General features: G+C 44.7%; 8 protein-coding genes and 1 pseudogene across 12 annotated transcripts; 5 read left to right on the top strand and 4 right to left on the bottom strand.

Moving 5' to 3' along the window:
- Nucleotides 1-3,010: 3,010 nt before the first annotated feature.
- On the bottom strand, nt 3,011-13,653 carry rtkn2a (rhotekin 2a). Its single transcript, XM_036546152.1, has 12 exons — nt 13,402-13,653; nt 11,833-12,035; nt 10,571-10,629; nt 10,148-10,201; nt 9,702-9,819; nt 9,046-9,246; nt 7,771-7,865; nt 7,416-7,522; nt 6,441-6,572; nt 4,824-4,992; nt 4,264-4,371; nt 3,011-3,875 (listed from the first exon to the last, which is right to left on the bottom strand). Exons 1-12 carry the CDS (start codon nt 13,543-13,545, stop codon nt 3,262-3,264), a joined length of 2,004 nt encoding a protein of 667 aa, XP_036402045.1. The 5' UTR covers nt 13,546-13,653; the 3' UTR covers nt 3,011-3,261.
- A 1,436-nt stretch (nt 13,654-15,089) lies between these two features.
- On the top strand, nt 15,090-19,590 carry LOC118790251 (protein ZNF365-like). Its single transcript, XM_036547156.1, has 6 exons — nt 15,090-15,171; nt 15,473-16,042; nt 16,262-16,410; nt 17,255-17,426; nt 17,759-17,805; nt 18,114-19,590. The coding sequence occupies exons 1-6, from the start codon at nt 15,148-15,150 to the stop codon at nt 18,187-18,189; spliced, it is 1,038 nt and encodes a 345-aa protein (XP_036403049.1). The 5' UTR covers nt 15,090-15,147; the 3' UTR covers nt 18,190-19,590.
- Nucleotides 19,591-41,504: 21,914 nt separating this feature from the next.
- On the top strand, nt 41,505-43,110 carry adob (2-aminoethanethiol (cysteamine) dioxygenase b). Its single transcript, XM_036546969.1, has one exon. It carries the CDS (start codon nt 41,737-41,739, stop codon nt 42,496-42,498), a length of 762 nt encoding a protein of 253 aa, XP_036402862.1. The 5' UTR covers nt 41,505-41,736; the 3' UTR covers nt 42,499-43,110.
- Nucleotides 43,111-47,280: 4,170 nt separating this feature from the next.
- LOC118790181 (early growth response protein 2b-like) lies at nt 47,281-49,493 on the bottom strand. Its single transcript, XM_036547047.1, has 2 exons — nt 49,139-49,493; nt 47,281-48,709 (listed from the first exon to the last, which is right to left on the bottom strand). Exons 1-2 carry the CDS (start codon nt 49,311-49,313, stop codon nt 47,625-47,627), a joined length of 1,260 nt encoding a protein of 419 aa, XP_036402940.1. The 5' UTR covers nt 49,314-49,493; the 3' UTR covers nt 47,281-47,624.
- Nucleotides 49,494-59,698: 10,205 nt separating this feature from the next.
- LOC118790098 (nuclear receptor-binding factor 2-like) lies at nt 59,699-64,392 on the top strand. The gene is made up of 4 exons (XM_036546920.1): nt 59,699-59,840; nt 60,480-60,564; nt 61,243-61,283; nt 62,214-64,392. Exons 1-4 carry the CDS (start codon nt 59,811-59,813, stop codon nt 62,697-62,699), a joined length of 642 nt encoding a protein of 213 aa, XP_036402813.1. The 5' UTR covers nt 59,699-59,810; the 3' UTR covers nt 62,700-64,392.
- Nucleotides 64,393-72,706: 8,314 nt separating this feature from the next.
- reep3a (receptor accessory protein 3a) lies at nt 72,707-81,382 on the top strand. Its single transcript, XM_036547433.1, has 8 exons — nt 72,707-72,998; nt 73,935-74,007; nt 75,782-75,858; nt 76,097-76,217; nt 76,477-76,590; nt 78,348-78,486; nt 80,182-80,324; nt 80,653-81,382. Exons 1-8 carry the CDS (start codon nt 72,967-72,969, stop codon nt 80,722-80,724), a joined length of 771 nt encoding a protein of 256 aa, XP_036403326.1. The 5' UTR covers nt 72,707-72,966; the 3' UTR covers nt 80,725-81,382.
- A 1,062-nt stretch (nt 81,383-82,444) lies between these two features.
- slc22a15 (solute carrier family 22 member 15) lies at nt 82,445-91,222 on the top strand. 4 transcript variants are annotated; one of them, XM_036547421.1, is made up of 12 exons: nt 82,445-82,619; nt 83,129-83,278; nt 84,011-84,143; nt 84,570-84,734; nt 85,021-85,150; nt 86,602-86,823; nt 87,283-87,423; nt 87,831-87,916; nt 88,021-88,129; nt 88,475-88,547; nt 89,629-89,787; nt 90,196-91,222. In XM_036547421.1, the coding sequence occupies exons 1-12, from the start codon at nt 82,536-82,538 to the stop codon at nt 90,241-90,243; spliced, it is 1,500 nt and encodes a 499-aa protein (XP_036403314.1). In that variant the 5' UTR covers nt 82,445-82,535; the 3' UTR covers nt 90,244-91,222. The 4 variants fall into 4 exon arrangements, with proteins under 4 accessions (XP_036403314.1, XP_036403315.1, XP_036403316.1 ...); XM_036547422.1 differs by having other exon boundaries at nt 86,602-86,814; XM_036547423.1 differs by lacking the exon at nt 82,445-82,619 and adding an exon at nt 82,635-82,709.
- Nucleotides 91,223-106,082: 14,860 nt separating this feature from the next.
- On the bottom strand, nt 106,083-108,702 carry LOC118790150 (annotated as a pseudogene).
- A 4,094-nt stretch (nt 108,703-112,796) lies between these two features.
- Nucleotides 112,797-119,202, bottom strand: LOC118790149 (cytochrome P450 26B1-like). 2 transcript variants are annotated; one of them, XM_036546990.1, is made up of 7 exons: nt 118,672-119,202; nt 117,811-118,147; nt 117,121-117,345; nt 116,426-116,701; nt 115,621-115,776; nt 114,927-115,397; nt 112,797-113,483 (listed from the first exon to the last, which is right to left on the bottom strand). In XM_036546990.1, the coding sequence occupies exons 2-7, from the start codon at nt 118,012-118,014 to the stop codon at nt 113,115-113,117; spliced, it is 1,701 nt and encodes a 566-aa protein (XP_036402883.1). In that variant the 5' UTR covers nt 118,015-118,147; nt 118,672-119,202; the 3' UTR covers nt 112,797-113,114. The 2 variants fall into 2 exon arrangements, with proteins under 2 accessions (XP_036402883.1, XP_036402882.1); XM_036546989.1 differs by lacking the exon at nt 118,672-119,202 and having other exon boundaries at nt 117,811-118,442.
- Between the last annotated feature and the right edge of the window lie 23,293 nt (nt 119,203-142,495).

A 142,495-nucleotide genomic window follows, 5' to 3' on the forward strand; every position in this document is an offset into this window, starting at 1 on the left:
ATACCTGCCCACTCCGAACTGCAGGTAACTGTAAGTGTAGTGGGCTGTACTGTATCTTGCACATGAAGATGTCCAGTTCTCCTTTTTTCAGTTCAATTTTTCATAAAGATTTTCTCTGCAGGATTGATACATGAGGTGCTCCACTGTTTGTTAGTGAAATTATGTTTTCAAGGTGATCGTGTGCGCCTTTTTATGAACACTTAGTTAAGCACATAACCTATTGTAAATTTTCAAGGAGAAAAACGCTACAGCTGATGACAAAAGATTTTACTACACTGTGCACTTACTATGATGCAATATGTAGTTTGGGCAGTGGAGGTTGGCTTCAAAAAACAGAGTTTGTGTAATTTTTGCACAAAGGATTTGGAAGAATAATAAAGACATGAAAGTTCAGAAAGACACCAGAGGTGTCAGTAGTTGAGGTTTATAGTATTTGGAATGTATTTGTTCCAAAGGTTTGGAGAAACAGTCATTGTTGCTGTGTAACATTTTTGTAATAATTAATTCAATGTTTTATAAGTGCTCTAAGGCTTTGTTTGGGTGCACGAGTTCACCTGAGCAACATCATTTTAACCGTGTCCATTATACATGAAACCAGCTGTGTTCAGTACACGTCCGCTTTGCAAGTATTTGTGCCTTTTATTTGGGGCTAAAATCTATTTAAACAGATTAATTGCTGTTAAGTTAAGCTTGAGCAAAAAAAGAAAACATAGCTTTGCTTTATTCAGAAGAAATTGTGATGTGCACATTGTGGGTATATTCATCATAATAAGTGTTACACTGGGACTGCTGTTACCATGCTGTTCCTCCAAAGCGAGATGTCAGTCATTAGTAGGTGATACACCCTGCTACTGCTTCCAAAGGCCCTGATCACTGCTCATCTGATCAGCATTCAGCCATCTGCACTGATGTGTGCTGGGAAGATAAAACTCAGAATGTTAATCCAGAGCATCTGGAGGCATTTTTCCGTGCACTCAGCAAAGCCTGGGCTTCACAGCGCAGGTCCTGCTGTCAGCTGTACAGTGATTTATGCGCATCTTTCATTACAATGTAAATAGTGTACAATCCAGCCCCTGTGACTCTGTGTGTCATTACTTGAACATGGTACAGCTAGGCTGACAGTCATTTGTCATGTTTCTGAAGGTTGAATGGCCTTGTAATTAGGTTTAAAACATGACAGTAGGGACAGTTACACTGTTTTTGTTTATGAACTACTTCTAGAAATGCTTTTGATACTAAGTGCTGTTTCCCAATCACATCACTGGCAAAAGAAAAAAAATGTTTTGTATTTTATGACCCACTGTATAAATAAAAATATTTTACTACCTACTTCATGGTGTTAATATTCAGCTGTGGTGATGCATTGACTGTAGACTTTAAGTCCCTGATCAGAAATGTGCTTCAGTTTATACTGATGTCTCACTGCGGTGAAAAACCCAGCCGAACTCAACTGACATTCCTGTTTGATTGAAAAGATGAATCACAGAAAGGAATTATATACTGTACACGCACAGGTGAAAACAGCATTTCCACACGTAGGAAGCATGGCTATTTTCCGCACCCTGTGTAACCCAGTGCGGCGTGCTGCCACCTGTGCAGGTGTTCATGGCGAGTCTGAGCAGCAGTGATGCATATCCCTGCACTGGGATCACAGCGGTTCTCAGGCCTCTCACTGCTTTCCATTTCTTCATTTGCATATACATTTACTTCTGATATTAAATATAATCAGCACCAGTCATTCCTGTTTCCTGCAACAGTGTTCATGAATGAAGAGCCCATGAAGTCTGTTGTGATGAATTTCTTTGCTAGTGTTTGACAGTTAAGAGTTACTAAAGCAGTTTTATCCTTCTTGGAATCGCTAGTTTAAACATAGCTGCAGGCCTTACTTTCTCCTACAGGGACACAACTCTTTACTAGTTTAAAAGCAAACAGTGAAAAGCTGGCTTCCACCCGAGCACTGTTAGTCTGACCAGAACACAAACTTCCATCGGCACCTCGGTCTCACAGAGCCTCGCGTAATCACACCGCAGGTGTCCATAGCAACAGAATCCACAGTACCACCCATTCAAGAAAGTTATATACCTCCAATACCTGCTATGCGAAAATTTGTTTGCATTTCAAAATGGCTCACATTCCTAATGGCATACAACTGAATTTTAACACCTGCAGCATCTGGAATATGTGACACCACACAGGTGAGATTATAGACATAAACCCAACAGGGATCTGATAACACCCAGACATAGTGATGGTATGTTGGCATCTCTCCAGATTTGGGGGTGTTTTATGTCATCAGACTTGTGTCAGGTCATTTCCTGTAAGATACCGTATGTCTTTGCCCTGGACAAGGCTGTTATTACACAACTTGCAAACTAATGTTTGGCTGTGAGTTTCTTTAGGACAGGTGCGGCAGTGGTCTGCAGTCTGTGTGAATTTCAGGCAGGCAGAAGTCTTCGGGTCTCCAGAGAGAGGAACAGAGAACAGCGTTCACCAGGATGGAACGGTGCGGAAACTGCTTCTGCTATGGAAGGCAAGTTACAAACACTTCCTTGGACAGGATAATATATTCATGTCATTGAGATTGTCATTATGAAAATGATGTTTCATTTCAGCATAAGCCAGCTTATGTTTACTGACACCAGCATCACATTAGTGCATTCTTCTCTTATTTTTCCTCCATCCGCTGAAAGGCAATAAGACTCATATGTAAAGAAGGCATTATCTAAAAGCATTTATTCTACAATACCAAAGGAACCCTGCAGATGGACCTCAACCATGAAAAACTATTCCATGGAATGTACCACAAGTATGATGCTAAAAAAAGATGAGTTTCATTAGAGAGAAGTTGAAATTCAGAAGAAGTAAACAGCACACTTTCCTATTTTGATGCATTGTGCATTCTTATCATCTCTGTTGTATACTTGTTCTAATAAATCTATTTTCTCATAATAATACATTAAAAAGCATGTTAGTCACATTTATCTTCAGCTAGTGCTAGGACACGGGCATCTTTAGGTTACCATCGTGTCTACAAAGTGTATAATGCAAAACCACACCTGCGCATGTCATTGGATATTTCTTTAAAATACACAATTTTCTTGAAACCACATGGATTAATTGAGCGACACATATTAGAGTTAGTTAATTAGTTTGTAAACTGACAGGCTCAGAGTGGCAGGAAAAGTATATGAATAAGCGGCGTTCAGTGGTCACTGCAGTCTGTTCAGGTTGATTAGTGCACCTCGGAACGGGGCTGGGCAGTCACCACACTTTGGGCTTCATCTTCTCCCTAAAGGACCGGGGCTTCTGGCGCGGGGCTGGCTGAGGGGGCCGCTCTGGTGGCTGGTTCTCAGCGTCCCGCTGGCTGAGGGGGGCAGGGTTTCGGCTCAGGCCGGAGTTCCTCTGCAGCTGCTGGATGATGGCAGAGAATTTGGCATCTAGAGAGGGCCGGCCTGTGCCCCTCCCTGGCCTCCTCCTGCCCTCAGTGCCCTGCTGCAGGGCGCTGCTGGGCGGGGCATACAGCTGTCTGTCAGGCAGAGGGGGCGGGGCATACAGCTGTCTGTCAGGAAGATGGGGCGGGGCATGTGGCTCTCTGTCAGGGGGAGGGGGCGGGGTATATGGCTGTCTGTCAGGGGGAGGGGGTGGGGCACGGCGCTTTTTGGTTGCACTGCTGCTGGGACCGGGCTGGTTGTTGCTTAGGTCAGGCAACAGCACACTCTTCTGCACCACCAGAGAGTGAGACCCCTCAAACAGAACAGCCCAATCAGGAGCCTTGGTCTCTTCCTCCTGACCAATGAGGAAACGGCCATCCGTTTCCTCAATCTTACTGTGGATGATGTCGGTGAGACTCTCAAACTTCCCAGGGGAGCCAATACCTGCAGAGTAAAGGATGTGATGTCACTTCTCTCAGCATGCCTGTCAGAGAGTTAGTGCATGAGCGCACCATTCCCGGCTGGTGTAAAACCAGTTCACAGCATCAGAAAGCAATCAAGAAAGCAGCTGGGTACATTACACTGACAGACCAACATTCATCATCTTCTTCTGTTGGATCATTGCTCATACTCCCATTGAATTCCACGCAGCCTGCAGCATCAGAACCAGGGGAAGACACAGGGTGCTAACATGTCACACACAGTGTATCAATCCACCCCACATTCAAACTCAAATGTAATGTTGGGAGTATGTGGAAGGCCACTCAGAGGAGCCACTTCTCTCCCAGAGTTTCACAGGTTCAGTGTGGCTCAGAGACCAAAACACACTCACTGAGATCATTGTAGACAGAGTCGGCGTGTCGGGTTTGGAACAGGGGGGGTTTCTTTGGGGACGTCACTTCAAGCTTCATCAGCTCACTGCAGCACTGCTGCCACTGCACTGAGGGAATAAAGAAAGAGTGAGTAAAACATGGCAGTCTCCTCTGTGGAAACATCTCTTCGGCTGAAACAAACACGGCATTCAGATGAGGGTTTTGGTGTTTACTGCTCCCAGCGCTGTGTAAAGTGTTCACCTGCATGCATCACAGGAAGGACTGGCAGTAACTGCAACATGTTTCATCTGAGAAAGACCGAATGCTGTCTGGGCTTCTTTAACACTGACGTGACTGCGCTCTGAATGGGCTTCTTTAACACTGACGTAACTGTGCTCTGAATGGGCTTCTTTAACACTGACGTAACTGCGCTCTGAATGCTGTCTGGGCTTCTTTAACACTGACGTAACTGCGCTCTGAATGCTGTCTGGGCTTCTTTAACACTGACGTAACTGCGCTCTGAATGGGCTTCTTTAACACTGACGTGACTGCGCTCTGAACTCTGACGCGCTGAACTTACGCTGGTCATAGAAGTGCTGCCAAAAGGCCTCCATCCAGTCCTCCAGCTGCTCTCTGCTCTCCGCTGTGAACACATGCGTCGCCCCCGCCCCTCCCTCCACAGGGTTGATGATCGTTACGCTGTTTGACCCCTTCCTGGGGTCTTTCTCCACCACTCGTATCCGTGTTTCCTGTCCAGAAAAGGTCAGATGAGTGTGTCCCGCTGAATCTTGGGAAATGTAGGCAGAAGATCCTGCTCATACCAGCTCATTCCTTCTTACAGTCATAGAGGTTACACAACATTTCCCCACCCCCCCAGAGAAATAAAGACCTTCTGTGCCCGATTCCCCAAAGGTAGTGCATTGTAATTGGAAACAAAACAATCATCATCAAAAAAAAAAAAAAAAAACCTAACCTGAGAAATATGATTCATTTTCTGATATTGGTACATACTGGTAGTCATCACACATAGTATATGGAAGCTAACAGGATTTAAGAATTACAAACAATTACAAAGTTATTACAAGAGCTTATTTATCAACATGTACATAGAGCTTTTATGTTTACTTTTATGTTTTCTCTTACACACATAATGTACATATTGCAATGCCTCATTTATCCAGCTCATACATGACTCTCACACACAAGCTTTTTGTCAGGAATGTAGTTGCTGCTTCCCAGGTTGGCCACCAGATGTCTTTCACCTGTGTTTATTAGTTATTGTTTACACCTGTGTTCCCTGATATGTAAGCCCCGCCCTTTGTTCGTGTTGCTGCTCAGTCTTTAGTTGCTATGCCTAGTGTGTGAACTCCTGCCGAAGCCTGTTTTGTGGCTCCTGATTCTCCAGTAAAGGTAACTTTTTTTTTGCGACCAAATCTCGTGTTTCAAGTCATCTGTGTTTGGGTTCCCTTTGGCTCTGCTCCTTGTCACATGTTTAGTGTTGGGACTGACAGACCATACATTGCCTGACTCTTGAGGACCTGAACATGCTTTGAACTTTAGCCTAAAACACCCCTATCCCCTAACCAGCCACATCATTAACACTTTGGATCTGAAACTTATATTAGTTATAATGGCACTAATGGGCCACATGCAACAAAACCATGTATTTATACAACAACTAAAGCAACTGAAAGATTTATGATGATGGTAACTGGATTATAACATGAGAGATGAGACTGAAATGAAATTAATGGGCCAAATTGATTCCACTGATTAAAAGTCACAGAAAGATTCAGAGAAGAAACTGCCTTCCTGCCTCCCCCAGTTCTGTTCACTTTTTCATCTGAGAATGGTGATCATGCTGCTTTCATTCCTCACAGCACCCAACATCTGCTCCCTGTGCTGACATCTTTCAGCCACAGGGAAACCCTGGCACACACCTGAAGGATGCAGAGGTAGGAACAAAGCTTCACACGCTGTCCACTGCGGGTGAGGTGGTGGAAATGTGCAGTCTTTCCACACACTGGGAGGCGAAGTGGCTGGAGTGGGTTAGGGTTAGGGTTAGGGCTAGGTTGGGAGGGGTTACGGCTAGGGTGGGAGGCGAAGTGGCTGGAGTGGGTTAGGGTTAGGGCTAGGTTGGGAGGGGTTACGGCTAGGGTGGGAGGCGAAGTGGCTGGAGTGGGTGTGCTACTCGCACCTTGTTTATGGGAATGACCACAGCAGCCTCCATCTTGGCGTGGATCTCCTCTGGAGAGAAGTAGCAGGAGAGGGTGCCAGCCCTGAGCACACAGTAGAACGTGCAGCTCCTCGGCACGCCCCCAACACTCTGCTACACACACACAGATTACCAGGGAAGAGCGGCAGCATCAGTCACATTCATAGTTTACACTCATCGATTATGTTTCAGGCATAAATGTATTTTCCATTCTTTACTGCTGCAACAGTCTGAAGCAGCGAATGACACTGATTATACTGGAATACATCAGGCAGGCTGGCCTCTGACGCTCAGCTGGGTCCCTGTGCAGGGGAAGGGAGTCATTCGCACAGAGAGAAAATCGCAAACACAATGGTGCTGTCACCCGTGCTGTGCTGTGCTGGCGCTGTGCTGGCGCTGTGCTGTGCTGACGCTGTGCTGGTGCTGTGCTGTGCTGTGCTGTGCTGGCGCTGTGCTGCGCTGACGCTGTGCTGGTGCTGTGCTGCGCTGCGCTGTGCTGCGCTGTGCTGGCGCTGTGCTGCGCTGTGCTGTCGTCTGCCTGGCGCTGTGCTGTGCTGGCGCTGTGCTGACGCTGTGCTGTCACCCGTGCTGTGCTGTGCTGTCGTCTGCCTGGCGCTGTGCTGTGCTGGCGCTGTGCTGTCGTCTGCCTGGCGCTGTGCTGTGCTGGCGCTGTGCTGACGCTGTGCTGTCACCCGTGCTGTGCTGTGCTGTCGTCTGCCTGGCGCTGTGCTGTGCTGGAGCTGTGCTGGCGCTGTGCTGGCAGTGTGCTGTGCTGTGCTGTGCTGCGCTGGCAGTGTGCTGTGCTGTGCTGCGCTGTGTTGTGCTGACGCTGTGCTGTGCTGACGCTACGCTGTGCTGTGCTGCGCTGTGCTGACGCTGTGCTGTGCTGACGCTGTGCTGTGCTGACGCTGCGCTGTGCTGGCAGTGTGCTGTCGCCTGTGTTGCAGTGCAGGTTACCTGCTGGTTCAGGAAGCCACTCATCACATCCTGAGTCATGCAGTCTGGCTGAGCCACCAAGCGACAGCAGAGGTTCCCATACAGGGGCAGCCAAGAGGAGCTCTCCGCTAGAAACACGCACGCACACACACACACACATTTAAACACACCTCACACTGTACACTTTATACAGGAATCAAATGCAGAAATATACCCTAATTATCAGCATTTTCATACACCATCTCTGTCCAGAACCCAGTTTGTCTTGGGTGGTACCTGTTTACTTAGTGTTAAACAGGGCTTGTGTATTAAATATATCTGCAGATAGTAAATGAGTTAAAATGGTCTAAATGCACAGGGACAGAAGCAGCCTCACCGTTCTGTATGACTGACAGCGAATGGGACAGAAAGCTCCCCTCAGCCTGAGGCAGGCCCAGTGCTGTGTACGCCAGCAGGCTGAACTTCGATGCCCTGCAATGTGAACAAACATTAGCCCACACACTGAGCTGTGGAGAGACTGACTAACTGACTAGAGCCGCTGTAAGCACTGAGCTTAGGGCTGCAACAATAACCGCATCACCGTCATACCGCGGTATTAGGAGGTGTACCGCGGTGTTGAGCCCGTCACCACCATTACCGTCATAACAGCTTTTTTTCCCCTACCTGAGAGTGCTGCCATCCTCATGTAGCTTTTGGCTTGGTCTGTGGCCTTGTCTACACGTATCCAGATATTTTCGAAAATTCACTTTTTTCAATCAGTTTTGAAAAGGATCACGTCCACAGTACTCATGTTTTTTTTAAATCTCTCCGCACGAGAACGAGAAAACAATTCTAAAACACCCAGACCTCTGCACTGAGCATACAAATAACATTTAGCAAGCGCATCACGTCATTGTAACCTTCTGGTCAACTGACCAATCAAATCAATCGAAAGGACTGACACTGAGGAGAAGCGGTTTGCGAGTCTGGTGTTGAAAACTAGTGAGCAACTGCAGCTGTCAACAAAGAATGTTATGGAGGAAAACATTCAGTGTATGATAACCGCTGTCTATACCCATGTTTATTAATTATAATGCATAACAAAACTAAAAAAAAAATGCTTTTAAATGTGTGTAATAAGTTTTTCTTTAGTTTTAAGTTAATCAACCAAATATTTAGCATTTTTATATGATGTTTGAAATGTACACCATGAATAAATTAGTACAATTAGCCTAGGCGATGGCCTAGAACTCAGTTGATGGATTTTTGTCTTTTCAAAGGGATGAAACAGTAGAAACGATGTTTGTGCACCAAATGATTGTATGACTGTTTAGGTTAGGCATATTTGTTGTTTAATACAGATATTTTCTGCTTCTGCTACATGGCTACATTTGAAACTGCCAGCAGCTGCTGAGCATAAGGAGTTTAAGGAATTAAAAACTGTGAGTAATTGATATAGCCTATTTTAAAATAGACCCCAATTCCGCAAACCACATGGTGGCATTCTTCGAATACCGCAGTAAGGAAATTTCTATACCGCTGCAGCCCTAACTGAGCTGATCACATGCAAAGCGCAACCAAAGTCCTCTGGGAACACATTATTTTCTCATGCCTGTTTCTTCAGAATCACAGCTCTGACATCACATGAGGGTGAGGAGAGGAGGGCTCTTACGGGGGTACTGGGTTTGACAGCATGAAAGCCTCAGGGTCGCCAGCTTCCAGCAGGGGGCAGAGTTTTTTCCCGGAAGCCTTGCCCAGCGAGGTCCGCAGCCTCTTTGCCAGCTTCTTTGGAGTGTTGGCCAAGGACGTCTCCTCCTCCACAGCACAGCTGTAAAGCTCCAGTGTCAGCTCAAACCCAGGGCCGGCCTCAGTACTGCAGGGGAAAGGTGTGAATCTCAGTGATGGCTGCACCCTCACGGCGTCAGTGCCTGCATCAGAGCTCAGAACCACAGGACCAGGCCAATGTCCAATGTTTCCATTAACGACAAAAGTACATCATCTCCTGCTGGAGCACAGCGGAGCTTAACATTCCTCAGACTGGACCAACGTTTGATTTTTAAATTTCCAAAGATCAAAATAAGTTATTCAACAGATTACACTTTCCCACCCTCCTTTGGGACAATGCTGAACAGAAACAGGTCAGTCTAAACACAGCTTCACTGAAGAGCTGAGTTTTTAATCATTGCCCTTGAGGAGGGTAGTACATGTTTTATACTCAGACAGATTCCATTGTTCCTGGTCTCTCTTCAATGTGACTAAGCCTACTGGTGCAGCCTGTGTGCTCCACTCTCTCTTTTTATACACAGTCAGTGCACGCTCAATACTTACAATATTGTTGAGCCCTCAAAACAAATGTCTGTTGCAGATCTATCCACAACCACCATCTCTGTGTCAAAAACCTCTGCTCCAATTTTCATCAGGCAAAACACTGCAACTCTTCGAGAGCCTAAAAACCAAGTTCACAAAAGAAATTTTAAAAAGTTACATTCATTACTGCTAACATAAAGGCAGAAACTAAGCAAACAGAAAGTACACAGGACCAGTTTTCTCAGAAGCCTCATTAATGATTAAGAGCAGAGCATAGAATTAAAAAATGGAACGAGCTAAAGACTGTACCAGAAGCAGAAACTAGCCCACCACTACTGCCGCGCACATACAGTAATTACTGCACGGCTGGGGCATGCTTCCAGCTCCATCTGGCCATTCGTCTAATTCACAGAGTAAAGATGCTTTTTATTAAAGCTTCACACAAACTTTAAAAAAAGAAAACTTACTTCCTTTGTTGTTGAAGTGGTCAGAATCTTTCCACATTAATGGAATGCGAAGGCCTGCAGAATAAATCATAAGAATTTCTCTAAGCCAGTTAAATGGTCACATGCTACATGTCACGTTATGCTTTTTACACGTTTTGCAAATGCAAAAGCAAAGATTGGTCTGTATGTCAGTATATTTATGTTTATTCTGTCTCTGGAGGTCATGCTGGTAATGTAATGTGCTTTAATTTGCTCTGGTTTCTGCCTGAGGAAAATCTGCATCTATATGCTTTAAATACAGAGCAGACACAGCTGCTGAACCTCATCTTTTTTCTACTTATTTACGTATTTTTGGTATTTATAAGTTCTGTTTCAGGAAAAATACTTTTCCCCTCCTGACATACAAAATGGATTTCATCAAAGTCCACAAAACACAGATTTTACCTGATAAAGCAACTTTTCCCTTACAGGCCACACGCTCCCTACAGCCATCATCTGATGACCTGTGAAACACAGTAAGAGCTCTGCAGTGTTGCTCAAATTACCAACATTGTCAATACAAACGTCTATAAAAACTCTAAAAACTCTACTTCCAGTCAAAGCAGAATGCCATTTTCCATGGCTGTCAATGGTGTTTTAAGGATAAAGTCAAGACTTGAGAATTATTTTTATCTTACCCAGACAAAATGACATATCTGGCTACCTTATATTAGACCTGCTGAAGGAAATGTAAAAATATGTAGAAAGGAATGTAATATCTGTTCAGACACACTTGTCCAAGCCTGTGTAACAACTGGACAACTTTTTCAAATAGAAAATCTTTGTATTTATATAATTTTCCTAATGGTCATAAATCCTTATTTTTATTTTGACAAAAATGTTACATTTCAGAATTCTAACAGGCTGTGTTAGTGATACCAAGGCACTGATGTTGCTGGAGATGAGTAAATAAAATGAAACTATTGGGATGGGGTGGGCTTGCTGTAAATGATAAAAAAATAACAGTCCTCGTTTAAAGAGTTGAGCCAGTTTCTATGACTTTTCAAGCCAGTGGAATATTATAACTCACTTTCCAGGATAAAATTCAGACTCTGCAAGGCATGCTCATTAATAAAATGGTTTGCTAATGGTTAATTTGGGCTATAAGAAAGACAGCTAAATCATAAAACCTTCCAAGAGCAAATGCCTTGCTATACTTAAAGGAAAAAGAGCAACAATATTTAATGTCCAATGACTTTATTCCTCAGAACCCTGGGAATAACCAAATTCCACAATACACACAAGGCTTACAGGTTTTCAACAGACACATCCCCACTGTGAGGCTCTGTCAAAATAGGGGGGACCCTCCTTCCCCTCCTCACTGAGGCCCCCCTGTCGTCCTGGTTCTGCTTCCTCACCTCCTCACTGAGGCCCCCCCTGGCGTCCTGACCCTTCTTCCTCACCTCCTCACTGAAGCCCCCCTGGTGTCCTGACCCTCCTTCCTCACCTCCTCACTGAGGCCCCCCAGGCATCCTGACCCTTCTTCCTCACCTCCTCCCCGAAGCCCCCCTGGCGTCCTGACCCTCCTTCCTCACCTCCTCACTGAAGCCCCCCCGGCATCCTGACCCTCCTTCCTCACCTCCTCACTGAAGCCCCCCCGGCATCCTGACCCTCCTTCCTCACCTCCTCCCTGAAGCCCCCCCGGCATCCTGACCCTCCTTCCTCACCTCCTCCCTGAAGCCCCTCTGGCATCCTGACCCTCCTTCCTCTTCTGCAGCTCGCTCATGTACACCTTGATGCGAGTGTTACAGGTCAGGAGGCTTTTAGAAGCGTTGAGGATCTGCTCTCTCTTAGTGCTGGCCACCAGAAGCTTGTATGCACCCTCTCGCATGCGGATTTCAAAGTCTATCTTCTCCTGGATATTGCTGTCCTGCAGGAAAAATCAACAAAACAGGAAAACAGAAACATCTCCAGTTCTGAGCACCAGCCACAGATGGCAACATGATCTAGATGATGGGTGAAACACCGCGAGGCCCGTGGACAGGGTCCACTTGTCATACTCATCAGTCATGGACACTGTCTACCTCACAGCCTCAATACCAAAGCAAAGGCAGGTCTTACAGCTGAGGCCACTTCAAGGAGGGACGAAACTGGCCCTACAGTGGCATGCGTGAGAATGGTATGCTACACATGTATGTATTGTATGAATGGTATGCTACACATGTATGTATTGTATGAACGCTATACTACACATGTATGTATTGTATGAATGGTATGCTACACATGTATGTATTGTATGAATGCTATACTACACACGCTACATATTATTTGAAAATGTACATAATTTACAGTTCACTGGGGATGGGTGAGGGATATATGACAAGACACGCACACGCACAAATCTAAGCCGTGTATCTAACATTCATCTAGTGACCAGTGTTAACAGGGCAATGATGATGCTTATAATGTCCAATCACTTCATCTTTCAGTTTAAGATTCACCAGTATTCTGCCGTCTGTGCGGCACAAAACAGAATTCAGCATTTCTTCCTTGCCTCAGTAAACTGTTAAAAAATGCATGCTACTGCTGCATCTTGGAAAAAAAGGATTGTCGTTCCCTGCAATCCAAGGCAATTTCCCTAATTTCCGAATAACCATCATCATCCACCTTTAACACATTGTGTCTACCTGCAGTTTCTTGGAAATTTGTCGTATGTACAACAAATTCATGTCCTCTACAATCTGAAGTGTGTCATTGAGACTTGTACACCGTTTCATGCACTTTGCCTGCAAGAACATTTTGATTAGTTAGTGCGCAACTATATATATAAGAATATATAATCAAGTCCAGACTATACATGTTTGTTTTTTATGATCACGGTTCACGGCATTTTCCTCAAGGACGACATTTGCAACTCACATAACAACATCTCATTTACCATTAAAGTCAAATGGAAAATAATATATTCAACGTGTGACTAAAAGGCATATAGCAACAAATAGGCATACCAGCTGTTGTGGAGAAAAGAGAACAAACTGAGACAAAATCGATGCATAAACAGACATGATTATACATGTAGCCTATTATAAAAAAGAGACGCCTTTCAATTTTAGTTTCAACCAAAGGCAATTATTTGCAAATGTAGACTTCGTTTTGATTTTATTTCATAAGAAATATCCCGATTGTTCCGAGCGCGTTTTCTAGTTAACATTACCTTTCTGACTGCACATCAACATACCCAACAAACTGAACAAGAATAAGAAACCAACTTCAGCCAAATAACAAACTGAGGCTACCTCGTTATGCAGAAATACAGTGCTCTGTCGGATTTTCTTTCTTTTGATCTCCATGCCGAGCGCAGAACAGGCCGATACGGTCGCCCTCGTCCTTTCATTCCTCTGAAAGGTTTGAATATCCCGCGTATGCTGCATGGTCGCCATTCGCTGCAGCTCCGGCTGAGGTCCCCTCTCCTCTCGGTACAACGAGTCTCCTCATGGAGTCTACCATGTCTCAAATTTGAATTTTACCAGATATCGCAAAACATTTTCGAAAATACTACTAATTTTAACAGAGATCTGTTCATTACTATAATATAGTAATTAGCAAATTTGACTTTTATATGGAGAAAACTCGTCTTTTACCCTTGGTTTAATGAAACGTGTCTTGATTCACACCCCCGTCTCCTGAAGACTGGTTTGGCCCAAACGTCTGTCCCGTCTGGCGCAGGGAGCGCTAATACGCTGGAGGGTGGAGATTTTTCATAAATCACGTCATACTGTGAATGAATTATAAAATAAACATTATCCAGCTCCTGTTTATTTACAGTAGTATTATGTATTATCGTAGATTGTGACAAGTCAGGGTTTCTGAAATTTCACACACAGCTATGGAGTGCATGGATTTGTGTGCGTTTCTGTTGCTGTGATGGGCGTGCAATCACTCCCTCCAGAATGATTTCTGCTTAGAACCCAGGTTTTACTCCTGCAGAAGCCTGTTCAGGTTTTTGGTGGTATACATAACTTGGGGAAGTCCACGCAGGTGATTGCTTCCCCTTGCTGCCTGCCCCGGTGCAAGGGGAGCTAGCTAGCCAGCTACCTAGCTAACGCCCGCTAAGGTAGACCAAGGGCGCTAGCTAGCCACCTGCCTGACGCTAGCGAAAGTAGGCCAGGGGACTCGCTATCCACCTGCTAGAGAAAGCATGAAACTGCACACCTAGCTAATGTTAGCAAAGGCAGATCAGCTGTACCCACTGAGTAGCTCTATGATGTTCTGTGCGCCCAGGTAAAAATCCAAGTATGCTATACAGACTGTGAAACTGCTAGCTTTAGGAAAATGTGGAATACATTTATGCATTTTTATTTCAGCAGCGTACAATTCAGAATTGCTATAAAAATCAAGCTAGCAAGCTAGCAGTCTACCGCTTTACCCAGCGCTATTCAGAAAGCTCGCAGTGTTTGTTTTTGGCTGTGAAATGATAAATTTAGCATGTATTGAGAGTTTTTGTAAACATGTAGGCCTATGTATGTAGAATATAATTTTCTACGCATGTTTGATAAACCAAACCGCAAAGGATGTAACGTTAGCCTAGCTTGCTAGTTATATTGTGCAGTAAACGGACCCGTCACATTTGGTTTTTAAGGGCGTTATAATGATATAACCAATGTGCTTTCCGGACAAATACCATTTCCCTTACGGTATATGAGCGCTGGTTTTAGCTAAGGGTGTGTATTGTAGCGTTTAGCTTTTGAGATTAATCTAAGTGATGTCTCGGGTTCTTAAACTCTCCTAATTCCTTTTAATGCCTGGTGAATGGGAGAGAGGCCCTATTATTATCAAAATCCACCATGTCTAAAAATAATTACAGTCATCACACCTAAAAGAAATCCGAATATGACCTTAATCTTGATTAAGATAGCTAGCTAACTGATCAGCTGTCAAAACGCAACCGGTTTCATGGGCTGCTTGCCAGCTAGCTAACGGTACTATTAACTTCATCTGAGGAGAGAGCAGACTTTCATCTGCTATTCAACTGACTTACCCTCATGCTGCAGGTGTTTTCTTTCAAGGTATCTTCAGCTTCAGATTTTGGTTGCCTAAGACTTCCCCACACAAAATATATTGCAGACATTCCTCATTGTTTCTATGAGTTTTAATAAAACCAAACGAAAAGAAATTATTTTCATCCTTATATTTGTGTTTTGAAAGGATAGGGACTGAAGTCTGACAGGAGACTTGGCTAACTGGCTATTGTCCTAATGAATGGGATGCACCACTGTAGCAAACAAGCACAGACACACAGATAAACACACACATGCACACATACACATCTACAATATATAAAATCAAACATATAAATTCTGATTGCAGGTGGTCTGTGAAATGCAGGAGAAGTTAAGGGTGCGAAGTGAGCCTCTTTTTGAGGAGAGCAGACAGCTTCCATTCCGCTGCCCGCGATGTGGGGAGCGAGAGAGGTTCCGCAGTCTGTTGTCCCTGAGGGCTCATCTCGACTACCACCACACCTACAGCACTGTGCACAACCTCAGCCTGGCCACCAGGGGGCGTCCTGTAAACGTGCTGCTGGACCACAGGAAGGCCCAGGATGCCAGCAGCACTGAGAGGTGTAAAAGTTCATCAGTGGTGAAGTGCTGCTCAGTGGACTGCCTGGGGAGGTGGAACCTGAAACACACAGGGGTAGGCCTGTCACTGTGCCCCAGCAATGAGGTGTCAGAGGACCTCCCAGACAGAGGGGGTGCTACTGAGCCGCCCAGCAGTAGAGGAGTGGACACAGTCCCTGTGCAGGCCCAACTCAGGCGCAGGGTGGAGGACATGCTGAGGGCAGCTGACAGCAGCGTGGAGCGGAGGCTGCAGCAGCGAGTGCAGTCCCAGCACCGGGTTCAGCAGCAGAGGGGGCCATGCGAGGGGGAGAGGGGGCCGTGCGAGAGGGAGAGGGAGAGGGGGCCGTGCGAGAGGGAGAGGGAGAGGGGGCCGTGCGAGAGGGAGAGGGAGAGGGGGCCGTGCGTGAGGGAGAGGGAGAGGGGGCCGTGCGAGAGGGAGAGGGAGAGGGGGGCGTGCGAGAGGGAGAGGGGGCCGTGCACGAGAGAGAGGGGGGCGTGCGAGAGGGAGAGGGGGGCGTGCGAGAGGGAGAGGGGGCCGTGCGAGAGGGAGAGGGGGGCGTGCGAGAGGGAGAGGGGGGCATGTGAGAGGGAGAAGGCTCTCAGCAGGCAGGTGGACACGGCCGTCATTGTGATCGCCACCCTGCGCGGGCAGCTTTCAGAGTCGCACCTGGAGCTGGAGAGGAAGGAGCGGTGAGTCTCACACCTCCTGTTCAACCGCCTCGGCTTTGCTGCTACAGTGGTCTGTAATGACGAGGTGATCACGTCCTTTTATCTGTTTCTGTCTGTCTGCTTACCTGACTCTACATTTCTGTCGGTCTGCATGTTAAGACAACAGATACAATCCCTGCAGGGCAGTATACATTTGAATAGTCTTTACGTTGCATCACTGGCTGCGTTTTTACTTTCTGTTTCAGAGGAAAAGGTTCTTGTTCTTGTTCATGTTGACTCAATAAAACTGGTGTTTGACCTTCAGTTGGAAATGTCATTACATTACATTACAGTACAGGTATTTAGCAGACACTCTTGTCCAGAGGAGCATACATTGCTTACAAATTTAACAATGTTATCCATTTATACAGCTGGATATTTTACTGAGGCAATTCTGGGTTAAGTACCTTGCCCAGGGGTAAAGCAGCAGTGCCCCAGTGGGAAATTGAACCGGCAACCTTTTGGTTACAAGTCCTGTTCCTTACCACTATACTACACTGCTTCAGTCAGCCTGCTCCGCAGCTCTGTCCCGCAGCTCTGTCCCGCAGCTCTGTCCCGCAGCTCTGTCCCGCAGCTCCGTCCCGCAGCTCCGTCCCGCAGCTCCGTCCCGCAGCTCCGTCCCGCAGCTCCGTCCCGCAGCTCCGTCCCGCAGCTCCGTCCCGCAGCTCCGTCCCGCAGCTCTGTCCCGCAGCTCTGTCCTGCAGCTCTCTTTGCTGCCAGAGGGCTGGAAACGGAAAGCCTGTTTAACTAACAGGTTGAGAAGCCCCACACCTTCTCATCTGTCTTATTTTTTTCTCTGCATCTGCTCATTATTCATTGTCTCCAGGGAGATTGACAGTATTCACCACTTTCTGGAAGTGGCTGTTCAGCATGAAACATGTGGGAAACTTCATCTTCAAAACTTCATTGAGAACATCTTACAACGCATTGCTTCAGCTGAGACGCTTCTGGAATATTATCAAAGAGCCTCAAATCAGCCTAACTGTACAACCCACAGTGTAAGTAATCCAAAGCGGAATTTGATCAACCTTGTCTCCTGTAATATATGTTGTATTTTAGACTAGTGACTAGACTAGTCTGCACTTATTTATTGAAATTACTATTGAAATATATTATACTGTATTTTTTTCTTTTAGGCTCTGTTGAAATCTGTATTATAAATTTTGTACGTGGGTTGGATGATTTCATTTTGTAATTTTCTTATCTCATTTACAAATACAATTACAACAAATACTTACTAAAACAAGGTGATTCCCATCTGAGCTTCTTTTTAATGGGAACTGATCAGAAATGTCTGTGTTAAGCCAATGTGAATTTTCCACCTTTCCAGGTGTCACCAACAGCTGAGAATGGACCACAAAGAATGACCAAACGCAGGTGAGTCTAATGAAATTTCATATTGTCTGGAAAACCAATCTCAGCATTAACAGAGAGGTTGTTGTGTTGATATTTCCTAATGACTATAGATTATTTTTACTTCCAGAGTGAAGTCATAACTGCTTCAGAACCATCTAATGATATTCTCACATCAGTATATAATAAAATTCCCGTCTAATAGCAGGTATGTGCGGCAGAACAGCTGCACTCTCTGTATGTACAGGGATCCTATGTGTAATATGAGATGTAGATCTTTTGTCTGGGCGTGAGCGTGTGGCCGTGCGCTCAGTCTGACTCTTTACTCACAGGTCAGCAGAGCAGCCTGTGGCGTCTGCTTTTCCCAAATCCTCCACTAACCGCTGCAGACCTGAGCAGCAGTTCTGAGTGAGGACCCAGTGCAGACAGTCAGGCCGCTGTGAGGCCCACACACCAACAGCCTGTTCAGTCCTTTAAATTTAGAAGGTATACACCTGAAACCATCCACAATGCAAGCACAGAGCATATTAGCAGCACCACTGACTCTGATGGAAGGTTCATTTCCAAGAATTTGACTCTTAGCAAAGCGTCTTCAAAGATGGGAAAAACCATGAATGTAGCAAACTTTTAAACAGATTGTTTAGTTTAATTGCAGTCATCCAGTCAGCTAGAGTGGCCACTGTTACGACGCGGTTTCAGCGAAGGCTGTTTCTCATGCACCATATGGGGCAGGTTGCTGCTGTTTACTGCATCACCACCTTTGTTAGAAGTGCAGATGTTTGTGTCCTTTTGCAAGAGCTCAGTGTTGTGTATAAGTAACCATAGTACATCCATTGTTAAGTTGTTTCCGGTGTAATTTGTATTTGTTTGGTACTGTGTACAAAGTGGAAGGTTATGAAAGGGGAAAATACACTCTGAATTAATTATTATGAATAATTCAGTCATTATGGCTCTGTTTTTTTGCTGTCCGATCATAAGTATTAAGCAATAATGTGCTACATTATTAAATAATTATATTTCTGCCGCTTTCACACTGACCCTCTTCTGTGTCCAGTGCTGTGTGTTTAAATGATGATGAAGTCAGACCTCTCACTTATCATTAACTCACCCTGACCCTAATCATACCTCTCACTCATCATGAATTCACCCTAACCCTAGCCCTGACCCTAATCATACCTCTCACTCATCATGAATTCACCCTAACCCTAGCCCTGACCCTAATCATACCTCTCACTCATCATGAATTCACCCTAACCCTAGCCCTGACCCTAATCATACCTCTCATTATCATTAAGACAAATCCCTGTGTATACCAAACATCCTCAGAATGTGATACTGTAACATTAATTTCTTTTGTGGTATTTTTCTATGCTATATATTTCTGAGGGTTTTCGGATATCATTTCTGCAGGTGATCTGAAACATGTTTTAAAAAGCTGACAACATTAAATGTAGGCAGTGCAGCCAGGTATGCTGTCAGAGTGCATGCATTGCCTTTAGATGGTGAATATGAATATGTTATGAATAACTTGCACAAAGTGTGTTTTCCTTATAAAGTATTTTTTCAAAGTGAAATATCTGTTTGCACATAAATAAGGATAAAATCCTTAACACTGACAGGCAGGTGCAGAATGTAATTGTGTACATATCCTTGTGTAATGCCTGTAGAGGTATATTAATATTTTATGTTGTTGATATTCAGTCCTGTTGAATTCACATTTCAGTTTACATGGGTGACATGTCAGAGTAGTCATTTATGTGTGTGTCTCTGTAAAACACTGCAGAACGCAGCTGGAAGTTCTCAGACCTGTGCTGCACTGGATCACATCCATTAGAATAAAATGTTAAATAATTATTATGTCTTTTCTGTGCGTGAATCATTTTGTTTGAACATGAGTAATGCACACATTATTACCATTCCCTGACCCTGGTGGTGTGGGGAAAAATGCATCACTTTTCCAAACCATAATTTCAAAGCCGTCTCGGTATTCTGGGGTTAGCGTGCAAAGATCTCAGGCTGGTGCACTGAGCATCACCATGCTGTGGATGTCATACCTTGCATTGCTGCCCCCTGTGTAATTTTTTATGCCTGATCTCATAACACCCATATCAACAAATGCATATTTGCACTGTTAGAGTCATCATTTGTGTCATTTACACAGGGTAAGGTGACCCCAGTGCCCTTCCTGAAAGCTGTGTGCACAGATATGTTAGTCTGCAGGCGTTTTTGTGGAAGAATCAGCCTTTGTTAATCACTGATGGAGGAGGCTGAAATCACTGTGTCACAGCCATGTGAGGTAGGCTTTGCCTCATGAAACATTGAAAACCTTGAGCAACATTCAGGAAGCCCTCTATGTCCTCTGACTGTTCCGAGTTACTGCGCCTCTCACCTGTATTCCTACAGCAGAGAGCTAACAGCAGGGGGTGCTCCACTGATTCACTGAGTTTCTTAGTGCTTGAGCTGAATCGAGTAAACTTGTAAACAAGTAAACTGAATCCTTTGAGAAGCAGTGCCAATCAGAAGGCATATCCGACCAGCCAGCAACAGAGCCCTAGTTAGGGTCAGTAAGCTGTTGAAGCAGGGCGGGGAGGTGGTGAACCAAACCAGTCGAACTCATTAAGGAAAAAGCATTCATGTAATATAAGCCTTTCTTGATGGTTACTGGATAATTAGCATGTAGAGAGAGGAACTGAGACAACATTGCAAAGCTTTTTTTTTGCTCCCATTTCACCTGAAAGGCCTGTAATGGATCTCACTGGCTCCAAAATATCTGTCACAGTAAGTGAAAAGAAACATTGAATATTAGATATGAGATTCTGTATGCTGTCGGCTGTATGTCATCTCAATTCTAATCAGTTCAGAAAAGGTTGCTGGAGCCATCGTGGCTCGGCTCGACTGATGCTCTCAGAGAGCTTCTTGTAGAGACATGACTGTATGAGTGTTACTCATTATGCATGTTATGTATGTGTTTTTCTTAAGGCAATGGTGAAGAGATTCAAAATTATATGCAGCATTTTAATGACAATAGTTATTTGCAATAATTTCGTCTTCATGTCCTTTATAATGGGCGATATCTGTCCAGATCTGTAAAGACAACTAGTATGTTACCATAGTTAATTCAATGATGGCCTCTATCCACTAGATGGCAGTAATGGATAACGGCACACAGGCAAAAGGCTCATTTCAGAGGCAGCCACTTTGTCAGTTTGAGCATATTTTCACTGCAGTAATGTCTATAGTTTGCAGTACATTATACTGCATTTTTACCCAGAAATTTGTACTTCAGATGTTTAATATCTGTACTCATATGTTTAATAATTGGATCATTAGTATGCATTTTTTTCAAATTCAATTTGACATACAATACGGGAAAGCTAAAATAAATCATTAATCATAAATCCCGTCTCTGAGCCAGATGATCTGATTAACTGATAAAGTGTTGATTGATTGAACTCCTTAGAAACAATATAATTTTTGCAGAAAATGTCTGCATGTAAAATGACCTCTTGGATAACAAAATATTTGAGAGAAATAATTTGAGTAAAAGCTTTAAATTAAAAAGCTTACAGATGTATGTGTTTGTTTTGTCCTCCCCTTGTTAGCTGGATAGTGTTGTATAAATGCTATATTTTACTGGGCAGCATTTCCCCATTTCAATGTTCATTATTAGCAATTATGTCATAATTAATTGATGTATTTTGTAGACTTGATTGTAAATAGATGAGGAATCACACTCTGACATTGCACTTACTTACAAAACTTTTCTCAGACTTGCTGGCATTTTATTTACATTTATTTACACAGTGACAGGCCACACACTGGATTATTGTTAAATGTTGGGCTTTTTATTTTGTCTTACCTTTATCATCAGTTAGCTGAATGCATTGGCAGTACATAAAAGTAAGCATGGCATATTTCTGTGAGGTCCTGGGCATTGTGCATTGTATTACTGAGAAACATTCCAAGGAAAAAACTGTGTCCTTCGTCCTTTGCTCAAACAGAAGGTGTTATTCAGCATTGTGAGGAGCTGTGTGTTCTCAGGGAGCTCGGTGAGTCAGTCCCTCTTTCCTCTATTTCCCAGGGAAGGGTAAAAGGGGTCACAATGTTGGGATGAATGACGATGTTGTGGATGGAGAAACCGGCAGAAGCCTCCTGACTGTACAGGGAGCACTTTGCCCTGGTGAGATCTGTGGCAGGGATGCTGCTGCACTGACTGTGTTACGTCATGGGCTGGCCTTCACTCTCACACATAGCACACAATGGGCTGTGAGGAGAACATATCTGGGGATGCCAGTATATTCCAATATGCCAGAAGGGAGTCACTACTTACATTTACATTTGTTCATTTAGCAGACGCTTTTATCCAAAGCAACTTACATAGGTTACAGTTCTTTACAAGAACTGTTCTTTACAATGTTATCCATTTATACAGCTGGATTTTTACTGAGGCAATTGTGGGTTAAGTACCTTGCCCAAGGGTACAGCAGCAGTGTCCCAGCGGGGATCGAACCGGCAACCTTTTGGTTACGAGTTCTGCTCCTTAACCACTATGCTACACTGCCGCCCTACTTAACACAGATTCAGTTTGGAGTGATCTGAAAATAAACGTTCTTATCTAAGTAAGTGCCAATAGCTCAGAAAATGATGCATTTGTGTCGAGATATAAGCTCTCATTTGGCAGAAGTCCTCAGACGAGCCCACAGGAAGTTGACTGAGAAGTGGGAGGAGTCAGGAGCCCTGTCTGCCAGCGCGCTGTGGCAGGGACAGCCTGACCAAGAGGGGAACAGTGACAGTGCGTACTGATGGGATGCTATGAGCAGCCTCTACGCTTCAACCATCCCGCTCCAAGCCTGCTGATCCGTTGCCATGGAAACAGCCCTCTCATAAGGTGCGTCATCAAAATCTAAAAAGGAAAGAGGAAAAAGCCCACTGCCTCTCTCCTGGGGCCTGAAGAGGCTTGTAGTTAATGCTAATGCAGCTGACAGAAAAAGCAGGCGAACACACACATTCATCAATCAGCACCTCTGACAGTGACGGCTATCTGCTCTGAGAGCCACTTTACCCCGCAGAAAGGGCTCATCGTGGGCTGCATTCAGATGGACTGATGATAAGGAAATCAGAGTTTCCATGACGTGATCACTTACTACAGCACACAGTGATGACAGAAATTCAGCCCTTTCATCTGTCAACACAAAAGCCTCAATGCACAGAATGCGTCTCTACTGGTGTGAATGGACCTGCAAAATCATGCGAATGGCCATATCCCATCCACTCTGGTGCTGAGAGACGCTTCTTCAGATCTAATAATGTTTTTGGCAGGATTGGTGGGGTTGTCTGTGCTGTAGGTGTATGCGCTATGATCTATGATTTTCTTGCCTAACTCATTTCCACCGTAAGGTTTGGGGAGGGCTCCTCTGACCCACTGCACCCTCACGCAGGGCCTCAGCTGCACTGTGCTGTAATGATCAGCTGGCCTTTTCAGTCCTCTCTCTCCACAAACACACAGCACAGAGCTGCAGGCAGGATCCCCTCAACAAAACCTCTGTCTGGAAAAAGGCCACTTCAACAGAGCAGGAAACATCTGGCCCTCACGAAGGGAAAAATCCGTCATACCTCGTTAATACATTTCATATGTTACTGATCATTCCTTACTGAATATACAGTGCTGCAGCTCATTCACTGACAGTGAATTTCCCACTCCTACAGCTAGACTGACTGCACTATTGTGAGTTAAAAAATTTAAAATGACTTATTAAAAATGGGTCTTTGTAACCAGATGCAAAAAGTCAAGTTGTTGATGGCTGCTTAATTTTTAACCAACATAAATAGATCAGTGGTGAGTTTGATATTTTGTGAATAAGGTCCGTTAGATATTGTGTTTATCTAACTAAAGCTACATCATTCTTACTGCAAACAGCAGCAACAGAATACACCGATGAGCCACAACATTATGACCACCTGTCTAATATGCTGCTGGACCGTGTGCTGCCAAAACAGCGTCGACCTGCCGAGGCATGGACCCTACAAGACCCCTGAAGTTGTCCTGTGGTATCTGGCACCAAAACATTAGCAGCAGATCCTTCAAGTCCTGTAAGTTGTGAGGTGGAGCCGCCATGGATCGGACTTGTCAGTCCAGCACATCCCACAGATGCTCAATCAGATTGAGATCTGGAGAATTTGGAGGCCAGGGCAACACCTTGAACAGTTCATCATGTTCCTCAAACCATTCCTGAACAATGTGTGCAGTGTGGCAGGGCGCATTATCCTGCTGAAAGAGGCCACTGCCACCAGGGAATACCATTGCCATGAAGGGGTGTACCTGGTCTGCAACGATGTTTAGGTGGGTGGCACGTGTCAAATTGACGTCCACATGAATGGCCGGACCCAGGGTTTCCCAGCAGAACATTGCCCAGAGCATCACACTCCCTCCACCGGCTTGTCGTCTTCCCACAGTGAATCCTGGTGCCATCAGTTCCCCAGGTAAATGGCGCACACGTGCACAGCCATCCACGTGATCTAAAAGAAAACGGGACTCATCGGACCAGGCGACCTTCTTCCAATGCTCCAAGGTCCAGTTCCGACGCTCGCGTGCCCATTGTAGGTGCTTTCGACGGTGGACAGGGGTCATCATGGGCACTCTGACTGGTCTGCAGCTACGCAGCCCCATACACAGCAGGGTGCGATGCACTGTGTGTTGTGACACATTCCTCCCTTAACCATCATTAAAATTTTCTGTGACGTGTGCCACAGTAGACCTTCTGTCGGTTTGGACCAGACAGGACAGCCTTCGTTGCCCTCGCACATCGATGAGCCTTGGGCGCCCAACACCCTGTCTCCGGTGTATGGTTTGTCCCTCCCCGGACCACTGTCGGTAAGTACTCACCACTGCTGACTGGGAGCACCCCACAAGCCTTGCCATTTCAGAGATGCTCTGACCCAGTCGTCTGCCCATAACAATTTGGCCCTTGTCAAAGTCACTCAGGTCTTTACTCCTGCCCATTTCTCCTGCATCCAACACTGACTACGGGAACTGATTGTTTGCTTGCCATCTGATCTACCCAGACCTTGACATGTGCCCTTGTTTGGAGAAGATCAACGTTATTCGGTTTACCTGTGAGTGGTCATAATGTTTTGGCTCATTGGTGTATTTCTCTAGATTAGTTAGTTTCATTAGTTTTGTGCTTTGTAGATCTTGCTATAGCAAATGAAATGATTAAATTGATTGCTGGCAGCAAATGCAGTCAAACTCCATATTTGGTGCTCTAGTTCTGAGAATTCAAACACAGTTTTCCACCCTACCAGGAGAGCCTGATCTCTGAACCCTCTTCCTTCCCTGCTCTGTCTCTCTGTTTCACTATCAACATCAGCAGCAGCAGCAGCAGTAACAGCAGCAGCAGCAGTAACAGCAGTAGCAGCAGCAGTAACAGTAACAGCAGCAGCAGCAGTAACAGTAACAGCAGCAGCAGCAGCAGCAGTAACAGCAGCAGCAGTAGCAGCAGCAGTAACAGTAACAGCAGTAACAGTAACAGCAGCAGCAGTAACAGCAGCAGCAGTAGCAGCAGTAGCAGCAGCAGTAACAGTAACAGCAGTAACAGCAGCAGCAGTAGCAGCAGTAGCAGCAGCAGTAACAGTAACAGCAGCAGCAGCAGTAACAGCAGCAGCAATAACAGCAGCAGCAGCAGCAGCAGTAACAGTAACAGCAGCAGCAGTAACAGCAGCAGCAGCAGTAACAGCAGTAACAGAAGCAGCAGCAGCAGCAGTAACAGTAACAGCAGCAGCAGTAACAGCAGCAGCAGCAGCAGTAACAGTAACAGCAGCAGCAACAGCAACAGCAGTAACAGCAGTAGCAGCAGCAGCAGCAGCAGTAACAGCAGCAGCAGCAGCAGTAACAGTAACAGCAGCAGCAGCAGCAGTAACAGCAGCAGCAGCAGCAGCAGTAACAGCAACAGCAGCAGCAGCAGCAGCAGCAGCAACAGCAGTAACAGCAGCAGCAGCAGCAGCAGTAACAGTAACAGCAGCAGCAGTAACAGCAGCAGCAACAGCAGCAGCAACAGCAGCAGTAACAGTAACAGCAGCAGCAGTAACAGCAGCAGCAGCAGCAGCAGCAGCAACAGCAGCAGTAACAGCAGCAGCAGCAGCAGCAGCAGTAACAGTAACAGCAGCAGCAGTAACAGCAGCAGCAGCAGCAGCAGCAGTAACAGCAGCAGTAACAGCAGCAGCAGCAGCAGCAGCAGTAACAGTAACAGCAGCAGCAGCAGCAGTAACAGTAACAGCAGCAGCAGCAGCAGCAGCAGCAGCAACAGCAGCAGTAACAGCAGCAGCAGCAGCAGTAACAGTAACAGCAGCAGCAGCAGCAGTAACAGTAACAGCAACAGCAGCAGTAACAGCAGCAGCAGCAGCAGCAGTAACAGCAGCAGCAGCAGCAGTAACAGTAACAGCAGCAGCAGCAGCAGCAACAGCAGCAACAGCAGCAGCAGCAGTAACAGCAGCAGCAGCAGCAGTAACAGTAACAGCAGCAGCAGTAACAGCAGCAGCAGCAGCAGCAGCAGCAACAGCAGCAGTAACAGCAGCAGCAGCAGCAGCAGTAACAGTAACAGCAGCAGCAGCAGCAGCAACAGCAGCAGTAACAGCAGCAGCAGCAGCAGTAACAGCAGCAGCAGCAGTAGCAGCAGCAGCAGTAACAGCAGCAGCAGTAACAGTAACAGCAGCAGCAGCAGCAGCAGCAGTAACAGCAGCAGCAGCAGTAACAGCAGCAGCAGCAGTAACAGTAACAGTAACAGCAGCAGTAACAGCAGCAGCAGCAGTAACAGCAGTAACAGCAGTAACAGCAGCAGCAGCAGCAGTAACAGCAGCAGCAGCAGTAGCAGCAGCAGCAGTAACAGCAGCAGTAGCAGCAGCAGCAGTAACAGCAGCAGCAGCAGTAGCAGCAGCAGCAGCAGTAACAGCAGCAGCAGCAGCAGCAGCAGCAGCAGTAACAGTAACAGCAGTAGTAGCAGTGTCCCCACACTACTCTGTACTCCCCTCAGTTCCAGCAGAGATGCACTCTGTAAACATCAGCCTTGAGAACTGTCCTTTTGACCGTGTAAGTGGGGTGACATGCAGTCCATAATATGCAGTGTCCTATTCATGGGAACTGAGGATTAGTTCTAATGTAGGGTCAAAAGTCAAAGTTTGAAAATGAATCAGGCCCTCTGACAAACACTAGGAATGGCCCTATGGCTTGCTGGTTCGCAACAATCAAATTTTGTCTCTATTTGATCAGTAGATGAATACATATGGATGCAAAAGAAATTTCCCAGCATGCTTCAGCAGCTTACTTCTCTGTCTCTAAATGAATGAGGTATTAACGTCTGTCTGAAGCAGCCCCACCTCCACGGCTTTCAGTTCTTGTTGTTAATTATTCTATGAATATTGCAGTTCCAAAAAAATTTGGAAGAACTTTCAGATAATCCCTATGCAAATAACCAAATCAGGCCAAACAGTCTCGTCCACAACTATAAAACTGCTGCTCACTGCTTCCTCTCCAGGTCAGCTGCTCAGGTATCCCTCCTTCTCCCCATCTCCCCTTTCTTCTCCCTGATTATGATGTCCACACATGGGGTCAGCAGACTCCAAGCTCAATAAAGATACTGTTATAATCACATCACATGTAATCCTCCATGCTTTGGTTGTGTGGATGTTTATATCTGCTGAATCACATAAAATCTGATCACAGCAACTGCAATGCAATGTTAATGCATCTGAAGTCAAGGATGAATACCAACAGCCCTCACCAGAAACAGACCTGCTAAATCATTTCTAAGCTGAAAAAAACAAACAGCCCTTCCTAACAGCTGTGTGTTAATAAACAGCTGTTTGCAGAGGGCAGAGCTGAGAGGTCTGTGTGTAGGCCAATGGTGTTAATTGGTTGCATGTAGTGTGGACCTGTGGGTCCCGGATCAGCCTCCGCCCAGCAGTCAGTAACCACAGTCTGCTGGAGCACCAAAGACAAGAACAGTAAAACAGTAAGTCATGTTAACCTCTGAAAGAAAGTCCTAAGTAATTAACACTGTGGAAGTTTGTCTCCAGGATCATTAGACTGCTGATACCAATATTTATAGTGTATGAGCTTTTTGTTTATGTATTTTTTGTGCTCAGACCATTAATTTCCAGGAAAATACCACCCTGCAATGGCTCATTCAGATGCACATTCAATGCTGCCCTGTATAGAGCCATGATGGATACAGAAAGGCCAATGCTGTATTTATTAAAATCACAGAAAAGGCAAAATAGAGAGAGAACAAAAACATCCAGTCAGGCTTCATAATTAATTCAAGAGATTAGGACAAATTAGAGAAGCACCTTATCCACTGCTGACACTGTTCAGTTTAGGATTCCTTTATTGCTTAGCAAGTGCTCGTACCCAAACTGACTAACATACTGTAATATCCACCATGCCACACCAAATCACATTATAGACAGCATACAAGATTAGGGTAAAACATTGGATTTTATTTAACTGTACTACATTCAGGCAAGTAACTCTTTTAAATAAGTTCCCAAACTGGTCAAAGCCAGAAATGGTAAATGGCCAGGATGTCTTTTCAGCCTCATGAACAGAGATGAGACTTTGTATTCTCAGGGCTCCTCTGTGATGTGGAAATGCTGAGTGTGTCAGGGCTCAGGCACAGACTCAGACGCGGACCACGAATGATCTAATTCCAGGCGTTTATTAACAGAATCGTCAAACAAGCAGGCAGTCCAAAACAGGCAGGGTCAAAATACCAGGTAGACAGTCCAAGGGCAAAACAAGGATCAAAACAGCAACAGGCAGGGTCAAACCGTGAAGGCAGGCAGATCAGGCAATCAGGACAGAAGGGCAGGCAAAAACGATGTCAAGGAACAGACGAGGCAAAAACCAGAAAATCCAAACAGGGAACCACAGGCGGGACCGAGACAGGCAGAAACACTGAAACGATCTGGCAAACTAGACAGAGACAAGCAGGGTAGATATAGGTCTGGGCTGATGAGGTGATGGGAGGCAGGTGTGCAGGCAGGCGGGTGGAGACAATCAGGTGGGCGGAGACCGGGCAGGGAGCGGGGCGGGGCTAGAACACAAGGAAAACAAAAGCACATGGACAGGGAAAAACAAAAACACAACAGCTAGGGGACGGGAGCCCTGACAGAGTGTCTGCAGCACTTTGAGGGGAATATAGCATGTTTTCTTAGCTATTGCTATTTCCTGTGTGATGGGTTTGTGCTGAAAGGGGCCGTTCTGGGAGTGGGATCCCTGCAGCAGGAGCACCTCACACACAGCTCCTCACACAGCTCTCCACACTGTGCGTCTCCTCACACACAGCTCTCCACACTGTGTGTCTCCTCACACACAGCTCCTCACTGCATACTCTCCACACTGTGTGTCTCCTCACACACAGCTCCTCACATAGCTCTCCACACTGTGCGTCTCCTCACACACAGCTCTCCACACTGTGCATCTCCTCACACACAGCTCCTCACACACAGCTCTCCACACTGTGTGTCTCCTCACACACAGCTCTCCACACTGTGCGTCTCCTCACACACAGCTCTCCACACTGTGCGTCTCCTCACACACAGCTCCTCACACACAGCTCTCCACACTGTGCGTCTCCTCACACACAGCTCCTCACACACAGCTCTCCACACTGTGCGTCTCCTCACACACAGCTCCTCACACAGCTCTCCACACTGTGTGTCTCCTCACACACAGCTCCTCACACAGCTCTCCACACTGTGCGTCTCCTCACACACAGCTCCTCACACAGCTCTCCACACTGTGCGTCTCCTCACACACAGCTCCTCACTGCATACCCTCCATATCAGAACTGCACAATTACAACCATTTCCTGAATGATTCATTTACGATGTCATCCATTGTTTTCAAATTCACAAATATGTGTGACCAACTGTATGTGTAATTTTCTATTAAATGTACGTAATTGAATAGCCAGCGTGGCTAGGCATGGCGCAAGGCTTAGGCATGTTAATGTGCAAAAAAACAGAACAGCTTCTGAAAGGAAAGGGGTTTTTCGAAGCATGCCGACAAAAGGCAGAGAGTTCGTTCAGAAGGCCCCCTCCGCCAGAGTAAATAAACTTCCCAAATAAGGACCCTGTTTTAGCAGCCAAACCCATAGAGCTCTCAGACCCCGTCATGGTGCATGGCTCTAAGACGAGAAAACAAACAGAATTAGGCTGCACCTACAGGCCAGTGTCTCTGATGTCACTGTCTGCTGAACCCCAGGGACTGCGGGTCAGGCCAGCATCTCTGTTTGCTTGTAGTGGGTAAACACATTAAGAGCCTCCTGATAGGACGAGCTCTGCTGCTCAGCTCCAGGCAGAGCTGAATTAGGACATCTGCATTTGCATTTTTAAAATATTTTTCAGATGAGAAGGTCCAAGGCTGATGATATCTTTATCCCTATCCATCCATACAAGGAGTAAATGAAGATGAAACACAGATTGATAATGAGCACTGAGTGAACACCTTTCATATCAAGGCATACATTCACTCAGTGTCTGTTGGTTTCAAGCATAATTCTTACAGACTGTTGTAAAATTTTTAAACTAAACGGGGAAAGTTAAAAGTTATTCTGCGGCTGCCTGGCTGTTTAAAAAACTTGACAACCCCTCGGTTCCACTTCTGTCCCCATCCCCTAACACCTGCTACTTCTTGCATTTGTGTTCTATAGACTGTTGTATCATAGTGTACTTGGCTTTTGTTAGAGTGCACAGGTTAATTTGCGGTAGGGCTTGAATAATGTTATGCTCACACTCACTGGTTTGGGAGTGTTATTAGCTTGGTCTGACACTGTTGCTCATTTAAATTGAATGGTTACACTTACCTTCTATTGTGGTAGAAATTGCTCTGGATAAGAGCATCTGCTAAATGCATGTAATGTAATGTAATGTAGTGTAATTGTGTAAAAAGGCAGGTTGTTCCATGTGTGGATCACTGTGCTGCATGTGTGTGTGTACACACTCTGAGGGACAGCGGAAGAGTGTGGGGATTGTAGCTTCCCGACACGCTGCTGCTCCAGTGCTCAGTTTACTTGTGCAGGTGGAAGATGCAGGTGTTTGATTTACATTTAGGGGTGTGAACAGCGTTGTCATGGGTGACCCACAGACAGCACTAGAACCCCACACTGGTGTGACTAACATCGCCCACACCATGTCTGACGCATCATCACTGCTGTCTGTGGCTGTGAAATTCACTCATCATTGCTGTCTGTGGCTGTGAAATTCACTCATCATTGCTGTCTGTGGCTGTGAAATTCACTCATCACTGCAGTCTGTGGCTGTGAAATTCACTCATCACTGCAGTCTGTGGCTGTGAAATTCACTGTTCAGGTAGCATACACTCTTGTAGCAACTCACAAATTAATTTTAAAATCAATAAACAAATTCTGCACCACACCACTTAAGTATTAATTTCTTGGTAATTCAGGGTTATTTAACCCAGACTAAATGTTAAATCATTCATTGCTTTTTGAAAATGCAATAAATTGAAATATTTTGAAAGGAATGAGGCAGCAACACCAGCAGCTCCACCAAAGGCCTGGTCACCATGGAGATGTGATAGCGTGTGCAGTCCCAGAATGCCTCTTCTTCCTGTGTATACCCTGAGGACTCAGCGTAAGTTTGCTGCGCCTGTAGATCTTAGAAGGATATTTCCTCAGTATCAATAATAATCAAATAGACCATTGGAATGATCACAATTATCTGGAAACAAATACAGACAAATGTATTGAATAAATCAATGCATTTCATTAAAATCTGAGAGGTTGAAAAGTGTTTCTTCTATGAAACTATAAGATGTACGCATCTTATGTTGATTACGTTTCAGCAACACAGTGAAATTTTGGTAGAAGTGCAATAGATTATGGGCTGGTTGCTATGGCTTTAGCAGGAATTTAACAGTCCAGTCCATTAAACTTTCCCTTTCCCTTTTTCAAGAGTTTTAAATCCTTGCTAATGTTGTTGCCAATTCTCCATCTGCTCTAGATGTCCATTAGTCTATTCTGGACTTCCAAAAATACTGTGGAACTTTAATGCTGGTCGTTTCATTTTGTGAAAATACACTATATGGACAAAAGTATTTGGCCACACCTGTTTTTCAGGGTTTGGGCTAGGCCCCTTATCTCCAGTGAAGGGCAATCTTAATGCTTCAGCATACCAAGACATTTTGGACAATGCTATGCTTCCAACTTTGTGGCAACAGTTTGGGGAAGGCCCTTTTCTTTTCTAACATGACTGTGCCCCAGTGCACAAAGCAAGGACTATAAAGACACGGTTTCATGAGTTTGGTGTGGAAGAACTTGACTGGCCCACACAGAGCCCTGACCTCAACCCCATTGAGCACCTTTGGGATGAACTGGAACGGAGATTGCGAGCCAGGCCTTCTCATCCAACATCAGTGCCTGACCTCATAAATACTCTACAGCAGCGTTTCCCAACCCTGCTCCTGAAGGCACACCATCCTTCATATCTTCTATCTATCCCTGCTCTACCTACCTGACTGAACTCATCAGTGGCACTTTTGATTAGCTGAGCACACCTGATTTTGTCAAGCAGCAAGGATACATAGAAGATATGCAGGACAGTGTGCCTCCAGGAGCAGGGTTGGGAAACACGGCTCTACAGAATGAATGGGCACAAATTCCCACAGAAACACTCCAAAATCTTGTGGAAAGCCTTCCAAGAAGAGTGGAAGCTGTTATAGCTGCAAAAGGGGGACCAACTCCATATTAAAGTATACGTATTTGAATACAATGTCATTACGATGTAATGGTCAGGCGTCCGAATACTTTTGTCCATATAATGTATATCTCTCGTGTTAGTTTCTCATGTTCCGCATGTTATTTCTCTGTTTAGAAGCTGAAGGCAACAATGGATTTTTTTAATTCCTCAGCACAGCAATTTAATATAATGTAAATCATCTAGAGTTAATTTTAGTTTGAAAATATTTACAAAGCGCAATCATCAATCACACTGTATCCTAGCAGCACTTGTAGCTATGGTAACCAGCATTTGCCAGAACAAATCAGACAGGGGTCATGGGTTTCTATTCCAGCTTTCTGAGAATAATTATGAACAGTGTCACATATTATTGACCTAAGCTGTGTGATTATAGTACAGATGGCTACACTTGCTACTTGTGTTTTACATAAAAAAACAGAATGAATTATTCTGTTGATGTGTTACATCTACTTCCTACTAATTTTCTGAGTAGCAGCTCATCCAGACCCTGGAGTCTTTGTCAGCTGGTCAACTGCTGTTGTCATTTTCACTGGTGTGATATTAGAATTATTACAACAATATATACACATAACCCTTTAAACTGATATTCATATCGCTGCACAGCCCAAAGTCATATGTCATGGCCCTAAATAATGCATTTTATTCTGGAAAGTAGGAGGGTGTCAATGTAAGCCTCATCTTTTCATGCCAAACACCACACAGAGCAGCATTTCCATAACGCTCCATTTTCAGGTCTGACCATGAGATGCTTGCAGTTGTAGTTTAGATGTTGTTTAGAAATTAAAGCAAACTATTCAACTGAAACTGCTTGTTGCTACTTCCTTGAAGTCATTAAGGCTAGCCTTCATAAAGGAGGGGTGGTGGGTGCTGTATTTCTTGACCTGCGTAAGGCTTTTGATACAGTCAATCATTCAGTACTCTTTTCTAAGTTGTCTAAATTCAAACCGTTCCGTTGATGCATTAAATTGGATTCAGTCTTACTTACTTGACCGCTCTCAGTGCGTCTGGATAAAGGATAAAACATCATCTCTAAGAGCTTGCGTTATGGGAGTGCCGCAAGGTTCCATCTTAGGGCCATTGTTGTTCAGTGCATACATCCATGATCTTCCATCTGTGTGTGATGGTGTAGAGACCCTGATGTATGCAGACGACATGATCTTATATGCACATGGGAAAGACCCTGAGCAAGTTGCTGCCAAATTGTCATTAACAATGGAAAAAGTTGCAAAGTGGCTTAGTTATTCATGTCTCACTCTGAATATTGAGAAAACAGTGACCATGTATGTTTTGAATAAACAAAAACAAAGGGTTTTTCCGAATATTTATGTAAATGGACAAAAGATAAAAAATGTTGATGAGTTTAAATATCTAGGTGTTACTATAGATTCCACTCTAACATTCAAAAGGCATTGTGACGGAGTGCTGTCACCACGGTTGAGTATGTGCTCTGACTGCCATACCAACAAGCCTGGCTCTTTTGCGTCGCAGTCAAAGTCGCATGGTTGGTACCCTGTAGACCTGGGTTCATGGCCGGGTGGGGTGACTGCTCTCGCCCTTTGCTACAGGCATATTAAAAAGATGTGCCATGTATCAAAATATAATATAGCTAATTTTAGACATATTAGGAATTTGTTAACAGTTGAAGCCTCTAAGACATACTTGAATGCAATGATTTTTTCTTATTTTCATTACTGCATATCATGTTGGTCACAGGCAAGCAAGACTGTCTTAAAACCTATTAAGACACTTCACAAACAAGCCCTGAAAGTCCTGGACAGGAAATCACAACAGTATCACCATTGTGATACACTTAAATATAAAATGTTAAGCTTTGACAACTCAAATTTGTATTCAGACATCCGTTTAGTGCATAAGATTATTCATAATGCTGCTGCTCCACCGTTGAAGAGCTTTGTTCAGCTCTGCTCTGAGCAAATGAGCAGAGCTTCAAGGTCTGCTTCAAGGGGAGATTGTAGCGTCCCTAAACAATGCTCCACCTTTTCACAATCCGCCTTTTCTTCCAAAGCCATTTAAGAATGGAATAAGCTCCCTGCCAATCTGAAAACCTGCACAGACTTCCATATTTTCTTTCATGAGGGTAAAAAATGGATTTTAAGTAACCAGTCTTGTTAGCATGAATTTGACATTCTGATATCCTGATTTTATAACTTTGGATATATGTGTGTAATATTTTGATTTCTATATTCTTTTATATGTTTATTCCTATGAAGTGTGTTATTGTGTGTTTGTGTGAGTGTGCGTGTGCGTGTGCGCGTGTTTGTGTGCGTGTGCGTGTGCGTGTGCGTGTGTGTGTGTGTGTGTGTGTGCCTGCGTGAGTATGAATAGGATGTTGGCCTAGCTGTAGTGGAGATGTTAGGTTTTGTTTCGTGTTTTATTGCTTCCTTCACCTGCCCAGGGACTGCAGATGGAAATTAGCTAGTAGCTAAATCTGGTACACAGCATCTTTCCTCTTTTTTGAGATTAATGTATTTTGTACATGGTCCCTGATATATAAATATAATAAATTTAATAAATAAATAAATAAATGGCTTGCTTTCAAAAGCAGGTTCCTGAAGCCCATCCATGACTGCAGCCATGCTGAAAAGGGCCCTGTGCCAGTCCAGCCTACGCATGGGAGTCCTGAACTGCAACATGTACCTTTTGACCCAAAACCTCATTGCCTCTGTAAAGGAAGTGAAACTTTGCTGAAAATGGATGTTCCAGCATGACAACAGATTTATAGAGATCTGTTGGATCTCAATCCAACTTAACATAAGTCGTTCACTGTCAAGAAAGCAGTTAACATATTAAACCCAAAAGATCTGACAAACTCAGAGGGATTCCACAGAGGGGAATGGAAACACCCCCCCCCCCCCCCCCCCCAAAATGTGTTACAGCCATATTTCCTGGGTCCCTGGTACCCAGTCTCTATGTAAGGAATTTAACAGGCAAGCTGGCTGTAGAGGTAAAAGGCTGGTCAGGTGGCAGGTGAAGTACAGTAATTCCTTCCTTACACTGGCTGTGGTATTTTTGCTGTGAGTGAGGCTGTACAGACATCCGTCTGAATCTGTACAACTGAGGTACATTGGATCCATGTGCATCCTGTTGTTTTCAGGAAATGTGAACTCGAGGAATGGAAAAAGAAATATACAAGTATTCAACAAGCGTATCATTTATTGGCAACACAAGACTACAAATAAACAGCGTCTTGCTAGAAGGTCGCCAATTTGTTTAAGCTAGATGTTGTGTTAATATGACCAGCTATAACAGTATGAGTTTTTAAGATAAAGAGAGTGGAGAACTGATTTAACAAAACTTTATTTAGATATTAGTTTAATTAGCTGAGTCACACAATATTTTTGTGACTGAACTGAATCTGCCACTTCTGTTCCTAACTCATGCTGCAGCTTAGCTTTGATACTGCACTGGACTGACAGAACTTATTTCCCCTGTTTGTTTGTTTGTTTGTTTGTTTGTGTGTGTGTGTGTGTGTGTGTGTGTGTGTGTGTGTGTGTGTGTGTGTGTGTGTGGGGGGGGGGGGGGGGGGCATGCATAACACTATTCAAGCCCTACCTCTGGTTAACTTGTGTAACCTGACTAGGCAGGGGAAGTATACTGCCATATATGTCACTAGATCACAGAATCCAAAACTCATTGTAACACTAAATTAAACAGCAAGCAGGTGTTAGGGGGTGGGGGCTAAAGTTGAACCGAGATGCAGTCTGAAGAGGTGGGTCTTCAGTCTGTGTTGGAAGATGGCCAGTGATTCCACTGCCCTGACCTCCTTGGAGAGTTCATTCCACCACTGAGGGACCAGTACAGACAGGGATCGTGTCTGAGAGGAGTTACCCCGTTGGGTCGGGACAGTCAGTTGCCCTGTAGATGCAGAGCACATTGATCTTGAGGGCTTTAAGAACGGTCGTAGGTATGAGGGGGCTGTCCCATTCACTGTCCTGTATGCCAGCAAGGTGTTGAACTTGATGCAAATGATAAGCCAATGCAGTGAGGTGAGGAGGGGAGTAACGACTACATTTCGGGACGTTGTAGACAAGACGTGCAGCTGCATTTTGGATCAGTTGTAGGGGTTTGATGGCACAGCCAGGAAGACAAGTAAAGAAGAAGTATCCAGGCATGATAGGACCTGCGTTGAATAGATAGTAAGGTAGGACAGATCCATCAGATGTTATACAAGAAGAGTTTGCACTCCAGACTCACCGCTGCAACTTGAGAGAAGAAAGACAGTTGGCTATCAAATATTACACCAAGGCTTTTGACAGTAGCAGTACTATTGGTGAAAAGGCTTGTGGAGTTTAGGCTGAGGGAGAGGTCTTCAAACAGGAAGGACCTGGATGGGATGTAAAAGCATCTCAGTCTTAGCCAGGTTAAGCTGTAGGCAGTGATCCACCATTCACTGTGAAATGTCTTTTCAGGCATGATATCTATCTCTGAAACTGAGGGGGCAGTTTCACCCGTAACTAGGTTCAGGCTAATTTGCTGTCACAGTGGGGTGTCGGTCAGGACACAGGAGTCAGGTTCCGGGTTCAGTTGTTTATTGGGGATTTTGGATGGGTGGATGTGAGGGTTTGTGTTGTATGTGTGTGTGGTTTCCTGCAAGGAGCAAGCAGGGAGAATGAATGAGTACATTGCACCAGGATAACAGGCATAGGACATACAGGCTTTGGCTTTGCATGAATGGCTATGGAAACATTTATATGTCAAGGACACACTATCTTAATTAACATGCACACCCCTCTCTCTCTACAGGCAATTACAACCAGTTGAACGTAGGCATACTACTTACTTTGGCACAGACGCACACAACAACAGCACAATGCTTGGTCCCCAAAGGCTTGGTCTCCCCAGTTCTTCACCTCCCAGATATTGTTGCGGTACTGAGGTAGGGGAGGTCACTACCACCTTTATATTGTCCTGTATCCCTAGCCCTATCGAGGCCCTGATTGGTGGCCAAAGGATACGGGCAGGTCCGAGGGCAAATGGTGACCTGGGGGCCGTCCTTGGGGGTGCGCCTGTGCCTCGAGTTACCTGTGGGGGTCCTGCTGATAAGGGGAGCAGCAGGACCGGTTTGGCCAGGTTCCAACTGAGTTGTAAACAAGTGCCTGTGAGAGGTGGGGGTGGTGCACAAACAAAGACAAAGACAAAGACAGAAACAGAAACATGTGGCCCTTTTCTGCAATCTCTGTTCCATAAGATATTGATATACTGGTGCATTTACTCACCAAATTAGTTGCATGAAGATTGTCTGCATTTCACAAACAAAAGCAAAAAGCCCTCTTATTAGAGCCAGCGTGAGTCCTCTGTACTGGAACTTGGCATTGTCTGGCTACAGGAAAACATCTTTAATTGAAGCTGGGCAGCTCATTTTAGTTGTGCCATAGGGAATATCAGCTATGCCAACTTAAAATTCATTAGGAAAAATATATCCTGCTTGATTTATCTATTGATGATGAGTACTGATATAATTTAACAAGTAAATTTACCATAGCAACCAGATCATTTTAGCTGCAATGTTTTCCTCAGCTGACAGCGTCATCAGTTGGGACATGTATTTAACTAATACCAATGTCACTAGCCAATCAATTCACCCTTTCAGTCCACAGCTCTGTACTCCACAGGACACAGTTTTCATTCCCACTAGTCCAATTTCAAGCTCCTCTCCTGAGCTTGCTCCTCTCCTGAGCTTGGCATCATGGGAACTCACACTAGCTAGCTACTTAAGCTAAACAATCCAGCGCTGGCCAAAACATCCTATATTTCAGCATAAATTCTCTGCAGTACATGACTTACATGGTCAGCATTCACCCAGTTCATAATGAAGCTTACCTGAAATGAGTGCAATATAAACCATGAAACAGTCATTACTGAACCTGACTGAAAATCAGATGATGCAGCTAATACTATTCCCCATAATTAGGACATTGTAGAGCTTTCAACATCAAAGGGCCTGCAAAGCTGCCTGAGTTGCAATCTAACATATAAAAGTGCATTTGATTGGGGGGAACTTTTAGACATTTCATTACTGACTACTGAGGAGCAAATATTTGCATTGCATCTGGCTCTTAAATATGCAGGCATTTCTCTGGAGAACAGCCAGCTCATGAATTTTCATTATGTTCCAAAATTGTTAGCATGCTTCAGCATCACAGAGGGGTTTTTCTGTTTTCTTCAGAATCAACAATGGGTTCCTTGGCCTAATAGCAAGCTATGGATGCAAAGAATACAACGGCAGAACAGTGCGGGCTGCAGACTGACTGCAACAAAGGACGCGTTCATGAGCACCACAGCGCCGGCATGTTCATTTCAGAGCAAAGAATCAAATACTTCTTGGCCAGGTCTTTGAAAGAAATACAGTTGACTTCTATGTAATGTAAGTGATGCACATTTTAAACAGCTGTGAATAATGTTTCCTTTCTTCTTCAAAACATTAACAGACAGGAGGGACATTGCATTTTCTTCTGTGGAAAACAGTTTTCTGTTCAAGTCTGTACAGCAGACAGACGCATTTTGGAAGAAATGAAAGATGAATTAAGTTTTTTGCCCCTCTCATGTGTGCCATCTTGAATCCAGAACAATACTTCCATGTGATGATGTTAGTCTCAGCAATGTCCCCAAACCCAAAATGGATTTCCACATCTGTAGAAGAGCATTGACCGTCCCTACATTCCCCTAAGAGTTTCTTTATTCATTCAGATGGATATATTCTTGTGAAAACACACAAGAAGTCATCGGGAAGGTTAAACTGTTCCTTTGGAGGGAAATTAATGGACTCCTTTATACAGTGTGGAACCATGTGGGAATTTAACATATGGCTATGTACAATATGTTTCTTCCTGTTTTCACAGGATGCTTAGTGTTTGGTTCTAGTTAGTTATCTGTATTATTATTTTAATTTTAATTTTTGTATTTACTTTGGATGGGTTTTGTTGAGTTTGTTTACTGAATAAACTCCTGACCTGCTTCTTAGGACTGCTGCAAACAGCATGCAGGTTATGCTTTATATCTGAGCTTGTTTCTCGCTGATGAACCCGTGGTAAGTGCTGAGTTCAGTGTTGGCTTGTAGGCCCAGAATCAAACAATTTTCAGCATGGACGTTATGTTACCTATAATATAGACACATTCACAGTTACAATCTGGCAGATAAGTTAATTTCAGTATAAGCTTACTAATTGGATCAGTTACTTGGTGTACTTATCTGGTTATTGGAAATTGAATTGCACGTTAATTGTTTGGATAGGGTCACAACACATCACGCTCTCACATATTTTTTGCTTGATTCTTTGATTGGGTGCTTGCTGCTGACATCACCACACAGCCAGAGGAAGCCTCCCATCCAGGTGAGCATTCAAGAGGTGAACTGCTGGCCGGGAGAGAAGGAAGACAGAGAAAGACAGAGGAGGGCCATGGCAGTGGATTTGAACTGGATGGTGAGAGCAGAGACTATTGTTTTAGTGGAAGAGAAGCTCTTTTGGAACCTCTGAAGAACCTCTTTTATTGGTCAGACCTCTTAGCCAGCATTTGTGGTGCTACATCGATCTTGGTCATTTTGATGACAATTTATTTTCACTTGCAGCTGGTAGATAGTTCTGTTGAGGCACACAGTGGCCTTAGTGCTGGGTCATTTTGTGTCATGCTGCTGCTTTTCACGGGGTCTCATTAACCTGCATTTTGGAGCCATTGTTGCTCCTCAGTTCCCTGAAGCTGAGCTGGAGTATTGCCTTTGTGCCATCGTTTTTAATAGAATGAAAATGAACAAACCACCGCTGCAGCTCTGCTAGCTGTGGGAGCCCAGATAACAGTGCCGACTCCAGAGAAGATCCCCAGAATCACGAGTTCACCTTTGCTGCCTTGGACTGGGAGCTCTTCCTCGTGCCACTTTTTGGGGTTTGTTTTTGTTTCCGCACCTTTGCATACCACACGCTGTCAGCTTTGGCTATTCCCTTTACTGCCAATTCTCATCTCTTTTTTTGGTCCAGGAGTAGCTGGTTGTATCATTATGTAATTGAACTGTGAAAGGTCTGAGGTACCACTAGTCTGGGGGCAGCTGTAAAATGTGTTTGTAGGTAAGAACAAATTCCAGCTAAGACCAAATGGATGAATTCCAAAATGTTTTCCAGATTGATTGTTTGCACAAAATTGTTCATACGCATGGATAGCAAATCTGGTCTAATATTCTCACCTCACGCGCTGCACTTTGCTTTGTGCAGAATAATGGCCCTGTATTTAAGCACGCAGACATAAAGCCATACTAGCGACACTAGCGAGACTGCTACTGCTAGGGAATACACATTTTATGTATTTTGTCTATACTGGTACTTAAATATTTAAAGCATAAACTAATCCTTTAATATTTGCAATTAATGAAGACAATTGCCATTAACAAGTAACTAGAGTCTGATGAGGTAAATAAAATTTTAGACAGATGACATACGATTGCCAGTTTTGTCTTACAGGGTTTTTTTTACAGCCAAACATAAAATGTTTGGGCTGTAGAAGTGATTTATAAAGAATCGTGTCATACTGTTATTCCCCATGACTTATATTAATAACTGCACGCTATATTGTGACTGGGTTCCAAGAACTTTTGCAGCAATACAGACAGGATTCCTACACCAAATAAAGGTCAACGTCCTGGCTGGCTTTAACCTCGCGTTTACAAAAAAATATTATAGGATATATGGGTAATGTAGTGTCTGTGTTCATAAAGATAGTGTTCACTGTCGTAATATAAGATTGGCGTCGACGTGTATCAATACTGAAAGAGCTATAACGTATATTTTCTAATTGGTGCTTTAATCGAAATTGTATTAATTGACTGAGTACAACATTTAAGAAAAAACACTGTAAATAAACTTCATTTCCCATGATACATCATTCTCGGTGCTTAGGCGCCGTCATTGCGGACGTGTGAATCAGTTGTCTGTGAATGGGGAGGTGGTCGGAGGGTAATGAAAGAATGGGTGTTCACCGAAGGTAAAACTTCATTTTGCAATATTTTACGACATTTTAAGTTGTAGTCTTCCATATTGACAGTTGTTGATGGTTAATTGTGGCCATATTATTGTTGCTAATCTTAATTTAAAAAGAGGGGAAAATCAAACGTGCTGCAAGAATAGCAATCGAGCGCAGCTGCGCGCGTAGGCTCTATCAGCAGATCCGTCTACCATGCCCCGGGACAACATGACCTCCCTCATCCAGAAAATTGCCAGGCAAGCCCTTATTACGTTCAGAAACCCCTCCGCCATCAGCGACAGCAATAAAGTATTTTTGGAGAATCAGAGTAAACTTCACAGCCTTCTGACACAAGTCAGGGCGGCAGATCTGCATATCGTTCCTCGGAAAATTGACAGCTCTCCGGTGTCTGTACCCCACAACCCCCCCGTCACCTATATGCACATATGCGAAACCGACGCCTTCAGCATGGGGGTGTTCCTGCTGAAGACCGGAACCTCCATCCCTTTGCACGATCACCCGGGAATGAACGGGATGCTGAAAGTGATCTACGGAAAGGTGAGGATCAGCTGCTTTGACAAGATGGATAAACTCCCTGATGCCTCCAGCGAGACGCAGTTCAGCCCGCCACTGCTGCCCTTCCAGCGGGATTCGCTGCGGAGGTCGCTGCTGAGCTCAGTAGGAGAGTATACCGAGGAGAGCGGCCCCTGCATTCTGACGCCCCACAAAGACAACCTCCATCAGGTCGATGCAGTGGACGGACCGACCGCTTTTCTCGACATCCTGGCCCCCCCGTACGACCCAGATGACGGAAGGGACTGCCACTATTACAGAGTGCTTAAGCCTGTTTCGGAGGGGCTGGATAAAAAGTCTAGTTCCGAGGAGCAGAGGGAAATGTGGCTGCTTGAGATCCCGCAACCTTCCGACTTCTGGTGCGGAGGCGAACCCTACCCCGGGCCCGAGGTCTCGCTGTGACGGGGGTGAGGAGGCGAACCCTACCCCGGGCCCGAGGTCTCGCTTGTATCGGGGTCGGGTTAGGGTTAGGAAACGAAGCTCATCAGTGGATATACTGGAGTTGTGAAGCGAACGGTTCTCAGGACAATACAAGAGGAGAAGAGTTTGAAAGAAGTGCTTCTCTGTGTCGTGTTTCACACCCGCCATCAGCAGGCTTCCAGCTTCGCGTAACTGCTGTGACTGTCGGCTCTTTCGAAGGAGAACGCTTCATGCGGACATACAGCGCTTAATTCATGACTTACGCTTATATTGACGCTCTGTTCAGGCTAGGCTTTGATTAAATATTGTTAATATGTAATGTGCCTATACATTTTCCAGCGCATTTAATCAGTTTACTAAGTTTGATAATTAACTACCTACGTAATATCATTAAACTGTAATTTATTTGAAATTACTGTTTATACCAAGGCATACTTTACATTATAATTTTTCCTGAGATTTACAGATTAAAATATCAAAATGAAAGGTATCAGTTTGACGCCTCGATTAAAATGAAGTCATGGCATTTATTTGGATATGGCATAATTTTGAATGTTTTTGGAGCAATAAAAAGTGAATGTTCATGGTTCAGAAATCCCATCAACATGGTCTTATGTGGACTCATTGCTTTGGTAGTATTTGTTGATATTTAATATTTTTTTTGATAGCACTCAGTTTCAGTACAATATGGTGACAGTAATTAGTGCTATAGGTGTGGTAGAGTAGGACCTTTTTGGTCTTAACCGTAGGTTTTTCGTGTGTTTGTCATTCTGAAGTGTCAGTGTTGGATTTTATAGAAAACATCACAATGCAATTTCAGACATCATGAATTCATCCAAAGATTATTTTGTTTGATATAAAGCAGCTTGACTTTTACTTTCTTAATTTCCTTGGAACTGAACAATTGATCAGAAACCACAGTGTTGTTGGATGTATCAAGCATGTACCAGGTTGATGAGTTTTAAGAGCAAATTTAATATATCTGGTACATTCCTCTCAGATTTCATTCTTCTTCAGAGATAACGCCTGTAAGTGGCTATTGTCACAGTGCAAAGGACCTGCATGATTTTACATTTTGTTCATATGCATGTTGTAACTGAGGGTTTGTTCCACAATTGCAGGGTGAAACTTGGCTGAAGCCTTCATTTTATCTTGTCTTCGCGATTGTGGTAAAACCAGTTTGGTTCAAGTTTGTAGAGGTTTGTGTTTGTGGAGGTGAAGTGAATTTCAGTTGTGGTGTTCTGAGAGTGCAGAAACAGGATGGTGTGGTGTTTTGAGGGTGCGGAAACGGGATGGTGTGGTGTTCTGAGAGTGCGGAAACAGGAGGTGGTGGTGAGGCCTGTGTTACCTGGGACTGCCCAGCAGTGCTCAGTGTGGGATGGTTATCAGTGACCGCTGAGGGAAGCAGACCTTAAGGAAAGGGGCCTTTTTGGAATATGCTTGTGTTAAAATAATCTCTTTATATACAAAAACAAAATGAACTCAATGAATAAATGAATATATTGTTAAACACTGTTTGCTTAGCTGGGATGCTAGTATACAACGGTTTATTTGGGGCCCACCACGATCGTACGTCATCTGCGTATCCTGCGTACCACCCCCCCCCCCCCCCCCCCCCCCCCCCCCCCCCCCCCCCAGCTCTGGGCTATTTGCTATTGGAAGGAGATCACCATGAGGTCACCATAGGTTTTTCTGAAGGCTTTGTGCTGACCTCACTTTGAGGAATTGAAAGATAATTTGAAAATACCTGTTATTTGATGAAAAGGAGAGAATGGAAGGTACAGTAGAAACTGTGGAATTATGTAGAGATGTGGCTTGATTGCTCAGTAAAAATACAAAGTAAAACGCATTGCTTTTCTCATTATGCCTTTCAAACCTGTCATTGGTCCGCACACAGTGCAATCCTCCAATGGAAGCTGCTGCTGCTATGAAACTTTAAGTAACTTTGAGAACATGCAGTTGAGAGATGTGAGATGCAGTCTGATATTAACTGTTCTGATGTAATGTAAATGCATTTTAAATATGGTAATTCCTTAAATATTTTACTCAGTTACAGCAAAAATATAATTACAACAAAATAGTGTAAAGTGAGTGAAGTTGCGGCCTCTAGTGGCCATAAAGGGAATTGTCTCACGACTTAATATTTGCAGGCCTTTTTGCACAGTGGTTTTCTGCAGTTTTCTTTGTACGCATTTTTCTCTTATATTGTTGTAAATGTGTATGGTTTAACTTTTCACAAGGTTTGAGCATAAATATGATCTAACCTAGACATTTTATTTTGAAAAACACCAGTACCACAGGTAATACAGATACACATTGGTTCCTGCCCTTTGGGCATTGCAGTGGAGCAGCCTTTCCCAAACCTCTCCTGGAGGACCCCTTGGCCTGCATGTTTTAGATCTCTCCCCGCTCCAACACAGCTGATTTAAATGTTCAATTCGTTATGAACTCCTGAAGCTGCTTAATAACAAACTGATCATTTAATCAGCTGTGTTGGAGCAGGGAGAGATCTGAAACATGCAGGACAAGGGGTCCTCCAGGACAGGGTTGGGAATCGCTGCGGGACAGGGTTGGGAATCGCTGCGGGACAGGGTTGGGAATCGCTGCGGGACAGGGTTGGGAATCGCTGCAGGACAGGGTTGGGAATCGCTGCGGGACAGGGTTGGGAATCGCTGATAATGATAAACCAAGTTTTGAGTGTAATATGCACACCATTGTCGGTGTGGTATGTACTGTACGCACTATTGTTTTGTTTGGGGTTTACTACTCGCGCTACATTTAGTAGTTTTGAGAGGATCGGTATGCTCTCTGCAAAGTAACAGCATTGGTGAGGAATTCCCCAGTGTGAGAATTGGCTTACTGAATCAATAGCTAACTAATAGGCTGAAAAGGAATTCAAATAATGAGCAAGCAAATAAGGTTCTCAATGAATCTTTCTTGTTCATTAGTGCATGGCTAGCTAAGTGGCTATGTGTGAAAATAAGGTAGGAGTTTGACTTGGATAAGGATGAACTAATAAGTTAACTAGCTAGTAGTAGAGATTACTAGTTAGCCAGTTATTTGAGGATGGCAAGCTTGCCATAGTTAAGTTCTTTTAAACCGGCTTGCTGGCTAACTCACTGGACACCTGGTTAGCCAATAAGGTTGCACAGGAAGGAAGGTTTGAGGACATACTTTAAGTTGGCTTGAAGCGTAACATTGCAGTAGCTTCGCAGGAAACGGTCTGTATCTGTGGCTGCTTTATCAGGTGCATAATTTGTGACGTCAGCTGCATGTGTGAGAATGTTCGGATTCTGAACGTTCTATCCATGTTCATCAAAGGGAAATATTTCAGGGAAATTTTATTTCACAAAAGCAGAAGAAACTCAATTCTGTACTAACTGAAGGTGTTGGCCAAGTTTCATAAATGTATGTGTAAAGCTGTAGGAGGAGTTGTGTGCAGAAAATCGGGTGTAATAAGAAAAGATAAGAACAGTAAGAACAGTAAATTGGCCTTTTTAAGCAAAGTTAGTAATGTATTGAACTTGGAAACTAGCTGTCTTACTTTACGATAGCCAGCCAACTTTCTACATAATGAAATGTACTGCATCCCTGACAAAATCAAAGGTTCAACATTCATAAGGATGTGTAAAGGCAACTTTGCTGGCAAACAGGATTGCAATCATTTTTCTCTGTTGAAATAGATCAATTAATATGCATAGACTCATAGTATCATTATAACCAGTAATGTACAGTACAAAATTATATCTCCACACAAAACAAAGTGTACTAGTTATGCATAATGTAGCCACATCACACAATCTAAGCAACATCTGTCACTTGAATGCAAACTTTGAAAGATCACATATTCTTCAGGGAGTAGGCCTGAAGATTCACAGGGCCAAGATGTATGAACTAATGCTGGATAAATTGGGTACTTTGGAGCAGTCTGAGATGATATGTTTAGTGTGCATTGGCTGTATTTTTATATCAGTCATTGACAGTCCTAGCCTGAACTTTTCTCTAGCCAGAATTTCAACTTTGTGCGTACAGGTAGGTATGTTTTGGCATTTAAAGCGTTTATGGGGATTCAGCAAATGCGCATCACATATATATAGCATTTTATATTTAAATGATTTATTTTGGTGGGATGTTCATTTTAGTATTCTGAAATACAATTTCAACATCAAGTTGGCGAGAACAAACAATACGCAGCAGTTTTCCGAAGAGTTCAGCTTTTTCAATGATGAAAAACTCTGGTATAAAAATATTTAATTCTTAAAACAGTATTACTGACATTTTAAATGCGGGCATTCTTAGAAATATAAGGAAATTAGATTAACTGTTAAAATTTTAAAAATAAACAAATTAATAAAAGAAGCCCAAAACAGGCATTCTAACACCAGCACTTTTTACCTTTTAAGAAAGTACAATATTTTATTTACAATTATTGCAAGTATCCCATTTAACGTCGGTTTGACCAAACCTTCCATTTACAATAATTGCCGATAAATATGACCACATTACAGAGCAACATTTTACACAGCCACTTAGCAGACGTGGTCAAAAAATTGCTTATAATAATTCATACCTTCCGTTTTCTCAATCAGTTCCTACGGTTTAGTAATTCGTCCCCTCAGTTTACCAATCTGTACCTACAATTTAATAATTCGTACCATAAATTTACCAATGCTGGTAATCTGCTGTACCCGGAATTCCAGGCAGTTTGATGGTGCGAATTACTAAGTGAGTACTGACTGATAAAATGAAGGCAAGAATTTTTATTTTTCCACCACTTCCTCTAAGGACTGGTCTGCAGGACCAAAGCACAGGCAACAAATAATAATAATCAAAAATACTGTTAGGTATGTCTTGTCTCTGCGCTTTCCAAGTTAACTGAAATTAATCGAAGCGGACCTGAAGAAAAATACCAAAAAAAAGTGCGTTCAGGTCGATGTGTACGTTCGACATGGCCAAAAATGATAAGATGTGCATGCGCACTTGACACAATGGCATATAATACAATGTCAGGGAATTTTCAAATAACTTGTCTGTGTACTCTCTTGTCAACGTGTTACATAGTTAGTGCTTGTTATTTGGGCTTGTGCAGTCCGGTGAGGTCATGCGTCCTAGTGACCGATGCCGGAGGGTCTCACTGCCCCGGTGGAGGTGCCGGAGGGGACATGTCGCTCGGAGTTCTGCGCCGCCTTTACTGAGGCGGCACCGGTAGATTTCCGCTCTCTCTGTCTGAGGTGGATTTTGGTGTGTCTTTTTCGCTCGTCGCTTCTAGCGAATTTTTTGCCACAGTAATCGCAGGCGAATGGTTTCTCTCCCGTGTGCGTGCGGATGTGAGTGGTGAGGTGGTCGCTCCGGCTGAAGTTCCGCATGCAGATCCGGCACCGGAAGGGTTTATGTCCCGTGTGGATTCGAATGTGTCTCGTCAGCTCGTCAGATCGAGAGAATCGTCTATCGCAACCTTCCGCCGGACAAGGGTACGGCCGCTCGTGAACAGGAGTCTTGCACGGTCGGTTCGGGTATTTCCGCGGCCGCAGAATGGGTCTCAGCGGTAGATTCTGGGGATTGTAGACCATGGGTAACCTGGGTCCCTCCAGCGCTGTCCCGCCTAATGTAAAATTCCTGATAGTGTTAAGGGGTGTGAGAGGTGGCGGGACTTTGACTGGCTCTACGGGACATGGAAATGGTTTTCGATCAGAGACTGTCTGGATGTCCCGCTGGCATGGAGACTGAAAGAAGCTGCCATAGTTTGGGATGATGGGGAATAGCGCACTGTCTGTTGTTGGCTTTGGAGGTGAATAAGACGGTGGAGGATACGAAATGGGACAGGTGGAATTTGAAAGAAAGCCAGATGGGTCTTGGTATACCTCTCCAACCGAGTATGGTGGCGGCGGAGAGTACATATCCATAGGCTGACTTTGTGCCACAGTGTAGTTCATGGTGCCACCAAACTGGTTCGGTGAAACTGAGGATACCGATGAAGCGGACGTGGAGGATGGCTGGGTCATGTCCAGGATCCCAGCGCTGACGATATTAATGACGCCCTCCGGACTCCAGTTACCTCCTGCATACTGAGAGTCGATTGAAAACTTTCCCATGTAGGTAAATGTTTGGTTGCGAGGCGCTGTTGTCTGCGTAAAACCGCTCGAGTACAATTCGAAAGAGCGCTTTTCTAGTATGTCATCACTGATCAAGCCATCTGTAGAATAAGACACAACGAAACATATTTGCACAGTTAGGACTTCTGCACAATTGTTCTGTCGTGTGCGTCTTTCAGCAAAGGTTGCATCAGAGGTTTTATTGTAGGCCTAATGTATCATAATCTCTTTTTACTGTAGTACTAAAGCAGTACGCTTTTTGGAAGTGAGACGGTGTCATCAAACAGTCTCCTGGAGACAATTTCGAATTTGGTACGAAAAGCAGGTGGTGGTAGATCTCTCAAAACTATAAAACAAGTCAATTTTAGACTTAATGCCATTACTAATTTCATCCATATGACTGACACAGGAAAATATCATCACCTCTCATTTCTGAACTCAAAACAGATGTGCCGTATTCATAAAGAAAAACGAAGCCTTCCGTTAATCGCGAATGAAAAGTGCGAGGAAGTTGATCAGTCGAAGCTTACCTCCTGAAGCTCCGCTAATGTGGTCGTAATGCCCTCCCAATTCGGCATCTGGAAAAATTGTAACCGGAGTTGGCAATGTTGTGGCGATCGCGTTCACCGAGTAGTTCTCGGGAAGAGGGTTTACAAAGGCATTGTGAGTTACTGGGGTTTTCTCCAGAGTTTTGGCCGTCATCATTTATCCCAGAATGAGCTTTGCGCAAAGTTTTACAGGGAAATTATGTTACGTTATTATATTGCCGTTAAAAAGCAACTTGTATATTTTAAGCGACAAACCCTTTGGCTCTATTTAGCACTCATTGCACCTGTAGTAGAGTTTCTAAGCAGTAGCAGAAATGTACAGCTTGAGGGCCGTGTGTCGTCGGGTTGATCTGTTGTGAATGGTCCTCATACTATGTATTTATGGAGAGTCTCTGAATGTAGCGTTGCGTCACTGACCATACAAGGACTGGATGGTGAAAAAGAGCCGGACCGGGATTGAGCATCAGAGTATCTGTCAATGGAGAATTCGAGTCAGGGTTGCTTGTAAAATAGTTAACATGATAAATGTCATTAGGCATTGCCTTTTCAGTGGGCGGACTAGCCTGATACAAATAAGTTTTATTAATATCTCATATGTTTTGTAGCATTAATTTGTATAATTTTAACGTCTCGTACACCGAGTAATTCCGGTCCACCTCTCACTCCATAAATGGTTTTTATCCGATGGATGAAACGACGCTTATTTCCACATATGGGTCCCGTTCCGGAATATGAACGTCGGAAACAAACGAGTCGTGCCGAGTACCGAAGCCTTTAGAAGTAACACTTCTATCATCAGGAAACCGCAATCAAAAGAGACACAAACACGGAATTTTCACTCGTCTCTGAATTAGTGGTGGAAACACTGCCATTTGAGGTGTCCTTTGGAAAGTGGGTTAGCTATATATAACCAGATATGGAAATTATGTCCGGGCTAACAACCAGCCCACATAATTCAACCAAAGCCGCTATTCCCTCCTCACTTCACTTTTTCAAAGAATATTTTCGAAAATAGAATGTTTTTAGCACAGACCCGTTTATCTCAATACACCTGTCGCTTTAGGCAAGAAGTCAGGTATAGGGAAGATCGTGACATTGTAAGTCTTCCACTGACAATGAAACGCAAACCTCCTTTCAGGCGCTTCCGCTATATTTCGAATGAACTTATGATGTAAAAGACTTGGAGATTTGTTCTCTTCCACCTTCAGCTTGTACAGAGTAACAAGACCATGTGCTAGGCAGATGCATAATACTACACATTTATTAATGAAAAATGGTCAAATCATGACTGAACATAGCAGTAGCAGAACCTGCGTAATGGGTGATTATCAAGATATTGATCAATCACTGTCCAGCACTTAAAAAAACAAGCTGTGCCATTTTTCTTTTGTATTTGGCGATTAAGTGTGATAAAAAAAATGCATTTGATGCTTTATTAATAACTGCTAAAATCCTTATCCTGCTCAGACTTTTTCCTCCCTGTCATTCCCTAATTCAACTGCCTGCTGCCGACCAGAGGCAGATGGGTTCCCCTTTGAGTTGGGTTCTGCTCAAGGTCTCCTTTTAGCTGCTGAATTTTTCCTTGCTGCTGTTTCTATAGGCTTGATTTTCAGGGTTCGAGCTCAGGATCTCTGTGAAGCTGTACAATTGGACTGAATCAAATTAAAATATTCATGTTCAAAACTGTATTCATTGTCATCTCCTTGCTTCCAAGTTCTGGCATATGCCTCATTTGAATGCATGATGCTAAGAAAGCAACCAATGCCCCTTTTTTGACTCTGAGCTCTAAAGATAACCTTCAGTGTTCAGCCAAAAACTTTATTTCACAATTCACCGAGTGTGATGAGTGGCAAACAAACCCTTGCTAAATTCAGTAGTGAGAACAGAATGCAAGTCTTTACACTGAGGGAGGTGGGTGTTGGGTGCGAAATGATGCCTTATTGGTGGATCTGAGTCATAGTGACCAAAGAACATGAGCCTCATATGTCTTGCTTCACTTTCATGGCACAGACAGAATAGATGATATACGCAAGGCCTCCATCAGGGAAGCTTCTGTCTGAATCCAGCTGGCAGCAGGGTGGTGCAGTGCAGAGGAAATGGGCTTCTAACTGGGAGGTTGCACGTTTGACCCTCGTTTGACCCCCAATTGTATCAGTAAAACCCAGTTGTATAGATGGGTAAAATTGTGACCTGTGTAAGTCACTCTGGTTGATAATGCTAAATGATGATAACTTAATTGACTGTTTCTCTAGCCTACCATATCAGCTTTCCATTTCTCCAATTTTCAATTACCTTTATCTTGAGTATTCAAACCACATGTAATTATACAATCAGAAAGTCGATACAATGACTTATGTATTGGTTTCTCTCCTTGGCCCTCTAAAATCCAGAGCAGGCTTTGTCATTTTAAATGTTGAGCAGTTCAGTGTTTGATGTGAATATCCACAGTATGGAGAAGCTGCTATGAAGACAGGGTTAAAGTGCAGTGATGTCTTAGGCTGGTGCTTTGTGTTCCTCTCACTCAGCATTTAACGGCCGGATTGTAATTGATAAAAAGTCCCACACCGTTCCGCCTTCAGACATCCATCTGGAATGTGATGCCATAGTGCTCTAATTATCAGTAACAGATTCCAGACATGGTTTCTACATACATTTTCCTAGGAATATTACACACTGTTAGGAAATAATTGCCCCGACATCACACCCCCACCCCCTCCAACTGCACAACAACCTCAATCCTCTCGGGGGCGCTGTCTGGAAGGATTGAAATAGATGGTTGTGCACTTTAAACGTGTCACATGCTGAACGGTGTGCATGAAACCACTGTGACAGAAGCTTTTTATTGTCAGAGTGCATGAGTGGTGATGTCCCCGCAGTGCTTGCTGCTGGTGTCACACGGACCTCTCTCCCCTCCCACCTTCTCTAAAACACTGCTTCATGTCTGTTACCATAGCTATTTTCAGCACCACCCCTACAAAGATGCTTCTTTTCACTGTCTTAAGTATCGTCATCACTGTCACATTTATTACCTCATTTATTTGCTTAGAAAACACACTCATAGGCTAATAACGCTGAACTTACGTATTTACACAGCTGTTGATTTATGAAAGAAAGTCCCATTGTTCCAGCAGTTAGTGTTACAATGAAGGAGTAACAGGCAGCACCCTTACCAGATTGTTCAGTAAAGTTTCCTCCGGCTTCAGTCACAATCTGGTGTGTGTGTGTGTGTGTGTGTGTGTGTGTGAGGTGTGTGTGTGTGTGTGTGTGTGTGTGTGTGTGTGTGTGTGTGCGTGTGCGTGTGCGTGTGCGTGTGCGTGTGCGTGTGCGTGTGCGTGTGCGTGTGCGTGTGCGTGTGCGTGTGCGCGTGCGCGTGTGTGTGTGTGTGTGTGTGTGAGTGCGTGTCCTGGGAGACTCACCCACGCCAACACTTCCAATGCATTTTTAACTCCCACTAGCCTGGAAATCCTGTGAAATGACACTTGCCTTTGTGGACAGATTAGCACATCACACCATGGAAGTATTTTGTGATGCACACTTCAAGAATGTGGCCAACTGCTCAGCCTTGTGAACTTTTGCATCTTCATCAAACGCCTCTCTAAGTTTTAAACAGGGATTGACCAACATGCACTACTGGTTGCTGTTATTTTGGGGGGGGGGGCTGTTTGCATAAGAACCCTATTCCACCCCACACCTTAATGATGACACTGTTCTATTTACAGATTTAGCTGTGACTCTACCAGTTACCGAGCCAATCAGTAATGACACACAAAGGAAAAGCCAAAGTTTTTCCCTCACAGAGCAAGGTCCCAGTACAGCTCTGAGAGTGGCAGTGAGCTGGTAGCTGTGTGACAGGCGAGGGACAGTCCTAGCCACGATGATAAGATGACTTTCCCAGGGACTGATAGAGGGGGAAGCTCTATGAACACTGTCTCAGGGCTCAGATGGCCAGAATGAGAGAAAGATAATGAACTTGCTGTCACAGCAGACACTAACCTCAGGCTATCTGGCCAATCTGTGAAACACTCAGGTTATCATGATGTAACTTTTTTAAACCAAATTGACTTTTGTCACGAGATATATGTGTTCACATCAAGCATACTTACTGGGTTGCCAGCTTTGGTTGGTAGTGTGATTCTCAACGTGAGACCATCTTGAGTGCACAAGCATGCGCCTTTCATGGATAGGTCCACAGGTTAGTTCAGGTTGAGCCAGTTAGCTTTTTAACTAGCTAACATGCTTTCTAGGTAGTTAGCTAATTCACAGTGTACATTGTTACCTTGCTAGGCAGCTAGATAATTATTTTTTCAGCTAGTTATCCCACTAGCTAAATCCCACTAGCTCACATCAGCTGAGTCACTAGCTAGCTAATTAAAGCCAGTTCACACCTTAGCCAGCTAACATGCTAGCTAGCTAATGAATTAATTCTAGTTAGGTAGCTACGTTGATAATGTGATAGCTATCCAGCAAATTCTACATTCAGCCAGTTATCTTGCTTGCTAGTCAAGTTCTACTTTTCACGAAAGATCTGTGAACAGACCTGGAGTGAGGTTTTGTAAGGGAATGTGAGAGGGTGAGATCGAGACTGAAAGCATGAGAATCCTGTCAGAAGAGTGAGAGCTGGCAACGCTGATATTCACCAATTAACATGTTAGATATACTGCCTTAACGAGCGGCTGAAAAATCAGAACAATGTATTATGTGTAAATAAAATGTATTAAAATGCTAATTTTTGAATATTATGTTACAGTCCAAAGTGATAGATGTAAAACATTCACAGATGATCTGAACCTCATGTTTTTCAAGAATTTTTGCATCCGCCCCTGCGAATGAAATGAGGACATGGGCTGAAATGACCCTTTTGTTTCGTGCCCACAGAGGCAAAAATGTTAGCACATGCTGTGCTAAAGTGGTTTGTCCGGGCGAAGGCCCAGTGACCGCTGGCTGCTGGCAGGGTGTGCCCAGCTCTGACCCTTCTGCACTCCCTGCCCACTCTGCATCAGCCTCTGAGCTCTGTCTGTGTGCTCTCAGTGTCACTCCAGGCCACACGGCTCCTGTACCTGAAGACTCATCACAGAACCAATCCTCCTGTTCCTCTGTATTGCATGTCAGCTGGTGTATCCCAAGCCATTTTAAATGATAATGCGAAGGCTGGGTGAGTAGTATGCTCAGGTCCTGTTTGCTCAGTAAAACTGCTTGGACTGTAGCACACAGACTTAATGAGCACATCACTGCTGGGTGTTTAAATGTAAAAGTTCACCTTTTAGGTAAACATTCGGTCAAGATGGACAAAGTCTAAGCAGACTTCCCTCACCCAGAAAACAACAATTAAAATGTTTATATTTTGTGTAAAATCTGTGGTCACAGAATTCAGAGGAGGACATGGCAAAGCGGAGTGTACACTTCTACCATACATCTGCTATAATTCAAAGAAATGCATCATCCTACAGTAATATCTTTAAGAGCATAGCATCACATGTGTACAGTATTATTGTGTAGTATACAGTAATTTCACTGACATGAAAACAGTCCAGAGAAAAGGTGAAATGCAAGAATCAGGTCCATGCAACATATTTAGATAGCCACCTAGGCTGACACCTACCTGTCATAGTTATGTTGAAAAGACGATACCAATTTGAACTAATGAATGATCCACAATCAGTCAAAATATGTTATAGTTGCATTTTTACAATTGTCTTTTCAGGACTATATGTTTGCTAGAGAACTGATAAACCAGAGGACGTAAAACCAAGGAAAAGCAGAAGATCATTCTCTGACCCCAGGAAGCGCAGTATACAGAGCATCCTGTTATTAGTGGAATTATTGTGGAATTTAATATAAACAGCAGAATAAAAAGTTTGTAATTAAATTCCTCTATCAATGACAGAATTAATCCAGAGCAAGGATGCCAAAAAGGATGACCTTTGGAAGCCTCCGGTAGTCTACAGGCGAGCAAGGCTCATCCAACAGCATCCGGCAGAGGGATGTGGTCAGGTCTTCTGTTCGACAATGGCCCAAGAATCACGGCCAGTTATGCAGGGCGGACGCTCTTCTTAGTCACCTGTATGTATCCACGGCGATGTGAGTGCTACCTTTCCTCAGTGGCTGTACCTTCCATAGTTGGTGACCAGTGGACCACAGTGAGGTGAAGCGTAATGTTATGAGATTGACCAGGCATTGCATAAAAATATATTTCTGTAAACAAGGAGTGGAAACTGCTGCCAAATATGAACTTACATCAAGTCCAAGTATAATAGTGATGGAATGGTGAAAAATAGAGTATGAGCCTACATTGTCCTACAATTAAATGTGATAATATTTGATCCAGTTTTACACTTCAAATATTTTAAAATGGTGAATTTGCCCCTCGATGATGTTTGTAGGATTCCCCACACAGGCTGTGTGTGGATGCGCTCAGACAGTACAGGCCTGCAGGGTGCGCGGTGAGGCCGCGCGGTGAAGCCGCGGAGGATGGCCGCGCGGTGAGGCCGCGGAGGATGGCCGCGCGGTGAGGCCGCGGAGGATGGCCGCGCGGTGAGGCCGCGGAGGATGGCCGCGCGGTGAGGCATTGTGCAGATGCATCTTAACACAGTAGCACAAACAGCAACATGAAATGAGAAATGAAATAATCATTTAAGCAAAATGAAGAAGAAATGCCAGGTAGGGATCTCTGTACCAACTTCTCTTCATTATAAGAGCACAAGTTGTCACCATGTGCTTTAGCTAGATTCCACCTGTTAAAGACCTGTCTGGGCTTTTGGAACATAAGCCCAGTGGAGATGTGATATTGGATACCAAAACCGCTGCCCAGCTCTACAATTGAACTCAGTGTTTTAGACTCCCTCTCTAAACTGGTTAGTCTTTGACTCAGGAAGTGCCAAAAGCCTTGGGAATAAATCCACATGCACATTTACATTGTAGCAGAAGCTGTGAGAATAATTAGCATAGTTTTTTGACATTTCTGACCTGGTTCTCAAACAAAATGCCAGGTATATAGCATGTGTCATCATTTGGTGAGGCTCTCATATTAAACTATCATGCCATGTTTATGGTGGGCGGTCATTGTCTTGGGAGATAATACAAATGTATTTAACCTTATGAACCTTATAAAAACACACTTATCTGTCTTTGGAGTGCCTACCTGCCGTTGATTGTCAGTGTCAGTTGATTAGTATTAATGTTGGCATCATGCTTTGCTCAGAATAGACAAACAAGAAAGACCTTCAGGACAATGAAACTCTTGATCCTCCATTCCATGTTTCCACAGGGACAGATCCACTGGGTTCTGGCAGCAGCGATCAGGAAAGTGTTTTTCAGATGAGTGTCGCGGTGGAAAGGATGAACTTCCCCCTTGAGTATTTTCACAATATGATGACTATTATTTCATAGGGAAAATGCGACTGAGAGCTGAGAGAGTAGAAGTTCAGAGTTTATGTCTCATATTCATGTGTTATAGTTTTATATTATGTCTTTTATTCACTTAAGTTATTCATGTACTGTTAACTGATATCCATCTCATAACACTGCATCATTAATGCAAGACAGGCAAATGTAAGGATGAAACCTGCTGTTTGAACTTTAACAGCGTGAACCCTTTTTAATAAGTAAACAACTGTTCTCTGATAACAGATCTCAAAACTCTCAGCAAGGATGTACAGTACTTTATTAAAATACAATATTGTAAAGATATCATCACACTACAGTATATATGATAATCGTGTATTTATTTAATCTTGTATTTATTTAAATACTGTATTTAAATAAATGTTCAAACAGCTGATTATTGGTGACAGGCATCATTTCTCTCGGCATTTCCACCAGAATTAACACTCCCACACTGATGCTTCTGCTGCCCTGCCTGCTTCCAGCAGATGAGGAACTCATGATGAAATCCAAAGATGTCAGACAGTCTTGTGGTTGTAGCTCCCACCACCCTGGATACTGCACACTTAAAAACAGGGATTTTCTCCAGCAGCATTTGTTAAATTTGGCTTTTGTAACATAATAGAAAGCCAGAGTTCAAATGTAGCTGTAATTCTGAGTGTTTTCCTACATGGTGCACGGCTCACAGTCACAGTGGCAGACAGAGAGATGGAGCCAGTGGGACGCTGTTAGCAGATACTATAACACAGTCTGTACCCACATTGTACTCCTGCAGCAGACACAGATATCAGATATCAGCTGCACAGACTGAGAGCACTGTGGTCTGACATGATACACATGCCAAACGCTATATAGTTTTACAGTCAGTATGATCTCCATAAATTACACTACCAAGAGTACTGTTATTGCATATCAGAGGAGTGTGAGGTGTGTTCTGCTAATTAAGAAGTAACTAAATTAAAGTAATTAATTTGCCTAACTGGGTTCAAATGAGTTGAGTCATTAACAGGTCACTTCAGCCTTTTTGTCGTGGGCCAGTAGGGGGCAGGGTTTCCCCCTGTACCCAACAGGAGAGCAGTGATGGGAGCACTGCGCTGTAGGAGACAGCATCTTTCCAGTGAGATGTTAAACTGTGGTCCTGGCTCTCCCAGGGCAAAGAGCAGGGGCTCCTGGGTGTTCTGGCCCAAGTTCCAACCAGGCTCTTTCAGCCTGGTCAGCTAATGACCCCCAGCTAGAGAAATCACCCCCCCTCAGGTTGTCACTGTAAAGGAAAATTGGTTCTCAATTTTAGAAATAATAATTTCCCTAATTGGAGATGCTCCTGCAGGTGTCTGAGTGGGGCTGAACCTCTCATAAGCCCTTGCCATCTCCGTCAGCCATTGTGAAGCTTTGTGGGACCCCAGGGCCCTACAGGTGCACCCCTTCACCCACAGTCACTGAAACGATATGCAATACATCTCATACACTTTTTCTGAATGATCACTGCCTGGTGTGATTTCAGCTTCACTGAAGGAGGCTGTGTTATACAGAGAGAATGTGAGGATGTGGTCACTGGGGTCACTGGGGTCACTGCTGCGGCTCACTGCTGAGCTGAACCCAGTTCCTCCACCCAACACATCAGGTTTGATTCTGTCCAACACAACACTAAAATGTAAGAATAGCAGTTTTTAAAATGAGTTCTCATTTTGTGTCAGTGAATAAACAGGTGATATTAGCAAAATACACAATCTGCACTGAAATTTCCAATGAACATCTGATGATAAGAGAAAATAAAAACCTTCCCATGAGTGAGTAAATGCACTTACAATGCGATGGTTTCCATTATTAAATCTGAAATAAGTCTCAGACGGCTACCTCCCAGGGCTTCCCCATATCTCTGACAGTACAGACATCAGGAAGGAAGAGAGCTTCTGAGATGTTCTGGCCATAGGGATCTCCTACATGCTGTGTAGCTCCTTGGGAAAAGAAACGAGTAGAACAGTTAGAACAAACATTCATTTCCTCTGAAGACGAGGTGATACAGAGGAGTTAGGGAAGGCATATTGGTCCCATTAATACCAAATCTGTCCAGTGAGATGTATTAAAATTCTAAACAATGTTTTATTATTCCACATTTAAGCATTTGCCCATTAAATTATGGCATCAGTCAACAGATTCATGATGGTAATAATAGGTTTAACTTTACAGTCTGTCATATTTACATTTATAACTGCAAGGAATACCCTTAACATAAGTAATCAATTATCATTTTGGAGAATGAAATAATACTCTGAGGTATTTTTGATTGATTAATAATAATAAAAATGCAAGTTGAAAATCAAATGAAACTGGCTCAGTATTCATTGTGTGTTGCAGGAGTCACTGATCAGCTGACCAGCTGCTCATTGCCAAGCTCTCGGAGATTGGCATCTCTGGGACCGCCAGATCTTTCCAGGTCAACTGGAAAGGCTCCACCTCCACACCCACGCCTCTTACTACAGGTGTCCCCCAGGACTCTGTATTGGGACCCCTCCTCTTCTCTATCTACATCAACTCGCTTGGTTCAGTTATTAACTCACATGGTTTCTCCTAGCACTACTATGCTGATGACACTCAACTACTCTTCTCTTTTCCTCCCTCCACCGCCCAGGTCAATGAAAAGATCTCTGCATGCCTGGCTGACATCTCCAAATGGATGGCCTCCAACCACCTAAAGCTTAACCTGGACAAGACTGATCTACTGTTCATCCCGGCCAAGCCCTCCCCTCTTCCAGAGCTCTCAGTTACTGTTGACGGCACCACAGTAACTTCCTCTACATCTGTGAAGAGCGTGGGCGTTTCCTAACTAATGAGGCTCAAATGGCAAAGATCCACAGTCTATTGGACCTATACCCTGTAGCTGTATAAAGTAGAAAGTACTGTGTCCTCACAGACCTTGCTCTCAGCTGAGAACGGTCTCATTGTGGAACTGTACACATTCTGTCCCCGTACTGTCGCTAATACTTACTGTATGCACTTTTGTACGTCGCTTTGGATAAAAGCGTCTGCTAAATACAGTAAATAAATGTAAATATAAGTGCAAATTGATGTTTTGACGTATTGTGTCCAGCAGGTGGCGGCCTGTTAACTCCAGGGAGGTCAGGCTGGCGTCACGGTGCTGTCGTCATCGCGGCGCTCCAGCCGTGCGGATGTGTGGGTATAATAATGGATCCTGGAAATAAACCCCAGTGCCGTGAAGTGCCGATGACCCTGAGAGGCAGCGAGCTTCTCTCCTAACGCGCTCCTACGCTTCAGCATGGAGGTGCTGCCAAATCCGTTGAACCGCGTAAGTTTGCCCGTTGACGGAGCTGAGTTAGCTTAGCCTGCTTGGATCACGCTGGGGAACAGCATGGAAACAGCTGTGATTGCGGTGCTGGCTGATCGTCTGCCTAAACGGCACAGAAATGAGAAGCACAGTCAGCTCGAATGGCCATCATTAGCCAGTGTTTGTCGTGTTGGCCGACCAGCCAGTTGTTACTAAGCTAACATTAGCTGCACAGATATGAATCATTATTTCTATGAATCCCAGGGCTAAAGCAGACTGCCGAACAGATTCACGCCTAACTGCATCGCTTTGACACTGCCTGCGTGTCCATTCGGCTTGCAGTGGAGATCCTCCAGGGTAACGGGATGTAACTTTCTGTTCCTTCTCTGTTGAGTGGGGGAGCTGCTATAAAGTGTTAACTGCAGTTTGGGTTAACTGTTGTTAGTATGTAAAATATGCTCTAAGTTTTGTTTAGCTGCAAGTTCACTTTAGTGCTCGGTTGACTGCAGAGGACGGATTGGCTGCTGGAGCTATTGGGCGTCATCAGTCTGCACGTGTGGTGCGTAAAGTTTAAACCGAGTGTGTTTTTCCGAGGAAAGCCAGCTGGCTTTCAGAAGGGAGTGACTGCATCATGAGTTGAAAAGCTGCTGTCTCTGCCAGGCGCACCAGTGGGGCAGGAAGGCAGAGCGTCTCCTGGCGGCAGGGGAGTATGAAGAAGCCATTTCCTGCCATGGGGAGGCAGCAGGTTTGCGCTTTACTTTCTTATGATTAACAGGGAAAAATAAGTGACCAAATTAACAGTGTAACCGACTTCCTTCTGCCAAGAGCAGGCAGGGTCAGTAGCCAGGCTCCTTTGTAAGCACTGGCAGGTGAGTTGCAGGCTAGCTTTGCATTGTGGCCGTAGTTACAGCAGCTTGGTTATGTGCACAGTGCACGGCAGGTGATCACCTGGCTGTATTATTACTGTAAATATTATGTGCTGAGGAAGCTTTGAACCTCCAGGGCATTTCTAACCAGTGTCCCTTTCAGCTGGCATAGGAAACCTAAATTAACCTTAACATTAAATTAGTGGGGGACAGGCATCTGCATGAATGTGTCTGTTTATAGATCTGTTGCTCAATGTGGGTGCAGTTGTGCAATACTCCTGCTACATGGAGACTTGTAGTCTGTCTCAGGGGTGGATATTGCTTTATTTTTACATTGTTTATTTAGCAGACACTCTGAGCCAAGAGGACTTACTTTTTAACATGTCACGCATTTGTAGAGCTGAATGTCTCTTGAGTCAGTCCAGGTGAATTGGCCAGGTGAGGATACAGCAGCAGTGGCCGGTAATTGCACCTGAAGGCTGTGTTTTCCAGGCTCAGGCTGCTTCTCCACACAGCTTCCATTAGCAGCTGAATATGATTGTCTTACTGTGTTACAGACCTTCTGATGGAGGCCATGAATCTAACTCCGTGTGAACAGGTATGACACCCCCTGACTGTGGTTACTTTACATCCAGTGAAACATACAGTATTACAGCCACATCAGTTTCACTTTACAGGAAGTATTTTTACCAAAACAAAATTGGATTATTAATTATTTTGAACACAGTGATTATAATTATTTCATCATTCCTCTTCTGACATTTGATTGCCCTTTGCTGTGATTGAATTCATTGATTGGTTATAATTTAGGAAAAATAATATATATGAATATAAAATATAAAATATAAGTTACAGAGGACAGTATATGAAAATATTAACATTACATTACATTATTGTAGTTTAGCAGATGCTTTTATTCAGAATGACTTGCACAGTATCTAATAAAGTAGGATGAAAAGTTACACAAACAGGACACCTGAGTGAGCATCAGAGCCATTCCAAATGTGCTAACACATACCACATGCATGCAAGTAAACCTCCACATGCCCAATTACAGAAAACTCTAAAATACACTGCTACATGTATAATTTCACAAAAGAGGGACAGGTGTGTGTGAGATGCTGTATCCCGCTATGGTGTGTGCTGTGGAAGGTGTGGGTGAGATGCTGTATCCCGCTATGGTGTGTGGTGTGGAAGGTGTGTGTGAGGTGCTGATTTCGCTGTGGTGTGTGCTGTGGAAGGTGTGTGTGAGGTGCTGATTCCGCTATGGTGTGTGCTGTGGAAGGTGTGTGTGAAGTGCTGATTCCGCTGTGGTGTGTGCTGTGGAAGGTGTGTGTGAGGTGCTGATTTCGCTGTGGTGTGTGCTGTGGAAGGTGTGTGTGAGGTGCTGATTTCGCTGTGGTGTGTGCTGTGGAAGGTGTGTGTGAGGTGCTGATTCCGCTGTGGTGTATGGTGTGGGAAGGAGTGGGTGAGATGCTGACTCTGCTGTGCTGTGGAAGGGGTGTGAGATGCTGTCTGTGTGTCTCAGGCTCATCTTTCTCTGGAGCTGCAGAGGAACAGCCACATCACACAGCAGCGGCTGATCCGGGAGCAGCAGAAACGGGCCCGGCGAGAGGCGAAGCCCTGCCCCCTCAGGACCGCTGATGCAGCGGAGCAGGACACGCCCAGCAGCGAGCGTGACACCCCGCTGCACTCCGCGAAGGCTGCCGTCACCCCACTTGCACCCTGCTCTGGAGGCAGGACGCCGAAGGATGACAAGACCCGCCTGGAGGAGCAGCAGACCACCATCGCGCACCTCAGGAAGCTGGTGGACTTCCTCCTGACGGAGAACGAGAAGCTGACCTGCGACAACCTCCGGCTGCAGGCGGAGAATGCCCAACTGAGGAAAGAGCCGTTTGCAGACACGCCCTCGCTGGGGTCCCAGCTGTGGAATCAGCCCCTCCCTGCTCGGGACAGCCAGACCCAGGCAGCTCCAGCACAGCACAGGGAGGACGAGACGACAGAGGACGCTTAACCCAAACTGCAGGCCACAGAGAGTGGCCACCGTGCCGAGGAAGGGCGGAGTGCAAGGGCAGCAGGTGCCGCGGCAACCTGAGGAGGCAGGGCATGAAGGTGTGCGTTTGAGAATGTGCAGGTAGCTGGAGGGGTGAGGTATGGCTGCTGTGAGTACGGAAGTGAAGCTGTGTGTCCAGATAGCGTGGTGTATCATTGGTTTATATCACACAGGCAGTGTGAGAAACAAACACCTCTCTCTGATCCAGTGCATTTCAGTCTGGCACAGTCCTCAGGGTTACAGGATGCAGCGCATTGCTTTATACAGCTGCTGAATGTGCTGTGTAATGAGTCAGGAAAGGGGTCTCAATTAAACCAAATTTAAAGGTGTAAATGACTGATAAGAGCCAATATATTGATACAGTGGTGATGAATATGAGTACTATATGAGGGTAATTTTCAGGTGTTGGAGTTTTACAGAGTAATTCCTTCATGACATTACAGTAGCGCATGATTAAATCGGGATTGATAACTTGCAAAATGATTAAAAATCCACTGCCTCCTTGAAATTTACATAAATATATGAAGTAATCTATCAAATATAGTAGTAAATGTATTTTTTGTATAATGTAAATACATATAGCTAGTAGTGACTAACTGAAAGGATCAGATGATTTAAAGGAATGGACAGGTGTTAGGATAAGGGCCACACACTCTCCTTACACACACACACACACACACACACACACACACATACATATATTCACTTATAATTTTGGGTTTTATTTTGCACATGCATCATTGTGCAGCCTCCCTTCCGCTGTGTCTCTGATGGAGACAGAGCTGCCCTGTGAGGAGATCCACACAATCTGTGAGTTCATCTTTTGCTGTCTTTAGACTGAGAGCTCTGTCTGGTACCACTTTTTTGGGTTTGTTTGTTTGGGGTTTGCCGTACACTTCAGGCAAGATGACAGTATCAGATGTCAAGCTAGGTACCTTCTTTGAAAGGTCACACTTCTTTCTCCACACCTGGCTTGTAAAGGAAACAGAGACTCATTCTTTTTAGTTCATAAAGTAAGATACCAACATTCCCACTCTGGGTCAGCTTTTTCTTGTAACAGTGATGGGAGAGGTGGCAAGATGATACATTTTCACATCATATTATTGCTGCTCAAAACAGAACACTATTGTGGTTATACGGGCTTTAGTCTTACACACTGAAGAAGTGTTTACAGACCTGACCGTTTTTTCTGAACCTGTTAACATCCAGAGGCTGTCAGTGATTTAAACATTGGTGATACTTATCTTAATTTAATCTGACCTTGTGAGTTGCCATTCACATTCATTCATCTTGGCATACATCTTTAGCCAGTGTCACAGGCTGACAGATGTCCCACCTCTTACTTAAATGGAGATTACTTACTGTTAAGGAGAAAAGGGCTTTTTCAGCCAGAGCTGCTTCCCACAGCTGAAACAGTGCAAATGTGGGAGTGAAGGAGAAACCCACAGGGACTGACTCAAAAAGGCTAAAACACCACTGCTTCATGTGAAAGCTGTATTGATTAAACAGTTTATGCTTTGATAGGACGTCCATGGGAGGCTAATGAATTAGTTGTATTGCCGTTATAAGGGGTGAATTTAACATGGAACAGGGAGGTTTTTTTTATATTAAGGGTGTTCTGATTTGTGTGTGTGCGCGTATGTATGTATGTGTGTGTGTGCGTGTGCGTGTGAGTGTGTGTATGTGTGTGTGTGTGTGTGTGTGTGTGTGGTTGCTCGCATGGGAGGCATGAACAGTAACATTGCTAGCAGCAGATTGTGCTTCTTGCTGGATAAATGTTTAGTGGGATGCAGTTGGTAAACCCTTACAAACAACAGATACTGTATATTTATTCAGTGTTTATTAAAAGGTAACCAAATGAGTATTTTTGATAGAAAAGATTACAATCTAAGTGCATGTGTGTCCAGACAGAGGCAGTGCTCATACCCAAAGTCTAGATAAATTTAAATTGGAGCATCAGAGTGTAAAACTTAATTTTTATAAACCAGACAAATTAACAGATGCAATGTAATTTGTTCATGTTTGATCTATAATTTATGAGTTTATCTGATATCAGTGGAATCTTATATAGCTCTAGTGTGTATCAAGGTGTGTTTGAAATACATCTGTACCTGTCAGATCATGCAGATCAAAACTTTTTATGTTTGCATGAAAACACAAAAAGTCCTGCAAGATGGTAGCCTTGATTGGAGGATTGTTTCTGTGAATAACTGGGGAGACACTGCCACAGAGCATGTGACAGTAAAATCCAAACAGTGACAGTGACACTCTGATATTCATGCATTGGGGAAATTATAATAATGGCATGTTTTATTTTAATCTTTAAAATAAAGATGATGTGGAAACGGGAGCAAGGGATGGCATCAGCTTGGCAGTGGATGTATCAGTGGATGTATTTATGAAAAATTTGCAACACTGGGAATTGTATAAATAATCACAATGTTATTTTTTCTGTTTTGAAATATTTCAGATGTCATAACTGTTCATCAAGTGAAACTGATGTTGAGGATGAGCTGAAGTGCCACTCTGTTAGTGATCTGTGTTCAGATGCTGCTTTTTACTGAGAATTCAGAGCAGTATGAACATGAGATAAACCGTAAGCAACATCTCACCTGCTGGACTCTGTTACTCCAAACTTCACTGCACAACACAGACTGATAAATCCATTTTAATTTACAGTCCTTTTAAACTTACACTGATACACCATGGTGTCCCCATCCTCACTCCTGGGTCTTTCTGCAGGACAAAAGGAACGGCAGTGTGGTGGGCTAGGATTGGCTGGTGCCCGGCCAGAGGGGCGGGGCCTGGCTTTTGAGCAAATAATTCAGGTAAATCACTTGCCAAGTCCTCAAAGACATCCCAGAATTCTTTGAGTGTGAGAGTTTGAGAGGTCTCCCTGGTGGTCTGCAAACTCCTGGTTAAATGATTCAGCCTTTCATACGCCAGCCTTTAGTCTCTTATGGACCCCAGACACCAGAACTGCCTAAAAGAAATATCAAAAATGTTAACTAACTTAAACCACCTTCAAAAGAATATGGCTACAGATGTTTCATAAAACAACAAAACAGCACAGGAGAAAAAAATGTCCCATCAATAAAAAAGATACAGCATGAGCGTTATTCATAGAACATAATGATGTTCCATTGATTTATAATTTGCTATACAGTTAAATAGAGGTTGGAAATTCCCTCCCTGCAGATGTATCTGGGCAGCCCACAAACAGGAGTGTCCTGAAATCTGAAAGACCTTAAAGTAACAGCATGAACAGTTGATGTTGATGTACACGCCGCAGAGTGAAAAGGCCGAACAGGGAAATGATGTGGACAGCTGGTGCTGTGCTCATGCCTTTCCACAAATACTCATCTGTACTGGTGCTTTTTTACATCTCAACTCGCCAAAATATCTGGCCCCACAATGCGTGCATGTGTGTGTATATATATATATATATATATGGATAACAGTAAGTGATACTGTTGTCCACGTCAGCAGTCATACTACTGTTTCACATAAACAGACCAGGAGATGCATGTATATAGGGCATAAACAGCATAAGTCTGCGCCTGCGTCCGTGTCTGCATCTGCGTCCGTGTCTGCATCTGTGTCCGTGTCTGCATCTGCGTCCGTGTCTGCGCCTGCGTCCGTGTCCGTGTCTGCATCTGCGCCTGCGTCTGCGCCTGTGCCTGCGTCTGCATCTGCATCTGCGTCCGTGTCTGCGTCTGTGTCCGTGTCTGCGTCCGTGTCCGTGTCTGCGTCTGTGTCCGTGTCTGCGCCTGCGCCTCTCCTGGGCCGGTTTCCCTGCACTCTGCTTTCCGCCTCAGTCCTGCTCAGCCAGATTTGCTCGCTGCGATTTGGTTTTCCGCCATTGTGGCGATGTTGTCATCCAGGATGGCAGGCACTCTTGCTTCTGCCGGTCTGAGCGCCGGAGACATTTTAAAGCACAGATTTCGCATGGCAGACAGTTCCATATTACACAATCTGGCATCAGTTATGAAAACACTGGGAGGAATGATTGGCTGTTGCAGGAGGTTTCCTGGGTGACAGGCAGACCTGGGTGGGGGGTGGGGGGGTGCGGTAGCCAGGGGTGAATGCCGTGTCTGCGTGGGTGTGGTGCTGGGGAGGAGGGCCTGCAGCCAATCACAGCATTGCTGCTCCTCTCTCCCCTCTTAGGGGTGACACACTGCTCTCTGTAGAGCAAGAGGCTCACAGTGTGCAGAATGACCTTTGCTTTTAAAATCTGTAAAAATGATAAAGACATTACACTCTTTTGAACAAGGTAATAAACAAGGTAATAACTGGTTCGTTATTGCATACACATTGAAACAACAGGCTGCTTACATCCCTAATACAGAGCAGAGTTAAAATTCCATTAAAACAAAAACATTCCAGATTTTCAGCATGGAATTTCAGCATTTGTACATTGGATATTAGATCAATCTTCATGCCAGAGGACAGTTATGCTTGACAGTCCTGAGCTGGAACACTGAGTGTATGAAAGCCGTGCAGCTGTGAGCGGCACCACAGCCTGGCTGCTGCCAGCTAAACCTGCCCACTCATCAGGGTCCCGTTCCCGCTCTGACTGCCACCTCGTCCTGCCTTTCCTCTCCTCTTGGGATCTGTGCTCGGCCAGGAAGCACCGGGGCGGAGACGCGGGCGGGGTCAGCTAGCTGTTGGCCTCCTGTTTGAGGGACATTTCTTCCTGTTGAATGTCCAGCTTGCAGAGGGACATCCTGTTGCTGTAACTGAGCCCATAACACCGTCATCATCAGCACCACAGGACCACCACTCCTGCTCCTCTGATCCAAAAGGAGGACATCAGATACAGCTTCATTCCCTAACCACACTAATACTCGTCTATGTCAGAGCTGTGAGAGTCTTTCCTCTGGCTGTACCTGGAACTCTCCATTTGTGGACAGGATTTTGTTGGGCTTCCCACACGTCAGAATACAGAATTTTCTTCATAGATTTTTCACTCAAACAGGAGGTCTCCTCCGAAAGACGCAGCGTCGCCACCACTTCTATACACAGCGCAGTCCCCGCACCGAGCCTACAGAGACATGAGGCAGAGGAGCATATTACATGCGCAGCTTTATACAGGCAGACTGCAGGTGCCTGACTGACCGGGGGGGGGGGGGGGGGGTTCCCTGGTGGAAAAGAGCCAGTTAACCGTAACCCTAACACACACACACACATGCACATACTGTTATTCATGGTTCTACTGTTATGCATTTAATGTATCATTACAAATTAGCTTTGCAATCCCTATCAAACAGTAGTAATAGTAGTAGTAGTAATAATAATAATAATAGTGTTAGCAGTGTTAACAGTATGCTCTTTGATAACATTAAGCTAGAATGTCAGGAGGGTGAGACAATAGTAATGGGGTACTTCAATTACCCTTAAATTAACTGGGAAGCTGTGTCAGGCCAAGGTAAATGTGAAGAAGAGTTTTTGGATGTTGTAAATGACTGTTTTTTGATATGGTCTTGTTACCCAACCCACGAGAGAGAACACAATTCTATATCTGGTTCTGTGTGATAATCCTGATAGAATGTGCAGTACTGAGGTAGGGGAGTGACCTAGTGCAGTTACATTTGAAGTTTTTTGGCAAGTTAGGTGAATAAGTCATTACAGGACAGTTTGAAACAAAAAAGGAAATTATTTAGAAAATACAAGTTGGACAGCTCAGAGAGTAATAAGATTGAATACAGTAATATGCGAGCTCAACTTGCACTAGATGCAAAGAGAAACTCTAAACGCTTCTTTCAATACTACAGTTGTAAAAGGATAGTTAAGGATGAGATAAGAGGTATAAAAAATAAGGATGGGGTTATGGTTTACGATAACAAAGCTATTGCTGATACACTAAACAGTTACTTTGTGGAGAGTTTCACTAGTGAAATGTTTTCGTATATGCCTTCAGGTGCAGTCAGTTCTCAGAGACTTATGGAGGAAATTGATTTAAATGATCCAGAAGTACTAGATAAACTTCAAAAACGTAAAACAAATAGGGCAGCAGGCCCCGATGGAATATATCCAAGAGTTCTCAGGGAACTAGCAGAAGTGGTTTACAAGCCTCTGAAAGTTATTTTTAAGCAACCTCTTAAAACTGGAGAAATGACTGGGAAACATGGCAGTGTAGTACCTATCTACAAGAAAGGAGACCGGACTGATCCAGGAAATTATATGCCCCTCAGCTTAATTTGTATCATATGTAAATTACTGGAATCCATCATTAGGGACAATTTGGAATTATTCCCTGAACAAAATGGTATTTTAAATGATAACCAGCATGGTTTTCGCAGAGGGAGGTCATGCTACAGTGTGTTTACTCAAACCAAGCTTTTGATATTATCTATTTGGACTTTCAAAAGGCATTTGACAAAGTACAGCATGAGAGGCTCATAGTGAAAGTGAAATCTGTCGGTAAAAGCACTCGTTCCGAGTGTAGACTGAACGCTACGGCCCGGGTTCGATCCCGGCCGTGTCACTAGCCAACAGTGACCGGGAGCTCACAGGCAGAGCGCATTGGCTTCATTCCGCCGGGGATAGGGGTGGGTACGTCAGCAGGGGCTTCAGTCCCATTAGCAACAGCAACCCCTGCTGGTCGATCAGGTGCCTGTGGTCCACATGCCAAAGCTGCATATGAAATGTCTTCCTCCGACTCATCTCTGTGCTAGCTCATGTCTGTGCTCATCTCTGTGTTAGCTTAGCTTGTGGACCGCGGGGCGAAAAGAACCAGTGGCTGACATCATGTGTCTCGGAGGAGGGAACGTGCTTGTCCACGCTCTCTCGGATTGGCAGTGGGGGTTGTGCAATGGGACTGAACATCCATGACAAATTGGGCATTCCAAAAAAAAATTCGGGGAATTGACCATTTCAAATTGGGGAGAAAATGGAAAAATTAAGAAAAAAAAAAGAAATCTGCAAGAATTACAGGAGCTATCACTGAGTGGGTTCGAAGTTGGTTGTCTAATAGAAAGCAGACTGTGGGAGGAATTGTATCAGAGCAGGGTCCTGTACAAAGTGGAGTCCCGCAGGGATCAGTGTTTGGGCCTTTGCTATTCCTTACACACATAAATGATCTTGATGCAGAGGTTAGTAGTAAAATAGTAAAATTTGCAGATGATACAAAACTGGGGGGTCTAGCCAACAGTATAGAATGAACTAAGGTAATACAGGAAGACCTAAACAGCATCCAAAAGTGGGCAGATACCTGGCAGATGACATTCAATTTAACTAAACATAAAGTCTTGCATGTGGGAAATAAGAACCTTAGACAAGACTACTTCATGGGGAGAAAAAAACTAGAATGTGCTTTGTGTTTGAAAAAGACTTGGGATTAATAGTTGACCCAGGCTTAACTGGATCTAGGCAGTGTGCAGTAGCTGTGAAAAAGGCCAACATAATGCTGGGATATATGGCCAAAATTATTGATTATAAATCTAAGGAGGTTATATTGAAATTATACAATGCTTTAGTCAGACCTCACTTGGAATATTGTGTGCAGTTCTGGGCACCACACTATAAGAAAGATATTGAGGCTCTTGAAAAAGTTCAAAGAAGGGCAATTAAATCCTGGCATGAAATATAAAAGCTATGAGGAAAGACTCAAGTTACTTAACCTATTAAGACTAAGCGAGAGGAGGCTTAGGGGTGATTTAATAGAGGTTTTTAAATTTATAAAAGGACTCAATAAGGCTAACTACAATACATTTTTAGGGTGAGTTCAGTCTGTAGAACAAGGGGACATAAATTGAAACTAAGAGTAAGTTTCGCACTGACATAAGGAAGTATTATTTTACACAAAGAGTTATCAATAAATGGAATAGGTTGCCAGGTCATGTAGTGATGCAGAGCCTGTCATGGGGGTGAGTGGGACACAAACGCGGACCACGGGATTTTCAGGTTCCAGGCGTTTATTGAAATCGGCAGGCAGTTCGTATGACCAGAGACAGGCAGGGTTCGAAAAACAGAGAAGCAGTCCGGGGGCGAATCCAGGGTCGGGAATCGGGGCAGACAGGGTCAGGAACCAGGCAGGTGAGTAGTCAGGGGATCGAGTCCAGGTGGCAGGCAGGATCAGCAAGGGGGCAATTACTCAGGAAAACTACAGCAGGGACGAGACAGGTAGAAACACTGAAACGAACTAGCAACAAGACAGAGACACGCAGGGAAGATATAGGGCTGGGGTGACGAGGAGGTGGGATGCAGGTGGGCAGGCAGGCAGGTGAAGGCGATGAGGAAATCAGGCGGGCGGAGACCGGGCAGGGAGCGGGGCGGGGCTAGAACACAAGGAAAACAAAAACACCACAGCTAAGGAGGCGGAGCTCTGACAGAGACCCTTGCTGTGTTCAAGTCCAGACTTGATGCAGTTTTGGATTGTCTTTAAAATGGTGAGCTTAGTTGGGCCGAATGGCCTGTTCTTGCCATAATGGGGCAATTGCTCTGTCACCTAGCTTAGTTGCGCTTTAGAACTGTGCTACTTAAACCGGAGTATCACGAGTTTAACGCGCAGCTGCGTGTTAAGATAAATGTGATTGCTGTGTAACAACACGCACGGGTTCAGCTGATTAGCAGTTAAACTGTCTAGAAAGCGGAAGTTGGAGATCTGCCCAGAACCAGAGCCCGTCTATATAGATATTCTCTGACAGAATATAGAGTTAACAAGAATGCCACCTAATGACATAATTAAGGATTCTTTGCGAGTTGGATCCTCTAATAAAGAATCCCTGAATAAAGAATGCACTACTTAGATTAAGCGTATTTTGTCTGTCTTTGTGATTAGAAAAAAAACAGCCTGCAATTTTACGAAGAAGATGTAGAGTTATCTCTGCAAACCTTAATTGTAGGACTATATAAGGAGATATGCCTATATAGCTTTTATTTCACACAGTCAAAGTAAGTGACGACATAGGCCTACATGGGGGCAGAAATTAACAAAACATTACTACAGTTTGTGTGTAGGATGTGATGTAGGTCTCATTCTGCAAATGAGATGGTTTAGTCTCCCCTTAAACCACCTCAGGGTCAGGTTTAAGCAAATACGCACAAAAAGTGACCTCTAGTGGCTGATATGAAATTTCTTGAAGACACAGCAACGGCTGAACCTCAGCAGTAGTTTAAACCACCGATGACACAGCAATGGGGCTTAAGAAGCCATGTGACTTCCTTAAAACCGTGTTAAACTCTAAACCGCAGCTAAGCTAACGACAGAGCAATTGCCCCAATATGTTCTTATGTTCTAATAATAATAAAATAACAACAACAACAACAACAACAACAATAATAATAATAATAATAATAATAATAATAATAGTAATAATAATAATAATAATAGTGAAGAAGAATAAATACTTTATGGCCCTCTAACAGGGAAGACTATTCGCTAATCTTTTCGTGCAGCGTTTCTCAACCCTCTCCTGGAGTACCCCCTGCCCTGCATGTTTTAGATCTCTCCCTGCTCCAGCACAACTGATTCAAATGATCAGTTTGTTATTAGGCAGCTTCAGGAATTCATAACGAGTTGATCATTTGAATCAGCTATGCTGGAGCAGGGAGAGATCTAAAACATACAGGATAAAGGGTCCTCCAGGAAAGGTTTGGGAAACGCAGATTTAGTGTATTACTATCCTGCTGTTAATATCCATAAACACATTTCGAGCGGAGCTGATGCGGGTTACATTGTTTCATTTGGGCGTAACACTTCCGAGTGAAATACGAGTAAAATGATTTAATGTAACCAATAAAATACGAGCATTTAGTTTTAATGTAGCCAATGAAATACACGAAATGCGTTTGAAGGTAGCCAATGTTGGCAATGCATAGACGTAAACACGCCCAGTTAACCAATCACAACACTTCCGAGTGAAACATAAGTAAAACGTTTTAATGTAACCAATAATAACAGGACATAGATGTAAACACGCCTGATGAACCAATCAGATTGCGGAATGGCGCTGTGACGCGGCGCTGGGAGCAGGCTGGTACGGGCAGAGGACGGGCAGGTAGCGCTAGCGCAGTTAGCGCCGCTAGCGAGTCGCATGGAGAAACAAGCCAAAAGATAAAGAGTTCGGAGCCGCCGCTGCCCTGGGTCCGGAAAATGCCATTTAGCCGCTAGTCCTGCACGATCGCGCTGCCAGTCCTCTGCATTTCCAGTTTAGTGTTTGGCTGCCTGCTAAAGCTGTTTAAAGCCCTTTGTTTTCGGCCCGGTCCGGGACGGAGCTGCGGGAAAATGGTGTCGTGGATCATCTCCAGAGCCGTGGTGTAAGTAAAATTGTGACGGCGCCTAATTTTATTTTTGTGCCTTTAATTACATTTTTACTCTATTTACTTTCTTCTCTAACGCGGTCTCTCAGATTGACAATAGCTTGAGTTAGTTAGCCAGCCAGCTGGCGAAGGGAACCAGGTCAAAGCTGCTGGCTCGTTAGCCTGCAGGGGAGTTAGGTGCGGACAGGTAACGGTGCCGAGTCTGATGGCCAGCGCGGTTTGAGTGCGTTAGTTTGCGGGCGATCGGTAGATGTAGCTGCAGCGGCAGTGAAATGAGGGAGCAGAGTTAGCTGGTAGGCTAACGACAGCGCATTGGCCCAGGCCAGCTAGCATTGCTAAAGTTAGGTAATATTATTAACGTTAACGTTACCTTAAATGCGCAAATTTAGCTTGCTAGCCACCTAACATTAGTTTACTCAGTAGTTTAATGGGGTAATTAGGTTGTTCTCTGGCTAGCTATGTTGTGTAGATGGTAACGTTACGTTAAATTGCTAAGTTACTTGGATAATGACAGGTAGAATGTGATCGCGAAGCTAAAGCATGCGGAAATTCACGGCTTGATCCTCACCATGTGTTTTGACTGGGCTGTTTGTTTCGGTCATGGGTTCTAAACCATTAGCTGGTTAGGATGCGCAGTTTGACTGTCTTTATTTTTGCGCGGTAAATGTGTCTTATGAATGAAGTCAGTGTAACATTCACAGCATTCCAGAGAAACTGCATTATTTGCCTAGCAGTAACTTCAGTGCCTGTAAGTAACTTCAGTGGTCTGCATGTTTACATATCGTGCTGGTTGTGTTACTGAAGGTGTTGGGATTAAATCACTGATCCAGCAGGGTAGAACACTGATCTAAAACTTTGGCCTCAGGATATTGTTCATGTGTTTTCATAGCCGTTATGTCCTGGCATTAAAGATATCTTCCTTTCAATTCACAGGCTTGTCTTTGGAACATTGTACCCTGCGTATTACTCCTACAAAGCAGTCAAAACCAAGAATGTAAAAGAATATGTAAGTATAACAGCAGTTTGATTGTTGTGATTTAATTCTACCAAGGACAGGGTGTGTAGGTCAGGCAGGGTTTGCTCCTCACTGCTCTCAGGCACCTGTGGGAAATTCGGGATATTTAACCTTTTTCAGACCTTTTGGAGCCCTAATCTAGCCCCTTTGGATGTAGAGTTTGCAGAGAGATTGCATTTTTCAGTTTTTGGCTGAAGAAATGTTGAAACTTCAGAATGAAAAGGCAGACAGCAGCTGTAAGGTGGTGAAGGGGGTTAGTAACTCAGATATGTTGTATAAATTACAACATGTTAACAACCAACCCCATTGGGAATGAGGGCTAAAACACTTACATCAATATAGTTGATTTTTCCCCTCCATGGAAAACTGCATTAAATCCAGGAACTCCGAGGTGCAAACTCATCTCGATGTCAGGCAGTTATGCATGTAGTTGCTTTTTATTGTTATCATGTCATCCTGTGTCCTGACTCTTAATGGTTGTACTGACTGGCAGCGGTAGCTGGGTGTGCTTGAATGAAATGATATGAAAACACCTGGGTGAATCCTGGTGATAGTGTATTTGATTGAACAGTTTAATTTTACAATAGAAGTGGGCTTCGGAAACAAATTAAAGACTCCTGCAGTAGGTTATACCGTCTTCCATTTCAGGTGAATAAGAGGCAATGAGCAGTGGTATCTGGTGAATTTCCTCACATGTGGGTGATGGGATTCCTCATGCTTCTGTTAGGCTGGTGCATGGGGTCCCTCTCCAGAAAACGGGTTTCAGAAGTTCACTGCCAGACTGACACTGTGAGCAGCTGTAACTCACTGTGCCCTGACTCCCGCCGTGGGCAGTAGTGAGCTGGGTTTGGTGTGTCGGGACAGCTTTGTACTGATAAGCTGTCTGGGATTGATAAACACAGGATATCTAACAACAACAAAGTTACCAAACAGCACTTCTTGACTGTCCTGTTTCTGGAGCAGGTTCACAGACTTGTTCTAGCTCCGAATCCATGGCTGCCTGACAGTATATATCACAGGCCTTCTTTTCTCTGACTTCAGGGTTTGTGGTAGGTTGCTGGAAACCAGAGAGCAGCATTAGGATGCAGTCTGTTGGGTTTAGCTCTTGCAGCCCTGAAGTGCAGTAAGGCCTGTGGGCTTCTCCACATGTTGAAGGCTGTAGATACAGATGCATGGATCTGTGCTGACCTGAGATCAGCTGGCAAAGCTGAACTGGGACATGAAGGATCTGCAAAGTGAGCTCCACTTGGCTGCTTGCTGTTCTGTAAAGGTAAAAGGTGGATGAACTCTCCTGGTGGGCATTAGATTGAGGTTTACACTGCAGGGGTGAGTTCCATGGAGCTCCACACACTGCAGTTTGCCAGTCATTGGCTGTAGAGGAGCTTCACGGCACCGTCTATCATTGCATCGTATTCATTCTGACCTTCTGTCAGCTGTAGTTCCAGGGGCCTGGGCAGCTTGCTTTCCTTACCCACCATGGTTGGCTGGCTGTCAGTGTAAATGAGGGCTTGGCTCTCAGCTGCCATCCCTGGGTAGAATGATCAGAAAGGTGTGGGTGGGAATGAGGACTCTGACAGTATAATTAAAAAGTAAGGTGGATTAACACCAGCTGCTTTTACTCCATCATATCAATATCAGAGGACATTTGTGCTATTTGGCCCATTGAAAAACCCCCCCCCTTTGTGGTTTGGACTTGTGCCTCTCCCCCTTTTCGGGAAGCTTCCATGCACTAATGTTCCCTTACCTGTCCCTGTCATGGCTGCAGGTTCGCTGGATGATGTATTGGATTGTCTTTGCGCTCTTCACTGTGGTGGAAACCATTGCAGACCTCTCAATATCCTGGTAGGATTTATGGCCGTAAACATGACTTTGTGCACATTTACAGACAGGATGCTCTTTCCCAAAATGGTCTGTTTGAAATGCCAAACAAATGTTTGCCTTCAGTCAGTCTTCTGGTGCCTTAAATTATGAAATCTGGGAAACGATCCGTTCTCGGTTAAACTGCTGTTTAGAAGAATAGGTTAATGTCATTATGTTGCTGTGATTAATGATGTCTTATTGCATGGCTTTCTCTCTGAAGGTTTCCTCTCTATTATGAAATAAAGATCGCCTTTGTGATCTGGCTGCTGTCTCCCTACACCAGAGGAGCCAGTCTGCTCTACAGGAAGTTTCTGCATCCTCTTCTGTCTTCAAAGGAAAGGGTTGGTCTCTGTGCTCTGTCGCATTCTTACTGTTAACCCCTGCGTGAATGTTCATTCAGTGTAGCTAGTCCGGCACTATCTGCAGATAAGGCCTTTATTTTCAGATACGAAATTCATTTCACTCGCCTGCTCCTGTTTTTCTTAAAATGTTATAGGTCATTGAATATGTGATATAATGTGATCATTTTTTGGAGCTACATGCAGCTCCACGCATGGACATGTTACCCATTAGTAATGAACTGTTGACTTGTTTTGGAAGGAAATTGATGACTGCATCATTCAGGCCAAAGAGCGCAGCTATGAAACCATGGTGAACTTCGGCAGACAGGGCCTCAGCATCGCAGCCACTGCAGCCGTCACCGCGGCTGTCAAGGCAAGCACAGCATGTGTGTGTGTGTGTGTATGTATGTTTCTGCCCTATGGGGCATTTAACTCACACGTGAGAAGGTAGGAAAAGCTTTGACACAGTCTTACGTAACTCCTGGGGCCCTGAGAGGGCTCATTTTAAAAATAATTCATGCCCATAAATTACACTTCCAAAGCCTCTTTTTACTTCTTAGGCCCCTGATTTCAAGCCCTCAGTATCTTCCCTGAAATTACTGTTCTGAATCCCAGTTTAATCTGAACTCTTCATTCACTGAATAGAGCTCTCATTTTCATGTCATACCCTTAAATTATTCCTAAGTGTCCTTGTTTAAACTGGTAATGTAAGGGTAAGTATTATTAAACTGAGGGTTGAAATTAGTAATCTAAGAGTACTAATGAATAAATGGAGGATTATAAACAGTAATGTGAGAGTATGGGTTAGGTTTCTAAATGATTTATATTGACATTTTGTTGCTTTGACAGTTTACAGACTCTGCATGCATGAACCCAGAGCAGCGAAGCAGGAGTTTCCCTGCAGTGCTGAGAGGCTGATGCTTCATTCAGGCTGACACATAGGCGGCTCTGAAAGCTGCTGTATTATGCTGGTGCTGTGTGTTTATTTCGGCCCAAATCAGAGTCAGGCCGATTCTGAGTGTTTCAGAAGAGAACAGCCTTTCAGAAGAGAACAGGCTGTAGCTTCAGCCTCCGTCAGCTCGTGCACTGTCTTTGCAGAGCCTTTGTTCTGTCCCCTCATCCTCCTCTTTCTGCTCCTAACTCTGGTGTCACTCTCTCTTTCACCCTTATTGAAATCTGTCCTGTAGAGGCTCTGCGCTCCGTGCATCTGCTGTCTGCTCTGAGGTAAAGGCACAGAGGAAACAGCATGGGGACATTTCATACCAGCTGCATTGTGTTTGTGTTACTGTACTGAATGAAGGACGACATCGTGGGCCTCAAACAGACATCTCATAATGAATTCCACTTCATCCAACCCTTCTGTTCCATTTTCAATTGATTGTGAAAGAAATATGAAGGAGGAAGCTAGTCAAAATTCATGTTTCTGTGGTGTACAACATCAAATTCATACATCCAGTTTTGTGTACACTGAATATCTCTTTCCTGCAGTTCTTCCAGCGGTAAACCACTTATTTATATAATGGGGTGTATGTACCATCTTGACTTCATACTGTTGAGTTCCTATAGAAGCAGTGAATCTGGATATCTGGACCGAATATCTCTTTCCTGCAGTTTTTCCAGCGATAAACAACTTATTTATATAATGGGGTGTATCTACCATCTTGACTTCATACTGTTGAGTTCCTAAGCAATGAATCTGCCAGTCATATCAGCAGAAGGACTGGATTTTGGAACTTTTTTGGAACATGTTGTACTAGGAATCGAAGCACTCAGTGGTAGATCTAAGTGATTCATACATTACATTCCCAGTTTTGACTGGCTTTCTCCTGTAAGCCCAGTTTTTATTGACAGTTTGAAGTGTTACCCATCCTAATAAGAACAATATGATATTGAGGTTTTTTTCCATTGTGTCCATTTTACACAAGTCAGGAACTAGAGAACAGCATCAGTGTGAATATGAAATGCAAATGTAAAAGATCTCTGAGATGGACAATTTGGTTTCTTTTTTTGCATGATGTAACCTATATGTAAAAGTGTAAAAATGAAAGTAAAGCAATCCCAGCATGCTGAGCAGCGTGTTGTGTGGTATTTGAAGGAACTTGGTGGCATGCGTGTGATGTGTCTCTGCAGGGGCAGGGTGCCATTTCAGAGCGTCTGAAGAGTCTAAGCATGCACGACCTAACCCAGATCCCCGCGGACGATGCGGCCAGCCAGCCCTACGCCGGCTTCGCCAACCCCAGCAGGAAGGCCCACGGCGCGGAAGTTTCCGGTATGCTGCCCGTCCTGTGATGCCGCCTGCCTGAAACGACTCCCAGCTTTCTGCACTTGCTGTTTGAGAGTATCGGGCCTCGGTCTCTGCATTCGCACTCCTCTCAGACTGGTCTCGCTCGGGCTGGTTCCTCTGGGTTTGTTTGACTGAGGTTTGATCATGATTCAGCCCAAAACCTTTAGATAAGCAGGCAGACACACCTCTGCATTTGTGGGAAACTGAGAGTCGACATCATCTATTTCACATCTTTTGTCCAAAAACCCCTTTTATTCTATGTATGGTAGACTGTTGGCTGAGAAGTTGCAGTTTGTAGAGATCATAGCAAACTTTCTTTCATATATGTAATGATGACCAATTCAAAACATGTAAGATCTATATGGCTGTAGAGAGGAGAGATGGAAGCATCTTTATTCTTTATACTAGTGATGAATTCCAGCATGTTTAGTGTTGTTACTGTATCATCTCTGATTGCAGCAGCAGGGAAACTCGGGTTTATATGTGTTAGACTCAGTACTGCTCTGAGGATGCTAAATATCTGTCTCCTGAATGAATGAATGGCTCAGGTTCTGCTGTGGCCCAGCTGTGAAATAATGCAGAATTATCACTGGCATTTTATCTTCAGTCCTTCTTCCGAAAGTCTTATCAATCATCCTGTTCAAATTTAACATCCTAAACCATCTGTATGAAATTTCAGCCTGTAATACATAGTCATGATCATGCTGAAAACATCCTAGTGGAATGAAATGGCTGTTTCGTTTCTTATTAAACAAAAGCTCTGACAAATTCAAAAATGTTTGTAACCTGATGGAAAGAAACTGTTAAATGGGTTCTCCTTCCTTCAGTTTTGAAAGACTTTGGTGTGTAAAGTATCTTTAAGAAGCTTAGCTGAATTTGCTTGGTGGTGGTAGAAAGTTTTAACCAAAAACAGACATGGGGATGTGGATGTGGGCGGCAGTGTAGCATAGTGGTTAAGGAGCAGGACTCGTAACCGAAAGGTTGCCGGTTCGATCCCCGCTGGGACACTGCTGCTGTATCCTTGGGCAAGGTACTTAACCCACAATTGCCTCAGTAAAATATCCAGCTGTATAAATGGATAACATTGTAAAGAACTGTAACCTGTAACCTTTGGATAAAAGCGTCTGCCAAATGAATAAATGTAAATGTAAATGTGGAGCCAAGGAGAGGAAAAGGGTTCAGCTACTCCGTTTTGGGACGTATGCCCTCTAGTCGAGAGTTTCAGATTACACCTATCCCTGCCTGTCAGAATGCACTGGGAAGCCATGGAGAGGATGCTTCCTGTCTCTGCCTCCTGTGATCAGAATTCAAAGTCTAGACCCTGACAGTGTTCAGTTTGTCACTCAATATTTCACCTAACTTCAGTCTAACTCTGTGCTTGGTTATATTTCATTGTCACTGTGCAGGATGGTATGTGCAATTTATTTTGCCAGTTGTCTTCCAGTTTCTGGATCGTATTCAGATCATCTCATGCTCCTAATACCCTCCAGACTGTTTGGAATTGCAGAGTCTTATCAGAGTCTTGTGTGCTCTTGTGGGTTCTTGGGTTGCTACACAGATACATGTTGCAGTTCCACTTGTTATTGTCTGTACTCAATGCTGATTTTAGTTCAAAATGATTCTCTTATGTGGCACTTATCTTTGTGGTGCAGTGAGCTGAGGGTCAGGTGTGTGTTTCAGAGCACTACCCTTACGAGCAGGACATTACTGGGCAGCCGGAGGACGACATGGACGGGACGTTCTCTGAGGACGAGGCCGTCACTCAGCGCGGCCTGCGGAGGTCGCAGAGTGTCAAGATCACACGCTCCAAAGCACGCAAAGAGGTGAGTCTCCCACAGCCCGAAAACGGCCCCGCCCGGGCGTCTTTTTAACCTGTGAAAACACAAATTCATTATTATTCATTTATCATTGATTCATTATTATTGATAGTTGTGTGTGTCCTCTTTACAATGTATGTGTTGTAACTGGTAGAGAATTTAAACATGCTCAGTAAATATGCATTCAACACATTTAAGAAATCTATCAGTTATGGTTGAGAGTGAACACAGCACATTTTCATACAGATACATGACTGTTGGTGGATTTTGCTGGCATTGATTGAGACTGTCTGGCCTGGTCAGGATACTGTGTTTGACTGTTTAATGTCTGCAGCCTCGCTATGGATCCCTGAAGTTAAAACCGAAGCGTCGACCAGCCCTGAATGCGGTGAACTACGACCCCTGAACTTTTGAAAACTCCGCCCCAGCTACTGGTTTTAATAAGTACAGTATTTGTATGAAGTGGATTTGTATGTAACAGTTCACATGTTGTGGAATGGTTAAGGGTCCTCTTAGTTTCAAAGCTTATCATGGAAGTTTTAACGAAACTGCAATAACACTGTGCGTCTTTTTTAATCATGAAACACTAAATATTTTACATGCTTTTAAGGTGCCTCACAAAACACCAGATTTGGCTGCAGTAACGTTTACCGCCTGTTTACAAATTTTCCATGTGTGATTTTAGCATGTTGCTTGTTCTTACAACACGCTTGACAAAACACTCCAAAAACAGGTGACCCAAAGTGTCCTCTATTTGGTAAATTGTAGAAAAAGAAGGAAGTAATAAAGTATGTTTGTGTCAGATATAAGGTTAAGTAGTCTTGCAAGAAATGCTACTTCATTATGTTTCAGTGGGCACATGGACAGGACAGCAAGGATACCCCTCTTTTGCACTCCTGTGTGGTAGTTTGTGACTCTGCTGTTTCTTAGCCTGTCATCTCAAAGTGGAATGTATTCTTCTCTGGAAAAGAGAACCATGAGTTAAAGACCAAAGTTCACATCTCTAGCAAAAAGCTTGGCTTATTTAGAAGAAATATACAAAGATATGTGCGAATCAAGTGAGTGTTGCATTCTTCATAAAACTTGAATATTCATAAATAAAGTTGTGTGAATGCTGAAACTTTGAATTCCTAGCATGTTATGGCTTTGTTCACATACGCATCCATTATCACTGAATTCACATGACTGGGATTTGACCTTCGCCAGTTTTACACTGAAGAAGTGACTCTTTCTGCGGCAGTGTAGAAGCCTGTCACTGGTGATGTAGAAAGCATTCGGAGAATGTGTCACCTGACTTAGTGTATTTGAGGTGAATCGTTCACAGTCTGAGGGCCAGACGGGTGTGGAGCTGCTGTGGGAACCGCTGCTAAAAAGTAAAAAAATTAACTTCAGTCAAATTAGTGAACTCTTCCTCTTGTTGAGGAAGACAGTAAAAGTAAATAATTATCTAAATTATAGTGATTTATTAATACTTGTATTCACAGCTGTATTATATTATGTGCTGTGCAAACTGCTGTCATCCTGCCATGTGTCTGAGTTTTCAGAAGTGTTCTCTGAATAACATGGACAAATGCTGCCAAGTTATCTTGTGAGCTGCTTTGATCAAATGTCAAATGCTTCATGTACCTGTAGAGTATATAGTACTGTTTTAACTATATGCATGGAATAGCCTGTCATACACCATAAACTGCTCCTTCTACTTTGCTTAAAACTGGCTTTATTAATTGAAATGCGCTAAAGGGTCGTAGCCCCATCCCCCCCCCCCCCCCCCCATTATCCTATTTTTTTAACATGCAGTACACTCTGAGTGTTTGACAAGTTTTTTCTCTCAAAACAACTAATATCACACATACTGGAGATAGTAATTGAAGCCGGTTGAGTTTAGATTCCCCTGTGGAAGACCCCGTTGCGCACAGGCTGCCCGGGTTGCTCTGTGTCAATGCGTGGTAGACACATGGTGGCTGCTGTGAACCGGGCTCCGCGGGGGAGTGTGTGAGTGTGTCCGTGTGAGAGAGAACGGCGCTGGCTCTGTCTCTGCGCATGCGCCTATCTGGGCACGCTGTTTTGATTCCCGCAAGGTGCTGCCCAATCAGCGCTGTCGTTGAAATCACGTGATCGGAGTCCACGTCCGCGGACGGCCGGAGGGGGACACGCTCGCAGCGGATCCCAGCAGTGGCAGTGGGGTGATGTTATGTTTCCGAGCGGACTGGATTTGGGATGGATTTAGAAGAGGCGTTTCAGGCTGTGGGGGAGTTCGGAATCCAGCAGAAATGGATGGTGACGGTGTTAATTCTGCTGCAGGTACAGCGCTGTGCTGCTTTACCTGTGAAATCAGAGGGCGAAAGCAGCGATTAGCAGCACAGAGGCCAGAAATCAAGCCGTTAGCCGCTGGTAATAGCTGCTGATGTTAGCGATCTGTGGCACGCTGAAATGTTGATTGTTATTTGTGCAGAAGTAGACAGCTAGTTGGCTATCCAACTGTTCCGCCTTTGTAGGATACTGATGCTTGTAATCGGCACGGCAATCGTGTAGCGAGCGAACAAGGAAGCCACTAGAAGTTTTCGCCAGGTAGTCACTAGCTAGCATCTGATTTTGAACAAATCTTGCCAGCTAATCACTAATTATCACCTTTTCAGATAGCAAGATAACTGCGGACGGTGTCACTATAGTTCTGTTATCTACAGTTAAATGACTAGATGAAGATAGAACGAGCTACACTCGAAACAGAAACAGAAAGCTAACACGTAAACTAGCCAGTTGTATTTGGAAGATGCTCGCAGCACGGCTAACCGGATGCATGTTTTTTTCAGGTGTATATGGCGTTCCAGTCGATGCTTATAGTACTGGTGGGAGCGGTGCCGGAGTACCACATTGAGAGCAGTGTTTCCCCGATCGCCAGCGAGGAAGACCTCATCAAACACGTCACTTTCACTGAAGACATCAGCTCTATCGTGACAGAGGTGCGGATCCCGTCACAATCTTTCTGACCCCAGATTGCATGAACTGTAGCAGTCATAGGGGTCCATGCCATTCGGACGCCGATGTCTCTTTTTTCTGGTAGCATTTGTGGTTTAAGGCCAAATTCTTCTTCCCGTGCATCCTGTTCCAACGCAGAAAGTAAAATGGCATAGAAGAGGAGGGAGACTTATCGTATGTACAGGGCATGTATGCTAACCGCCAATGCGTGGGCTGGCGGGGACTATTCCGCTGTCTTCTCTCATTTTAAAGCTCAGAATGTGTCTACAGCTTCACCGTATCACACAGGCACACAGTAAACAGCCAAATGTGGGACATTTACTTTTGTTATTCTGCATTCTTCCTCTTTTCCTAATCTGAAATATCACATCATTGCAGATCCTCAGGTGCCCAGCTGTGTTTCACCTGTGGCCTGTCCTCTTTCTGCCAGCAGCTGTATCTGTTCACATTGTAGTTATAACTTTCCAATTAAAATGTGTGAACACTTCGTTGCCCTGTTGGATGTCTATAGAAGCAGGTCTATTGGGATGTCATCTGAGCCACTCGTAGAAATGGTGGGCTTCTGGTCACTGTCAACAGGTGACATGGCCTATCTGGAACCCAGCCCATGGTTCTTCTGACTTCAGTCTGTTTTGTAGTTTGGTGTTTAGTGCCTTGAAAGCATTGGATTGTTGGTCATGTTTGGTTTGACCAGTGTTTGTTCTTTTGTTCTACAGTGGTTCCTTATAAGGCATCAGTCTTACAAGGTGAGCTTGGCTGGCTCCTTGTTTTTTGCCGGTGTTCTGGTTGGGAATGTGCTTTTTGGACCCCTTTCGGACAAGATTGGGAGGAAACCAGTGTTTCTCGCAGGTAACGGTTCTTAGATTCCCATCTGTGCAGGACCCAGGAGCTGAACTTAGATAAAGCTGTTTACCTGACCTGTTTATCCTGTTTCAGTACAGTACAGTGCAGTACAGCTGGTGACTCAGTGTAAAAAAACAGCAAATGACCACCAAGATGAACAGTGAATCAGTGAATTGAATAACTGACTTGTGGCTTCTCTAGACAGCTGTTCACTAAAGTAGTTTTAAAAGAGATTCAGTATGATCACTTTGAAAAATCAAAGCAAACAAGGACTGACTTTCCTAACAGCTGATATGGCTGTGGAGCCATAAAAAATGGAGTGAGTGTAAACATGTTGCCCTCAGCTCACCTCAGGAACAGGAAGGCTGTCTGTGGCTACAGGTGCTCCTGGTGAAGTGCGCTGTGGGCGTGTCTTTCTGCCCCCTGCTGCAGGCCTGTTCTTTGAGGTGTTATTTGGCTACGCCACGGCCTTTGCACCCAGCTACGAGGTGTTTGCGCTGTCTCGGCTGCTGGTTGGCATGATGAATGGCGGCATGGCACTGGTGTGCTTCGTCCTGACCCAGGAGTACGTGGGCAAGGCCTACTGGGCCCTGACAGGTAAAGATGCAGCCTGCTGGGGGTCACCTCATCACCAGCGGAGAGGCCTGGCGCACACAGGCTGGGAATCGGGAGCCTTTACTGAAATCTGCTTGTGCTGCTGTAACTGTTTCAACTGTTGAATAACTATCTGACATTGAGCAATTGTAGATCTGCCACTGTATGCATTGTTAAAGCTACAAAGCTACACCAATAACAGCTGTTCCTGGACCAAAAATCTTAAGGGGAAAAAGCTGTTTTTATGCAGGTAAAACATGTAGTCATACATTTCTACCTATTTTTTCAGGAACGTTGACCAATATGACCTTTGCGGTGGGAATTGCCCTCTTTGCAGTCCTTGGCTACTTTGTGCGACACTGGCGAACCCTGGCAACAGCGGCCAACTCCCCCGGAGTGCTGTTCCTGCTCCTGTCTGTGTGAGTGAGTGGTGCCCGGTTTCACCTGTGCAGTGGAGCAGGGAAACTGTGGAGTAATCCTCATAAAGGTCTGCAGGAAGTGCTCCCATTTACATAGCCCTGCCATCCTAATGAAGGTTAAGCTACAGTCATTATTATTATTATTAGTCTTTATTTTTAATTTTTTTTTTCTCACCAAAAGTCTCAGTATTGTAATATATCCAAATGTTATTTCAAAACTGTCTTGTATATTTTGATTAGCATAAACTTAAAGTCACAGAACCAAACTTTGTTTAGGTTTATCCATATTTGATTAAAATTGGTCAGTGTTAAAATAATACTTTTTGTTAATTATTATTTAAAATGTGGTTTAAACATTTAAATGTAGAAATTCTCATTGACCCAGTTTGGGGAAGGTAATCCTTTTTGTCATCTTGAGTATGACTAGACTTGTGTAGCTGTTCCTGTCTACTAGCCTGTTCCCTAAATAACCACCTGGAGACACAACTAGAATAAAAAATCAGATCAGACAAGCTAATTTGATCCAGGTTTTTAACCTAGAACAACTTCATACTTCAGGTGTTTCTCAGAATGCTATATGCTATATGCTATATGTAGTCAGTAGTGCTCATCTGTTCATTTTATGTCTACAAAGAAAACACCACCCCCTACTGGTTATTATTTATAGGTCCTGGGATTCTGAAGCCTGGAAAAGAGAATATTTTTCACTTTTTTATTTGTTGAAAGTTACAGGCTATGCAGTCACAAAAGAGCATCCAAATACTATGGTATTTGTTGACATACTAGTATAATATAATAAAATCACAGCTATATATGAAATGAGAAATCACAGCCAGTTTGTAAAGCCGTGAATAATATTATAATAATAGTTGGTATAACAATTATTCTCCAGGTTTCACATGTGATCTTTGGTATGTTCTTTGGCTTCTTCCCACCTGTTTTTAATTTTAAAATAACTTGTTTGGAAATTTTGAGGGCAAACTAAGTTGGCTTGTAGCGTAGACTAGTCTGATAAGTGCATGTAAGCTATAGCAGGGGTTAGAAGCAGATGGAATAAGAATTGTATATCAGCAGTATTTCCTAAACCATGTAAAGAAAGAGTGCTGGAGGAGACCATGTGCATTAAAGTGAGTGTGTTTGATGTGTGTTTGACGTTAGCGTGTGTGGGACACTTGTGTTTGCCGTTAGCGTGTGTGGTATATGCGTGGTTGGTGTTAGCATGTGTGGTATATGTGTGGTTTTGGCGTTAGCGTGTGTGGTATATGCATGTGGTTTTGAGTCTGTGTGGTATATGCGTGTGGTTTTGAGCATGTGTGATATATGCGTGTTTGGCATTAGTGTGTGTGTGTGGTATACGTGTGTGTGGCGTTAGCGTGTGTGCTGTATGCGTGTTTGGCGTTAGCATGTGTGGAATACTCGTGTTTGGTGTTAGCGTGTGTGGTTCCCGGCAGGCCGCTCCCGGAGTCTCCCCGCTGGCTGTACTCGCAGGGCCGCATAGAGCAGGCTGAGCGGGTGCTGCTGAGCCTGGCGCAGAGGAACGGGCGGGACGCAGCACTGCTGTCGCTGAAGCTGGCCTCAGGCTCCGCCCCCTCGCAACGCTCCGCCGGCGGCGTGCTCCACCTCGTCACACACCCTGCCCTGCGCCGCCGCACTCTGGTCCTCATGTACGTGTGGTGAGTGCTGACAGCGCAAACACACACACACACACACACACACACTTACATACACTTACACACACTTACACACACGCGCACACACACACACACACATACACACGCTTGCACACACACACTTACACACACGCTTACACGCACACACACATACACACGCTTGCACACACACACACACACACACACTTACACACACGCTTACACGCACACGCACACACTTACACACACGCATACACTTACACACACGCACACACACACACGCACATGCACACGCACACGCACACACTTACACACACGCATACACTTACACACACGCACACACACACATGCACATGCACACACTTACACACACGCGCACACGCACAGGCACACACACACGCACACACACACACACACACACACACACACACACACAGCTGCTGACGGGTGAATGTGAGAGCCCAGCACTGCGCTGTGTTGCAGGTATGCCTGCAGCCTGGTGTATTACGGGCTGACGCTGAACGCGGGCGGGGACACGGGGAATCGCTACGTCACAGTGGCCATGTACGGCCTGGTGGAGCTGCCTGCCTACCCGCTGTGCATCTATTTCATCAACAAGCAGTGGTGTGTATACAGAGATGAATGTTACTGAATCCACACTGCAGAACAGAGTAGTTATTCAGTGTGCAGGTTACTGAATCCACACTGCAGAAGAGTGTAGTTGATGTCATTGAGTGTCACCGACACATTGCAGGGTACAGTAAATACAGTATACAGTAAATACTCATACAGACTGAATTACAAATTAGAAGGAGTTCCTTGAGGTGATCTTTCATAAGCCCCACACTGTTGTGACTTTCATGCATCAGGTACATTGATCAGAAAGAATAACATCAGATGTTCATGTTTTTGGAATCAAACTAAACAAAAACCTCATACCTCATCCAAACACTACACTGTTTTTACATTGAACTTTATTCTCTGGCACTAATTCCAAAGGCTCAGGTAAAAACACCTCTCTGTATGTTCAGGGCAGGGAGGCGCAAAACCATGGCAAGCTTCCTGGCCTTGGCAGGATTTTCCTGTTTGTTTACGATGTTGATACCTGTCCAGGCAGGTAAGAACTTGTGTGTTGTTATTTCTAAAACATCTCTACAGTTGGACATGTCTGTTTCTCCCTCTGTAAGGCACACATGAACTCACCTGACCCCTCTCTTTCAGGGTCATGGTTCAGTGCCACATCTTTAGCTTTGCTGGGGAAACTAATGGTTAGTGCTGCTTTCAACATAGTGTATGTGTACACATCAGAACTGTACCCCACCATTATCAGGTGAGATCGACTGGCTTCACTTGCTTACACTGAAATAAATATTTGTGTTTCTTTGTTGGACAGTGCCGTTTTGATCTTTGCTTCCTCTTTATCCAGGTCATTGATGACAGGTAGAAATGTAATGCTTTGAAAGGTATAGTGTGGCCATGCTGAAGCTATGCATGTGGAAAGATCCCTGCTTTTTATCGGCTCCGTTTGGCTTGTGTGACATGACCCTGCGGACGCTCCTTCACTGTGCTCACTTTCAGTTTGTCCTGCTCTGAGCTTGTCGCCAGTGCGCTGCAGGTGCAGCAGAACCTGGAACTGCAACATGTTTATCATGTAATCATTGCGTTTCATGTGCAGGAACGCTGGGCTTGGAGTGTGTTCAATGTCCTGCAGGTTTGGAGGAATTCTAGCACCATTTGTGCCTTCTATGGTATGTCCATCAAATGTACAACTTGAAGTGTATTTATGTATGTATGTGTGTATGTGTTCATATATATATATGTACACCATAAATCTTCTATGAAGTGTTTCTTACAAGCACTGGTTCCTTTTACTGGCCAAGGATAAAGCCACATTTTAGTGAATAAGCTTCAGTGTCTAACAATAGCCAGGTGTCACCCTTTTAATGTTAATTTTTACTTGATATTTCTACAGCTTTCATTTGACTGATATTTAAAATCATTGAATTTCACACTTACCTCCTCATTCAGCAACAGCCTATATAACAAATATAACAAATGATGATCCATCTTCTAATCTTATAGTAGAGCGTAGTGTGTGAGGGCAGTTGTGTGTGAGGTTAAGGCCTGGTGGGTGGTTGTGTGTGCAGTGTGTGTGAGGGTGGTTGTGTGTGAGGTATGTGTGAAGGTGGTTGTGTGTGTGTGTGTGGTGTATGAGGGTGGTTGTGTGTGAGGTGTGTGAGAGTGGTTGTGTGTGAGGTATGTGAGGGTGGTTGTGTGTGAGGTATGTGTGAAGGTGGTTGTGTGTGTGTGGTGTATGAAGGTGGTTGTGTGTGTGGTGTATGAGGGTGGTTGTGTGCAGTGTGTGTGAGAGTGGTTGTGTGTGAGGTGTGTGAGGGTGGTTGTGTGTGCAGTGTGTGTGAGGGTGGTTGTGTGTGAGGTGTGTGAGAGTGGTTGTGTGTGAGGTGTGTGAGGGTGGTTGTGTGTGAGGTATGTGTGAAGGTGGTTGTGTGTGTGAGGTGTGTGAGGGTGGTTGTGTGTGCAGTGTGTGTGAGGGTGGTTGTGTGTGAGGTGTGTGAGGGTGGTTGTGTGTGAGGTGTGTGAGGGTGGTTGTGTGTGTGGTGTATGAGGGTGGTTGTGTGTGAGGTGTGTGAGGGTGGTTGTGTGTGAGGTGTGTGAGAGTGGTTGTGTGTGAGGTGTGTGAGGGTGGTTGTGTGTGTGTGTGGTGTATGAGGGTGGTTGTGTGTGAGGTGTGTGAGGGTGGTTGTGTGTGAGGTGTGTGAGGGTGGTTGTGTGTGAGGTTAAGGCCCTTCCTCTCTGCTCCTGCTTCAGAAAGCGCTGCACCACTCCATGCCGTTTATGGTGTTTGGTCTGAGTGGGATCTCCGCTGGGGGCCTGGGCCTGCTCCTCCCAGAGACCCTCAGCAAGCCAATCGCAGAGACGCTGGAGGAGATGCACAGCCCCGCCTACCAGCGCATCCTGGAGAGAGAGGCGAGTCCCCACACTGACCCCTGACCCCTGACCCCTCACCCCTGATCCAGACTCCCCTGACTTTACTTTTCTTCTGGAAACTCGAGGAAACTTGCTGTTGCATTTTTTGGAGTTTGTGTTCCTCATTAGCGGACAGGTGAGAATGTGGAATGAGCGTCAGTGCTGTTCGGTCTCAGTCCCATGCGAGGTGTGGCTCAGGTGTGGCTCAGGTGGTCTTCAGAATCAGCAGTAACAGGCATCCATCCCTGGTGCCAGCTGGCCTGTGCTCCAGCTGACTGTCTGTGATCACTGGCTTTGCTTCACTCATTCATTTCACATGTATAGGTTTGAAATGTGAAATTTCAAAAGCGTTCTGAGTAGCAAGAAGCACACAGTCATTAATAGGCATTTTTGTGTATTCTCTAACAGGTTCACTTATTTGAAGAGGACCTGTCCAAACACAAAGAGATCCAGTGAGGACGTCTTGTGTCAAAGGATGGAAATACCATGAAAACGAACAGCCAAACAAGTCACAGGGAAGTCTTTAGTTGTAGGCAAGGTCCATTGGCAAAATAAAGGAAACATGTTTATAATATATAATAGTGCTATAATGGTAAAAGGCTGTGATAACAGAATAAGCAGCTGATCTGCCCGACCTTCCTGGGGACCTCTCGCAGGCTGTCCCGGGACCTCTCGCAGGCTGTCACGGGACCTCTCGCAGGCTGTCACGGGACCTCTCGCAGGCTGTCACGGGACCTCTCGCAGGCTGTCACGGGACCTCTCGCAGGCTGTCCCGGGACCTCTCGCAGGCTGTCCCGGGACCTCTCGCAGGCTGTCCCGGGACCTCTCGCAGGCTGTCCCGGGGTGTGCACTGTCATACAGGCGGAGCCGAAACTGCCGAAAGGTGTCTTCATTGTGTGCCTTCCGAGTTCCCTACCTTGAACACAAAAAATCACATCAGCATATTTCCAATGGGATAGAACCCATACTTATTTGTATTGATGTAATGTGGGACCAAACTGCCGTTACTGCCAAAGTTTCAGGATCATGTCCGTTTTGTTATTTTAAAACTCTAAATTGAATATATTTTCCATGTTACATTCATTCTTGTTTTGTTAGATCTGCTGGTCGGATCATGTGTGTCTGAGTGATTAAGAGTTTTTATTATTGCAAAGAGAAGGCCTCTCGTCAGCTGCCTGACTAATGAACTAATTACATGCATATCAGAAACAGGTGAAATATTCATCCAGTTGGACGGAAGCATTCCGGCACATTGTGACAGGGTTAGATGTGTATTTCTGCCGCTGCTGGAGCCTTGGTTTTCTCGTGTTGTTTGTCTTTGTGAGATTGTGCAGGTGATGTGTGAGGTGGCCTGTGTTGTGCTGCCTTGTTCAGTGTGAAGGCAGAGCAGTGTGTCAGTGTAACAGAAGGTGAATAAAGTGTTGAGGGGAACTCATTGAATGGGTTTTCTGCTTTTTTATGTCTTGTGTAGAATCTCCAACTGTTACTAAAATGTGATGTCAGTGCATTTACAGTGAGAGCAGTCAGAGACACTGTGGCAGGTGGCTGTAGAGACTGCAGACAGATGTAGAGTGTGAGAGTTTTCACAGTACTGCGGGAGAGCCCAGCAGAGTGTGCTGAAAAACATCCTGCCTACCTTCAGATGCCATAGAAATAACACCTGGTGTGAATATGTACCAGCATAGATCACAAAATAAGTGAAACGCAGAAAGGAACACAGCCTGTCTGATGTGGGTGAACTGGAGCAGAATTTGCCAGAGTTAGTTACTCAGCATGGGACGGAAAGAAATGGTCCAGGGACTGTAGATGGTGTGTATGTGAGACAAACTGCAGGAGAATGTCTTTCTGTTTATATATATATACCTGCACATATACATATACTTTTCTATATACATATACATGGCAGGATGGTGATTCCTCTGACTCAGAGCACAGCTGGATAATCTGTATCTGGCTGCTTAAAAGCACCTCGGAAGCCTGTCAGGCACCCTGTTAGTGAGTGACCAAGTTTGACTGAATAATATACACGTTTATCAATACCGAAGACAGAGCTAAAAGTACACAGGTAAAAAGTTAAGAGATATTAAATACTATGGTTACATGACTTTTTAAGATAACTACTTTAAAGTGTTTTAAAGTAACTGCAGATTGTGTGCAGCTTTGCAACCAGATTAAAAATTGTACTAAACTACTTTTACTTTGTGGCTGCTGTGGGGAAAAATGCAATAATTCCATGTGGCCTCTAGAGGTCACTAATGTAACACCTGTACAGTAGCCGGTTGCTTCGTTTGGCTGTTCTCCTCAGCCCGATTGTGACACCATTGATGCAGGTGAGAAACTCCGCATAACCACAGGTTCCAGTAGCTGCAACTTCAAAGAAGTGTAACCGCATAATGTTTTTTTTTATTTGTTTCCCGTAATAAATAATGATACCCTGTGGCAGAGCTGGCCCAGGCGCCTGGTTGAGCAGGTAGCCCGAGTGAGAGTTTAAACTTTACTCTTTGTTTTGGTTACATCCGTTTGTCTCTGAGCACTCCCTGCAGCACAGAAATCCCCTCCGAGAAACGCAGCCGTCAGAAACGCTGAAACCTCTGTCACAGGTGTGAGGAGGTGTGGAGAAGCAGAGACAGCATGTGATTATTGTCATTACTATTACTATTTTTAAAAGGACAATTTATTTTGTGATAATTCCCATGGCCTTTTCCTGTGTTCACTTCAAGTGCATGATATACATCATGTAGCCCTGCAGATCTGGGGTCGGTTGCTGCGGGTGTCAGACTGCTGAAGGTTTGGGCTGAGTAGTGAGCAGTGTTTTCATGCGCAGATCAGCATTTGAAGCTGAGCCTGTTTGAACATGCAATAAGGAGCCACAAAAACAAACTAAAAAGTAGCCCTTTGCACTGTGGTGAAGGCACTGAATGGTGATGAATGACTAGGGATTCAGGCTGTGGTGAGCACTGGTTGCTGGATCCTGTCCCCCTGCTCCCCTGCCCCCCTGTCCCTCTGTATCTCTGTCCCCCCTGTCCCTCTGTATCTCTGTATCTCTGTATCTCTGTCCCCCCTGTCCCTCTGTCTCTCTGTCCCCCTGTCCTTCTGCCCCCCTGTCCCTCTGTATCTCTGTGCCTCTGTCCCCCCTGTCCCTCTGTCTCTCTGTCCCCCCTGTCCCTCTGTATCTCTGTAACTCTGTATCTCTGTCCCCCTGTCCCTCTGTATCTCTGTGCCTCTGTCCCCCCTGTCCCCCCTGTCCCCCGTCCCCTCTGTGCCTCTGTCCCCCCTGTCCCCCCTGTCCCCCTGTCCCCTCTGTATCTCTGTATCTCTGTCCCTCTGTATCTCTGTGCCTCTGTCCCCCCTGTCCCCCCTGTCCCTCTGTATCTCTGTGCCTCTGTCCCCCCTGTCCCTCTGTATCTCTGTATCTCTGTCCCTCTGTATCTCTGTATCTCTGTATCTCTGTCTCTCTGTATCTCTGTATCTCTGTCCCCCTGTCCCTCTGTATCTCTGTGCCTCTGTCCTCCCTGTCCCTCTGTATCTCTGTCCCCTCTGTCCCTCTGTCCCTCTGTCCCTCTGTATCTCTGTATCTCTGTATCTCTGTATCTCTGTCCCTCTGTCCCTCTGTCCCTCTGTATCTCTGTATCTCTGTCCCTCTGTCCCTCTGTATCTCTGTCCCTCTGTCCCTCTGTATCTCTGTCTCTCTGTATCTCTGTCTCTCTGTATCTCTGTATCTCTGTCCCTCTGTATCTCTGTATCTCTGTCCCTCTGTATCTCTGTATCTCTGTCCTCCCTGTCCCTCTGTATCTCTGTCCCTCTGTCCCTCTGTATCTCTGTATCTCTGTCCCTCTGTCCCTCTGTATCTCTGTCCCCTCTGTCCCTCTGTATCTCTGTCTCTCTGTATCTCTGTATCTCTGTATCTCTGTCCCTCTGTATCTCTGTCCCTCTGTATCTCTGTATCTCTGTCCCTCTGTATCTCTGTATCTCTGTCCCTCTGTATCTCTGTATCTCTGTCTCTCTGTATCTCTGTATCTCTGTATCTCTGTCCCTCTGTATCTCTGTATCTCTGTCCTCCCTGTCCCTCTGTATCTCTGTCCCCTCTGTGCCTCTGTATCTCTGTATCTCTGTCCCCCTGTCCCTCTGTATCTCTGTCCCCCCTGTCCCCCCTGCCCCCCCTGTCCCTCTGTGTCTCTGTCTCCCCTGTGGCCCATAAAACAGGTAGATCAGCCCATTGGTTTTTTTCTTAATTGACACTGGGCTGGCCCAATCACATCTTTAAACACTTCCCCCTTTGGGCTCAGCGCCGGCTTCATTAATCAGCTCATCTGCAAAAAAAAAAAAAAAGTCAAGAGTGAAAATGGATAAGACAAAACACAAGGGAGGCGTGGAGAATTTGCGGGCCATGAAAGGCAGAGCCTTCAGGCAGATGCTGCCAAAGGTGCTAAAATAACTGACGTATTTGCTGCAGGACCTTCTTCAGCACGCGTGGCTGATGATGGTGAGGAGGATGAGGAGAGGGAGAGAGATGAGGGTGAGAGTGGAGGGAGTGTAGAACTTGCGGTAAGCTGCTTACCGTAAGCTAACAATGGGCTGGCTGCCTGGCCCAACAATATGTCATGAGAGATGATGATGATTAGCATTAGGCTATGCTACTGTGGAGTGTTTTTTGTTAACCGCCATTCATCAACATTAACAGTGAGTCAGTGGGCAGTGTTTTTTTGTTTTGTTCATTTATTTATTAGGCTATAGGGTGTACAGTGCTCTTTTGGGACCTGAAAAAAAACATGTTTGGGAGCCAGCTTTTGTGTGGGTGTTGATGGACAATATATAGAAATGAAATTGAGACATCCATGCATTTATTTATTTATTAAACAACTATTTGTTCATTACCTGTATTGTATTGCTATGTCAGTGCAGCTTTTTTTAACCTCTTTATAGGGGAATCCAATAATTCTGGACCTGATTGTATCATCATGTTAAAACCTCACCCAATTGTCTCTCCTCGTGTCTTGTTGAGCCAGGTTGAGATGAAATGATTAAAATGATTATGAAAATATTCATTGTAATGTAGCAGCTCTCTATGTTTTCTTCAAGCCTGAACCTCTTCCCCCCTCTCTGACAGGATGCCATCGCTTGTTTTTTAAAGGATTCATCGAAGGAGTTCACCTGCATCCTTTTTGACTTGATGAGTTTACAGTTCATGCAATGCTACTTTTATCTGGAAGACACTGATCATCTGATCAATCATTTATCACATCTGCTGTCTCTCACATACATGGGATGCCCTCACTTGTTTTTTTAAGGATTCATCCAAGGAGTTTACAGGCATCCTTAGTGAGTTTACAATTTACTCAACACTACTTTGTCTGGAAAACATCGATCATCTGATCTATCATTTATGTCTACTTTCTCTCTCTCTCTCCCTCCCTCACACACACAGGATGCCACTGCTTGTTTTAGGATTCATTGCTGTAGAGTGTACAGTTTTGCAACGCCACTTTTTGAAGGAATTTTTCATGTTTCCTCTCTCTTAATCTTCATTGATTTCCTCTTACTCATTACACGGCTTTAGTGTTTTTAAGGAGTGGTACGGTTGGTATACATATTCAAGGGAGCGTGAAGATGGGTGGTGTGTGTGATCGATTGTGGTGGGCTGGTCTGGGCCAAAATGCCAGGGCTGATTTTTTTGTCCTGGTCCAGCCCTGGGTGGCGGCTCTCTGGTTTCTTCATATGCACTCTGTCTGTGGTGGGCAGTGTTGTTCTCTCTCCACTGTGCTAATGACGTCATAGTTACAACTGTCACACATGCTTTTATGAAAGAATTATGTGGGTGTGTGTGAACACACAGCTGGAGGAGTTGCAGTGGATTAACTGTAATTTCACCTTCGTGTAGATTAACAGTGACTGAAAACTTTGTTGACTTGAAATTAAATAACAGCACAGGCTGAGGCCTTAAGGAAGTATATTTCCTAGATAGCTCATTTATTTGTTTGATGTATGTGATTATATTTAATAAGGCAAAAAACACCATGACCCTGCAGACGTGTAGGGGAATGTGAGGTGTTTGTGATGCCTCGGGGGGGTGGCAGCTTGAGCAGAGTGTGCAGACGGAGCGGGCGTGACCCCTCAGAGCGAGAAGCAGCGGGCGTGACCCCTCAGAGCGAGAGGCAGCGGGCGTGACCCCTCAGAGCGAGAGGGAGTGGGCGTGGCCCCTCAGAGCGAGAGGGAGTGGGCGTGGCCCCTCAGAGCGAGAGGGAGCGGGCGTGGCCCCTCAGAGCGAGAGGGAGCGGGCGTGACCCCTCAGAGCGAGAGGGAGCGGGCGTGGCCCCTCAGAGCGAGAGGCAGCGGGCGTGGCCCCTCAGAGCGAGAGGGGCTGTCCTCAGGAGGCTGCAGAGTGCTGTAAACTCTGCTCCAGCCCGACTGCACTCCTGCTGTACCCCCACACAGTCTGCTGTACCCCCACACAGCCTGCCGTACCCCCACACAGCCTGCCGTACCCCCACACCGCCTGCCGTACCCCCACACCGCCTGCCGTACCCCCACACCGCCTGCCGTACCCCCACACCGCCTACCGTACCCCCACACCGCTGCCATACCCCCACACCGCTGCCGTACCCCCACACCGCTGCCAAAGAAAGCCAAACTGCGTAGAGCTCAGAGTTTCCGGATTTATTCTGCAGAGATGGGGGGGTGATGGTGGCGTCTGACTCAGTGAAAGCTGTGATTTCAGCGTTATCACTCCTCATCTCTGCTGTCACACAGGAGGACGCCCACACAGCCTGCCGTACCCCCACACCGCTGCCATACCCCCACACTGCCTACTGTACCCCCCACCGCTGCCGTACCCCCACACTGCCTGCCGTACCCCCACACTGCCTGCCGTACCCCCACACTGCCTGCCGTACCCCCACACTGCCTGCCGTACCCGCACACTGCCTGCCGTACCCCCACACTGCCTGCCGTACCCCCACACTGCCTGCCGTACCCGCACACTGCCTGCCGTACCCCCACACTGCCTGCCGTACCCCAGCAGTATGGCACCAGTAGTGTTTACACTTCCAATGGCTTGGGGTCATGACCTGCAGGTACAGTGCAGAAGCCTGTCCCCAGCACTGTGAGAGATGCCTGCATGCTGTGAGTGTGTCCCCAGCACTGTGAGAGAGGCCTGCATGCTGTGAGTGTTTCCCCAGCACTGTGAGAGAGGCCTGCATGCTGTGAGTGTGTCCCCAGCACTGTGAGAGATGCCTGCATGCTGTGAGTGTTTCCCCAGCACTGTGAGAGAGGCCTGCATGCTGTGTGTGTTTCCCCAGCACTGTGAGAGAGACCCCAGCAAGCAATTGTAAAACACTGGGAAAGTTCAGTGGCTTTCTGGGCTGCCTTTCACTCATGTTTCTGATTGCCAAAGATGAGCAATGCTAACTCATAGCAAACTGCCTGCTTTGGTTAATCCATTGATACCCTGAAGGAAAAAGTCACTCTCCCATTGAAGGAATGAATGAATGAATGAATGAATGGAAATGAAACTTTTCAAGCAGTTTCTAACCAAAATTACTCAAATCGAAATTAAAATGGACTGAAATGTTTGAGGGGGACCAGCAGTGTGGAGAGCCGGTAAACATTTCCAGCAGCACCATGTGGACACACACCAGGGAGTGCTGTCCAGCGGATAACATAATGTCAGAATAACCAGATGTAACCCAGGGGGGATGTCAGCAGCTACCAAATATTTATCTAAGAGAATCATGACTCCCAAAGTCATTGTAGAGCCTTATATGGCAGTATTAACAAAGGAGGGTTATAGAGAGAAACCAAAGAAAAGGATTTCACATGAATGGCTTCATAAATGTTTATTGGTAGTAATCATGTGCTGTGATTGAAACATAACATATTTGTGTCTTTACAAGCTTCAATGTGGCTGAATTTTGCAAATCAAACAGGTCATGCTGTCCTTGGTGGGTGTGAGGCACGGTCTCACCACTCTGCCCTCCCTGAGTATCCCCACCTGACCAAGAACATGTCCTGGGCCTACAGGAAGCTTTGGCTGCCATTCAGCACCCTCATCTAGAGACAGTGTCACCTGTTTAATGACACCTGTTACCTGGTACCACTTCAGAGAGAGAGCACCAGCTCTGAGCTGCGGCACCACCCCTCCCCACCTCCTGCACCACCCCCCACCACCATCCCTGTCTCAGCACGGCTGGATGAGCTCAGGAATGTCCAGCCAATCAGACTGATCCCTCTGAAACGCTGGGCTCAGCCAATCAGACTGATCCCCCTGAAATGCTGGGCTCAGCCAATGAGACTGATCTCTCTCAAAGTGATAGTTTTTAATGCCTTTGGTCTTATTACACCTCTGTAAATGACATCTGTTGCCCTGGAGTGGAATACTTGGATGTCATTATTAGAAATTAATCATATGCAGATGTAAAAATGCACATATGCCACTTTTCAGCACCTGAAAGTGATTACTTTAAATAGCTTGCAGTGGAGCAGTCCATCGTGTTTGGCACTGAAGTGAAGCCATGGACAGTGAGAGGTGCTAAAATAAGAGTGAGCTGCTGGGAGAACTGATATGCAGGAGGTCAGTCTCAGTGAACTCAGTCTCAGTGAACTGGCAGGCTGTCCACTGGCACTGTGGCCAAGCAAACACTGCTCTTCACTGCCTCCATCACCCACATTCACATACCATAACATCTAAAAATAACTCACCTGCCAAACTGTGCACCTGAGGGATGGGAAACATTTCAGTCAAATATGCTGCCTTTCCCTAACAGGGTGAAAAGGTCACCTGCGGTAACACACCCTCCAGGGAACTTAGAATGCGGCATGAACAGCCAAACAGTCGATGAGAAGCTGGGTATTCACAAGTATTAATTAATATTAATGAAGGAGTGAAAAGGAAGGCCTAGCTTTGACAGACAGTTCGGTAAAGTTACAGCATTTGATTTTTAACAGTATATTGATTGGTTATTTCTTTCAAAGTAACACTTGTGACCTGATTGCCACACAGTGGCAGTCTGGGCTGTGTGCAGTAAGCGCTCTGCTGAACCACATTCTTTCTGTTTTCAGTGATGACATGAACGGAAGAGACTTCTGCAGGTGAAACGCCTCAACATGAATAAATCACTGCCATCCGCTGCAGATCTGACACCTTGGCTGATCGCTGAGGAAATGTTTTAAATTGCTTCTGATGTCGTTATTGTTGATGTGTTGAACACAGAGGACTTTTGGTTTCCGTGTTCAAACAAAAAGGTAATTAATTAAGCTCGCTCAATGAAAAAAAGTGATTACTTTTACTGTTTTTTAGGTATAGCAGTGGCTGAAAAAGCAGCAATGTCTTAGACACAGTTATTCTGATCCACTCCTGTGTCATAAGGTGTATGTATCTGACTTAAAGCTGAAAAAACAACCTTATAACTCAATGTTGATCTTAGGAAAGTTTGCACTGTCTTTATGAGAATAGACAAGCAATATTTTGAGATGTTATGCTTCTGCAGACATTATACTAGATCAGTATGTCTAAGGGTAATTCTTAATGTTTGAAATGGTATTTGGTATATGGTAACAGATTAGTGTTTTTGTGTTTTAGGCTGGAAACTCATTGGATTTTATCAGAAACATTAAAATCATGTATCATCGGCCAGTTTAAACACTGCCAGCGTAGCGTAGCCAGTGGGCCACGGCAGGCCGTTCCAACAGCAGCCATGTGGAGTGAAAGGATATTTAATAATCTGCCTCTGAAAGCTGATAAAGCCCTGTAGACAGGACCCCTTTTTAATGTCTAAAGAGATAAAAAACATCTTGGAAGTAAAACTGTATTATAAAATCTAGTTTAAATGACAAATTCTAGTTTAAATGACAGATAAATACTCTGCACAGCCTGAAACTGGCATCATTACAGCCTGCCATGCTAAGTCCATTATGGAGTTAGACTGGTGCTCTGAGCTGAAGTATGTTGTAGTGTTATTTTGTATGTTGTAGTACTTTTTTCACAGTCTGATCTACACACACAAACGCAAGAGCCTCAACCTTCTGTTTTGATTTTCCACTTCTGTTGCAGACACAGTGGTGAGCTGTGAGAGATTCGGTGTGGAGCAGAAGGACGTGGCGGACAGCGCAGCTTTGGTCCGGCTGTGACCTCCCCGCATGCAGAGATCTGATGGCCACACAGAGCAGCTGAATAGCGCTGATCAGATGGTTAGCTCTGATTCTCTTTTGCTCTGTTTTTACTCCTAATTAGAACAGTAGTGATGTGATCGTAGGGGTGGGGTGTACCCAGAGAGAGGGAGGGGGTTGTGGGGTGTGGCAGGGTCTCTCCTGCCCGTCACTTTTTCATGTGTATGATCACTTTGCGGGATTCTGTGCCTCCAGCTGCTTTTTGCTGCAGTGCATTTGCTCGAATGACCTGCTGCGCCCTGACAAAGTTCATGGTGCAGCTGAACTTTTGAACTTCTTTCGGTGTGTGGCATGGCAGTACAGTCTAAATCAGACCTGGAGTTTATTTACTCTGATAGATAAGGCTGTTCACAAGCCATTCATCCTCCCATCCTTTTTTCTGTGTAAATTCAGCGCACTGTCACGGCAGCTACATGCAGACAGAGGGAGCAGAAACCAACACCTTCAATGCCAATATAGCCGCGATTGTTTAACATTTCTGTGAACTCTGCGTGACCTGGCATCACTGCGTTCCCGGGAACAAGTCCTAGCAGCGTTCGTGAATCTCCCTATTCAGTTTCTCAGGCTGCAGGGCTAGGAGTTCACACAGGTAGTCTGCACCACATTCAGCTGTTTACAGGAACTTCATACATAAACCGCTTTTCATTATTAAAAAAAATCTCTCAAAGCTACTAGTCAACTGGAGGTTGAGTGGGTGTGTACAGATGGATTCCAGCTTCTCAAAATCACAAACAGATCCTATAATCCAACAGAAGACAAGTAATCGAAGTAGAAAATAAACTGATCTTTGCAACTTCACCACGTTTGTCTCTTTGGACAAGCAGATTATTTAATTTGTTCATCATGATACAGACATTGAAATTGGGGAACCTAGGACTTTGCTCTCTGAAAGCTGTTCTTTAGCTGAAGGTTTGAGTGCTGCTCAGAAATCAAGAAAAACCATTGCAGTGCAGAACTGCTTAGCAATGTCCCATTTATGTGCAAAAATTGTATTAGCATACAGCACTTTTAAAGTACACATACACACGCACAAAAACATTCTCTTTATATGTCTCCAACTCGCACACAAAAACACACTCTTTATCACTCTCTCTCTCTTTCTGTCTCACACACCCACCCACCCACACACTCTCTCTCACACAGACACACACAAATGTCTGTTGTGAAAATGTATTTTTTTTTTACCTCCCACTCATTCAGTATCATGGCAGATGCCTGTATTGTGATGGAGATGGAGGAGAGGGAGCTCCAGAAGGAACTGCCAGAGGCTTTTGTCAGTAATGAACTCTGGAGGGAGGAATGTGCCAGGCCCGAGCCGAGCTGCCTGGGGGAGTGCTGCTCAAACAGATGTTGCCTGGTGTAGCCAGTAATTATCCCCACCTTGTGGATCCTGTTTTAATCGAAGCCTTATTTCATGGGTGAAGGGCTTGTGTGCTCTCAGAGGCAGGGCAAGTGGGCAGAACAGAACAGTGACACTGATTCCTCAGAGGGACATGGTGTGTTTGGGAGCTGCTGTGAATGATGTACTTTCACTCTGGTTTTTATGTTGACCAGATCAAACTGTCTGCTTGTTGGACACAGGAAAAACGCGACCTGTTTGACCTGGATGTTGTGTGATTGCTGACACAGTCACTAACAGCCACGGGGGCTGAGATCGAGAGTGCATTTTTACAGAGACTGTATCGTGTAGAGGAAGTGTTATTGTAACACAGAAACTTTCTAGAGTAAACCTCTAGGAATGTACCTGAGGACTAATCTGATGAAAATTCCATGACCATGTACTGAAAGCCTCACAGGGAAGCAGTCTGTGTGGATGCAGGTTGACTGCAGGTGTGCTCACCTGGGCAGCTGCTGGGTGGGAGGAGTGTGGCTGTACCTGTGCAGGTTAGACAGTATTCATTGCTCAGGAAAGCAGCTTTTAAACATTGTTAAAATCCCACCTGAAAGTGAGTCATTTGAGTAGGATTGAATTTTTTAACCAAATATTGGAACAGTTCTGTTTCTCCTGACTAAATTAGCAATGGCTTTTCTTAAAGAGAAAAAGAGGAGTTCTGTAGTCGTGCTTCTATTTTATGGAGACGTGAGAAAGCTCCTGTGAGAGACAGCACTTGATCTCTGCAGTTTGCACAGCGGTCCCCTCTAATGTGGGAGTGTGGGGGACGCTTGGCTGTCAAGTCCCTCTCACTCCTGATTAATGATGTTTCACTGAGAGACAGTTTTTAGATGAATATTACATTGCGAAAGAAATATTATTTTCATTTTACCACTGAAAAGGTGTTTTGTTTGTTTTTTTTGGTCATGGACAAAATCAGAACATTATTCTGCTCTTAAACCAAATATCGAGAAATAGCTTGTACCTTTTGTTTTAAAGTTTTATAACTACATTGAATCATCGTTTGACGTCTTCAGATAGGTGTAATTTGAACGGCTTGTGAGCGTTTTTTGGTTTATTAAACTGATCTGTTGAGAAAAATGTAGGAGGAAAAAAACGTATATTTGTGTCACCCACCTCGCGCTACTTTGATACAATCCCATAAACTTCCTGAAGTTTTCCCTTTTCCAGTGTCACTGGTGTGCTTTTTAACTATCAGGTCCATAGGTGTTGTAAGGTCTGTCCTGTGGGATTTGGCAAGTGAAATTCCTTATAGAGACTGAATCAAGGTTACACCCATATAATGAAAAAGGAAATAACATTGTCTTTCTGTACTTTCTCAGCTAAAATATACTGTGAAGCATGTGGATGTGAAATGTCTGCTCGCTAGTTAATTTTTCTCTAAAGACTGCTCTGTTACCTCATTATTGTAATTAACGCTTCTTTCCGTGACCCGGGACAGCTGTTTAGAGAAATAGTTATTGATGTGCATCTTTTGTACCATAACAGAATACAATTGACATGATTTGGGAAAGAGGTTAACAAAGGTCATTTAACATTTACATTTCTCTGGGAGTGAGAAGGTGGCTGGCCTCACCTAAAGCCTTTGCTTATGTTTTAGACCTCCATTTTAACATTACTCAACACAAACGCACCAAGCCTAAACAAAGTCTCTACCACTCTGGCTGAACATTGAAGAGTCTCAGCCTCTGTAAAAGCACTTTTCTTATCGCTGCAGGTGTTTTTGCATTGTGAATATTGCAGAAACATCTTTGCATTGATTCAGATGTGTTTACAGTTAAACAAAGATCACAGCTGAAGAAAGTATAAAGTAAACAACAAGCATAAAATATACATGCAAGTATCCTGTTTCTGCAGAATGAGAGCCGGGCAGAAAGCGTGTCACTGTAACGTCATTGGCTGTTTTTATCACTGAACTCTGCCTGACCCAAAGCTTCCCTGAAAAGCCTCCCTTGATTATAAATAATAGCAATGGGCAGCTAATAGGTAATCTGATTGAGAGTTGGAGGGTCTGATATGGTTCAGAGAGAGGGCAAGAGTTCTCCAGACATGCAAATGATGTTAGGAGCACTTTCATCCACTTTCTTGGAAGCGAGAAGTGACAAAGCACAAAGTGAAGGGGGAAACTATCGGCATCAATGTGACCATTGCCAGGTCACCGTCCCGGGAACCCAGGCGGGGTGGAGCTGCTGATCTGGCAGGACTCTTATTTCAAAGCCTGATAGCTGGGAAGGGAGGGGGGACTGGGGTGTAGGAAACAAGCATCCTCAAGCCAAAGACAGTCGACCGTTTTCACAGGAGAAATGTGAAAAATTTGACCTACAAAGGGAGCGAGAGGTTTTAAGTTAATTTTGTTTTGTCTGTAGTTTTTTCTTATTGGTGGTTCAGGTGGTTTAGAACAGGACTTTACAGACAGTTTATTGCGTTTACCCAGGTGACACAGGAGCAAGGACCAAAGCGGTTACACTGTGTATATACATCTGTATGAAGTATTTCCCTCTGCTCCTGTGCTCTTTGACCTCAGCAGAACTTCTTGTTGAACAGTGCAATTCCCCTTTCATGTCAGAGGTATCAATGTTCATTCTATAGACACTTTAAGGTTGTTATATTTACCCTCTACCAAACTCAGAAATTCTTCTTTCATCTGAATAGCGATTGAGTCTGACCTGATCATGACTGAAGCAGGGATTCTCTCAGCGTTGCAACCTCACTTTAAAGGTCACAGTGATTACAAAGACAGAGTTATTCCATTGGTTAATTGGTTAATTCATAAAAACAATGTTTGGTAAAATGGTCCATCAATCTAATGTTCTTAATGTGGCAGTGTAGCATAGTGGTTAAGGAGCAGGACTCATAACCAAAAAGGCTGCCAGTTTGATCCCCACTGAGTCACTGTTGCTGTACCCTTGGCCAAAGTACTTAACTCAGAATTGCCTCAGTAAATATCCAGCTGTATAAATGGATGACATTGTAACAAAAAAAATTCTAACCAGTGTAAGTCACTCTGGATAAGAACTTCTGCTAAATGTCAGTGACATAATGTAATGTGTGTGTTTTAATTTTAAAATGAAAAAAAAAAAAGTCCAATACCAGTGCCAGTGATAAGCTCTACACGCCCAACATTCCTCCTGCAGGAACCACACTTTGTCTTTGACAGGTTACTGAATGGATTCTTCCCCCAGCAGAACACAGCACCTTCAGTTTTCCTCCTCAACACCTTTTCCCCTCTTTCCTTCCTTCTGAGATTCACATCAAAGAACAGCTCCCTGCAAAAATGGTGGAAGTCCCTTGGTGGAATGGTGGAAAAAATGCATATAGCTGATCACAAGGCTTTTATTATCAGCAGGAATGTTGCTTGGTTTCCTCCTGGGCCATTCTGCCACAGTACCTGCCTGTATGACCTGAAGGCTTTTCTCATGCAGGTGTGAAGAGGCTCTGACTCTTCCTGTTGGACCAGGAATTGATGGGCAGACACCTGAGATCCATCCTGCAGCCCAGCCAGCGGCAGCAGCTCAGTCTGCAGGGTTAGACAGAGGAGAACGCCCGGTAAGTGAAAGCTACAAAAAAACAAAAAGGAAAAAAAGACATTTTGTTTCTCCTTGATGATGCCAAAGCTCCTCTTGTCTGATAGGAGCTGAGCTACACTGATCACAGCATCTCTACGTGGACAGACAGGAGCAACATGGATCTGTGAAGGTAATCAGGGCTGCAGGTGTCCATGTCACACAGAGCTGCATGCAGGGAGACACAGCTGCACCCAGTGACCCGCCTTCCTGTAAGACCACGCCCACATATATAACTCAAACTGTCCCTAAATGCTACCTTCAAATGCAGGGCACACCTTGAGAATATTTACCTCCTCCACCCATATATCCCTCATACCACTTCAGAGATTTTAGCCTTCAGCTCAGGTTTAATATTTTTCAGGACAATATAATGCAGATGTTTCAGGTTTATACTGAAGTATAAATATAATAAATATAAATGTACAAATAAACAGTTCCAAGATATTATTCAAAAAGAGATGCTTGTAGAATTTGTATATGGCAATTGGCCTTTGCGTGCTCATTATTCTGTGACTTTCTGTTAAGAATTTTCACAGGCAGCCAATGTGATGTTGCCAGGACCATAATATTTATCAGACAATGTATATATTTTCATCATTGTTGTGCAGAAATGCCTAAGGGCCTGATCTTTGGATGCAGATTCAATCTATAGGGATTTATAGGTGTCTTTTACTTTAAACTACATCCCTTTTAACTTTGAGTGACCTGTTTGTGTTATATTTATGCAACTTAATAATACTGCCCCAACAATGACTTCATTTTTCTCTTTGACAACCCAATTGATGGGGGGACTGGCCCATTGAAAATTTTGTTGATGATAAAATGAGGCAGACAGCCACTCTATATGCACAAAGACTCTATTTACAAACTGTTTTTATTTAAACAACCCATTTGAAGCAACATAACTTAAATAAAAACTTAGGTTTAATGAAAGCAGAAAATAAAATGTAACACAAGTAGCGTACTATACGTAACTTACACAGTAATAAAATGTGCTATTAAGACATTGCAAAACATTGTATCTGTTAAACTGTAGTGCTTAGACTTCTTACAAAAATATTAAGTGTTTATATAAATATCTATTGCATTAAAATAAGTCATGTATAAAATGTAACATGTAATTGGTATGTCTATAATTATACAAATAAAACTATTCACAACATAATTGCTGCCGGTTCTGAAGTGGGGAGCATTTAGTATCCAGCATAGCTGCTGAACCTGGTGGGCAGATGGTCCACTGGGTAGACAATAGGACCCGTCTTCATTATTGGGGGTCCATTTAACAGAGTCCAGTTGCACCTTGCGGTCAGTTCAACTAAAAATATCCAGAGAAGCACTTTTGCAAATTCCTTGCCGACGCATCTCCTTGCACCTCCTCCGAAAGGGATGTAGCTGAACCTGGATGCGTCTGCAGGAGCTTCGGCCAGGAAGCGCTCGGGACGGAACTCCTGTTTGTCAGGAAACTGGTGTGCAGCACCATGTGTGTCGCGGATGCTGTAAATGACATTCCATCCCCTGGGAATCTGTAGCCCTGCAGAGGTGAAAAACCATCCATCACTGTGAGTGAGAGACATTTCACTTCTTTTTCACTTTCTTTTTCAATCAAGAACACAAATTTGTTTACCACCACATGCATATACTATATGTGAATATGCTATTCACAATTCACCATTATGAAGAAGACTTTTGTGTTGTGGTAGTAAGGGTGGAGGGGTGTGATGAGACTGATGGGATTTGATGTTTAACTCTGTGACCTGTTCACTGGACTTTTTAACACAGTAGTCAGTTAATATCGGGACAAGGACTAAATCTACTGTCATCCTATTATCAGTGAAAGCAGCTACAGTTTCACAATACAAGCAGGAGCGTCCTGTTCAGACCCGCTGTACTGAATCACACTATGTTTAAAGTGCTGGCTTTGCGGGCAGACAGAGGAAATGGGCCTTATGCCTCCAGCTTACATTCAGCACAAATGTCTTCAGAGCGACACGGAAGCCACCCGGGACCGGAGGGTTCATGCGCAGCGTCTCTTTGATGACAGATCCTGTGTACTTCAGCTGCTCCAGCAGCTCGACGCTCAGTCGTTTCTCTTGAGATTGAATGCTCAGCAATCCCTGTAATAATTACAACCAGCACAAGTCCATACATTTCACACGTGCAGAGGGGGGAGGTTTAACACACTCGCAGATGAAGTGGGAGTGAGGATGACGCTGCAAAGTGTGAGGTTTGGTACCTTCTCCCGCAGCTCCTGTCTGACTTTGCGCAGCGCATCCGAATGCAGCGGGAGCAACATCACGAGGGAGGTCGCGGTACTGGCTGTGGTCTCGTTCGGTCGCAGATTCTTTGATCTCCTGGTAATAGAGTAAATACAGTGTGATGCAAACCATATCCATGATATTGATATTGAAGCGGACAGCTGAGCGTGCTGTGAGGAATAACGCACCTGCATACGGAGTCGCTCTTCTTTCTTCCGGCTGTTCTCTGTTAGCAGCTGAAGCGCATCCCTGTGTTTACCTCCATCACAGTGTTCAGTCTTTTTCTTGATATTTTCTTCTATTTTTGCGTGAATTAAATTTCGCGCTTTCAGGCCCTATATAGGTAGCAAGGGTGAAATATATGATGTAATGAAAGGCAAATATTCATGTGAATGAGGTGACATGTGACTGCTTACAGCGGACTGAGCACTTCTGAGTGAATCAGTGTACATCATCATTGGACACGTACCCTGTACAAGCCGCTGAGAGGGACATCGATCGGCAGGGAGAAGAGGTTCTTTATCATTTCTTCAAACGCTTCCACTAACTCCTGTTCATCCGTCTTGGTTTGTTCAGGCTCGAAGCCAAGCAGGATCCCCACCGCGATGCGGAACATGAGACGCCTGGTCTCCGGATACACCAGCACGCCGGCCTCGCTGCGCAGCCAGTCCGTCACCGCCGCCCGCACCTCCTCCTGGATCACCGGCACGTAGTTCTCCAGCGCCTCCCGGGAAAAGGCTTTCAGTATCGCCTGCAAAGAGTACACTTTCACTGAGGACTGCCGTCCAAGGAAACTTACGGTAACCGGATAATTACGTGCATTTCATGTGCTTCATACCATCAAACTAATAAACATTTTCTGGCTTTGACAGCGACCTTCATTCACATCTGAACCAACTGAAATGTGTTAAGTGTGTGAACGCATTTTGGACATACCTTTTTCTTGTTTTTGTGTTGTGCTCCATGTACATTGGAGAGAGTATCGGAGCCGAGGATCGTTCTGACTGACGCCGGCCACTGAACCGCGACCAGCTTGTGTTCAGCCTGCAGGATCTGCTTGACGTTTTCAGCTCCCATAACTCGCACGGTAGGATTGCTGAAGAGATGCGTTTTATAGATACATCCATATTTCTGACGTTTTATCCGGAGGAATTTTCTTCTCTGTAAAATAGAAAAGAGGTAGTAGAAGACCATGTCTCAGGAACGTGGATAACAGCTGGAAGGCTGCATTTTACAGCTACTAATAATTGCGCTGTGGTGCATCTGTTTATAGCGTCATTCCGAAGGAGGGTCGTGTATTCCCGTACTACACTTTTTGGGGGCGCTCGTGCATTTCTGTCTGGTAATTTACCTGCAGAACCACCTGGAGCGTCTCGCCAAGGAACGGCTGCCCCATGGTACCTGGAGGGAGAGGTCTTGGACATTTTGGATCACGTCCTCTAATGATGTAAATCTCCCACAGTTTAACCGCAACTGAGAACAGAAAAAGAGGAAGCAACAACGTGCAAAGAAACGTTGCAACGAACGAATACAAAACCATTTTAAAGTTATCTCCAGGAGCTACGGTTTGAGGGGGTCCGGCGACTCTGTACAGAGTCCGGTTGCTTTTGATGTTCGCTCTCAGCTGCAAACTCTGTATGGATATTCCCTTTTATATCTTTTCGGAGGTCTCAGCGGCGTGTTACCTTGGGCAGATAAATTCGTTCACTAAATGTTCATCTTTAATTGGAAATCCATTGCTGTTGCTCCGCCCACAGGGACGCGCTGCCCGAAATCCTTAAGCATAAGCACGTTTAATGCCTCCGACTGCAGACGCTCGGCAATCACTGTGTTTAACTCTGAGAGACTCTACTTCCCCAAAATAGCAACAGCTTTCGTGGGACCTCCATAACGAATATTCAGCTGCTTGCGCTCATTATTTTTGCTTTGATATGCTCTCTCATGCCTGGGGCGAACGTGGCAGAGAAGCGTTTTATAAAAATGTATAAAACGTGTATTTTTAGAACAGGCATGGTCATATACGATAAACTCCTGTTTGTTTCACCGGTGCATAACTATGCATGGCTGTTACCTACAATAAACGCGATTCTTTCCACTACGGCTCGTGCATATGGACGTCATATCCATGTGTGTTCCGTTTCTCCATACGATTGCGTTCAGGTGATTATGGAAATTACGCCAAAATGCCTAATTCCCAGATTGCGGGGTCATTTATATTACACATACAATGTGTGAAATAAAACTAAACATAGTGCAAACAAAAACATCGCGCTTTAAAACCGCGGTCAGAACGATAGGAGGGAGATGAAAGTTTGAATGAAAGGGTAAGCACCCCCCCTCCCCCCGCCCCCTCCCACGACAGCCAAGACAGCCATGATAAAAGCGATGATAAAACCACGCGATGCAGTCGACACACGCACAATCAGAATGCGACAGCCGCAAGTTTTGCGCCTTTCTGGGTTCCGCTAGAGTTTTCTGGCAGTTTCTGAAAACGGATCACGTTTTTCGCGCTTAACTTTAGAGCATATCAATGTGCATAAATCATAATGACTTAATCGTAATCACTTCTGCTGTCCCCATGGTATTAAGGTTATCAACTGGCGATTTCCTTTATGGATGTATTCAGTGAAACAGTTGTGGCGAATTGTTGGCCGATAGATAAAAGTAATATTTAATATTAGGTAAACATGATTTTTTTCACCCCAAGAACTGACCATACCAAATGGAGACCGAGAGCTGAATGCTGATCTCATAATGTTTCACTGTAGTTTACGCTGGTGCAACCTGAAGGTCAAGTGTAGTTCATGGACCGTGTCCAGAGGGTTGTGTAATTGAGGGATGTCCTGGAAAAGCTCGAGACGTTTGTTAAGCATTTTTTTTAACGTCGAGAGACACAGGGGGATCATCCTGAAATAGTTTGCTTTCGGTTACTGTCATGTAGAATCCGTAACGTCTCCGTTCGATTTCTGCTCTGCTCTTGCCAAGCTTGTAAACTTGTAAGAAAATTTTATTTTACCCATGCTGTTGCAAGTACCCCGAGCCTATTTTATCCAACGTGTTCTTTCCTACGGTTGTTGCTTATTTTAGTCCGGTATTAAATGGTTTTAGCCTGTAAATTTGAAGCTCATTATCTACTAATAATGCTCATTCCCAAGTTTTGTTATTTAGATCACCATGATATCATGTATACCGGCTTGAAATATGACGCAATTAATCATTAAAGCTACTATATATACTTATATGAAACACTGAACGTTAAAAGTTTAACAGTTTCGTCGTTGAATCGACTAGCCTCCTTGATTAACCTAGGGGCTTGGCTTGTAAAGTGTTCATTGCGTAAAGTTTGTGGTGTGTGTGTGTGCGCGTTATCGGGGTCTGATGAGGTCTGTGTCCGCTAGCGGCGTTAGCGACAAGCGCTGTGGAGATGCGCGCCATACCCTGAGGGCTCTCTCCCATTCCCGAGCGTTGACCTGCTTATGACCTACAACATGGACCGTGACATCTCTGTGAACTCTGGTGCAAACCTTGCCAAGTTCACTGTCCATCAAATAACGAGATACAGAAGCCTGAGCAACAAAAATTACAGTAGGAAGCCTTTATTATCTGTACAGTGAGCCATTCTCCTGCTGTCTGTCACACAGGTCACACTAAAGCCATTAATCTTTAATATTTTAATTTGTCGATAATGAAATTGTTAATTAGTGGCATGAGCTATTGAAACGGACTTCACAACTTTTCGTCTAAACTGGCCAGGCCAAAACTATTTTGTAAGTGTAACTATTTCGTGATTTTTAATACAAAAAACATTTTAAGCATCAGAATTTCTTAAAATTTGATTATTATTATTATTTTGCCATACACCATGTTGTCATGACTAAAATATGTTTTCTGTGTTTCTGTCTGCCTAATGGAGTCTTGAGACATGCCCTGCGTATTTAGATCGGGCTGTTTGTAGTAGATGTTCTGAATTTGCATATTTGCACCCTGTCTTGTCATTTGGCAGATTGCCGGCACCCGCTCTTTGTTAGATAATGAACGGCGAGTATTTCTTTCGCGGTCCCCGCCGATGACATTTACGCAACGCTAACAAGGCAGGGGCGGGAGAGGGGGGCCGTTTTATAGGTCACTAAAGGGTCACCCTGCCACTGCTGTGCAGCCATCTCGGAAGGTGTGACCTTTTGCAGGTTTCGTTTGGGATGGAAAGGAGTTCTATGGCATTCAGTATATGCAGACGCTTCTCGGATTTGAGCCGCTGCATCACAGTGTGTTATGTAGATAATGAGGTGTCCATCACTCCAAGTGGAGCTTAAACAGTGAGATAAAAGGATATTGTCAACATGTGGCGTATATAAAATTAATGTACTCTTTACGGTTGTATATGCGACATGATTTACATGACCTGATAAGACGGGGGTCTTACCTGCATGCAGTGTTTCATTGTTTTTCATCTTTTTATTGATTTGCTTTGTTGGCACTGACGGAGGTGCTCAATCCGTCTGAGAAATGGCCTACAACTTGATTATATTAGATCAGGAAAACTATAGTTTACCCGCCAGGTGGGAGCGTTGGGTCGTCCGGTCACTGTGTTTGTGAGGGAATTCACGGGAATCGAGGGAAATGATTTATTATGAACATAACAAATGTAATGTATTCTGTACAGTAATAGAAAGGACAAAACAACCACGAGCTGCTCTCTGTAATTACTGTAATAAGATCGACTTATTCAGCAGCCATACTCACAGATATCACCATAAACAAGTCATAATGCTGACACCTGTACACTTCCACATGTGGACTCGTTAACAGGGCGACAAAAAGCGTAGAACTGCACGGAGACCAAAGAACACAGACTACCTCCCGAACCCCGGCCCCAGTCCTCAAAAAGAAACTAAAACCGTAAGATTGACATAACAAATATCTATACGCTCCATAAAGGAGAAAAAGTGCTATAAGGCTCATGCTTCTCCTTCCATTTATCCGACATCAAGCACCACCCCCTCCCGGGTGATTCACAGAACTGACCGCGATGCTTCACATTTTAAAATATCGGTATATTGAAACCATAATCAGCGTTGGGTGCGGTGAGAGAAGCTGTTACTAGATCTGCTAATTTGTCCTATCTACATCACATCATTAAAACTAAGGCGCTGACACCACATAAAAGCATGAAAGTCGCCTTTCTGTTTGCTACACTAGAAGAATATGGTTTGCTTTAGTTTGCGAAAAAATAACCATTATAAAGCATACGCAAGCTACTTATACTGGGAATTCCTTGTCCGAGGAACACAACTAATACAATTCAAGTAACTTATTTACTTGATTATTTCTTATAAATAGAGCTTATGCGGCATACTTCTTCATTCGTTACACACAGAATCCATTATTCCAGACACAAACACACACAAAACTTACAAACAATATATTGATAGGTAACAGATATAGTTCTGTAGTGCCATATTCGGCCTATTAGGAACGCGTTCATCAGTAGAGACCGCATTTATCCTTACTATATTATTATACAGTCAGCTGGAGGCAATGGCGAGCACACCTGTTTCTAACTCTCCAGTCAAACAATGCATGTGGTTTTATCAAGTTTTTCTGATCTGTTTCTGTCTAAAGGCTTTCTTCAGACTGCCCGTAAGACTGATGTCTGTGTTTACTCCCAGTGGAGAGATCAGGATAATAACATGTTCCAAACTCACATCACAAAGAGGAAACGGTGTGGATTTATGCTGCGATCCATTTGCCTCGGAAGTCGGGGCTGGGAATGACGTCAGACCTGAGTTGACCGCGTTCCAGTACAAGTCCCAGAGTAAAGTACGCAGGAAGGCTCCGCAGGTCGCCGCTCACCTTGCCATGCACCTTTCAAATGCCATGCGTCTGACATCTACACGTTACGTCTATATACATAATTATAATAAAGATGTTATTAACGCAGTCGTCGCTCTCTCGTTACAGAGAATTTAACAGATGGTCGGCACCACAGTTCCGATACTTAAAATAAACATGTAGGCCATTGACTGGGTGAACGATCGGAACGGTTTGCATCTTCGGAAATGTTTCTGTGGCGAGCTCACATTCAGTAGTCGCGAGTAGTTCAATGGCCAGGGTTTTGAGAATGATTTGGGCCAGCTCCCTGCCGATGCAGCTCCGAATTCCTCCGCCAAACGGGACGTAGTTGAAGCGTCCGGTTTTGCTTTCGTCCCGCTCGTCTCCAAAGCGATCTGGGTCAAAGAGTTCCGGGTTCTGGAAAACTGCAGCTGTCTCGTGGGTATCTCGGATACTGTACATAACACTCCATCCTTTCGGAATCTGATAACCCTTAAAAGGAAGCAAAAAACATAACTCAGTGATGTTAAGCATTTTACCTTGTTTTCAGTACACCCTCGACAAAGTAAAACAGTGTGCAGTGGCTGTAGGCTAGTTACGTTTTTAGCTGAATTTTGAAGGTGTCAGAACCTTTCTTTCTTGAACCAAACGATGTAATACGTGGAAAATGTGAGAATTACACAGATGCGCAGGATCGCACATGTGCGGCCCTCACTTCCGTCTGTTTTTAGAAGTAACAGAGGATCGCGACATTCCTTTTCAGCGGGGTGAGATTAAAGTAACACGCAATTATGAGGCAAAAAGAGAAACATAGAAAATGGCATTGTGCGGGATATTTAATTCCTCGGCGCAGACGGTGTTTGATGCCAAACTTGTCCCGTGTGAGCTGCGCCACCTCCGCCATAGGCACCTCCTTCATGCTGCTTTTTACTGATGCTCTCGGGCGATCTTACAGACTGTAGACAGTGGAATGCTATTTTTTCAGATTCATCTCGTCAGAGAATCCTAAAACATTGCCATAAGACTCAAGAACACAGAGTTTTTCATTCGCCGGAAGAATCTTTCTTTCCCCTGCTATTTCCACCGACATCCAGACACTTTTCCCTCAATTACATGGTAGGCGCTAAGATAATTAGCGGAGGTAGGAGGCTTACTGATTCAAATGCGTTGCTTATTATGCGCCATTGTGCTAGACTGAGTATGATTTTAAATATTAGTGAGCGCAAAATAATTGCAAACGGGTGGAATATCAAACCAACACAAGTATGGGAATAGTTTGGATCGAGAGCTTCAGGTGACTGTGTGCGGTTCATTCTTACATGAGTCATTCAGGCTACTCTGTACAACTGCAATACACAGTCAAATATTAATTCAGTAAGCTTTTCAGAAGAAGAAATCATTTCATGCTTCTCAGATCAGACAATGTTGTGTCTCTTTCAGTAATGTCCGCGTAGTTGGCTCGCACGCAGTGAAACACTTTTTGTCTCCCGAGATATACAGGTGAGACGCATCTTTAAACTAACAAGACACTGTTTAAAGCCCATCGATGGTACGGCATATTTTTTCACTCTGACCTGTGTTTGACCTTTGTTTACCCAATCTCCCAATCACAAAAAGACGTATGTGGCCCCATTTCTGTAGCGGGCCATGGAGGATTCACGTCAACGCACATACATAATAAGGTTTTGAAAAGCGTGGGCTACTCGCCTCATTACTTTCGGAAAGCATAAAATTACATTGTTTATGTGCTTTCGAATAACATGATGGTTTTCTACTGACCAGTTCACAAACTACAGAGCTGACCAGTGAGGAAGCCACGGCGCTGATCAAACGCAGACTCCACGCATCGCTAAGCTCTCATTATGTGCTGAGGTCTGCAAGATCCAGTCTCCTGTATGTGCGTAAAGAGGCAGGACGCTGTGTACTTATACTTACGTCTAACTCGAAGGTTTTCAACACCGTCCTGTATCCACCTGACACTGGAGGAAGAAACCTGAGTACTTCTTTGACCACACAATCCAAGTACCGGAGCCGGTTTAATTTCTCAAAACTCAAATGAGGCAGATGGGAACCAGAACACAGTCTTTTTTCTCTGCTGTCCGGCGTGGAATCACACTCCCCAGTCCACGTGTCATTTACTTTGAAACCTGTTTCCGCTCCAGGACGGTTTTTGCTTTCGTCTCTCTCTATCTGTTGTTTCTTTGATCGAACGCCCTCTCCATCCAGATTCCTTGTTTTGCTTTGTGAGCATTTTGGACAGTATGTGTCGCACCCGAGTCCCTGTGCCTGCAGCTCTAGCCTTGCTTTCTCACACACCGCCGGGTGCCTGAGCAGCTGCATGATCAGGGAGGTGGAGGCGCTGGCGGTGGTTGAGTGGGCAGCGAATATTAACTCCACCGCAGACTCCTGGAGTTCAGACATAAGAAATAATCTTCTTTAATTGTGATCGGTCTCACAAGCAAAAATCAGAATTGCTCCAATTACATTACAACATATTTTCCCACAATTACAAAAACTGTAAAACATTTTAAGAGCTCAAATTAAAACACATACTCTATACTCTAACGTCTGTAGTTATTTCATAACCATGATAAACTTTCGAAACGACCGTTCTTCGAAAATGCATTACCTTCAGTTCCTGTCTGCTTAGCTCGTATCCGCTTTCCTTGGCGCTACTCAACATGTAGTCAAATGCATCTCTGTAGCCCGCGGCCTGTTGCATCTGCAATTTCTCTTCGATAATTTTCTCCATACATGCGTGCAGCACGTCTCGCGCTTTAATACCCTGTAATGCAAACAGAGATAATGGATGAAATAATTATAGAGCTGTGGAAAACAGGAGTTGAAGACTCTTAAAGAAAGCACTTTACACCGGAACTCATGTTCAATAACTATTTCCTGTACTTCCAAGTCCATTCAGTCAGTGAACACCACAAAAATGTGTCAGTGGAGAAGAACACCAAAAATTGCAGTGACTGGTAAGAAGAGACACAGAGTTGGACAGTACATCTAAAAACCAGCTTTAAAATATGAACAAAATGTATCGCTTCATATTACATCTTCACTCGACATACACATATAAACTGTGTGTACAAACCATGTCCGGTTGCTGATACGTCTACAACACAGTGGACTCGAAACAAGTATGCATCACACAGCATTTAACCAATGCATTTAGTCTGCATTTCACATTTGATATAACCAGTAACCATGTTAGTAGCTGTGAATATTAATGCAGCATGCAGTCGGTGTCATAATAGTTGCACCTTATCTCATTTTGGGATGACCAAATAGCTGTGTGAGAGCATACCTTTAAAATACGAACGAACAACTTTTATTGAACAAAACAGTGCTTTACTTGCAGACACTGACATTTTACCACCACATCAACACCAATACCAGTAAAACGAACTGGTGGCAATACGTCCACTTACTTTCCGAAGGCCACTCAAGGGCACGTCTATTGGCAGAGAGAAGAGGTTGCTCATAAGCTCCTCAAATATTCTGGAGAGGTAGATTATGCGGTCCTCCTCCATGGTCAGCCCGAGCAGCACCCGCACAGCAATGCGAAACGTGAGAGATTTGGCGGCAGTGTACACGTTGACCGAGCCGGGCTCCGAGCACCACTTGGCAATTTCAGACTTGACAACATCTTGCAGACGGGGAATATACGTCTCCAGCGCCCCACGGCTGAACACTTTAACCAAGATCTTGCAGGAGAGGGGAAGAAACACAAGAAAAACAATAAAAGATCGCCAGATGGCACGACATTTGATCTAAAAGTCGATTAATACTTGTAAAACAATGGGCGTTTCTCTTACATTTAGAGTTTTATCATTGTATCTTTAATGAACACAGGCAGTTTGAATTCTTTATTTTAATTTTGCTGTGGGCAGCTTCTGCACCACACTGTAGTAACACGACTCTTTGGCGGGCGAAGATTTAACTTCTGCTGTAATTAATATTACTGTGGTGATTATTTGCAAGCTGGTTGTATCGGTATATATCGCAACATCATTAAAACAAAGCCTGAAAGGACGTCACAGACACATTCGCCTGAGTGATCGTTCATAATCGACGCATATCACGCTGCAGTCTTTTTAATATTTCTATTTTCAACCACCCTTACTTTTCTTTTCTGCTTATGCAGGTCTCCGATGGAGTTCACCAGAGTGTTGGGTCCCAGGATGATCCGGGTACTTTGAGGCCACTGCGTGCACACAAGGTTGTGCTCTCCAAGAAGAATTTTACGGATGTTTTCAGCGCCTGTCACACGGATAACAGGTTTCCCTAAAAGGTGGGTTTTAAATACATTCCCGTACTTCGCCCTCCTGGAGATGTGAAAGCTGGATCCCTGTCATAAACATACAATGCAGTAAAGAGGTGTTAAATTCACGCGTACATAAGTAATGAGGTTACTCCTCGCTGTCTCCTGAGATACGCCCAGTCTGGGTGAGAGCGCATTCCTGCAGGAAACCAGTCGGCGTGGAGTTCAGGTAAATATGCGCTTCTGTATTCACATCAAGAATTAATTAGTCTTTACATAATCGAACAAGTTCACACTTGCAAGAATAAAATTCCACTGATATATATCAGTTGAAAAACGATAGTTAGGCACGTTGGTTTAGAAAAAGGTGTTTAAAAATAATTATGCAACGTTGCAGTAATTGATATCAGTACATTGTCATAACATGCACAACTATAAATCGATTAAAACCAACAATCTTTGGTGCTTTGTAAAAAGTATAAGGCCATGCGCAAACGTTCATATGTACCATGCTGAATTTAGCTACAGTTAAATTCATGCTTTGAATCTCACCTGAAACAACCAGTGGAAAGTTTCCCCTACGAGCGGCCACCCCATGGAGCCCTGAGGCAGGGGCAGTTTGTACGCTCTGTCCCGTGTAATAGTCCACCGGAAGGTCCATAGTTGCCGAGAGACAGCAAGCAGCAGCAGGGCGGATAGCACAGACGTGACTGCGGTGGCCAACACCGAAAAATGACTGAGCTCGAAAAGCGACATCTCCAGAATGCGACAGCGAGATCAGACTGTATTTCAGTCCGTGTGTGACCCGAGGACAAGCGCGCCGCGAAGAACTGGATGAAAGTTCGCGCTGGAGACGAAGTTTCTATGGCTCTTCGCTGTCTTCAGACGTCTGGAAATAAACAGTTGCGTAAAAGATAAATATATCATGGAAAGAGTGACCATTATTTTTGGGAATAACTTTTATTGATAAACTTGCTGAAAATGATTTTGGAAATATTAAAAACCAGCCCACACGAACAAGTTTTCTTTTAGTGGGATACTCATCTGTCCTTCCTTTTTGACCTCCTACCACTGACAAGTATTCCAAATAGTTTTACATGTTGCATGTACAAGCATGTCTATTTATATGGGTTTATACCGTTGAAGGGGCTAAATACCCCAAGGCACGCTGAGTTTTATTAGTGCACCGCAATAAATCAGGGTGCTAGCAGGAGATAATCTCAGATAGATTGAAATACTGTTGGTCAATGATTGGATAAAAAAGGAAAAGCGGATGCTGAGCGTCGCCACTGCACTTCCTTCATCAGAATGCCGTGTTACTACGATGTTTATATCTGCTTTGCCCGAACTGTTTACAAATACTCTTGGGATAGTTGAATTGCTATTCATAAGAATGGAAAGAGTTGGACTTACTTCGTCTTACATGTAGAACCATATCGCTGACAGTGAGAATTCGCCCCTGAATGTCTCTTTCCAAAATGTAATCTTCTTAAATGCTTTCTCTTCGCACGGTCCTTTATAGATATTGGCACACTGTATGATCCACCTTCACAGATGACGTACTATGTTTTTGAATATTTAAAGAGGTTGATAAATGGACAGGACTAGAGCCAAGTTTGTGATCATATACCATAGTCGGAGATTGAGAGAGCGGGAGAGACGCTTTCAAACAGTTTGTTGTATGAGGATCGAATGGCAGAGCGTTAAGGAGACAGGTAACCAATCGCAGAAACCCCACGCTTTGACCCGCTCTGCCTCTCACACAGCTCTATGCAACACCTCAGCCTTGTTAGATTTGGAAAAAAAATATGTTTATTCAGTGCATCGTACCAAACATCTATTTAAGGTCAATGAATAAAGTGCAGTTCCTCGAAATTACAGATAAGCATGATAGGGAACAGCGGTTTCCTTCAAAGTCCCGATATAAACCTACATTTGAATATAAGTGCATTTGAAACGTCTCTGCAAAAATCGTTTAAAGCGAAATCATCTTGATTGGAGAGGCGGACATGTTTGGTTGGGTAAACAGATAAACAGATGAAAACAAACATAAATAAATAAATAAACAAATAAATCAGAAACTGATGCTGATAAATTATCAAAATGAATGGAGATGACTATTGATTAGTATGTTTTCCTACTTAGCAAAACAATTTTGGGCAACATATTAAGTATTATTAATGCTAAAACTCAGTTCAAAATAGGTACAGGTATATACACGTGTGTATGTCTGTGTGTGTGAATATGTGCTTTGGAACAAGTTGATATTATTATATTATAAATCATTACGATTTATAATTACTATGTTTTATATATTATTTATGTTTATTTGTTTTTACATTATTTATTTTTATATAATATTTGATAGTTTCCTGTTATAAGCTCCATTGGTGAGTGATGAATTCGTCTGAAACGTCACCCCTGGCTCCTGAAGGCCGCAGCGTCTCCAGGTGTGATATATCCATTTCCGTCTCGGACACGGAGAACACCTGTTGCAGTTTGTTTTGGTGCTAAACGAGGGGTTTCTCCTCTAATTGAACATATTCTGAATGTTTTAGGAATCGACTCTGCTTTCGTGGTTTGTGTGGCGTTGTTTTGCAAACTTACTGTCGATTAGAAAATTTACAGACGAGCTCACAGTTTGTTTTAGTGATAATATTATGTTCCATGATGTCACGATAACATATTGTAAGTGTCATATACTGTATATCTCATACATTGTGTAAAATCGCAGTGTGAATTGTGCAAATGATGTAATAATACGTTGTACTAGAGGGATTATGTGTTTAAAAGAAATGCTGCATGTGTTCGGCACTGTATCGTGTTTTTCTGTGCTTAAAGCTAAGGACTTTGTCATCTGTAAATTGAACTGAACTTTGCTGAGTGATGTTTACGGCCCATGACTGCCTTGCGTTATACAGGCCTGTAGCGTTTCCACCAGCATCTACATCCCGAGAATAATCACCTCCTCCGTCACTTTCCCACGCACACACTTTACTTCCAATCCGGCACACCGTTGTGTTTTGCTTTTGCTAAAATAACATAGGCCACATAAAGGAAAAAGGCACAAAGCATTACCGAGTGATGAACATAATTTATCAATTTGTATCCGAGATATAAAACATACACTTGTTCTGAGCTTTCGAGTTGACAAACACTAGCAAAGTAAAGCCTTTAAAAACAAACAAAACTCGGTTTGTATTCTTGTTTTTCTTGAAATAATTAAAAGATGTTCGTAGTAAAATGACAAAAAACCTTTGGAATATTTCTAAATCATATAACAGAAACAATTCATGTCTCACGAGGTCTCTCCCTAAAACCGTTATCAGAATACAATTGTAAAACCATTAGATTGTTACAAGGCGCCCGGATGCGAACATTTTCCTCAGTGGTTTTTGTTATACCTTAAAATTACGTTGCAAATGTAAGTTAATAAACATACTAATATTTGACCAATAAACGCCCCGGCATTGACTACACAGAATCGACAAAACAGTCCAGCTAAAGGTGCACGTTGTTGCGCTTTAACGGTTCTTAGGTTGGTTCTGCTGGCGAGATGACCGGTTATTTTGTTGATGTTCAATTGAGGAACGAAATGAACTTTTCTAGTTCCTCATTTTGGTAGAAGCTTTGGTAGAATCACTAACGTTTATCACGCCGTCATCTATTCAGGGACTCAAATCCTCAAACACCCAGATTTATGGAAAGAAATAAAATCTGTATGAATGAAATCTGTATTATTCCTGAAGTCAATTTGGGTCACATTTTACGGGGATTTTTTTTCCGTCAGTTTTTCCCATTTAGTCAATTTTTAGTATTCTTGTTTATACACTAACACACTATAAGCCGACCTGTGACCATTTAATTGTAAGGGGCTCTATGACAAATAAGTTTATTGATAAAATATTTTCTGCTTTTGTTTCTCTTTCTTGATGTTCTTGATTCTTGAATTATTTCATCTACATAGCAGTTTTAATTTGTTTATTTTATCACAAAAATGGGGATTCTTTTTATGTAATAATTTTTTGGTAATTTTTCATTTTGTAAATTATTTTGTTATAATGTTTTTTCTTTTGTCTTCATTTTGTCATTTATCCTGTCTGACTTGCTCTGTGAAGTTGCAATATCAGTGTAAGAAAAATGCTATTTCTATATCATTGAAAATATGATCTCAGAAAACCCTGGCCAGTATATGAGTTCGAAATCTTATACAAATACAAATAAAACCGGCTCATAGGCTGTGAAATATCTGCCTGTAATGAAACAGCATTTCACCCAGATGGTTTTTATAGTTAGTGTCTTTGAGCAACCAATCGGTCTGTAATTTCAGCACAGGCTCAAAAGAAAGAGTTATTGCAACATAACTTCATGTTATGAATAAGTACAAAATTTTAATGTTGACTGAATTATTTCTGAGCCTTAGCATACTTACTTCATACTAATGCCAATTAAAAACTGGCAGCAACTGTTATATGAGGATCCTGCTTTTGGCTATTTTATGAACTCATTTGTAGTACATATGCAGGTAAATCATGCAACAACATCATAGACAAAAACACACTATTAATAAATTGCCCCAGAATGCATTTCTGTGTAAGTTGTAGGTTTCCTTTATCTTTATCTCCAACACAGTGAACTTTATTTACAGTATAAATAGCAGTCTATGTAAGTCTAGACTAAAAGTCTCTATAAAACAACACAAAGGCCACGTTTTAGCAGTAAAAGCTGTACAGAAGAATGGCTGGCTATGATTGGCTACAGCTTTATCAAATGTTGCTCTTCTCTGGTGACTAGTCTTGAAGTTGTTTGCATATCATATTTGGATAAAAGTTGACATTTTGACAGTTTAAATTTGATTAAGTTCAGGATGCTAGTAATTGCTCTGTGTTTTACCCATCTGAAAATCACTTAATCCAGTGGGAAAATTATGCATAAAAGTTGTTTAAACAAATAATCTTTCTACACTTCAGTGTTTACATTTCAACAGAATAGAAATTCTATTACTGACTGTTTACAAAAGAAAAATGAAATCAAAAGCATTTTTAGATCAAAATGTTCACTTTTGTGGTGAAACAGTCCTCTGTATTATTCTGTGAAGTATTCAGTGTCACATTTATGATGGAGCTTCCTGGTGGAGCCGCAGGGAGGATTCTGCCAAAGCCAGCTCTCTGAGTTCAGATCAGTATGAATTGAAGGCACAATCACCTCTGCAGCTGAAGCAGAGAGGCCGTGAGTAAAACCTGAGTATCAGAGACCCTCTGGTATTCTCTTCCCTGTTTCAGTCTTGTGAGCTGTGGGTTCCTAGTTTGATTAGTCAGTAAGGACACACAGCTCTTTTATATCATTCTTCAATACATTGTACTTCACTAATCTTGTAAACTCAGCGATAGACAGATGCAGTGGTTTGGGCTGCAGTCTTCCATGCATCCCAGCACACCACGCAGCACACGCAGGCAGCCCTGCAGGAGCGGAGAGCTGCTGTGTCCTTTGCCACGGTGATCAGTGATCTTCGTTATATGCAGAGTGCAGTCTTCAGTGGCAGGCGGAGTGTGTGGACCCAGGGTAACTGCCACAGCTTTCACCACTAACATATTAGCTGTTTCTGCATCTGGAGGTTCACTGAAGCAGTTCAGGTGAAGGACCTGGCTCATGGGTACAATGACATGTCCCACCTGAGAATCAAACCTGTTACCTTCTCATCAGAAACTCAGCTCGTTGTCCACACAGTCACCAGGTCACTGCAGCTGCAGCTGTTCTTTCTTGTTCTAAACTGTCAGCATGTGGAGCATGAAGCAGCTAGCAGGCTGGGGTTATTAGCACATTAGCATATTATTAGCACATTTATTTTCAAAACAGAACCATATGATACCAGATCAGCTGCATATGAGCAGCACACTGATGAAGCACTTGATAGGTGTTGCTATGCTGTCATCGTCATTGTCTAAAACAAACTGAAGACAAAAAACCCTAAAAAAACCCTGCAGATGAATGTTCCTTTTATTTTAACTTATTGTCAGGCATGGATGGCATACAGGTGCTTAAGGTAGAGAACGTCGGGCTCAGCTAACAACATTTACCTGCACCTTTGTGTAAAATCATGACTAAATAGATGAAATACTCCGCATGGACTCCAGACAGCCCCTGTGTGTTATAGTAACAGGCAGAAAGGAAGGGAGATTTGGATGAATCTAAGGAAAGTGGTGCTGAAGTGATGTCAAATCCAGCTGTACCTGAAGCAAGAATATCTTTGAAATGTGCATATGACATCAGCAGGGACTGGCACAGCAGTAGCATACGTGTGAGGTGAGGATAAGAGTTGGCAGGCATCGGTTATGTAATCCAAAGCAAACAAATAAATACGTCACATCCTCCAAGTCCGCCTGTCTGTCAGCGTCGAGAGAAGCCACGGCATGCTACCTTTTCACTGCAGAACATTCTGGAATATCCTGACCTTTACCGACAGGTATGATAAGCACAAAATACATTTTCTCTGAAGTTACCTGGTTAAATGAAAGAATTCTGCAGAAGGCTGATGTAAAGTACATGCAAAGTGTCGAGCCTATGAGTGCTGAGTGGCCTGTTTTCACCATTAAACTCTCTTTGGTTGTGACAAACAGCATAAAATTTAATGCGGTTTATTTCATACGTGAAATGTCCTCAGGCCTGTCACAGGAGCTCACAGTGTCTGTATGTGAGCAGCTCTGAATCCCTCCAGCACACAACACTGAGGGACAAAACCATGGCCTTCAGACACACATTGTAAGCAATTAATTACCCCATGGCTGCTGATTCAGTCTTCAGGCTAATTGTATGTGTAATTACCTTTCTGCCTAAGTTCAGCATGGATCATAAACATGTCAGGGCACTTGCGTCATTAGACTGTTTCAAAAGATAAAGGCTGTTTTTCGGAGCCTGAAGGTGTAATTAACAGAGGTGAGGAGTCTGGTGTTAAAAAGACATCAGAGCTGATCCGCTGAAGAGCGCAGAGAGCCCCCCAGCTCCCCCTTCATTACCCTGGCCTCACCTGGCCCCGGTCCAGCATGGCGGAGCTGGGGTGCTGGGCTGTGTGGGGGGGCTCGGCTGGGGTGGGGGTGTGCTCGGCTGGGGGTGGGGGTGTGCTCGGCTTGGGGGGGGTGTGCTCGGCTGGGGGGGGGGTGTGCTCGGCTGGGGGTGGGGGTGTGCTCGGCTGGGGGTGGGGGTGTGCTCGGCTGGGGGTGGGGGTGTGCTCGGCTGCGGAGGGGTGTGCTCGGCTTGGGGGGGGTGCTCGGCGGGGGGGTGCTCGGCTGGGGGGTGGGGGGGTGCTCAGCTGGGGGGGGGGTGTGCTTGGCTGTTGAGGGGGGGGGGCGGCTGCTCGGCTGCGGAGGGGGGTGGGGTGGGGTGCTGGAATCGCTGCTGTTCGGTGCTGCACAGTGAGTGTGTTTATGTCACCCCTCTTAAAGACAGCGATGCTGCAGGTTCAGTGCTGAGGACGGGCCCTTTGGCTCTCTTGCTTCCTGTTTACGGTTGCGATGATGTGGTTATAGATATGATTGCCTTTCCAGGGGGCTGTGGTTCAGCTAGTCATTCACATGCAGGCTGAGCGAATGGGAGGAGCTGTGTGGTAGACCAGATGGCTGGCAGAGAGCATTCCTGTAAACAAACACGAATCCACGCTGTTACAGTGCATCTCCTACAGCCCTGCTTCAGGCTGTCTGTAGGAGTGGGGGCCTGCAGTACATGCCGGGGGTGGGGGAAGGCCACACCCACATCAGTGAGCTCGCCTTCCTGTCTGATAAAGTCTAGACTTCTCTTCCTCTCTGTTATCCCCTCCCGTGTGGGTGTGTCGTTACTCGCTGTGGCTCATGGGAGTTCGCTCTGTGCTGTAGGAGCTGCAGGTAGGAGGCTGAGGTGACCCCAGCTCTCGGGACCTGCCCCCAGCTCTCGGGACCTGCCCCACCGCGTCCCGCCATGGTGCTGCAGCATGGGAGCAGAGGGTGAACACTGACAGCTACAAGTTATTTGGGTTCATACTAATCTTCCTTAAACTGTGTTCTCCCACAGGGCAGCATAGCTGGTTGAGGTGCAGGTCTGGGCTCACAGCAGCACTGATCTGTCAGACCCTGCATTCTGCTCACTCCTGCCACTCTCAGCCGCTGCTTTCAGGCTTTTTACAGGGACGGCAAACATTCCTATTCCATTCCTACAACTAGATGTTTAGCAAATCCCATTATTAATTTTAACAGCCAGGGCGCAAAATGCCAGAGGAAACCCTATCAGCTGCAGCGCCACGAGGCAAGTTTGAGCATGTAAGCCATTTGAGAGACACTGCTGCTCCATCCCTGCCCAGCTCGTTCACTCACATGTAACAGGGCAGGCTTCAAAATATAGTCACATTTTTTTCCTACCTTTGCAAAGCTTTTGAAAATAATGTAGGGAACAATTACAGTCATGCGCTGCTTATCGTCCATTCGGACAGCCTCCGTTCACATATACGTCCGTAGTCTTATAAGGTTATAATAAAGTTTAAAAATCCTGATCGCAGAACAGGACGTAGTGGACGTAACCGGACGCAGTGAAGGCTACGCTTCCCGCACGCAACACGTGTATCTCATGTCTCATGGAAATAAAGCGATTGCGCTGCCAGGCGTATAATGGTAATGCTGAATAGTATACCATACAATACATATATCTTGATAGTCATAATAAACGCCTATGCTAATGTCTTATGTATGTACCTTACTGTACTTTCTATTGTTGTTTTAATGTGAACTTTGCATACTTACAATTAAAAAGTTTACCGTATGACAGTGTATGCTTCAACACGTAGGCAGCAGCATCCAATCTTGTGCCTACTCCATATAGGTTTGCTAAGTATATAGTATGGTGTTCGCACAACATCCAAATCACATAAGGTCCTATTTTACAGAACATATTGTGGACGTTAAGCTATACATGAAAACCCATTTTTCCCTCTTTTTCATGAAATGGGCAAGTAAATTCGCAAACTGGTTTAACTTTTTTTTGAAAATAAGCACACTGTAAACTGTGAATTACACTGGAATTTAGCTGAAAGGCAGGATCCAAATGACAGACGCTTCCAGCCTTTCCTGAGATCTGATATCTTTTTTTTTTGAGGCGACTGTAGGTGCCACATATGCTGGTGGAGTGCAGATGAATCCCCGGGAGGCGTCGTCTGGGCCGACTGGCCGCAGTGCACCAGGCAGACACATCTCAGGCCATGCGGGGAGTTGTGCGACACTGGAGACGCTTGTAATTGCAGGTGAAAATCACCTGTCCAATTAAACATGCTTAAATCCCTCTAGCTTTGATGGTGTTAGCCTGTAATCATGATACCTGTAACCAAGACATCTTTGATGTCCTTTAATTACACATTTTGAATCATTTAATTCAAATCCTTACCAAAAAATTAAAATCTCATTATTCTGTCATTTTGTGAAATGATGTGCAAATGAGTTCAAATAGAAAAAAATTCCCCATGGCCCTTAGATGAACTTAAAGAAAGAAGTTAATTTCAGAGATTGACCTGTCAATCAAGTAAGCTCTTTCCTTCCCAGCAGATGATTATCTGTGTGCGACTGTGCACCTAACAACAGTGATATGAGTACAGTTTAATGGTGTTTTATTTTATTTATTTTCCTTTAGCTCCATTATGAGAAACTGATAGGCTTCATGGTGAATATATATCACCATTAAACAATAGTCATAAATTTTAAGTTAATTTTTACAAAACCATTCGCAACAGATGAGGGAACAATTTATAACTACTGTAACTACACTCTCTATAAGCCAATATTTATCACACTGAATGTGTTCATAACCATAGTGAGAACATGAACTGCTTATCATATGATCACAGGTGCTAGGAAACTCTGCTGCCCTTTAGCATGGATTACTGAATGCGTAAAAGTATGAAGGTAATCAGGTACCTGTGTAATCAAGTCTGTCAACACAACACATGCTACAAATACTGAATGCGTTCATGCCGTGTAACTCTTGGTGCACTCTCTGTAAACTCTGTGCTTGAGTTGAGAGGAGGTCATGCAGGACTCTCCTCTCACCCGGGAGCCTCAGGCTTCGGTCTGCAGAAACAGTGCAAAGAGAAAGAGAAAGCTGCTCTGACTGGGGAGAGAAGTGTGGCCAGGAGGTGATAACACCTCCAGGAATGTCCTGGTTTGAATATCGCATTGTGGTAAACAAAATAAAACATGTTTTACTGTCACACACATTTCTTACATACGCAAGAAAAATAACCAATTGGAAGGCAACCCATCTGAGTGAATATCACATGACAAACCTCCCAAGTATCACAGGTCCAGCGGGGAGGTCACTGATAGTAGCTCTGAGCTTCAGCAGGAAAAGGTTGTGTATCAGATGTAAAGCAGTGAGGAAAAGGACCCACCCTCACTGATGGTGGCTGAAAGAGAGAGAGGAAAAAGGCAGCCATTGTAGGGAACTGGCTTCCATTAGTGATCAGGTGATTGGCAGAGCGATGGTGATCTCTCAGACGCAGGTCAGCTCCTTCTCTTTAGAAGGCCATTCCCACAGGCCCGTCTGTTAGCTGCAGCCTCTCCTGGACTCCCTTGCCTCCTGGCTCCCTGCTTTGACTCGGCCGTGGCTTTACCCAGCATGATCCCAAGCCTGTCAGCGCCTCCACCAGCGGGAAGGGTAAGAGGTGCAGGCCTGACCCCAGGTCAGTGCAGGGGTGAGAAGGTAAGGTACAGAGTGGGATCGAATTCTAGTGCTGGCTCGGCAGGCTGACCTACAGAGCAGCACTCTGGAGCAGCGCTGTAAGCAGTGTCATTATAATCTTATACTTACAGGGAACTGGAGTGTCGGCCGTACGCTATCAAACACTTCATACATTTATCAGCGACCCGGCTGCAGACATCAGGCTGTAAAAGTGGAACGGCATGAGGGCACATCCCACACAGACAGCTAATGGAGAAAACAATTCACGGCCACTCAAGATTCATATGATTCTGCTGCTCACCTCTTCCAAGTTCATGATGAAAATAATTTTTTAATAGCTGTCATTTTAAATTTCTTTTGCACCCCAAAATAGTTAATGAGGTTGAAGTGGCCTAACCTATGTCATGCGTTTTTGTGATATTGCCACTTTGTATTTGCTTAACTATCCATAACATGTCAATTTCACAAAAAATATTTATGGCAAAGAAATCTGTCACTGCTTTCCCTCAAAGCGCAGTTTGCCCTGGTCCTCACTGTAGCACACTGCGCTCGTTAGTGGCTTCAGTAGGACAGTCCGGCCCTCGGTCCCCTGCTGCTCGCACACGTATGTGTCTCACCGCACAGCATGTCCCCGGTCCCCTGCTGCTCGCACACGTATGTGTCTCACCGCACAGCATGTCCCCAGTCCCCTGCTGCTCGCACACGTATGTGTCTCACCGCACAGCATGTCCCCGGTCCCCTGCTACTCGCACACGTATGTGTCTCACCGCACAGCATGTCCCCGGTCCCCTGCTGCTCGCACACGTATGTGTCTCACCGCACAGCATGTCCCCGGTCCCCTGCTACTCGCACACGTATGTGTCTCACCGCACAGCATGTCCCCGGTCCCCTGCTACTCGCACACGTATGTGTCTCACCGCACAGCATGTCCCCGGTCCCCTGCTGCTCTCACACGTATGTGTCTCACCGCACAGCATGTCCCCGGTCCCCTGCTGCTCGCACACGTATGTGTCTCACGCACAGCATGTCCCCGGTCCCCTGCTACTCGCACACGTATGTGTCTCACCGCACAGCATGTCCCCGGTCCCCTGCTGCTCGCACACGTATGTGTCTCACCGCACAGCATGTCCCCGGTCCCCTGCTGCTCGCACACGTATGTGTCTCACGCACAGCATGTCCCCGGTCCCCTGCTACTCGCACACGTATGTGTCTCACCGCACAGCATGTCCCCGGTCCCCTGCTGCTCTCACACGTATGTGTCTCACGCACAGCATGTCCTCGGTCCCCTGCTACTCGCACACGTATGTGTCTCACCGCACAGCATGTCTCAGCCTCCTCCGCAGGAACAATTTTCCCCAAAATTCCTGCAATATAATAAAGAAGCAGCTGTGGATGCTGTAGCATTTTTGTGGTGCCAGTTTAAACACCTGAAGTGTGCAGTATCGGTCCGGCTAGCTGAGACAGGGTCACGCTTGAAGCAGTGGCGGGATTGGAGACTGTAGTCAGTAATGCCGGGACAGCTTTCACACTGGGGTAGATGAAAGCTGTCTGCGTTGCTCTATAAAGCTTTAGATACAGAAGGCTGTCCTGTAATGCCAACATGGATCTCACAACTCCACATGGGTTTTAATCAAGTATCATAAATGATATACCTATGAGTGCATAGTGCGACGGCTCTTTCTGAGAGGAACCTGCAGTCCTGCACACCGATGTGAGTGGCCACAGTGCAGCTCAGCTGCGGTCGGAGAGCTGTGGCATCTCCACGCTGACACTTCATATGTCTATGAAGAGATCTGTGCATTTCAGCACAAAGCTGTTGTCACCATAATACTCCACACTGATCCCACGGCTCCTCTCCCTGATGATATCCCAGTAAGCCAGGAAAAACACGCTGTGTTTATTTGTTCATGTGTGTGATTGACAGGAAGCTTCTGGAGAGTGCGCTCTGGCACTCAGCAACCTGTGCTACCTGTGAGAGCCTCACCTGAGGCCGGGATTAAAAGGTCAAACTAGCTTCAGTGTAGAAAGGGAGAGAGAAAAGGGGAAAAGTAGGACAATGGAGCAAGGCTCCCCCTGTCATTTAAGGATTTCCTTTCGAAAGGACCCACCAAAAGGTGTAATCCATTAAGACCCCCCCACCCTGCTCACACATACCCCACTCACGCCCCCCCCACCCCACTCATACATGCTCCTTCCACTAACACACAGCCCATCCCACTCACCCCCCCACTCACACACCCCCCATCCCACTTACACACACCCCATCCTACTTACACACACCCCCCACCCCACTCACCCACACCTCCCACCCCACTCACCCACACCCCCCCACCCCACTCACACACACACCCCCCAAACTCACACACACCCCCCCCACACTCACACACCCCCCATCCCACTCACACACACCCCCCATCCCACTCACACCCCCCCCCCACTCACACACCCCCCCACCCCACTCACACACACCCTGCTCACACACGCCCCCTTCACGCACACCCCACTTACACACACCCCACTCACACACCCCTCGCTCACACACACTCCATAATGAATTCCAAAGAAATGTAGTGTCTATCTGTAAGACCAGCGTCACTGAGAGCTGAGATCCCACACAGAGAGGGAGGCTGTAGTCAGGACTCTGTAATGCAAGTTACTGCTCATTCTGGGCTCATCCTGGCCTCTCTCAGACACTCTGGTGCATGGAGCCAGGCGGAGATTCAGCCCCATTATACTGCAATTACTGCTTTCAGTTAATTCCACACCCTGTACCACAAAAATCCAGTAATCCTGGACTTTAGTGTTGTGTGTTTAATTAGGCTAATCCTACATGACAAAGGGTTCTGTGGGTTAACCCGTGTACAGTTTCCAGGCTGTGATATGCTGTGCTCATCTGTACCGCTCTCGGGCTGATTTTTCTCCCTTTTGCCCTAGGGGGGACATGAGCACAGAGGCATTCTGGGAGACGACACCAGTTCCATTGCTGTCAACATATTTTCAACATCTGCTTTTGTTCCAGCATCTGTGCAATAAAGTGCAGCGCCCACACCAAACAGGGCTTGCAGATGAGCCGGGGGGGGGGGGGGGGCTCGGAGAGGGCTCCAGTCACCCCGCCCGCAGCCTGCGCTGGAATGTCTGCTCCTGCCTTTTAACAGTGTTTTCATAATGGAATTTCACTCCTTTGGAAGCGTTTAAAGGTTTAAAAGAGGGTCAGCCAATCATCATTTCCTAGACGTACACAGGTTTAAAGCCCCACCCTCCTGACAGAGGTCTTTCTCTGTAGGTTCATATTTCCCCATGTGTTGCCTCTGAGGGACTCCCCGGTCCAGACTGGAATACATCACTACACTTTCAATCAGGATTGTTTTCTTCTACACACATTTTTAGAAGGAATTTACCTGTTTCAAACTGACTGTAAAAAACCTGAAAGGATCCCAAGGGTTTCTAACTTTTGTTACACATTCAGCTGAAAGTGAAGCATAATAACTTATTATATTTTTAATTGCAGCCTTGATTCTCTGTTTAATGTACATGTTCTGAAATTACAGCTGTGGATTCAGGGCTGGAATGTCTGTGGGAGAGCAGTGTGGTTTTGGTGTTACAGTCTGTGTGTCTCTGCTGTCCCACCACACTGCAGGCCTGTGTGTCCCTGCTGTCCCACCACACTGCAGGCCTGTGTGTCCCTCCCTGCTGTCTCACCACACTGCAGGCCTGTGTGTCCCTCCCTGCTGTCTCACTGCACTGCAGGCCTGTGTGTCCCTGCTGTCTCACCACACTGCAGGCCTGTGTGTTCCTGCTGTCTCACCACACTGCAGGCCTGTGTGTCCCTGCTGTCTCACTGCACTGCAGGCCTGTGTGTCCCTCCCTGCTGTCTCACCACACTGCAGGCCTGTGTGTCCCTGCTGTCTCACCACACTGCAGGCCTGTGTGTCTCTGCTGTCTCACCACACTGCAGGCCTGTGTGTCTCTGCCAGAGAAGCACTCAGGCCTTATTTTAAACTTTATTTTTCAGCATCATATGAGGATGGCATGAGGATGTACAGTAAAGGCCTGCTGCCTCAGCCCTGCACTCAGACAGGTGTGTATGTGCTCCTTGTGATGGTGAAACAGGTATACAGTCAAATACAGGTATGGTCACGAAATTATCATAGTTACCAACTGTTATTTCTATGATTTCATTACTAAAAATCTTCAATAAAAGCTGTTGGGACATATGTGTTGTGTGCAACACAGAAATCATTTTCCAATAGAAATAATTTGGCTGAAGACAGCTTTTTTTGGAAGTGCTTGCTGCAGTGGATTAAATATTCAAAATCAAATTGCTTGTTATCTGGTAGATCAATCGCCTTTATTAAAATAGTCAGGAATCTCTGTAGATGAAGTAACACATGAAGAAATATGCTGATACATTCATTTTTGTTGTACTGTTATGTTTTTGTTCTTATGTGTATTGTGGAAGGAGTCACAAAAACAAAAGCACTTAGTCTCTCCACCTCCCACACATGCACAGCGAAACTGAAACTACACAAAGCCTGCAGAATGTTTATGAAGAAACACTTACACATGACTCATCTGTGCTTCATAGAAACTGATTTATGATATTTTTTTCTGAAAAATGGCAGCTATAATTACAATTTCTGCATTAATTCAAGTGAATAGAAAGATTACCTGAGAGTCCTGAGATACAAAAAAACATTCTGCGCTATAAAATTCAGAATGGTGACTCGGTTGAGTGAAGCTATGACGTTTGGTCTAACTGGATCATCTAACAGAGCTGTATAACTCACAGGAATTTCACTAAGGAGTGGAAGAACAGGAGAGCTGTTTCAGGCTGAAATTGGCACAGCTGGAATCAGTACAGCTAAACACACTCTGTATGACATGAAAACTCCTCTTCTGACACTCTGCACTCGGGACTCAGGGCTATCAGGTAGGAGGCCCACAGGGCATTCAGGTGTGTTGTGTATGTTTTTTTGCTTGTAATCTGGTGAACAATTTATACTTGTAAACTTTCTGTAATTTCTGTTTGTGTATTTGTGCTATTACTGCAACCTATATTGAAATCCACTGTACTAAAATCACTAGAATATGAAAATCAGTTGTTCTGAAAGCTAAAAGAAAAGGGTTAGGAGACCAGCGTTCAAAGTCATTTTCTTGCCAATGTGTGCTACATTACAAACGCAGGGATGCCCCTGTTGGAATATGAATGTTAGTTTGTAGTTACAACTACTTTTCAGAGAATTTCAGGCAGCACAACAAACAAATCTGCTATACAGTGTTCCTGGACACACAGGTCATTTCTACAGTAGAACAACAGAAATGTTTAACATCCCAACACAAAAAAATCTAAAGAACCTGTCTTATGTTTTTAATCAGCAGGGTACATTATAACACCATCTGCCAGAAATGACAGTGTAACTGTGCCAGCGTGCTGAAGAGAGATGATCGCAATCAGTCCTTTCAGTGCAGCCTCTCCCCCTCTGGGCTGTGCAGAGTGCCCTGCACCGCGCTCTCTGTCCTGCAGAGAGGGGGAAACTCTGCCCTCACTCGGCCCTTTTGTGTGTCAGAGTCCAGGTGAGCAGGTGCTTCACAGCCTGCATGCTGAGCTGAAACCCTGTGACTCATTCATCATTTACAGTAGGAAGCTACCTACCTTCCCGCCGGCGCTTATGGAAATGTCACAGCGCTGCACACATCCCGCGGTGTCAGGGAATCTGACATAAATCACTGCGCTGAAGGGGGCGGGACCTGGACTGCCTGTCTGACAAACCTTGTGAATGAAATCATCCACAACAAAGACAGTTCCGGCTCAGAACTGCTCTGATTGGTCATGCAGGAAACTCACACAATGGCACACAGGTACTGGGGGGCATCTGTGTTTTTTTCTGTGTGTGCGTGTGTGTGCGTGCGTGTGTGTGCGTGTGTGTGCGTGTGTGTGCGTGTGTGTGCGTGTGTGTGCGTGTGTGTTTGTGCGTGTTTGTGCGTGTGTGTGTGTGTGCGTGTGTGTGTGTGCGTGTGTGTGTGTGCGTGTGTGTGCGTGTGTGTGCGTGTGTGTGCGCGTGTGTGCGTGTGTGTGTGTGCGCGTGTTTGTATGTATTTTGATTTACCTTGTGAATTGCCTTGCATTTGGTGCTGTGAAATTGTGGAAGGCAGCAGGAGTAAAAGCCACTGTGGTCTGAGCTCACAGAGGCAGCTCCACACTGTCTCACAGACAGAGGGTGACAGGTACATCTCTGCACCTTGCCTGCGAAGAGGCCTCTGCGGTCTGCCAAACCCACCCAGCTGCCTGTCGCCTTGGAGACTGCTCCAGCGATGACAGCTTTGTGTGGAAGGTTACTGTCACGGCAGATCTGTGTTTCCTTCAGTTACGAGAACAGGGAGGAGCAGGTGAATGTCTACACAAAAACACCTATGAGCTGTTTACTGAGCAGGCAAAGTGGGTCAGTCTGTGAGACTTCAGTGTGTTCTCCGATGTGAACGTCTCACAGTTCTCCCTCCTGTCTGAGGTACCGCTGAGGCCACAGAGCACAGTTCTCCCTCCTGTCTGAGGTACCGCTGAGGCCACAGAGCACAGTTCACACATGCTTCTTTTGTGCACATCTGCTATTGACTCAGAACAGTGCAGGTCACAGTTTTAGCTATAAAATATTTTAGATGTAAAATGTGAAAAGAACTTCAGTTTGATGCTAGTCTATAAGCAACACAAATAAAGACACATATATAGGGTCTTCTGATTTGTAGCAGGTTATAAACTACATATATCATATGACAAATATTGCATTAATGTGCTCACATATAAGGCTCATATGATCTAAAATGCATCATTACTTCATCATATCATTACCATTAATTTTAATATTTGTACATACATACAAAGACAGAAAGTTTCAATGTCTTCAAAGCCATGTGGATCTTTACATACATAATTAGAGTGGCACTTGGTGCTAAATGTAATAAAACAGGATTCAACAAACACTCACAAGCTGTTTAAGGTACAGATAAGGGACCAGGCCCCAACAGCACCCATCTGGGAAGAGCAACTGGCATTTCAAGGTCTGCCTGTGGAACACCCAGTCTCACCTCTGGCCCTACTTCTGAAAAAAAAAAAAAGGTTACTGGAGTTCAAGGCCATTAGAAATAATATCAAGGTGAACAAGTCCCAACTCCAGATTGTGCCACACGCTTCAGATGTGCATCAAATCGCTCTATTTTTTAAAGGCTGTAATTACATCGTCTGCTGGAAAGCCACTGAGAGCAGAGGCAGTGTTTGAAATCTTACACTCTGCTGTAGTCAGTTAGGAAGTTCTGCAGGAGAGCAGCTCTGTCCTCTGCCTTTGAACTGGAGGTGGCGTGTAAAGCTCGGTGCTCTCTGATTGGATAGTCTGCACTGTCTGCTCTCCCCATGCTGTTTCCAGCGCTCACAAACACAAAGCCCTTCAAACTATTCCAACTTACGAGCAGGCTTACTGAGCAGTAGTGCGTGACCTGAAAAACAGGTTGTGATTAATGTCACCATTAAAAATGATCTTGATGAATTTTATTTTAAAACATTTAAGCATGTCTACAATAACACTGCAGTTGAAGACATTTCACTAAAAGCTATAAAAATATGTATAAAGAAAAAATCAATAAAGAAATAAATGTTCAGAAATTCTTTAAAAAGAAAGGGTCTAATTCTGGTCTCGCTGTGGTCTCGCTGTGGTCTCGCTGTGGCCTCCCTGTGGTCTCGCTGTGGTCTCGCTGTGGCCTTGCTGTGGTCTCGCTGTGGTCTCGCTGTGGTCTCGCTGTGGCCTCCCTGTGGTCTCGCCGCGGTCTCGCTGAGGTCTCGCTGCGGTCTCGCTGAGGTCTCGCTGTGGTCTCGCTGTGGTCTGTCTGCGGTCTCGCTGAGGTCTCGCTGTGGTCTGTCTGTGGTCTCACTGTGGTCTGTCTGCGGTCTCGCTGTGGTCTCGCTGTGGTCTGTCTGCGGTCTCGCTGTGGTCTCGCTGTGGTCTGTCTGTGGTCTCTCTGTGGTCTCTCTGTGGTCTCTCTGTGGTCTCACTGTAGTCTCTCTGTGGTCTCGCTGTGGTCTGTCTGCGGTCTCGCTGAGGTCTCGCTGTGGTCTCGCTGTGGCCTCGCTGTGGTCTCACTGTAGTTTCTCTGTAGTTTCTCTGTGGTCTCGCTGTGGTCTGTCTGCAGTCTCACTGAGGTCTCGCTGAGGTCTCGCTGTGGTCTGTCTGTGGTCTCACTGTAGTCTCTCTGTGGTCTCGCTGTGGTCTCTCTGTGGTCTCTCTGTGGTCTCGCTGTGGCCTCGCTGTGGCCTCCCTGTGGTCTTGCTGTGGTCTCGCTGTGGTCTCACTGTGGTCTGTCTGCAGTCTCACTGAGGTCTCACTGAGGTCTCGCTGAGGTCTCGCTGTGGTCTGTCTGCGGTCTCGCTGAGGTCTCGCTGTGGCCTCGCTGTAGTCTCGCTGTGGTCTTTCTGTGGTCTCGCTGTGGTCTCTCTGTGGTCTCGCTGTGGTCTGTCTGCAGTCTCGCTGAGGTCTCGCTGTGGTCTGTCTGTGGTCTCTCTGTGGTCTCACTGTGGTCTCTCTGTGGTCTCACTGTGGTCTCGCTGTGGTTTCGCTGTGGCCTCGCTGTGGCCTCGCTGTGGTCTCTCTGTGGTCTCGCTGTGGTCTCGCTGTGGTCTCTCTGTGGTCTCACTGTGGTCTCGCTGTGGCCTCCCTGTGGTCTCGATGTGGTCTCTCTGCAGCCTCGCAGTGGTCTCACAGGAAGTAGCTCATTAAAGAAACACGGCTGCCTAAAAGCAAACCCTCAAGCCAACGGAACAGACAGAAATGCCCTTTTCCATGCAGGATGATGCCGAGCACATGCACAGCCCATCAGAGCGCATATATGATGAATTCAGCTGGGAGCTGACAGGGATGACATTTTATATCATGATTCCTTTTCCGATAATATTGTACCTGTTTAGGTACATGGTGGAGTTCTGCTCAGGCCCACACAAACGCACAGAGAGAGAGAGAGGGAGAGAGAGAGAGGAAAAGAGCGAGAGGGAGGAGGGGAGAGAGACAGAGAGAGGAAGAGCGAGAGAGAGCACCATCCAGGCTGTGCTTTACGCTGTTTGCTGAACAGACATGGAGCACGGAGCCCAAATGAAACATGAACGTCTGAACGGAAACCCTGCAGAGAGGAATGGTGGCCCAAGCACAAAGTGACAGAAATGAATGAGCTGCTAAAGAGGAATGCTGGACACAATGCTGCCCCCCATGCCCGCCCCCCTCCACCCCCCTACCACACCCCAGTCCTCAGGGTAAATGCAGCCCAGCTCCCTACCAAGAGCAATATCAATATGAAAAGGCCGGAGGATACCGAGGGGGGCCGGTTGGTGGGGGGAGGCCTGGGGGGGGGGGGACACTTCATTTCATTACACCTAAATAGGCCTGAGATACTTAATAGAAAATTCATTTTAATTTAATGGATAAAGTTCAGGGGGGGGTTCAGGGGGGGCGTCTCGTATGTGATTTTAATGCACCGCTCCATCAGGGCTGCTGGCTCATTCATCCTGCTGCTCCTAATGTAATCACAGCAGAAGCAGATGAATCGGCTGTCAGGCAAAATTCTAGCCTCCATTACATGTGAGTGCAGATACACTGAGAGTTGGAGCAGCTGAAGGCTGCTGTCGCTGGTGCCGCTGAGACCAGGACCACAGCTCACAGAGGGAGAGTGGAAGCTACTCAGAGCCTGTGGTGCAGAGGGAAAACCGCAGGAACAGGGTGGCTTTCAGACTGAATTATGCTTCCATGGATGCACCAATGCTACACACTATATAGCTAACAAGCTGCGATTTCTGAGAAAAACAATGTCTACAGCCTGCAGAACTGAAGTTTTTCTTCTGCCAAAATTATTTTAAAACGATCCATGTTTACATCCTGAATAAATAAAATAAAACGTTTTACAACAAAAAAAATTCAGACTAAAATAACTGATTATAACATACAACTCCCAACTTATGAAAGCAAAAAGACAAGACAATTGAAGAACTTTCTCCCAAAACTTAGATTGTGTACAGTTATAATTATGGATGCAGGACAGATTCATAAGGAATTAAATGCAATTAACATTTTCGCCATTCAGAATTTACAGTGGTGAAATGGATAGTTCCACAACTAACCTGAACTAATGAAATAACTAGAAATAAGTGTTCATGCAATGTCACAGCGCAATATCACACCTATTGCGCAGTTTAAAATGGACTCTGTGGAGCTATTGAGTCTTCATTGAAATGCTCTCAGGCAGAGTGAGATGTGAGAATGAGAGCTACTCAGCATTTTCAGAGCCTCCTCCAGGCTCACAGCCTGCTGGCAGGCATGTGCACTTTAACCTTCTTATATCTGAGGCTGCTAAAGGAAGAAACCCCTTAGCAAACAACTTATATTTCAAAAGACGATCTGCTGACACCGGCAATCCTTTCTCAGGCAGTCAAAAGCTTTTAAAACGTGAAGAACAATTGTTACAAAGATACACTGCACTGTTAGGGCATTCCGAAAGGGTCACTCATATGCTTCCTTTCAGGGAATTCTCTTTTGTTGGAGGAGAAAAAGAAAGAAAAAAAACTTGTGCAGCCTTCTTTGAGGACACTGGTTGGCTGACAAGGTGCTTTCATCCCTCAGTAGAGTGTCAGTCGGTATGATTTATGGATGGCATTCTGGAAAATAGGAGCTTGCAGAATGAGAAATATGACTACTATCTGCTAATTTGCTTAGCATTGATTCACTTTGCAGTCCCAGAGCCACTTGCCCCGCCCAGAGCAGCTTCACAATAATGCTGTCTGTGACACTTCCATCCATCGTCCCTGCCTGGACCTGCCAATCAAACCCAGCGTGAAGCAACATTAGCTGGGGTCGCCTCACCGACCCTCTGATTGACACCTTTACAATGGCGTTTGTGGAGAGGACCACGTCTTTACTCCCAGCTGTGGTGTCAGACTCTCTGCCAATCTCATCAACAATGCACAACAGAGTGACCCCTCCCCCAAGCCTACACCACAGAACTGCATCCAGCTAGCCTCACATCCCCCTCTCTGCTGGGAATGTCTCTGTGCCCCACTGCGCACCTGTGTCTGTGTCCGGCCCAGTGGACGGGTCACTGGCATTGTGTTCCAGAGAGACGTGCCTTCTTTCAGCTTGCATTGTATTTCTCCCAGGACTTCATTCAGCTCATCTGCACATGTGCAGTTCAGTGTGTTACTATCAATTTCCATTCATATGTTCTTATGATTGCACAAACTTTGCATTCCAAGAGGCTTTCAGCTGAGCAGACGCTGTGAAGAGGAACAGGGCATGTGTGCAGCTTCTTTTAAAAGCTGAAGCTGCAAGCCTGCTGACACATCCGCAGTGCGAGACACAGAGGCTGACCGAGGCCACGGAGGCTCTCAGGATCTGTGCTTATTTTCACTTACATGGCATGTCATGCTTCCAGGGCTGGACAGGATGGCAATCTTTGCAAAGCACTTCTTACATTTCATCACACATTGCATATTTGCTTAGCAGAGTGACTCTAATTCAGAGTGACTTATATATAGCTTTACATTTTCACATAGCATCCTTACATACAACAGAATATTTAGCCATTCATAGAGAAACAGGAGGTAGCATTTTAAGCAGTTTGCCAGGATTTGAGTGGGGATTCCCCTTGCTGGTTGAGGAAGTTATTCTACATCATTGGCACACTCCTTCCTGTCTGACACCAGCACACTCGTTGGCTTTTTGAATAAACCAAAGAGGAAACCTGCAATTAATGTGAACAATGAGAACTCGGAAGGAAAGTGGTATCAATTCACAGACAAGAGGTTCCGAGAAATAAGATATGTGTATGTGTGCGTGTGCGTGTACTGTATGTAAATATGTGGATTTAACTTCAAAATGATAATGAGAATGCACTAAAGAGAACCTAGCTGCAGTGGGCCCCTAGCAAGCCCCCACCCCCCCTCCTCCCAATTAGGAACTCTTTAAGAAAAGCCTCTTGCCCCCTGTAACAGGCCTGCCGTGTAAATGGAACCTTTTTTGTAGAAGATTACAGACTTATTCCTTTGCAGTCGATGGTGTCCACGGCTTCACCACTGAGATGTCACCACATCACTCTTCCGCCTGTCAGATCGCCCAGCCTGAGGATCACACTGCGTGACTCTGTGTTTAAGCACAGCTGCCCTGAATGAACTGTGACTGAAAGGCAGAATGTTGGGAGACGCTCAAGAGGGTTTGAAGCAGGGTTTGAAGCGTGAGGCATTCTAAACCGGGCAGTCATTCCTTACTCCTTGTGGGGATTTCTCTAATTGGATTAAATGCCTCCCATGTGGCTAGCCGGAACAGTGCCGCTGTTAGGAAATCACTGTGGCACTCTGAGCCAAATGGGAAAAGAAGATGCCACAGAGACACTGGATTCACCTGTACACCGCAGCAAACACGAAGACTGAATGCGGGATCTTCAGAACAGTCGCGGCTTCACAGCCATGTTACCGGAGGAAGCTGGGAGGAGACTGATCTGACAACTAACAAGTAAGACGTGGGCCATGAAGGAAAGTGATGAGGCTGATTACAGTACAGACTCCATTAGAGTGTCATCAGCCCAGGAGACCGTCTCATCAATCTCTGGCGCTGGGTTTGCAGGGATCACTTTCTCTTGGCCATGTGTTTGGCATCCTAACACACAGATACTTAATATCTAACTCCATCTCATTCAGCATCACTCAAAGTGTTCATTCAATCATTTCCAACAAACAGGCTTTGTTAGTAGAAAAACAAAAACCCTATAAAATCCATATATTATTCCGCTGCTGTCTAAATGTGATTGTTAGTGAAATTAGGATTTTGGTTTAGACAGTGATATACTGTGCTGGTATCCAGTAAATGCTGCTTTTCTGATCAGTGTGATAACCATGTGCTCTGACTCTGGAGTAGATGTAATGTAACTGACGTTTCAGCTCTAACATGGTGATGTGTGTTTCCTGAAATGAAAGCCCATTAGCACAGCAAAGTTGACGACTCCAGTGAGGCTGCAGGCAGTTTGCGTTGTGTGAGCACATCTGGCGCAGCCTCGGCTGTTACCACGGTGAAAATGCAGGGAGTGCCACAGCCGTGTGGTGTGCATGGCTCCCGGGCGATCTCAGGGACATCTGCGGAACAGCGCTGTGTGTGTTCACATGCTGGTTCCAGGTGGCTGGCTGTTTGTAGATTAGTACCGCTTCCCCTCGCAGACTCCCTGCCTTTTCCCCGGAGCAGCACAGCCGCCTCCCGGGTCAGGAGCACGTCGGGGTGTTCGTGACGCCGTGCGAAAGGCCGCTGGTCAGGAGCACGTCGTGGTGTTCGTGAGGCCGTGCGAAAGGCCGCCTCCCGGGTCAGGAGCACGTCGGGGTGTTCGTGACGCCGTGCGAAAGGCCGCCTCCCGGGTCAGGAGCACGTCGGGGTGTTCATGACGCCGTGCGAAAGGCCGCCGGTCAGGAGCACGTCGTAGCGGTAGGCAGTGTTGCCCCTGTGTGTTTGGGAAAGCCCTCAATTAGCCCTCAATTGCCTCACTAAATATCAAGCTGTATGAATGGGTAAAAGTGTTAGCTATGTGGATAAAGGCATCTGCCAAATGACATCAATGCAATGTTCAGTGTTTAGCGTGCAGTGGGAGGTTCTCCACCTTCATCTCAGCTTTGTGGTGCTCTGTTTAATTCAATGCAATTCATTTCACTTTTATTTGTTTAGCGCTTTTTACAGCACAAGTTGTCACAAAGCAGCGTTACATTTTTCCCAGGCCTGAGACCCCCTGAGAGCAAGCCTAAGGCAACAGTGGCAAGGAAAAACTAATTTACAGGAAACCTTGAGCAGAACCCAGCTCAGAGGGGGAGCCCATCTCCTTCTGGCTGGCACTGGGCAGATACAGTTAAAGACAAGTTATACAATGTACTTTAAGACATTTACGATTGATAGGCAGTAGAATTAACAGCAGAGTGATTATAAAAATGTCTCCTAGGATGTCCGGGTCTTGGAATGCAGTTGGCTTTGATGGGCAGGGCAGCGAGGTAGCAGGACTGGAAATCGGGATGAGACGCTTGGGCTACAGCTCCGGACAGGAGCCCGGAGCAGGGATAGGAAGCAAACAGAAAACAGTGGTTAGTGGATAATAAGAATGGCAGGGATGTAGAACAGAGAGGCAGGAGAGGAGGGGCAGTGAAAAAGGTGTCAGTGTGCAACAAGGAAAAAACCCCGGCAGGCTAACATTATGGCAGCATACCTAGGGGACAGGAGGCAAGGAACTGGCATAGTCATGAGGGCGACCCTAAGACATTCAACACCAGATCACGGCACAGGGTCCATGATAAAGTGACAGCAATGACCACTTAGTAACAAGCACCAGGCCAGTACCCAGTGCGACTACCCAGCAGCAAAAGATCGTATCAGCATTTTCCAACACCGTGCCTCACGACAAAAGAATGAAAAGACATCACAAATGCAAATGCATATTGCATTGCAAAAGACATGCTTCCCATTAGCACTGTCGAAAATGAGGGATCCAAGAAGCTTATCAG

The sequence above is a fragment of the Megalops cyprinoides genome, chromosome 15, assembly GCF_013368585.1.
Source record: "Megalops cyprinoides isolate fMegCyp1 chromosome 15, fMegCyp1.pri, whole genome shotgun sequence".
NCBI classification, from domain to species: Eukaryota; Metazoa; Chordata; class Actinopteri; order Elopiformes; family Megalopidae; genus Megalops; species Megalops cyprinoides.

Coding starts and splice junctions, on each gene's coding strand:
- LOC118790098 (XM_036546920.1), top strand. CDS start 59,811: ATGGAGGTGCTGCCAAATCCGTTGAACCGC. Junction 60,565..61,242: donor CTGCCATGGGGAGGCAGCAG/GTTTGCGCTTTA, acceptor ACTGTGTTACAG/ACCTTCTGATGGAGGCCATG. Junction 61,284..62,213: donor ATCTAACTCCGTGTGAACAG/GTATGACACCCC, acceptor TGTGTGTCTCAG/GCTCATCTTTCTCTGGAGCT.
- reep3a (XM_036547433.1), top strand. CDS start 72,967: ATGGTGTCGTGGATCATCTCCAGAGCCGTGGT. Junction 74,008..75,781: donor CCAAGAATGTAAAAGAATAT/GTAAGTATAACA, acceptor TCATGGCTGCAG/GTTCGCTGGATGATGTATTG. Junction 76,591..78,347: donor CCGTCACCGCGGCTGTCAAG/GCAAGCACAGCA, acceptor GTGTCTCTGCAG/GGGCAGGGTGCCATTTCAGA.
- adob (XM_036546969.1), top strand. CDS start 41,737: ATGCCCCGGGACAACATGACCTCCCTCATCCAGAAAATTGCCAGGCAA.
- rtkn2a (XM_036546152.1), bottom strand. CDS start 13,545: ATGGCGACCATGCAGCATACGCGGGATATTCAAACCTTTCAGAGGAAT. Junction 10,630..11,832: donor AGAGGGGCTTCAGGGAGGAG/GTGAGGAAGGAG, acceptor TGTGTTTCACAG/GTCATCAGATGATGGCTGTA. Junction 3,876..4,263: donor CTCTGTCTACAATGATCTCA/GTGAGTGTGTTT, acceptor TTTACTCTGCAG/GTATTGGCTCCCCTGGGAAG.
- LOC118790251 (XM_036547156.1), top strand. CDS start 15,148: ATGCTGCAGGTGTTTTCTTTCAAG. Junction 15,172..15,472: donor TGCAGGTGTTTTCTTTCAAG/GTATCTTCAGCT, acceptor TTCTGATTGCAG/GTGGTCTGTGAAATGCAGGA. Junction 16,043..16,261: donor AGGGGGAGAGGGGGCCGTGC/GAGAGGGAGAGG, acceptor AGGGGGCCGTGC/GAGAGGGAGAGGGGGGCGTG.
- LOC118790181 (XM_036547047.1), bottom strand. CDS start 49,313: ATGATGACGGCCAAAACTCTGGAGAAAACCCCAGTAACTCACAATGCC. Junction 48,710..49,138: donor CATTAGCGGAGCTTCAGGAG/GTAAGCTTCGAC, acceptor CTTATTCTACAG/ATGGCTTGATCAGTGATGAC.
- slc22a15 (XM_036547421.1), top strand. CDS start 82,536: ATGGATTTAGAAGAGGCGTTTCAGGCTGTGGGGGAGTTCGGAATCCAG. Junction 82,620..83,128: donor CGGTGTTAATTCTGCTGCAG/GTACAGCGCTGT, acceptor TGTTTTTTTCAG/GTGTATATGGCGTTCCAGTC. Junction 84,144..84,569: donor GAAACCAGTGTTTCTCGCAG/GTAACGGTTCTT, acceptor CCCCTGCTGCAG/GCCTGTTCTTTGAGGTGTTA.
- LOC118790149 (XM_036546990.1), bottom strand. CDS start 118,014: ATGTCGCTTTTCGAGCTCAGTCATTTTTCGGTGTTGGCCACCGCAGTC. Junction 115,777..116,425: donor CCTTGAGTGGCCTTCGGAAA/GTAAGTGGACGT, acceptor TTTGCATTACAG/GGTATTAAAGCGCGAGACGT. Junction 115,398..115,620: donor TAAGCAGACAGGAACTGAAG/GTAATGCATTTT, acceptor TCTGAACTCCAG/GAGTCTGCGGTGGAGTTAAT.